The sequence below is a fragment of the Babylonia areolata genome, chromosome 32, assembly GCF_041734735.1.
Source record: "Babylonia areolata isolate BAREFJ2019XMU chromosome 32, ASM4173473v1, whole genome shotgun sequence".
Lineage (NCBI taxonomy): Eukaryota > Metazoa > Mollusca > Gastropoda > Neogastropoda > Buccinidae > Babylonia > Babylonia areolata.
In genome coordinates this window covers 17,234,234-17,339,233 of record NC_134907.1, presented here as the reverse complement: position 1 = coordinate 17,339,233, position 105,000 = coordinate 17,234,234, and the positions used below count along the sequence as shown (strand labels likewise).

Below are 105,000 nucleotides of genomic sequence, written 5' to 3'. Positions count from 1 at the left end.
ACATGTCCTTTGTGTAGTGTAGTCCTTTCGATCGTATGAAGCAATCTTTGTGTAATCTTGGTTAATTAATGAATTCCCTTGTACGAATTCCATTGAGTAATTTCCTTTAATTCTACTTATATTCATTTCAGAGATTTTCATCTTTGATTCTATCCTCAATCTGCCCTGTTTCTCCAAACTCACCATTCAACTCTTCCTTCTCTCCGATTTTATTTATCTATTTATTGGTTTATTTAATCATTTGATGATAATAATAACACATAGTTTTTTTTCTGTGGCGCGATATCCAGCACCAATGCTGCTCAAAGCGCCTTACATCATCCAGTTGACTATAAACATGCCTTTAAAAAAAAAAAAACACACACACAACCGCAATCTGACTTACTTATTTTTAAGTGACAACATTCGAATGTGAACATTAATTCTTCAACATAAATGCCTACAATTATTAGTGTGTGTGACGGGACATTAAATAGAATTCCTCCGCCTCCTCCCCCCTCCTCCTCCGCCTCTTCCTCCTCCTCTTCCTCCTCCCCCTCCCCCTCCTCTTCCGCCTCTTCCTCCTCCTCCTCCTCCTCCCCCTCCCACTCCTCTTTCGCCTCTTCCTCCTACTTCTCCTCCTCCCCCTCCTCCTTCGCTTCTTCCTCCTCCTCCTCCTCCTCCTCTTCCTCCGCCTCTTCCTCCTCCTCCTCCTCTCCCTCCTTCTTCGCCTCTTCCTCCCCCCCCCCTCATCCTCCCCCTCCTCCCTCTCCTTCTCCTCCTCCTCATTATCTGCCCCCCCCCCTCCTCCTCCTCCTCCCCCTCTTTTTCCTCCTCCTCCCTCTCCTCTTTCTCCTCCTCCCCCTCCTCCTCCTCCTCCGCCTCTTCCTCCCCCTCCTCTTTCCCCGCCTCCTCCTCCTCCCCCTCATCTTTCTCCTCCTCCCCCTCCTCTTTCTCCTCCTCCCCCTTCCCTCTCCTCCTACTCCATTGTGTAAAAATACACCACATAATGAGGTTTATTTTGTGTTTCAGTGTCATGTCGTTGGTTAAATCCTTTCATTACAATAATTGTTGTGGACAATCAGGCATCTCTGTTTTTTTCCTGATGGTGTCAACTCAAGAAGCAGTGTGCCTTGTAGGAAGCTTTCAAAACATGTTCTGTGTTAACTCTCTCCATACGAACGGCGAAAGAGACGACGTTAACAGCGTTTCACCCCAATTACCATCATCAAAATATTGCAAGCGGAAGGCTCTTATACTGAAGAGGTGAATGTTGACAAAGAATACCACAATTCTGACGACGGAAGCTAAAGGTTGGGTCATTCAGACACCCACTGGACATCCGAGGGGTCTGTGTAGAGGAGAAGAGAGGACTGGCCGTACTGAGTGAGTTAATGTGGTCTTAGATGTTTGTTGCGGTTTTGTTCTTGTTGTGCACATAGAGTTGACCTCATCAAGATTTTGCGCCTTATAAATATTAGTAGTAGTAGTAGTATTTTTATGTATTTATCTATTTGCTTTATTTTATTTTATTTATTTATTTATTTATTTTATTTTTTTGTTGTTGTTTTTGTTGTTGTTGTTGTTGTTTTCTCAAGGCCTGACTAAGCGCGTTGAGTTACGCTGCTGGTCAGGCATCTGCTTGGCAGATGTGGTGTAGCGTATATGGATTTGACCGAACGCAGTGACGCCTCCTTGAGCTACTGATACTGACACTGATACTGTTGCGTTTTACTTCTTTTTTTTTCTTTTTTTTTTAAGCTTTGATAAAACTGACTGCTGTGCTTTGTTATATATTATATACTTAAGTTCACCATACATACCCTTTCAAAACGGTCCCTGGCCTTTGTGGAAAAAAACAAAACAAAAAACATCTGTCTGTCTCTGTCTGCCTCTGTTTGTCTGTCTGTCTCTGTCTGTCTGTCTCTCTCTCTCTTTCCCTCTGTCTGTCTCTCTCTCTCTTTCTCTCTGCCTGTCTGTCTCTCTCTCTCTTTCTCTCTGTCTGTCTGTCTCTGTCTCTCTCTTTCTGTCTGTCTGTCTGTCTGTCTGTCTGTCTCTCTCTCTCTCTCTCTCTCTCTCTCTCTCTCTCTCCACCCTCTTTTTGTTGTTGTTGTTGTTTCTTTCGTCGTTATCACAGTACTTTTAGCTTTTCTCTAGGGCCATTTGAGGCTTCTTAAGCTGCATTTATCGCCAGGTAACAGGTCCAGGAGTTGTTTTGTGTTATGGTATCAGCAGTAGTAGTAGTAGTAGGAGGAGGAGGAGGAGGAGGAGGGGAGGAGGAACAGCAGCAGTTGTAGTAATGGAAGTAGAAGTAGTTTTGTTATTGTTCTTATTTGTCATCATCATCAACGTCGTTACCATTACCATCATCACCGGCAGAATTGATACCGTTTTCAATATTATAGATATTGTAGGGGTTTTTTTGTTGTTGAATTTGTCATGTTGTAATTGTTGTTGTTGTTCTTGTTATCATTTGCATCGTGTTAGTCGTTTTAAAAACTGTTGAAAGACTATTTCTTTCAATTATAGGGTTGTTCTTATGCTGTGGATGATTTCTTTTATGATTGTTGTCAAATAATGATTATAGACTTAGGCATTTCGCAATTTGGGGTGTTCATTTTCTGGGACTTTTTTCTCTCTCTATGTCTGTTGATTAGAGATAAATAAATGTGATTATTCAAATTTTTTTGTTTCTTCTCGTGTGGTGTGGTGTGGTGTGTGTGTGTGCGCGCGTGCGTGCCCGCGCGCGTGCGCGCGTGTGTGTGTGTGTGCGTGCGTGCGTGCGTGCGTGTGTGTGTCATACCGTCAATTAGTTAGTTACCTAACTAGCTTGCCTATTATTCATTCAGCTACTTGAGTTCAAGAGTTCACTGGATTAATCAGTTTTTGATTAGTAAGTGCGATCACTACATCGTTCAAGGTGAGTCAGTTCCTGCAATCAAAATGATAAAAAGTAAAGCTTAAGGGTCGCATTTAGAAATTGAGGCTGTCCAGGTACATCGATCATTTATGAGTCTTGCTTCGGACCGTGCTTTCAAAATCGATCTTTCACCACCGTTCATGCGCGTTCGGTGGGAGCAGCTGAAACCAATTCTCTCTGTCTCTCTCTGTCTCTGTCTCTCTCTCTCTCTGTCTCTCTTGTCTCTCTCTCTCTCTCTCTCTCTCTTTGTATATATATATATCTCTTTCTCTCTCTGTCTCTCTCCCACTCTCTCCCCATATCTCTGTCTGTCTGTCTCTCTCTCTTCTTCCCTCTCTCCCCCTCTCTCTTTCTCAGTCTCTCTCTCTCTCTGTCTCTCTCTCTGTCTCTCTCTCAGTCTCTCTCTCTCTGTCTCTCTCTCTCTCTTTCTCTTAGTGTCTTTCTCTCAGTCTCTCTGTCTCTCTCTCTTTCTGCCTCTCTCTTTCTGTCTCTGTCTCTGTCTCTCTCTCTCTCTCTCTCTCTCTCTCTCTCTCTCTCTCTCTGTATGTCTCAGGGGAAATAGCCGGTATGAAAACATCGTCCTAATCCGAAGAGAGGAAATAGAATCAGTAGCCTTTCTGAAAAGCGCGCAAAAATAAAAACAAAATAAGATAAAATAAAATAAAGTAGCATGAAATGAAAATAGATGTAAAAAAAAAATAATAATAATTTTTTTTTTTAACAAAAAACAAAACAAAACAAAAACACCTCAATAACATGATTTCCCTCCCTTCCCTCCATAGAAACACAGCACGCATTACTTTCCCCCTGGATGCCGTATAATTTGCATTTAGATTTGATGCGGAACCGCATCACATTCACACAGATCGGCCCACACAACTCTGAACCAGTCACGGCAAGAGATCGCACTTTGCTCGACGAAAATAGTCCAAAGTTTAAATCGACAGATTCGACGGGCGCAACAGCCGAGTGGTTAAAGCGTTGGACTTTCAATCTGAGGGTCCCGGGTTCGAATCTCGGTGACGGCGCCTGGTGGGGTAAAGGGTGGTGATTTTTCCGATCTCCCAGGTCAACATATGTGCAAACCTGCCAGTGCCTGAACCCCCTTCGTGTGTATACGCACGCAGAAGATCAAATGCGCACGTTAAAGATCCTATAATCCATGTCAGCGTTCGGTGGGTTATGGAAACAAGAACATACCCAGCACGCACACCCCAGAAAATGGAATATGGCTGCCTACGTGGCGGGGTAAATAAACAAAACGGACATACCCGTAAAATGTTACATATCTGTCTAAGCGTGTATGTGTGCGTGCCTGAAACTTGATTGAATGACACGGGAAACGAATGATGAGCGCCCAGTGGCAGCCGTCAGTCGGCTCTACCCAGGTAGGCAGCCTGTTGTGCAAATGACCCCGTGTTCGCAAAGCGTTTAGAGCTTGGTCTCTGAGGATAGGCGCTATAGAAGTATCCATATCAATCAATCAATATTAACTCACTCAGTACGGCCAGTCCTCTCTTCTCCTCTACACAGACCCCTCGGATGTCCAGTGGGTGTCTGAATGACCCAACCTTTAGCTTCCGTCGTCAGAATTGTGGTATTCTTTGTCAACATTCACCTCTTCAGTATAAGAGCCTTCCGCTTGCAATATTTTGATGATGGTAATTGGGGTGAAACGCTGTTGACGTCGTCTCTTTCGTCGTTCGTATGGGAAGAGTTTAAAACACAGACACACACACACACACACACACACACACACCCGCAGAACCAGACACGCATAGGAATCAACACAAAGCCCGACGAAAACATGTCCAGAATTCTAAACTGACAGCTCCTGTGTTATTTCAGGGTTTGTACAAACCGACCGCACTTTGGTCTAAGAAGAGACAGTTTCAGTTTCAATTTCAGACTCTCAAAGACGAGGCGTCACTGCGTTCGGACAAATCCATATACGCTACACCACATCTGCTATGCAAATGCCTGACCAGCAGCATAACCCAACGCGCTTAGTCAAGCCTTGAGTGCATGCATATATATAATTATTTGTGTACCTATCCGAATGGATTTCTTCTACGGAATTTGGCCAGATGACAACACTCTCGTTGCCATGGGTTCTTTTTCAGTGCGCCATGTGCGTGCTGCACACGGGACCACGGTTTAGTCTCATCCGAATGACTAGACGCTGTTTGATTTTCCAGTCAAAATTAATGTGGGAGAAAGGGCGAGAGCGGGATTCGAACCCACACCCTCACGGACTCTGACTAGCGTCTTTAACCATTCTGCCACCTTCCCTCATAAGAGGAAGACACAATGAACGCAGATTCTGTGTCCGTGCATCATGCACTCAGCCGCGGCACGTGAAATAACCCACGGCAACTAAAGGGTGTTCTCTTGCAAAATTGTGCAGAAAGAAAAGCATCCACTTTGATAGTAAAGCAACGATGTTTTCATATAGTGATAAGTGATAAGAAACTCTAGGGAGAGCTGGACAGTACAAGCTCTTCAGAGAAGAAGCCCCCCTCAATCAAGTGTTTCGACCCTGAATTCCTTACACTCTAAGGGGGCCAGGCCACACCCAGGTTATGACTCGTGGATGCCCTTGTATTGCCGCCTTTTTTTTTTTTTTTTTTTTTTTTTTCGCCTGGTCCTGAGCAGGTTCGAACCCGCGTCTCCAGGATGGTCGCCACTTCAAGACTGAATCACCTTTTTGTGGCAGACGTTTTAACCACTGAGCCATCGTACGCCTAGCTTGAGGAGGGAAAAAATCGAATCCTTATAGATTCTACCCTCGCTGACACTGGTGGCTGATTTGGCGAATTCAGTTGTTGTTTCTTGTGATTGCTGTGGACCACATATAACTCGGGTGTGTTTTTTGTTGTTGTTGTTGTTGTGTGTGTGTGTGTGTTGTTTGTTTCTTTGTTTTTTGTTGTTTTTCTTCCTATCTATCTATTTAACTATCGGGTGTTTTCTTTTGTTTGCTTTTTTTGGGGGGGTGGGGGAGGGGGGATGGGGCGGGGGGGGGGGGCGGTGATGTGTCTTTTTCTATCCTACCTATCGGTGGTGTTTTTTCTTCTTCTATCTATCTATCTGTCTGTGATTTTCAGTGAAATTTATCGTCGACATCTTTCTTGTTAATAGTTCATGTGTTCTTTGATGAAGTCCAGCCACCCACATCCCTCTTTTTTTAATTTTTTTAATTTTCTCCCCTTTCTTTTATACCCCATGGCTGGGTGAAAAAAAAAAGCATATATTTTGCTTATCTCATTACCATGGTAAAATAAAAATTTCTTTTCGTTTCGTTTCTATCCATCGATTCATTCATTTATCTTTTTGTTTATCTTTTAAAATTGTATATATATATATATATATATATATATATATATATATATATATATATATATTTTTTTTTTTTTTTTTTTTTTTTTTTTTTTTTTTTTAAATGCATGTTGAGATTGTCTGGCCTTCTGTCAGACCCCTGAGACTGTGGAATTGATTTCTTTCTTTCACTGTGTACTGATGTCGTTGTTGTGTTCAGTCGATAATTAAGTCTTGCTTCGGCTGATAACAGAATGCGACGGAGTGTGTATGTAAATGCGCGCGCGCTGCGCGTGTGTGTGCGTGTGTGTGTGTGTGTGTGTGTGTGTGTGTGTGCATGTGTGTGTGTGTGCGTGTGTCTGTCTGTGAGCATGTGCGTAGGTTTGTTTGCGTGCGCGCGTGAGTGCGTGCGTGCGTGTGTGTGTGTGTGTGTGTGTGTGTGTGTGTGTGTGTGTGTGTGTGTGTGTGTGTGTCTCTGTCTGTCTGTCTACCTGTCTGTGAGCGTGTGCGTGTGTATGTATGCGTGCGCGCGTGAGTGAGTGAGTGTGTGTGTGTGTGTGTGTGTGTGTGTGTGTGTGTGTGTGTGTCTGTGAGTAAGTGCGTGCGCGTGCGCGAGTACGTACGTGTGTGTGTGTGTGTGCGCGCGCGCTAGCTTTAGCACACTCAAAGAGAGAGAAAGAGAGAGAGGGGATGGACGGACTCGGGACAAGGTGGGTGGGAGGGGAGGGGAGGGGAGGGGTGGGGCTAGGGAGTGACTGACACTGAGGATAAATTAATAATGAAAAAGTACATAGGAAGATGGTTCGATCAATAAAGGTTTCCGAGAGTGCCAGCGGATGTTAGCTGGATTCCTTGCCTTGTCACTATAGTCCATGAAAATGTATATGTGCGCAGGTATGCTACGTATGCCCGTAGGCTATAATCTCTATTTCCTGCGTGGGCTACTAGTATAAATCTTCTGCAGTCGATCTTCGAGCATAGGATGACAATCAATCATCCAGGCAGGCAACGCCTTTGGGAAACTGTGTTGCGTTGTGTTGTGTTGTGTTGTGTTGTGTTGTGTCGTATTGTACTGTGTTGTGCCGTGAGTCAGTGCTATATTGTGCTGTGAGTGTTGTGTTGTGTTGTGTTGTGTTGTGCTTTGCTGTCCTATATACTCACTGTGTTGTGTCTTGTCTTGTCTCGTCTTGTCTTGTGGTGCAGTGTAGTGTCGTGTATCATAGTTATAGTGTAGCGTAGTGTAGTGTAGCGTAGCGTAGCGTAGTGTAGCGTAGCGTAGTGTGTTGTAATGCGGTGCAGTGCAGTGCAGTGTAGTGTAGTGTAGTCCAGTGTAGTGTAGTGTAGTGTAGTGTAGTGTGGTGCAGTGTGGTGCAGTGTAGTGTAGTGTATTGCAATGCGGTGCAGTACAGAGTAGTGTAGTGTAGTGTAGTGTAGTGTAGTATAGTAGGCTATATTTATAATTATATTCAAATAATGTTGGGGAGGGAGTGGGGATGGGGGTAAGGGAGGGGTTGGTAGGGGGTGGGGGGTGGGAATCAAGGCCTACAAGTCACCACGGGGTTTTCTAAGCCAGAACAATGTCTGTCCCATATATATATATATATATATATATATATATATATATATATATATATATATATATATATATATATATATATATAAACGAGCACAATCAAATAATCATGAATCCTTTTTTTTTTCTTTTTCTTTTTTTACCACCCGGCCTGCAGTCGAGGTAACTGGAAGTTCTCACGAATTGTAGAAATTGGATTTTTTTTTTTTTTTTTTTTTTTTTTTTTTTTACACACAGGTGCCAAATACGTTTCATATAAAATACCTGACTTAATTCATTCTGTTCTATTTATTTTATTTTCGTATTTCTGATTAAATCCCCCCACCCCTACCCCCTCTATCCCAACAAAAAAAACAACAACAAAAAAACAAGCAAAACAAAAAACAAAAAAAATGTAAGACAAAAAAGATAATGTGCCTATCATTTTTTTTTTCTTCACTTTCAATTGGATGTTGTTCTTTCTTTACATTTTGGTGTTTTGGGATTTCGTGCTTTGGAAGCGATGGTTTGGAACATTGAAATAGATCGTGTGTGTGCGCGCGCGCGTGTGTGTGCGTGTGTGTGCGTAGTAAAGAAAAGAAAGTGTTGTTGATTAAAATTTAAAAAACAACAACAACATTGATTCAGTTTGGAGAAGTGGGTTATGGCAAAAACTTATTCATTAAGGCGTGAACGGTAAAATTTTGCGTGTCATGGTGAACATGTGTCATAGAATTAAGTCGTGTGTGATTTTAAATGGTGAATAATCTTGATTTCTTTAGCATTTGTAAAGGTGTACGACAATGAGAAAATCTCTTGCCTATGCTTTTTTCTCTGTATCTCAATGATTTAGAGTTGTATTTGACTGAGCTCGAGTCCATCCGTTGATCTTTTATTGAATGTTAACATTTCAGACTTAGTTACATGCGATTATTTGTACTGTTGAATGCATATGACACACTTTTACTTTCGGAGACGAAAGAAGGATTACAACAGTCCCTCAGTGTTTTTTCACAAATATTGTTTAAAATGGAAACTAGTGGTTAATGTATAGAAAACTAAAGTGATGATATTTAATTCTACAAACAAGCTAAAGTCTGACTTTATGTTTGGTGATGCATGTTTGCATATTGTCGATTCTTTTAAATATCTTTGCATCGAATTTAGTAGAAACGAACTTTTTACAAAGCTAATTTTTTTTTTTTTTTTTTTTTTTTTATGAACAGGCCGAAAAAGCTATGTTTTCGTTACTTCAGTCAACCAGAAATCAAGATTTACCTTTACATATCGTTCTGGACATGTACCAGTCTATGATTTGTTCCTATTTTGTTGTACGGTGCAGAAATATGGGGTTATGAAAATGTAGATATACTTGAAAAATTAGAATTGAAATTTTTGAAACGTTTGTTCAAACTGAACAGGAATACTATGACCCAAATTGTTTATGGAGAAACTGATATTTATCCAATTAGTGTGCTAGTGAAAATGAGATTAGTTCGATTTTGGACCAGCTTAGTGATATCGAACACAGAAAAATATTCTGGGAAAATATATTCGATATCATTTTATTTATATCAAAATGGTATTTATTCTTCAAAATGGATGAGTTGTATCAGACAAATTTTAATAGAAACAGGGTATGACTGTGTTTGGGATGCTCAATTCTTAGAGAGGGAATCTTTCTGCAAGAATGTCAACATTGCTTTGAGAGATAGTTTTCAAAATCTATGGAGACATGCTCTAGAGGCGAGTTGTACGTTTGTTTTATTGAAATTTCAAAAGTGGATTTGGTAGAGAAAAATATATAAGTCAAATGCCTGATAATTACGTTATCAGCTTCTTCAGATTTCAAAGTAGTGATCATAAGCTGAAAATAGAAATGGAGACACAAAGGCATACCACGAGAGTTACGGCTTTGTAAGGTTTGTAACATGTCTGTGATTGGGGATGAGTTTCATTTCATAACGGAATGTCCCAATTATGATCAGTTACGAAATAGATATGTTCCTAAAAAATATGTCTCCAAAATCGGTTTTTAATTTTTGTAATATGCTCAAAGGAGGCAAAAATGTCATTTTAGCTGTAAGTAAGATGATTAGCTACACTTTTGGAGTTAAAAGACATTTGTGTTTTCTCAACTTTTATGTGACATTGTTGTGTATTTGGAAATGTTTGTTCTGGGCATGAAAAGATTATTTTGCAGTAATCCTCCATACTCCAACAGGAGTGAAAGGATAATTAAAACTTGAACACATTTACACACACACACACTTCCAAAAGAAACAAACTAAGAGTCGGTACACACAAAATTTATTTTTCTTTCTCCACTGAAACATTCCTTTTTTTTCTTTTGACAAAAGACTCAGTGACTTTTACAAGAGATATTTGTCCGTTTGCTGAACACATCAAAAACCTTGAACCAACAACCGCTGACCAACAAAACGTACGAAGCCTATTATAAAACATATGAATTAAAAAAAAAAAAAATCAAATCAAATAAAAAGACACCAACACAAGCGAAATATTTCATGATTGATGAATGAATTACATTTAAAAGATCGAAATATCAATGAAAGATGGGTGGGGTGTGGGGGGTATGATTGGGATGAGGAAGATGATTTTTTTTTTTAATTACATTGTAGTAAAAAAAAAAAAATTCAAATAAAATAAAAAGAGACAAGAGAGAGAAAATACACACAGATAAGTCTTCTACAACAAATATTCTATGATATAAAACATCCAGATTCATCCCTCTCATCCACATCTTTTATATATATATATATATATATATAGTTTATCTTGGTCGATCCAGAGTAGGGGGAGGTCTTTGGTGTCACAAAGCCTGACTGCTCAGTTCTGGAGTGTATGACTGACCTTTTTATGCTGACTGTACCCACGTTTTGTCACTGTCAGGGCAGTTATTCACTTTACATGCCTGCGAAAGTTGGGACGGTTATCAAGAACTTACTTAAACCTTTTGATTTTCACCTGCGCGTGTAAATTCAAACTCTCGACTGTTGGCCGCCGTTCTTTCTGTCTCTGGACCTTGCAATTGGAATAAACTTCCTCTTTCGCTTCGTCAAGTCTCCACACTCAGCTCTTTCAAGTCTGGCCTTAAAACCCACCTCTTCCCAAAATAGCCTCCCTTCCCTGCCTCTTCCTTGTCTTCAGTTTCTCCAGTTTTAGAGTTATGCATGCGTGTGAATGACTGGTGCGAAAGCGCTTTGATTTGTCTCTGCACAAGATTCAGCGCTATATAAATACCATTATTAGTATTATTATTAATATTATTATTATAAGCATGTCATTTTCTGCTTATTCTGCTTGTTTTCTTTCTGGATTCACTGTGCTGTGGAAACAGACATTATTTTTGTTCCATAAAAATTATTGTCATCAATCTGAAATGTCATAATTGTTATCTGCAATCAAGGTAATTGGGGAAAAAATCCCAAGTTCACAATCCTCGCTCATTTTCCTTCGCAAATACAAAATCTACTTTCTTTCAGTATTTCATACAGTTTTTGTGCTTCAATTAAAAAAAAAGAAGAAATAAAAAAAAAATTTATCATTACCCCTGAATCCTCAAAAATCCCTGGCAAGGGGAGAGCACTTATTTACAAAATTCTCTGGTACTGAACAGTCAGGTTAACAGTTAAAACATTAACACCTGACATGTAGAGAACAGCCAAGACTGGACAGCTCTGAATCACTGGAGACCCGAACTCACGCATGTCACACAAACGTTGTGCACAAGAGCGTGTTGGTTGGTACAAACAGACACACACATATTCATTCCTTTTTCTCAAACACGCACACACACACACACACACACCAGCCAAAACGCTAACTAATAAAACAACACCACAAGAGATTCTAAAAAAAGAATTCATCAGAAATTTCCTCTCAATGATCATCATCATTTCAACTCTTCAGAATGGGACTGAATTCACAAAAATAGATCTCTAAAAGATTATTTATATAATAAGAAAATTTAAAAAAAAAAAAAAAAAAAAAAGCATCAAGAAAACCCCCAAAAGACCATAAAACAGAACCTACCCTATCACCAAAACTAACTCTCTGTCCGTCTGCATGGACCAAAAACACTGCCTGTGTTCCTCACATGCTAAAAACAAAATTCAGTCCATGCTCCAATCCACTCTCGCACACACACCCATCGTCATCACTTTGTCCGACACAACACTGTGAACCAAAGGGGGGTGTATAAAAAAAAAAAAAAAAAAAAAAAAAAAAGGACGGCGAGACGCCTACACGACAAACAAGTATGCACGACGACAGTGACATACATACAATGTTACAAAGAAGATGATGATGATAATGATGACAGTGACGATGACTATTTCGCTGGGGCTGGAGATTGGGCGGCGCTGGCCGCTGCGTCCGTTCCTTCGCTAAGAGTTGCTGACCCTGAAACAGACACAAAGAATAATATAAATATACTAGTAATAATGATATAGTAATAATAATGTAACAGTGACACAGACTCGCTCTGTAACTTCACAATCCACACGAGCAAAAAAATTCAACCTAAGAGATAAAAATCAAGGTTAGAAACATTTCCAAAAAGTAAACTCAAATATAATCAAGAAAAACAAGGGAAAAACTTTAATAGATAAAAAAAAAATTTTCTTTAAACAACATAAACCACAAGTAAACCTAAAATAAATCTTAAAATGTAAAATTAAAAAAGCAAACATATAAAGAAAAACATGCAGAAAAATAAACGTAAATAAAATCAAGAAAAACAGAGGTATGTATGAACTTATATAAAATCCAGAAAAACACAGCCAAAATTAAATAACAGCCAAAAGAATTAATGAAAAAAAAAAAAAGAATACAAAGACAAATACAGTCAAAAGTAAACTTAATAATAGAATACTGAAACACAAAACCAAAGAGTAAACTTAAATAAAACAAAGAAAAACACATCCAAAAGTAAACTGAAATAAATAAAATCAAGTTTTCAGAAAGAAGTGTGAACTTAGACGAAATCAAGAAAAGAACAACCAAAAGCAATCTGAGATAAACAAAATGCAGCAAAAGTAAGCAAATAAATAAAATCAAGAAAAATATGGCCCAAAAACTATACAAATAAGATCAAGAAAAAGAAACAGACACACATACTGACGCACCAATCCAAAAAGTCATAAATCTTTCTATCAAATCAAAAATGACAACAAAAGAACTGCTAAAAAATGTTCTAAAAAAACCCAAAACAAAAACTGAACGTTCCTCCCAAGGAACTGAATGTTGGTTCATTCCCTTCCTATTAAAATATCAGTGAAGTGTTGGCCTAACTGTAATGCATCCACCTACGAAGTGAGAGAATCCAAGTGCACTAGTTCAAATTTGACACTCTCCAGTATTTTCTATCCCTCCACTTGACCTTGAGTGGTGGCCTGGTTGGATGAAACGATAAACCAAGGTCCTGTGTGCATCATACACTTAGCGCATTAAAAAGAACCTATGGCAACAAAAGGACTGTGTCTGGCAAAATTCTTTAGAAAAACGTAATTTCATAGGAAAACAAACAAACAAACAAACAAAAAATTGCAGGAAGGACAAAAACCCAACAAAAAGAAACGGGTGGTGCTCTCAGTGTAGCGACAATGCTTTCCATGAAGAAAGCAGCCAGAATTTCACACAGAGATATCTGTTGTGACTAAAGAGTAATACAGTACTATACAATACAATAACCCCACCACCCCCAACCCCCGCCCCCTCCTCCACAACCCCCCTCCAAACCAAAAATGACAAGACATTCTTCTGAATGAAAACAATAAACAATTCCAGCTCTTGCCAGCTTAAACACACATGAGTGACAGTAGGTAATCAAGTCATCAATATTGGGTCAACATATATAATTCCAGTTCATTAAAAAAAAAAAAAAAAAAAAAAAGAAAACTAAATAAAGAAATACATCTCCAAAGAATGAAAACTTTACAAACCTAATATAGCAGAAACAACTTTCATTCTTCACTGTACATCCATCTAACTTCTGATTTACGATCTGTAATTTTTTTTATTACTGTCTTAGTGTCTGCTAAAAAGCTATGCAAGACATGCTAAAAGGCTATGCAGTCTTCTATAAGCCTGTGCAATCTGCTACAGTGTAAAATAAACGCTAATAGAATACATACATACATACATACATACAGGTGTGCATTTATTACTGGAAGTTTAAAAAAGGCGCAGATGACTCGACTAGTCAAGTGCAGCAAAATCTCCAGGACTTTCATATACTTCTTCCGAGTTCAAGGGCTGCAACTCCCATGTTCACTTGTATAAATATAGGAGTGGGCATTTCCATGTGTGGCTGTTCTTTTACCCATCCATGGATTCAGCCATACTTCCTTTTCAGGTCATGCATGCTGGGTATGTTCTTGTTTCCATAACCCACAGAAACACTGACATGGATTACAGGATCTTTAATGTGCGTGCTTTGATCTTCTGCTTGCCGTATACACACACACGAAGGGGGTTCAGGCACTAAGCAGGTCTGCACATCAGCTGACCTGGCAGATCGGAAAAATCCCCACCCTTTAACCCACCAGGTAAGTTGAAACTGGGGATCCAAATCAGAAAACTCAGGTGAAAATCCAACACTGCTAACTATACAGCCACCAACTGCAATGTTTGACTGCTGATCATCTGCAAAGTTCAGTTTTGGGGGGACCTCTGAATGATATCAATGACACTGTCACCAACACTCAATCAATCATTAAAGTTAAAACACTCTGATGCTTTCACAAGCGTATATTGATAATATTCGAACCTAAAGCAGACATAAACACATGCAAATTTTCTTCTTCTTTTTTTTTTTTTTATTATTTTTTTTTTTTTAACATTTCTTATCCTGAAAATGCAGTCAGCTGATCCTGGCAAGATACTAAACAAGTAAATTTCCCTGAAAAACACAACCACTGATTTTCTTTGATCTCTTGCAACAAGCTGTTAATGGTGACAACATGTCGCAAGATTCAGACAGTGATAAGCAGAACTGCAAACGGAACAATCACATTCCAATTTGTTATTTTGCAAATGCACATATAAAAAAAAAAAGAAAAAAAAGGATAAACATTAGTATGAGCCAATGCACTATATGCAGCTGCAGCATTGCAGGGTGCTGACAAAAACCCACAGTCTGCAGGTAGCTTGGACATTTTAGTTTTAGTTTGCCTTTTTACAAACCCCCACAGAGCGCTCTGGATATAAAACATATTACACATAAAAAGGGTAACTCTTCAGTTTAGTATTACATGAATACACACATACAGATACATGCACACATGCATGTAAAACACACACACACACTTTCATTTATATATTATCATACCAACACCATCAAAGCTGCCCAAAGAAGCCCCATGCTTATTAAATAAACATCGTCACTGATGCAGCAACGCTCATTGGATAAAAGAAATATCAGCCAGTCTTAAAGAAACATCATCAGCCAACACAATTCTTTCAGTGGTTATCAGTTCACCACAAATCCTTCCCGGTTAAATACCGAACACGGCAACCCACTACCCACTCCATGACCCACCCACATGCATGGCAGCAGCATCTCCTTCCTACCGGTAGCAGCCAGAATACAAACGCATGCCATGATGGTAAACAACGCTGTGGCTTAAAACTCATTCTGTTCCAGGTACCAGTTAACCTGCACCATCATTACTTCCCCTGTGGAGCAGCTGAAAGTATTCTCGTACCACAACACACACTATTCTAATTTGGTTTATACTTGCTTGGTACAGTTCCAGTTCTAAACTGAACTGTTTGTGGATTCCGGAAGCATGAAAATGAAACTTTGTTCAACCAAACAAATCAACATTTTTCCATCAATCTTCACCAATTTAGTGAACCACCCCTTTTTTTTTTCTTTTTTTTTCTTTTTAACTGCAGTGGTTTCATGTAGTCCGGGGGAACTGCAGCAGGCATGAGTAGCCCAGCTGTGGAGAGCAGCCCGAATTTCACACAGAGAAATCTGTCGTGACAAAGAATAAAACAATACAACACAATACAACCGCTGTGTTTTTGTCTATAAGCTCCCCCCTCTCAAGCAACACAGAACCAGAGAACAGCAACATGCTGCAGGGATCCTCAACAACTTCTCATCACGTCATTCAACCTCACCTCCCTGAAAATCCAAGCCCAGACAAACTGCCTTCCCCTGGCGACAACACTATATCATCGGCACCATTCCAGACCAGAGCTAAACCGAAGCAAACGCTCAAGCTCATTTCCAGAAAGCATGATCAAACCAGATGAGAAATGCCTCTCCTCCAAACATAAAAACAAAAACTGGTGAAGAAAAAATAAACAAACATGCCATTCATTCTGAAGCCATTCATGTTAGAGCTCTTTTGATCAAGCTTGTCACCACATTAGTATATCAATCTGACAGTGCTCTTTTGATCAAGTTTGTCATCACATTAATATATCTAATTCTGTTCACTCTCTGTCTCTCTCTTCTTCTTCTTCTTCTTCTGCGTTCGTGGGCTTCAACTCCCACGTTCACTCGCATATACACGAGTGGGCTTTTTACGTGTATGACCGTTTTTACCCCGCCATGTAGGCAGCCATACTCCGCTTTCGGGTCAGGGGTGTGCATGCTGGGTATGTTCTTGTTTCCATAACCCACCGAACGCTGACATGGATTACAGGATCTTTAACGTGCGTATTTGATCTTATGCTTGCGTATACACACGAAGGGGGTTCAGGCACTGGCAGGTCTGCACATATGTTGACCTGGGAGATTGTAAAAATCTCTACCCTTTACCCACCAGGCGCCGTCACCGTGATTCGAACCCGGGACCCTCAGATCGAAAGTCCAATGCTTTAACCATTCGGCTATGGCGCCCGTCTCTGTCTCTCTCAAATCATGATCCATTTTCATCAATATCACTGGAGACCAACCCACACAAATTTGCAGCATGGAACAGCCACACATGACAGGGAACTATTTCAAACTAAAATCAGGAACTAGATCCAGATGATTCTGTCTGTCCAGAGCCAGAAGAAAACAAGATGCTTTATGCACAGAATCCTCTTCCTCTCTCATACGTAGATCATCTGTTTGGCAGTTCCTTCTAACATGAAAGAAGATGATGTCACAAAAACAAACTGATTCATTTTTCTCTCTCTCTCTCACAGTTGACTGACTGATTGATATGGATACTTATATAGAGCCTATCCTTGGTCGGAGACCAAGCTCTAAGCTCTTTACAAACATGGGGTCATTTGCACAATAGGCTGCCTACCTGGGTAGAGCCGACTGACAGCTGCCACTGGGCGCTCATCATTTGTTTCCTGTGTCATTCAGATTTCAATCAGATTTCAGGCACGCAAACATACACACTCAGACAAACATGTAACATTTAACATTCTACGTTTGACTATTTACCCCGCCTTGCAGGCAGCCATGCTCCGTTTTCAGGGGTGTGCATGCTGGGTATGTTCTTGTTTCCATAACCTACCGAACGCTGACATGGATTACAGGATCTTTAACGTGTGTATTTGATCTTCTGCATGCGTATACACACGAAGGGGATTCAGGCACTGGCAGGTTTGCACATATGTTGGCCTGGGAGACCGGAAAAATCTCCATCCTTCACCCACCAGGTGCTGTTACCAAAATTTGAACCCGGGACCCTCAGATTAAACATCTAATGCTTTTACCATTCAGCTACTGCGTCCTTGCAGATTCATTTCAGGTTAAGACTTTGCCATGCAGAGAAGATGAAGAGGAGGGAAGCAAAATGATTCAGGTGCCAGTTAGGTGATGCAGGTGTTTTCCATTCATTTGGAGCTTTGAGAAAACAACTTCTGCTTTCAATGCAGACACAGGCATGCGCGCACACACACAATCACACACACACACACACACAAATATTCACAAACTACAAAAGCACACATGACACTACCATGCACATTTAAAAAACCCCTGCTACTTACACCTCACTCTCTCTCTCTCTCTTTCTCTCTATCAGTATCACACATACAGACACACACACAAACACACAATTATCACACACACACACACACACACGCACGCATACAACACACACCTGCAAAACAAAGAAAAGACACACTGAGAAGACAGCCAGATGAACTAGAACAGCAGCTCACCCCCTCCCCCCCCCACCCACCCACCCTGCCCCCTCTGTCCCTCCCAACCCCCCCACTCCCCTCCAAAAAGACATAAATAGCAACAAAAAAAAACCCAGTCAGGTTTCACGCAGAAGCAAGTCTACATGAGTAATGTAACCTACAGAAGCCAACCGTGCAAAAAAAACAGCCATGCTAAGACCATGACCGCCGTCACCTTCCTACTCACTAAGAAAAGCAAAGTACACACGACTAGTTGCTGTAAAAAAAAAAAAAATAAAATAAAATAAAAAATCTAATAAAGAAAACTTTCACAGCCTTGCTCAAGGACAAGGTCTCGCTCAGAAAGCACTGACCGAAGCGAAGCTAGCTGCTAAAGCGCTCAAGTGATCCAACACTGCAAAAAAAAAAAAAAAAAAACCCCCAAAAAAAAAAAACGACGAGCTGAACAAAATTAGACAAGAGAAAGACTGGCACACACTGGAACATATGTTGGTTAACGCTTGCTTCATGTGGAGCACAGGCCTAGCGGGTAACGCATCTGCCTAGGAAGCGATAGGATGCAAGTGCACGGGATCGAATCCCATATTCTCTAATGTCTTTCTTTTCCCCCCTCAAGTGGTGGTCTGGGCGCCAGTCATTCAGATGAGGCAATAAACCAAGGTCCTCTGTGTAGCATGCACTTAAGTGTGTGCACATGTAAGAACCCATGACAACAAAAAGGGCTGTCCCTGGCCAAACTCTGTAGAAATAATCAACTTTGACAGGAAAACAAATACACCTACAGGCAAAAAAAAAAAAAAAAAGAAAAAAAAGAAAAAAAAAAAGGGACGGTGCTTGTAGCAATGTGCTCTCCCCGGAAAGAGCAGTCTGTGTTTCACACGACAAAGAATTCTGTTGTGACAGAAGAATATATATACTTCTTCTTTGTTCCTGGGCTGCAACCCCCACGTTCATTTGTGAACAACAGTGGGCTTTACATGTATGACAGTTTTTACCCACGCAAAGTAGGCAGCCATACTCCTTTTTCATGTTAGGGGGCTGTGGGGGTGGGGGGGTTGGGGGGGGGGGGGGTTCAGAGGAATACAATACAATCTACATTAGACAACATTTTCATTCATTTCTGAACAGCATTTCAGTCATTTGAGAGCTGAGCACTACACTTGAGTCAGAACAAAGCAATTAACCAGGTAAGGTAAGTATCAAGAGAAATTAAAAAATTAAAAAATAATCCCAAAAATGGAGAGGGAAAGGATGACAGACTTGAGTGAGCACTGTACTAATAATGTTGACACAGAAAAAGAAAAATCTGAACAGCCTGAAACAAAAAATTTACACGCTCTTCAAGCCATAACTTTTTGTTTGTTTCTTTGTTTACTGAATGGGTAATGCAGGAAAAGATTGTTCTTCTTCTCAATGATTTATTGTCTATTCACAACAAAGTGACTGACAGAATTGAGAAAAGATTCAGATTGCTAGCACAATAAAATCAAAAACATTCAGACAAAAAACAACAACAACAACAACAAAAACACACAAAAAAAACGACAAGCGACATAGTCACAAACGTTCATGCAGTCAACCAGCTACTATCATTTCTGAATTCCACCCCCCTACTCCCAGCACTAAACACACACACACACACTCCTCTTTACAAAGACTTCCACATCCTAAACAAACACTCAATTCATTCACACCCATTCTTTCGCTCATTCTTTTCAATCAAAACCCTCCACAACAAACGTCACCCCAGGCAAACACTGATTCATTCACTATCCATTCTTTCTACCACTGATTCTTATTCTAAAAAAAACAAAAAAAAACGCTTCTCACAAACACCGAAAAACTCCTTGTTAGTTGCTCCGTACATTCATGGTGCCAGACAACTGTAGATCCACAAGCTACCATCCTCAAGGCATAAACACTACAGCCAGAGATGCCAACCCCTGTCAAGTGTTCGCAGGAGCAATCAGGAAATTTGGAAGGAACAGTTTGAATTTGGAAGGAACACTTGGACTCCTTAGCCACATCAGCAAACGTACATTTTATCTACAAGGCATACAAAACACTCCGTACCGGGCACAGACATTGTCTGACCGAGACTGAACTTGATTCTGCAACGTTCTCTATTGTTCGGGCAAACGATCAAGCCGATTAGTCCACGCAATGCTGTTTCAATGTAAACACACATGCGATCAGCTGAGCATCATCACGCGAGACCAAGGTTAGTAGTGACTGTTTTAGGTCCAGAGCGTCTGGGTAATGTTACGACAGGAAAGTATGTGACCATGTTATGCAGTCGAAAATGAACTCATCAGAACAATTTTGATGCTGGCGTAACGTCGGAACAAACTGAGATCGAACGTAACAAAATACGGCAAAATTGTAACTGTTGGCATCTCTGTACATCCTCAAGGCAAACACTACCGCCCATACCCCCAGCGATGAAGTGATGGGTGAGACGATGCAAGGCAAATGATTCGATGAGAACACATAAGGAAAAACAACAGAGTTATGGAGAAAAAAAGGAACTACAGGGGGAGGGAGTGTGTGGGGGGGTTCGGGGGGGAAGAAGGAGCAATGACATATGAACCATGACCGCTACAATGATGCTTAACTGTTTCGCCGCCAAGTTTCTGTGTGAAAAAAAAAAAAAAAACACTCCCCCCAGCGCCAAATACTTTTTTTTACACTCTACAACCTCAGCCACATAGTTCGGTTTGCGTCAAAACATCACAGTGGACTTGCTCACTTCAAACTCGGTGGTCAAGAGGGGGAAGGAAGGTCAGTCGATTTCCTATTGTGCGAGAAAGTTGGCTGTGCAGCTGTCAAGCTTTGTTACAATGTGAAAAACAGTCCATTTAACATGACCTCTCGATGTCGATTAAAGCTGCCTATGGCGGCGAAAGAGTTAATAATAAAAAATCTGAGTAACATGTTGCTTGGGGTTGGCTATTAAGGTTTTTCCTTTTCCTTTTTTTTTTTTGCCGTGGGTGTTAGAGAGCAAGGCCATGCCAAGATTCAACAGCAGCCAGCAATACTTCCCCCACCCCCACCCTTCCTACCACCCCTCCATGCCAGCCAACAAAGCTCTCTGACCTTGACCTTCCAACTGCGACCCTGACCCTGCCTGGGGGGATGGCGACCTTGACCCGGGCAGAGGCTGTCCTTGACCTCCCACCATCAGCCCCTCGGGCTCCAGGTGTGGGGGCTGCAGCATGGAGGCTCCGGCCGAGTCCTCTACAGTCTGAGAGCCCGCCGATGATTCCACACCGCCATCGCCACCGCCACTGCCACCTGTCGCCGCGGCAACTATCGCCGGCGATGACGATGACAACCCCCCGCCAACGCTGCCACTCTCCATCAGCACAGGAGCCTGGGAAGGGCTGTGTGGTGGGAGTGGTGGTGGGGGCTTCTTGCTGGCAGCAGTGGCGTCCCCCCCTCCTCCTCCCGCTCCTCCTCCTTCACCCCCCTTACCTCCCTCCTCTCCTCCTCCTCTTCCTCCCCCTGGTGAGCTAACACCATCCCCTGATGACATGTCAACAACCCCACCTGTCGATCCGGCCTGTGGCATCGTCGGCGTCGGCATCGGCGTAGTTGTCGCTGACGTCGGAGTCGGTTGTTGCTGCTGCGGTTGTGGTTGTTGCTGTGGCGCTGGTGCTGGTGCTGGTGCTGGCACTGCCGATGGAGGAGGCTGGGAAACAGCCCCGGTGTTGGTGGGCGTGGCCACCGTGGCGCTGGTGGTAATGGTGGTGGAAGGTGGGGCCGGGGCCGGGGCCGGGGCTGGGGGCGGGGCCGGAGAGCCCTGATTGATGGCTGTCGCCTGGACCTGCGGGCCCTGCGGGGGAAGGGGCGAGCCGTGCATGGCGTAGCCCCCCTGGCTTACTGCCGCGGCCAGGGCCGGGTTCTGAGAGGCCGCGCTGCCGCTGCCACCACCGCTGGTGGTAGACGCGGAGATGGATGAAGCCGTGGAAGTGGCTGAAGGGTGACCTGTGGCGCCACCTGGTGGTTGTGTGGGTGGGTGGGTTGGGAGACAGAGAGAGAAAAGGGCAGGTGAAAGAAACTGTGGTTAAAAAGTAATAATAATCATAAATAAATAATTTTTAAATGATAATAATAAAATAAATCAATTAAAAAGCTGTCCTTATCAAGTTGTTCAGCTATCACAGACTGACTGGAAAAAAGGGTTTGTTTGGGGGTTTGGGTTGGGTTTTTTATGTCTGGTGAAAAACCAAGAGGAAGAGTTGTAAAACAAACTGCAGCCCCAAAACAGCTCTCCTTTGTTTAAGTAGGTTAGCAATCAAAGACTGGACTAGGGAAAGAGGATTTTTGTGTTTGTTTGTTTTTTTGTGCTAAATTTTGTCTGACGTAAAAATGTGAAAGAGCTTTTGATTTGTTTCTGCGTAAGACTGAGTGCTACAGCCTATACAAATATAATCATTTTTATCAGTGTTCTTATATTTTTTTCTTATTACTGTTATTATAACAATTATCATTTATGTTGAGATCATCATAATGATGATGATGATGAATATAATCATTATCAGCTTTGTGATTATCAATATTATCATTATTGTTGTTGTTGTTGTTTTTGTTGCTGGTATTCTTCTTTATATCATCATCATCATCATCATCATTATATCATCCTTATTATTTATTATCATTTGTATCAGCACTATCATTGTCAGTATTTTCATCATAATCATCATCATCATCATCATCAGACCTTGATCCGGGGAGGCAGCAGGGGGCTGCTGTCGCTGCTCAGCGGCCAGCTGTGAAATGGCGATCTGTCGAGCGCGGTACTCGGCCGCTCGGATCTGCTCCAGGTGGAACTGTTGGCGCTCCTGCAGCAACTGCTGCCGCTGGTACTCCAGCTGTGACAGAGAGTGTCAGTCGACATTGTGTTGGATTTTAAAACAAGATGCGACTTTACTGTCTGTAAACTGAAGTTGTTGTTAAATCAAGATGCAACTTCACTCTGTCTGTAAACTAAAGTTGTTATCAAAACAAGACACAACATTACTGTCTGTAAATTCAGAGTGCCAGTCAACTTTGTGTTGGACTAAAACAAGATACAAATTAACTGTCTGTAAACTTTGTGCCAAAAATCAATTAAAATAAGATGCAAATCCACTGTCTGTTAACTCAAGAGTGCCAATCAACACCGTGTTGAATTAAAACAAGAAACAACTTGACTGTCTGTAAACTCAACAGCAGTTTGTCTTTTGGTTCGAGTGCATATATGAAATGCAATCAGTTTTTTTAACATATGACTTAGTTAATGCGAATCAAAGTTAACTCGTACGCAAACTGTCTTTCATCCACTCTATCCATGCACTCAAACTATCCATCCATCCACTCTATCCATCAACTCAATACATTCTCTCTTTCCATTCAATACATAGTTAATGCGAATCAAAGTTGACTCGTACAAAAACTCTTTCATCCACTCTATCCATGCACTCAAACTATCCATCCATCCACTCTATCCATCAACTCAATACATTCTCTCTTTCCATTCAATACATCCATCCACTCTATCCATCTATCAGCTGTATCCACCCACTCTACTTTATCCATCCACTCAACTCATCATCCATGCACTATCCATCCACTGTCGATCCACTTCATTATGTCTACTCTATCTATCCATGTTTCTTTTTTTTTTTTGTTATATCTAACTCGCGTAATGTGCCTTGAGCATTATTCATGCTGTATTCTAATGAAAGGCGCAATAGAAATAAACTATCATCATTATCATTATCCATGCAATATCCATCCACTCACTATCTATCCACTCCATCCAGCATGTCTGTTTACTATCTGTCAGCCTGTCTGTTCTGTTTCTCTCGAGTTCTGTCTGCCTGTCCACATTTTCTGTCTGTTCACTGTCTATACACTCACAGCCTCCCTCTCGCAGTCCATGATGGTCTCTAGCTCCTCAAAGTGTCTGTCTGTCTGTTTACTGTCTGTCTGCCTGTTTGTTCACTGTCTGTTCATTGTCTGTGTGATCTGTTTACCATCTGTTAACTCTCTCCGGACGAAGGAATGCTCACGCATTCCTACACAAAACGTATTCGGATTCGGACGAAGGAATGGAATAGTATTCTCCGAAAGTAAAATTCCATCATGCGCTGTACACGTGATTTTGTGATTTGCCAAGCAGAGTGCGCTATTCTGGGTCACTCCACAATCGAACAGTATGATTGGTCAGCCTGGGATGTGTGGCCCGTCTCGCACACACGCTGACAAAGTCACTGACCAGTCGTCTGCTCGCGTGCCAGCCTGTTAGCAAAGCGGGCTCTTCTCAGAATGTTGTGAAGCGAACAAGGCAGTGACGGCAACGTTTTAGGGTTGCCGAAGTACTTGAAATGCTACAAACTGAATGGTCGGACATTGAAGAGGTGGATGATGATGAAGAAGAAAGCGAATTTAATGCAGAAAGCGAGCATGGGTATGGTGATTTGGGGTGAAAAATTGGCAGTATTTTCTACATATGGCAAAACTGTAAAAACAAGATGAGAAATTTTTTTTTTTTTATATGTAATAGCTCAACATGTAATAAACATGAAAGTTTCATTTTCTTACACAGTATTTTGTATTTTTTGTAATTTTTTTCCAAACCCTTACAAATGGGCCGTCTGTGGGGAAAAGCAAGGGAGAAAACTTGTCGTCCTGAGTGAGTTAACTGCCTGTATGTTCTGCTTGTTCACTGTCTGTTCACAATCTCTCTGTTCACTGTCTGTGCGCTTACAACCTCCCTCTTCCTGTCCATGATTGTCTCCAGCTCCTCAAAGTGCTTTTCTATCAGTCTGTGTGTCTGTTTTCTGTCTGTGTTCTGTCTGTTTACCGTCTGTCTGCCTGTCTGTTCAATCTGTCTGTGTTCTGTCTGTTCAATGTCTGTTTACTGCCTGCCTGCCTGTCTGTTCACAATCTCTCTGTTCACTGTCTGTTCTATCTCTCTGTTTACTGTCTGTTCACTGTCTGTACACTCACGGGCCTCCCTCCCATGGTCCATGATGGTCTCCAGCTCCTTAAAGTGTCTGTCCTGCCTGTTCTGTATGTCTGTTCCCTCTCTCTGTGTTCTGTCTGTTCAATGTCTGTTTACTGCCTGCCTGCCTGTCTGTTCACAATCTCTCTGTTCACTGTCTGTTCTATCTCTCTTGCTTACTGTCTGTTCACTGTGCACACTCACGGGCCTCCCTCCCATGGTCCATGATGGTCTCCAGCTGCTTAAAGTGTCTGTCCTGCCTGTTCTGTATGTCTGTTCAATCTCTCTGTGTTCTGTCTGTTCAGTGTCTGTCTGTTCACTGTCTGTACACTCACAGCCTCCCGCTCACGGTCCATGATGGTCTCCAGCTGCTTAAAGTGTCTGTCCTGCCTGTTCTGTATGTCTGTTCAATCTCTCTGTGTTCTGTCTGTTCAGTGTCTGTACACTCACAGCCTCCCGCTCGCGGTCCATGATGGTCTCCAGCTCCTCAAAGTGCCTCAGCTTAATCTCCAGCTTCTTCATCTGGGTCTCCACCAGCAGGGCCACCAGGGACTTGATCTTGCGCTCCTCCACCGCCGCCAGGTGCTGCACACACACACACGCACGCACGCATGCACACACGCAACGCGCGCACGCACACAAACACACGCACGTCAACAGGTGTCGTTTTGTTTGCTTGTGTGGGACCGAGGGAGGGCAGGGCAGGGGAGTGGAGGGTTGGGGGGAGGGGGGGAAGCATGGTCTGGTCATTGCATTAATAACAGCCTTTGCTGATGGTGTTGTTACTGTTGTTAATGTTATTGTTTTGTTGTTGTTGTTGTTGTTGCTGCTGCTTTTGTTGTTGGTGGCGGTGGTGTTGCTGTTGTTACTGTTACTGCTGTTGTTTTTTTGTTGTTGTTGTTGCTGAAGCTAACCCATTTTCCCCTACAACACCACCACCTCTACCAACCTTGGCCTTCACTGCGGCAGCAGACAGCGCGGCAGCGGCTGCCGTGGCGATGTTGGCGGACGCGTCGTCCTTGGGCGCCACAGAGGTGGTGCCACTGCCACTCTCCTCCGTCTCCATCTTGCTCTCCTCCCCACCGTCCTTCTTCTCCTCCGCCCCACTCTCCTTCTTCTTCTCCTCCTCCCCAGCCCCACCTTTACCGGTGGCGGGGGTGGTGGTGGTGGTGGTGGTGGTGGTTTCAGCACCCTCAGCCTTGTCGTCCTTTTTGGCGTCGGTGGTGGTGGTAGTGGTGGTGGTGGAGGAGGTGGAGGTGGCGTCCTCTTTCTCTTGGCTCTGGTGGTAACGAAACGAGAAATGAAACGAGAATTTATTTAGTGTAGACCAGATCCCATTCTGAAGGGGGTCTCTAAATGTGGAGTGATGGCCTAAAGGTAACACGTCCACCTAGGAAGCGAGAGAATCTAAGCGCGCTGGTTCAAATCACAGCTCAGCCGCCAATATTTTCTCCCCCTCCACTAGACCTTGAGTGGTGGTCTGGACGCTAGTCATTTCGATGAGACGATACACCAAGGTCCCGTGTGCAGCATGCACTTAGCGCACGTAAAAGACCCCACGGCAACAAAAGGGTTGTTCCTGGCAAAATTCTGTAGAAAAATCCACTTCGATAGGAAAAACAAATAAAAATGCACGCAGGAAAAACATACCAAAAAATGGGTGGCGCTGTAGTGAAGCGATGCGCTATCCCTGGGGACAGTAGCCCGAATTTCACACAGAGAAATCTGCTGTGATAAAAAAAAGAGAAATACAATACAACAAAGAATATATCCATGCTTGTCAGTGAAAGGTTTGTCGCTTCTTAACTGAGACAGAACAGAACTTAAGCTTTCCTTTGGGGATTGCATCATCTTTGTTCAGCAAAATCAACCACACCATATGTGTGTGTGTGTGTGTGTGTGTGTGTGTGTGTGTGTGTGTGTGTGTGTGTGTGCATGTCTGTGTGTGTGTGTGTGCACCAGTGTCTGTGTGCCCGTTCCTTTTCTCTTTTGCTTACTTTCTTTTCTTCCTCCGTCTTCTCCTCTTTCTCTTCCTTCACTTTCTCCACGTCTTCCTTCTTCTCTTTGTCCTCTTCCTTGCTCTCTTCCTCCTTCCCGTCCTCCTCTTTCTTTGCGTCGGCAGTGGAGTCGGTTTCCATTGGCTCCTCCTTCGACTGGGGACAACGAGAAAAATAACAATAATGATGATAATGATAACGACAATAATGATAATAATGATGATGATAATAATGACAAACCCACACACACACACACACACACACACACACACACACTTTTTCATCTACTCACACACATGCCACACTACAACTACATAACTTTTATACAGTTTATACTAGCAAAAGAGACTGAAAAAAGAAAAAAAAAAAAAAGAAAAGAAAAAAAGAAAAATCTTTTAAGCTACACTACATTACTATCCACGACACAGAGAGGATAATCACAATTTCAAAGCGTTTCAATAGATACGATTTTAAAAAATCAGCAACAAAACTCGTTACCTTTTCTTCTTTCTTCTCTGCAGAATCTTCCTTCTTCTCCTCTTTGCCTTCTTCCGCTTTGACCCCTTCTTCTAGAACAAAGAATACTTTATCACCTCCAAAAAAAAAAAAAGAAAAAAAAAAGAAATCACTATGTGTCTTAAACCACACAAACAGTACACAATAATCACAGTCATTCAATGCATCTTACAAAAGACATAAAATACTTAAATACTGACTTAAAGTAAACCACACGAACAATAATCATAGTTGTTACTTACACAACCAATACGGCAATTGACAATTGACACCAAAAATATTTATATGTTAACTCAGAATAAGCCAAACTGACATAGAAAAAATGCCTGCTTGTTAACGAAAAAATGCTTGCTTGTTAACTTAAAACCACACATACAATAATCACAGCCACACACATGAAGTAATCGCAGTTTAGAGGCATAATGTGCTTTTCAACAGTACTTATATAAAATGCCATATCATGCACACGCGCACATTCTGGCATACTTTTAATCAATCACATAATCTATAATTATTTGCTGTTTAATACTTGGAGCTGATTTTAGAAGAAAGCAAGCCCCATTATAACATCATAACAGTCAACGTCAACATCAAAACTTCAGGAACATAAAACAAAGACAGTTGAGGAACATGGATTAAGTTTCACCTGCAAATACACACACGCACAAACACACACACACACACATACAGTGTAACTTTAGGGGAAAGACAAAGATCATAATATAACTGTCTTAGGGGGAAACACACACACACACACACACACACACACACACACACACACTCTCTCTCTCTCTCTCTCTCTAAAATATAACTTTAGGAAAACACACACACACACAAATTAAACATAACTTTACACTAAAAAAACGAAAACAACCAAAAAGACCTTCCCAACACAACAGCCCACCAACCTGAGGCCTCAACAGTGGTGCCAGCGATGCCGGTCTCGTTCAGACCATACTCTGCAGTGACTGGTCTCCCCTCCTTGGCCGCCTCAGACACCATCTTGGTATGGGCATCCACCAGCGTCGGAGGTACCTTCAAGATAAAAAAAGAATTACTTCACTATCTCTGAAAGAGAATTGCAACACACACACATTCACATCCACACACACACGTTGGTGCGCGCACACACACACACACACACTTGCAAACGCACTCAACACACACACACACACACTCGCAAATGCACTCAACACACACACACACTCGCAAACGCACTCAACACACACACCCACACTCACATACTCTCACATACATGCACACACATGCACAAATACACACATGCACACACACCCGCACACACTGTCACACACTCACACTGTCACGCACTGACACACACACACACACAAAAAGAGAAACTGTAACACACACACATGAGCGTGCGCACACGCACACACACACGCGCGCCCACGCACATTCACAAGCCCACACACACACATGCACACGCACATATGCACATACACACACACAGTCAGAGAAAAAAAAACATAAAATGAATAAAATAGTCAAGAAAGTGAATAAGAAAAGGAGGTGAACCAGGAAAGGACATCGATGAGAAAAGAAAGAAAACACACTCAACACACACATACACCCTCAGCCCCCCTCCCCCCACACACACATACACCTTCACCCCCACACACAGACACAACCCCTCCTCCCCTCCACACCCACAAACACACACACATCCACATACCTCATCCTTCATGCGCGAGAACTCATCAAGCGCTGCCTTAGCTGCCGCACTGGCGACACGAGGGTCGACGACAGAAGCAAGAAAAGCGACGGTGGACATGATGGGGTTGCCGGTCTGGGAGAACGGGACAGGCTGGTAGGCCAGAGGTCCTGCAACGTTAACACAGAGGGAAACGATCATATGTGTGTGTGTGTGTGTGTGTGAGAGAGAGTTGGAGGGCAGGAGTGCTGCTGCACACGGGACCTCGGTTTATCGTCTCAATCTGACGGACTAGACGCCAAGTTTGATTTTTTCCAGTCAAACTTGTGAGAAAGGGGCGAGAGCGAGATTCGATTTGAATCCAGACCCTCACGAACTCTGTGTCACTGGCAGATAAGCGTCTTAACTCACTCAGTACGGCCAGTCCTCTCTTCTCCTCTACACAGACCCCTCGGATGTCCAGTGGGTGTCTGAATGACCCAACCTTTAGCTTCCGTCGTCAGAACTGTGGTATTCTTTGTCAACATTCACGTCTTCAGTATAAGAGCCTTCCGCTTGCAATATTTTGATGATGGTAATTGGGATGAAACGCTGTTAACGTTGTCTCTTTCGCCGTTCGTATGGAAAGAGTTAACCATTCTGCCACCTTCCTCCGTAAGGATGCCTCCTTAACTCCTTTCACTCCAGGTAACCAGTACCATGATTACTTCTCCCAAGGACCAGGTACGAGTAATTCTCGTACCAACACACTATTCCAATTTCGTTCATTCTTGCTTGGTGCAGTTCACATTCTAAACAGCCATTTATGGATTCCTGGAAGCATGAAAACGAAGCTTTGTTTCTCCATCGATTTTTTTGTTGTTTTAGTGAACAACCGTACCCTTTACTGCAGTGGTCTCATGTAGTGCTGGTCCAGGGGAGTTGTAGCAGACATGTATGTAGCTGTGGGGTAGAATGACTTTAAGAAGCTGAAACTAAACAAAAAAAACACCAACAAAAAACAACTGAAACTGAAAGCACACTCACCCACCCACAGCGTCACCATGGTGAGAATGATTACAGGACCTTTAACATGCGTATCTGATCTTAGGCGTGTGTACACACACAAAGGGGGTTCAGGCACTAAGCAGGTCTGCAAATATGTTGACCTGGGAGATCAGAAAAATCTCCAACCCTTCACCCATCAGGCGCTGTCACCGAGATTCGAACCCAGGACCCTCACATTGAAAGTCCAAAGCTTTAAACCACTCAGCTACTGCGCCCCTCCCTCCTTATGTAGGCCTCCTAAAGAAACTAAAACCAAAAAAGTAAAATAAAATAAAATTTTAAAAAAACCTGAAACTGAAACCAAAAGCCCCCAACTCACCCAGAGCCCCGCCGTGGTCGCCGAAGTCGTCCTCCAGGAAGGTGTCCTCGATGGGCAGGCGCAGGAAGTGCAGGATGCACTCGTCCTGGGTTCGGCTTCCCACGTGCTCGCACACCTTGTTCCAGTCGTCCTTGTACATCTCCAGGGCCTCCAGCAGCAGCAGGGTTTCCTGGTCTGTCCACTCCCGGGACTTGGCCGCCGCGCCCTTGTCCTGGAAGGGAAGGGATAAAGGTTAACTCACTCCGGACGATGGAACGCTATAGCGTTCCTGACGTAAGGTAGCGTTCCAGATGACAGAATGCTATAGCGGTTTCGACAATTAAAAATTCTTCCACGTTTCCCTCATGGGGTAGCATAACAATCGAAGCTACACCAGGCACTGCGAACGTGTCAAGGGTCGAATGGAAAGTTTCTTCATGAGATTCCGTAACAACACACTCCACAGCGAGCCAGTGAGTTCAGGACCCCACACAACAAGCTAATCTGCATACGCATCGAAAATGGCGTCGCAGGCGATACAAGTGGAAATTTTTGGAGCAAACTAGATCATGACAGCACCTTTTACCACTGCTGAAGTGATTGAAATGCTTCAAACTGAAGGTTTCAACATTGACGAGGACAATGAAGATGTTGAATAAAGTATCTGCAGTGAAGAAAGTTACCAACAAGAAGGTAATGACAGTGACTCAACTTCTGAAAGCAGTGAAGAGGGAGGAGTGTGGGTGTTCACACGACGTGAGGAGAGGGGTCAGTGGGTCAAGTACAGTGTGTTTCATTCAGTTACTTTATGTTTTGTATTTTTTGTGATTTTTTTCCTATCCCTAACAAATGTAGGGAAAAGCACGGGAGAGAACTATTCGTCTGGAGCTGTGTTAAAGGCTGAAGGTTATAAAGGTTGATGGTTTGAAGGTTAAAGGTTTGAAGGTTAAAGGTTGAAGGTTAAAGGTTTGAAGATTAAAGGTTGAAGGTTAAAAAGGTTAAACGTCTCCTGGTCTGTCCACTCCCCCAGACTTGACCGCCGCACCCTTTCATCGCCTCTCACAACCCAATCCTCTCCTTCAGCCGTTTTAACATTCCCTACGCAAAGACAGGTAGCCATTAACACCTGGGCAGGGTGGAGTGAGAAAGATCAGCGTGAAGTGCCTCTCCCAAGGACACAACACCATGTCGAAAACAAGGCCTCGAACCCTGACCACCGGTCAACACCGGGTCAGAAGTCCAACGCCTAACCAACTGACTCTGCCAAAACGCATCCATGAGAAGGGAAGAGTCATGATATTGCATCACCACCCCACTGTGGCGAAGTGGTTAATGTCAGGGACTGACTGGGAGGACGCAGGTTCCATCCCCATCAGAGCTGAGTTTTTTTTGGTTTTTTTCCAACCCCATAACCGGCTCCTACCGAAAGTTGAGAGTGCTTGTGGCACAAAGTAGTTTCAACCAATTCCATCATGCTAAGTTTCAACCAATCCCAAGTTTCAACCAGTCCCACCACAGCAAGTTTCAACCAGTCCCACCACAGCACGTTTCAACCAGTCCCACCACAGCACGTTTCAACCAATTCCATCATGCTAAGTTTCAACCAATCCCAAGTTTCAACCAGTCCCACCACAGCAAGTTTCAACCAGTCCCACCACAGCAAGTTTCAACCAATTCCATCATACCAAGTTTCAACCAGTCCCACCATACCAAGTTTCAACCAATTCCATCATGCTAAGTTTCAACCAATCCCAAGTTTCAACCAGTCCCACCACAGCAAGTTTCAACCAGTCCCACCACAGCAAGTTTCAACCAATTCCATCATGCTAAGTTTCAACCAATCCCAAGTTTCAACCAGTCCCACCACAGCAAGTTTCAACCAGTCCCACCACAGCAAGTTTCAACCAATTCCATCATACCAAGTTTCAACCAGTCCCACCATACCAAGTTTCAACCAATCCCATCATACTAAGTTTCAACCAATCCCAAGTTTCAACCAGTCCCACCACAGCAAGTTTCAACCAATCCCAAGTTTCAACCAATCCCAAGTTTCAACCAATCCCATCATACCAAGTTTCAACCAGTCCCACCACAGCAAGTTTCAACCAATCCCGTCATACTAATCTTCAACCAATCCCATCATACCAAGTTTTAACCAGTCCCATCATACCAAGCTTCAACCAATCCCAAGTTTCAACCAATCCCATCATACCAAGCTTCAACCAATCCCAAGTTTCAACCAATCCCACCATACCAAGTTTCAACCAGTCCCACCACAGCAAGTTTCAACCAATCCCAAGTTTCAACCAGTCCCACCACAGCAAGTTTCAACCAATCCCATCATACCAAGTTTCAACCAATCCCAAGTTTCAACCAATCCCATCATACCAAAGGGTTTTTTTTAACATACCTTCATCATTTTCTTGGCGTAAGCGTCGATCTTCATGCCGAAGGAGCCCACCATTGGTCTCTCCTCCCCCTCCTTCTCCTTCTTCTCACTCAGGTCTGCCACCTGCTGGGCTGCTGAGGGCTGTAAAACAAAGGCCAGTAACTCAAACCTGAGGGACTGAACTTCAACAATAGTATCAATGTTAATCAGCGTCTTTTCTCTGTGTGTTGATGATGCTATGACTACCGCAATGATGTACTTTTCTTGCACTTTAGTCTTTTTTTCTTTTTTTTTTTTAATATAAAACCTTGAGCGCTGACAAGAAACCATGGACATCAACACACACACATTGAGCATCATCACGTGAGACCAAGGTTAGTAGTAACTGCCCTGGTCTTATGAACGGTAAGATCTAGAGCGTCTGGGTAACGCTACGACAGGAAAGCACGTGACCCATACTTTGTCGTCGAAAATGAACTCGTCGGAACAATTCTGACATTAGAACAACGTCGGAACAAACTGCGATCAAGCGTAACAAAACAGGGCGAAACCTCAACAGTTGGCATCTCTGCATGAAGCCTCCCTTACCTGGTTGATGCGGGGAGGGTTGACAGGCACGATGCCAGAGGGGGCATCGGCCAGGATGTGGAAGTGGGAGGTGGGGGGTGGCCCCATGGGGGTGGGGCGGCTGTCGGCGTCCACCTGGTAGTTGATGAGCCCCCACTGCTCCAGGAAGGCGTGCACCCTGAAAAAGCCAACACAAAAGGGGTTGGTGGATGCAGGCAAATACTGGGGTATGGCGTGCACCCTGAAAAACCAGCGCAAAAGGGGTGGATGTATGTGGTACCCTTAAAAAGAACTGATAAGAAAAAAATACTGGGGTAGGGCGTGCACCCTGAAATCAGCACAAAAAATATTAAAAAATAATGGGGTAAGGTGTGCATCATGAAACCAGCATACTGGGGTGGATGTACGTAGGATGTGGATGTAGGTAAAAAAAATAATCATATGAATAAAAACACTGGGGTATCACAACAAAGATTTGTCATTCCGGTCTTCCAAACCACAAAAATAAGCAATCTTGCACACACATACACACCTCTGCATAACACACAGACACACACATACACACACCCACCCACACCCCTAACCACCCAACAACCCACCTACACACACAGAAACACACACACACAGACAAACCTCATAATGGCACAGACGTCACCAGCCAGGTTGCGCCGACAAGCCGTGCTGGTCAGATACTCCGTGGGGTTCAGACGGTACGTGTCCACCATAAAGTTCCGGTACGCCATGTAACTGAAACATAACACACACGCACACACACACACACACTATGAGCTGAGCACGTCTGCACAGTAAAGGGAGGCAACCGATTAAAGGGAGGCAACCAAGTGTAGGGAGAGAGGAAATTTTTTTCCTAAAATTACGTTAACATACTTACCGTGACCCACTAGTGCAACCTCCGGCATGGGTCTGATTCCTGTCCTGTGCAAACTACTATCCACCTATGCGGAGAAAACGAAAGTAGCTACAGCCGATAACCTCCCGAGAGTAAAGTTTTCTTTGTTCTCTGGTTCACTCAAAGCCATACATCCGGTTATTCTGCTGCTCAGGCCTGTGCCCAGCAGATGTGGTGTAGTGTGTATCCAGATTTGTCCAAACTTAGTGGCGCCTCCTTAGTTTCAGTTGCTGTTTCTCAAGAAGGCGCCACCGTGTTCGGAAAAAACCATGGACGGTACACAACACCTGCTAGGCAGATGCCTGACCAGCAACGTGACCCAAAGCACTTAGCCGGGCCTCGAGTGCATGCATACGTATTTGTGTACCTATCAGAGCGAACTTCTTGAACACAATTTTGCCAGAGAACAACTGTTTTGTTGACAGAGGGGTTTTTTTGGTGTACCAAGTACATACTGCAAGCAAAACCTCTGTTTATCGTCTCATCTAAATGACTAGATGCTCAGACTGATTTTACAAGTCAAACTTGGGAGAAAGGGTGAGAGAAGGAATCAAACCCAAGACCCGCATAGACACTGTATTGTACGATGAGCATCTTAACCATTCTGCCACCATTTCTGGGGTCTTGGACAAAAAAAAAAAAAGTCACATTTTGGGGTTCTTGGAACCCTCCTGCCACTCCCTCCCACCCCCAAAAACCCGAAAGCCACTCACATTTCGGGGGTCTTGGATTTGGACCAAAATCCCAAAGCCACTCACATTTCAAGGGTCTTAGACTTGGACCAAATAATCAAACTACTCACAATTTGGGGGTCTTGGATTTGGACCAAAAAAACCCAAGCACACACATTTCAGGGGTCTAGGACCAAAAATCAAACCACTAACATTTCGGGTGTCTTGGTCTTGGACCAAACCACTCATATTATGGGAGTGTTTGACTTGGACCAAAACAAAAAACAAAAAAAACCCAAAGCCATTCACATTTTGGGGGTCTTGGACTAAGAGAAAAAAACAAAAAAAAACCTTAACCACTAACATATCAGGAGTCTTGGACCAAAAAAAAACCATAACCACTCACATTCTAGATGTCTTGAACCAAAAAAAAAAAAAAAAAAAAACAAAAAAAAAACAAACAAACACCAAAGCACTCATATTTTGGGATTCTTGGACATTTAAAAAACAACAACCCAAAATCACAAAACGTTTTGCGTGTCTCGGACGTGGACCAAACCACTCACATTTTGAGAGTGTCTGACCAAAACAAAAACAAACCCCCCCAAAAAAAGAATACCACTCACATCTCCGGGGTCTTGGACTTGTTGCGCCCATTGAAGAACTCAGGCAGGGCGCGCCGCTCGATGGCGTGGAGGGCGCTGTAGTCAAACCATGCAGCGTAAGATGGGATGATGATGTGGTGGGTCTGCTCTGTCAGCGTGTCGTCAGCGTCGTTGTCCTCACGCTTCTTCTCCACCTCCTCCGCACCCCCTGTCTCCGCCCCCGCCGCCGTCTCCGCCTGGGGGACAAGGGGAGAAGACAACTGGCACGTTTCAGGTCAGTCACAGGAATCGAATCAAGCAAGGTAAAAACGGTCATACACATAAAAGCCCACCCGTGTACACACTCCTCCCTGGGGAGAGTGACCTAATTTCACACACGGAAATATGTTTTAAATATGTTGTGACAAAGAATACAATACTATGCAAGCAAGGCAAAGAGACAGGCCTGGTCAGAGTTGCCAACAACCTTCTCAAGGCCTGGCAAGAGTTACCAACAACCTTCTCAAGGCCTGGCAAGAGTTACCAACCTTCTCAAGGACTGGCAAGAGTTACCAACCTTCTCAAGGCCTGGCAAGAGTTACCAACATTCTCAAGGCCTGGCAAGAGTTGCCAACAACCTTCTCAAGGACTGGCAAGAGTTACCAACAACCTTCTCAAGGACTGGCAAGAGTTACCAACCTTCTCAAGGCCTGGCAAGAGTTACCAACATTCTCAAAGCCTGGCAAGAGTTACCAACCTTCTCAAGGCCTGGCAAGAGTTACCAACAACCTTCTCAAAGCCTGGTAAGAGTTACCAACCTTCTCAAGGCCTGGCAAGAGTTACCAACCTTCTCAAGGCCTGGCAAGAGTTACCAACAACCTTCCCAAGGCCTGGCAAGAGTTGCCAACAACCTTCTCAAGGCCTGGCAAGAGTTACCAAGAGTTACCAACCTTCTCAAGGACTGGCAAGAGTTACCAATCTTCTCAAGGCCTAGCAAGAGTTACCAACAACCTTCTCAAGGCCCGGCAGAGTTACCTACCTTCTCAGCTTCCTCATCCAGGTCCATGATGGTGCCGCCTTTGACTGGTTGGGTCTCTGTGTCCCTCTGACTGCGAGATCCAGACGCTGCAACACACACACACACTTAGTCTGTCACCCTCTTCCTATTAGGGTATAGCTATGCTCTCTTTTCCATCACTCACTCAACAGTCACAACTGTCATCACCTTTATCATTGTAGTTGTTATCTCGTTCGTCATTTTTCAGATGGATTCCCCCCCGTGTCCTCAACAAAGGCGGCAGCAGTGATTCCCACCCCACCCCCCTCCTCCTCCCCTTTCCGGAACCACTCCCTGTATATCCCCCCCCCCCCCCTCAACCCCCCCTTTATTTCTGCCATCCCATCTTTCACTCCATTTCAGTGCCATTACCCACCACCCCCACACCCCCATACCTCAAGCAAGCCACCATGTCTCCTGACCCGCCCTTGTACGTGTATGACTCTTTTTATCGCATGGGTGTGCATGCTGGGTATTGTCTTCGTTTCCATAACCCACCAAACACGAGACATGGATTCAAGATCTTTAACGTGCATACCTGATCTTCTGCATGATTGCACACATACACAGGGGATTCAGGAACTAGCAGGTGCACCAAAACCGGGCATCAAACTCAGAAAACTCAAGAGAAAGCCCAGCACTCTAAAAAGGATATGGAAAGAAGAACATACCCACCATGTATCCCCACCCCCATTCTGAAAACAAGAGTATGACTGCCTACACGGTGGGGGTAAAAAAACAAACAAAACAAAACTAAAAAAAAGTCATACATGTAAAAGCTCACTCCTGTACATGAACACATGTGGTAGTCGTACCCCACAAATGAATAAATAAATATTTTTTTTTTAAACCTAAAACAAAGAAACCTTTTCAAACCCTGCACGTCCCCCCTCCTCCCCCCCTTCTGAAAATGATGGAGTAAGACTGCCTACACAGCGGAGTAAAAAAAAGGTTTTCTTTTACATGTAAAAGCCAACTCATGTACATGTATACAAGTGAATGTGGTAGCAATAGCCTACAAATGAATGAATAAATAAATAAATAAATAAATATCCAAAAAAAAAAGAAGAAGAAGAAACCTGTTTGAGCCACTCACTCACCCTTCCCACCCACCCACTCACCCTGCTTGGCCAGCTGAACCTCCTGGATGCCGGGCTCTGAGGGGGGGTCATCCATGTCCTTGGTCAGGTCCTCCTCCTCCTCCTCCCACCTCCGCTTCTTGGCGCTGTTCAGGGCCGGCGTGCGTGTGCTGCCACACCACCACAACAACAACGATGATGATGACGACGACACGATAATGTGCGTGTGTTGCCACACCACCACAACAACGATGATGATGACGACAACACGATAACATGCGTGTATTGCCACACCACCACAACAACAATGATGATGATGACAATGACACGATAATGTGCGTGTGTTGCCACACCACCACAACAACGATGATGACGACAACACGATAACATGCGTGTGCTGCCACACCACCACCACAACAATAATGATGATGATGACGACACGATAACGTGCGTGTGCTGCCACACCACCACAATAACAATGATGAGGACGACACGATAACATGAGTGCACTGCCACACCACCACAACAACAATGATGATGATGACGACGACACGGTAATGTGCGTGTGTTGCCACACCACCACAACAACAATGATGATAACGACAACACAATAACATGCGTGTACTGCCACACCACCACAACAATGACGACGACGACAACATGATAACGTGCGTGTGTTGCCACATCACCACAACAACAATGATGATGATGACGACAATGACACGATAATGTGCATGTGTTGCCACACCACCACAACAACAATGATGAGGATGACACGATAACATGCGTGTGCTGCCACACCACCACAACAACAATGATGATGACGACACGATAACGTGCGTGTGCTGCCACACCACCACAACAACATTGATGATGATGACGACGACACAATAACTTGTGTGTGCTGCCACACCACCACAACAACGATGATGACGACAACACGATAACATGCGTGTGTTGCCACACCACCACAACAACAATGATGATGACGACACGATAACGTGCGTGTGCTGCCACACCACCACAACAACACTGATGATGATGACGACGACACGATAACTTGCGTGTGCTGCCACACCACAACAACAATGACAATGATGATGACAACAAGATAAAGATTAACCTGACGCATGTTTCTTTCTCTCTTGTTGGGTTAGGTTCTCGTGAGATTTTTTTCCCCCAAACCACCCAACACTAAACCAAACAAAAAAAAAAACAACAACAAAAAAAACAAAAAAATATCAGCTACACTGCTGAAAGAAAGACATGACCAGATATCTCAATACCAATGTTCAATTTTCATCGCTTTTTTTGCTCCACTGACTGACTGTTGCAAGGAGGCCACAGAACAAGGGAGACCCTACACTACTGCCATGTCACTTTGTGTTGTGTGTTCAAATCCCTCTTGTTCACTGCAACTTAATACGCTGGTACAATCTTTAACTACCAAAAACAAAGAGATTTAAAACACCTCACCTCTTCCTCTTCACTTTCTCGGGCTGTGGCGACGGTGACCGTTTACGCTTGACGGTTTTCTTTTGTCGTTTCCCCTGCCTGTCTGAGTCCGGATTTTCATGGATCTGTGAATAAAATCGTTCGCTTTACATCAGATAGGCAACCTTTTAACACATGTGCATGCACACATGCACATGTGTACTCATACAAAAACTTGCATTCTCACACTGAAACATACTTACCAAACACATGTATTCATGCCTTGATACACACACACACACACACACATTTGTAAATATGAATGCACAAGCACACACCAACACTCACCAACAAATAATCCACAAAGGAAGTCTACCACCGTATGTACTCACTACAAACATTTGCTGAATTCTTTCCCATCCTCATAAAATACTCCAGCTAAGTTCATTAAAGCAAACGTAAGTCTCTCCAAATTTACACACACACTCTCTCTCTCTCTCTCTCTCTCTGTGACATCACAGATAAAAATAAAATAATAATAAAAACAGAACTCACATCATCCAGAACCAGTCTCAGCAACCCAGACAATTTGCATCGTTTGCTCTCAGGCTGCAAAACAATATGAAAACCGTCAATCAGTCAAAGATGGTTAGAATCAATGCTGGCTACACTTCCAAGGCAAGAAGTCTATTTCGTGTGCCCCCCTATCATATAGACGGGTGCAATAGCCGAATGGTTAAAGCGCTGGACTTTCAATCTGAGGGTCCTGGGTTCGAATCTTGGTGCACCTGGTGGGTAAAGGGTGGAGATTCTTCCAATCTCCCAGGTCAACATATGTGCAGACCTGCTAGTGCCTGAACCCCTTTCATGTGTATGCGCACGCAGAAGATCAAATACACACGTTAAAGATCCTGTAATCCATGTCAGCATTCGGTGGGTTATGGAAACAAGAATATACCCAGAATGCACACCCCCGAAAACAGACAATGGCTGCCTACATGGCGGGGTAAATAAAAAATAAACAAATGGTCATACACGTAAAATGTTACATGTCTGTCTGAGTGTGTATGTGTGTGCGTCTGAAATCTGATTGAATGACACTGGAAACGAATGATGAGCGCCCAGTGGCAGCCGTCAGTCGGCTCTACCCAGGTAGGCAGTCTGTGGTGCAAATGTCCCCGTGTATGTAAAGCGCTTAGAGCTTGGTCTCTGACCTGAGGATAGGCGCTATATAAGTATCCACATCAATCAATCAAAACAAAAAGCGATGTCAATAACAAACAAACAAAACTAACTCTTGCAAACAGGCACATGCAAATCAACAAGTGATTGTCAATAACAATCAAAAAAAGCTAACTCTAGCAAACAAGCAAACGCAAATCAACAAGTCAATTTTTCCTAACCGACTGATAACACAAACAAGAATAAATACAAATCCAACATTACAACATATCAATTTTCCACAGTGCTTGGCTATTTTTTTTCCAATTGACAGACAAAAGTACTTGGCTATTTCTTCCAAATGAAAAAGTTCTATCAAAAAAAAATATGTAAGAAAGAGACCAAGCAGCAATTATACCAACATATGTATATTACATGTGTACATGTATATTTGTTTTAACCCCTTGATGGCTAAACCTTGGTTAAATGAGATCAGTATGGTATGAATCTGGAGGGCAACAGCTACTTTCTGTGTGTGCTTGGCTGTCCCCTGGCATCATTTCTGTAGAAGAAATCTACCGATAGGTACACAAATATACATAAAGGTGGCAGAATGTTCAAGACACTCAGCTGCCAATACAGAAAGTCTATGAGGGTGTGGGTTCAAATCCCGCTCTTGCCCTTTCACCTGAGTTTGACTGGAAAATCAAACCGAGCATCTAGCCATTCGGATGAGATGATAAACCGAGGTCCCGTGTGCAGCACGCACTTGGCGCACTGAAAAAGAACCGTGGCAACGAGAGTGTTGTCCTCTGGCAAAATCATATAAAAAAGAAACCCACTCTTGACAGGTACACAAACATATAAGCATGCACTCAAGGCCTGACAAGCATGTTGGGTTATGCTGCTGTCAGGCATCTGCCTAGCAGATGTGGTGTAGCGCATATGGATTTGTCACAACGCAGCGACGCCTCCTTGAGAAACTGAAACGGAAACATATTCACATGCACTCAATGCCTGACTAAGAGCATGTTAGATTAAGCTGCCGGTCAGGCGCCATCCTGGCAAGATGTGGTGCAGCGTGTGTATTACAAATTTGTCCAAAACGCGGTGACCTCTCCTTGAGAAACTGAAAACTAGAAGAAACAAAAAAAAGAAAACAAAAACAAAAAAAAACCCAACTTCCCAAACTGAGAGGAGTAGAAAGAAACTCACGTCAAACTCATCGTCCACCATGTAGTCCTCCTCCGACATCCACTCGTTGAACTTCTCCAGGTCCAGCAACCACTGGGCCTGTCACCTGTCACAGGGTCATGGAAAGGTCAAGGTCAGAGTAAAAATCAGCTCAAGGTTACAACAACTACAACAAGAAAAAGAATGGGCGTAACAGCTGTTAAAACATCGGCTCACCAAATCCGAGGATTTTTCTGTTTTGATCCCCATTAACAGGCTTAACAGCTGAGTGGTTAAAACATTAGACTTTCAATCTGAGGCCTCAAATCTAAGTCACGGTGCCTGGTGGGTAAAGGGTGGAGAATTTTCCAATCTCCCAGCTCAACAGATGAGCAGACCTGCTAGTGTCTGAACCCCCTTTGTGGGTATACGAAAGCAGATCAAATATGCATGTTAAAGATCCCGTAATCTTATGTCAGTGTTCGTGGGTTATGGAACGAAGAAGATCTCCATCAAACATGTAAAATCCCATTCATCACAAGCGAGAGAAAAAACTGGAATCGCAGCCAACAAACACAGAGAGACAGACAAAAATGAACAAAATACAACATGAGAAGAAAAGAGCATCTCTTCTTGCTGAGTCTGTACTAGTCCTATGAATTTAATGAATATTATTTCTGTAGTTAACTGTACTTGCTTTCCCCCCCTTTAATGCAACTGTTTGACAAACTATAAGGTGGCGTTGAAGTCTTAAGGTCAGTGGAAAAAGTAAGTATGCTAAACATTTTGCAACAAGTTAAATGCTCACAGACACATCACTACTACTAAATCCACTGTAATATCTGTGTGTGTGTGTGTGTGTGTGTGTGTGTGTGTGCATGTGTGTGTGTGTGTGTATGTGTGTCTGTGTCTGTGTATGTGGTGTGTCTGAATAACTGAAAGCCAGACTGAATGAAACAGGAAACAAATGACGAGTGCCAAAACTGCAACTCTCAGTCAACACTTCCCAGGTAGGGAGCTTGTTGTGATAAATGACTTCGTGTTTTCAAAGCGCCAAGAGATTCATCTCTGACCAAGGTATAGGCAGTTCATAAGCATCCATATCAATCAGTCAATGACTTACATGCAGAGCTTCCTCCCGATTGATGTTGGACATTTCTGGCTCGTAGTCGATGTTTACGTTTGTGACCCATGTGTCGTAACTGAAAGGACAGAAAAATAGCGTTACTTTTCAACAACAACAAAAAATCCACAGTAACTTTATTTCTAACGAATACATACAAGAAGTAATGCCAAAGTGGGCTTACTTTTTTTTTTTTTTTTTTTTTTTTTTGCTGCCCCATCATCTGCGCCGTTTCAGTGGCATTACTCCCACACCGCTCATTTAGATTCCCCCATACACGGCCACACCCGGGTTCGTCCGTCGCAGTTCCAGCGTCGGCAGTCCACAGGGAACCATCGATGTTAGGTCGCCTGGGGGCCACACACCAGAGGAGACCCTGCACTGTTGCTGAGTCACTTCGGTGTGTTCAGTGGTGCCTGTTCTGTTTTAACGTACTTAGGACACCACCTACTAAGCCCCCTACTAACGACAATAATGGCTTAGTCGCGGTGCCAGACTGAGTGAGCGTCTCTCCCAGAGTGGAGACCGCCACCACGTCCCTCAAACAACAGCCCCCCCATGAATCTGCCGACACTGACGACATTGACAGGACTCACCCCAAGCACAGAAGTGGAGGGGTATCGAAACTGAGGTCACCATGAGAGCAGGGCATGAAAGGTCACAGACTTTGAGACTATTTTGTTTATATTGATGACGATGAAGGAGAAGGAGGATGACGATGATGATGATGATGATGATGTTGCTATGGGGGTCCATTTTGGTTTGGGACTGCGTGACAAGGCTGTACTCTACGCTTCCTGTCATAATGATATCCCGGCGTTAACCAGGCCTGAGCACGGATGTTCAGTGCTGGCACTTTAGTTGGCCCAGCGAAAGTTCATGAACCCAGGAAGTAGGGCATGGATATAAATAAACGTGGCTGACAAACAGGCCGTGCCAGCGGCACTCGCTGTACGCTTGTTCAGCGGTAAATCTGCTTTGTTTCTTTCGCGCATCATCTTCCCGGATGGATTGGAAATAACGACAAAAGAAGTGGGTTTCTACAAAGAATGCAAAATGAGCTTTCCATTGACTCCAAACACAATATATTTTCTTACATAGCAATTGTTGCGGCAACGGTTGAAACATGCATGAAGAAAGAGAAGAGAAGGTCAAGCAGAAACATGATCGCAAAAATCGTAAAATTTAAATCCCTCTCTAAGAAAACATACGCTTATTACAATGAAATCGTAAAAATCACCAAAACATTTAGCATGCCTGCATGCAGATCAGCCCACCCTTTTGAGTTGTAGATTTTTTCTTGTCAGCACAACAAGTGTTTAAATGAACACACTGTAGCATGGTGAGTGCAAGCAGCAGGGGCATGTAGAGCAGGGTGAGTGTAATCGCTGCAGGAAATGTGTGGATGCTATGGAAGCGTGAGAAAAGTGGGGCAGGGGCTGCGGGGCCAAGTGAAACAAAGAAGGCAGTGTCCAGGTTTGGCACGCGGGGCCAGAAATACCGCGCGCGGTGAATGCGCCGGCCAATGCAGAGTGTGGTGGGAAAGTCTGGCATTAAAAAAAGTTTGACCCCAGACGCTAGACCCTGCTCGGAAACTAAAGAGGTGGATTTTGTGCTCGGCTGAGCAGCCGTGTGAGAGATACAGACACTTGCAGTGTTGGTCAGGTAATTAGAGCAACACACCCAAAGACGCATCCTTGAAGTGGATGACACTCGACTGTGTGGTCCCAGTCTCCCCATTTAATCCCACAGCACACTCAACTCTGGGTAGGAGCCGGCCACGGGCCGAAAAACCCACCTCCGCTGGGATTCGAACCCGCGTCCTCCCAGCCGTCAGTCCGCGACGCTAACCACTTCGCCACGGCGGCTGGTTGTGGGCTTACTTTTTAGCCCAAATGATCAACAGAGTCTTGTATCCTGTTTGAAAACACAAGTTACATGCTAAGCAGGATTCGAGGCCAGATCCCCATGAAGACGTAACTTGGAAGATGAGCATCTCATCCATTCTGCCACCTCCCTCCTCGAGTTACGCATGCCTGTGAACGCGTGGTATGTAAGCCCTTTGATTTCTTTCTACAAAAGATTCAGCCTTTCATAAATGCTTTTAGTGTTGTTATTAGTTCCTCTGCCACTTTATATGCCACCCCCACCCCATTCTTCTTCTCACACCCCACACCCAACGTACCTTTCTGGGAAGAACCACCAGTGCACCATGCAGTTGCCGTCTCGCTTCATCACAGGACGGAAAAACTCCTCCCCTGCACACACACACACACACACGTCACCACTTTTTTTTTTTTTGTCAAACAAACGCCTATACACGTGGCAAGATGAAAACAGAGATACACAGGACGAAAAACACACTCATGATGTACTACTACTAGTAAATATAGATATGTGTGTGTGTGTGTGTGTGTGTGTGTGTGTCTGTCTCCTTCCCTCCAGGTGGACCGACAGGAGGTAGATGATGTGCATGGCCACACCACCACCACCAAAACACACACCTAGCACCCACAACTCAACTTCTGGCGGGGGTTGTCACCCAACAACAACAACAACAACAACAGTAACAACAACAACAAAAAACAACACCACCAAAAACACAAAACACACGCCCCCTCCTCTCCACTCCTCCCCAAAACACACACACACACACCTTCAGGCAGGGGGAGGGGGGTGTGGGGGGTTGGCGGACAGGGGGTATATGATGTGTGTGGCCACAACACCACCACCACCACCAACACACACACCACACACCCACAACTTCAGGCAGGGGTTGTCCCCCAACACCACCACCACCAAAAAAAAAACAAACAAAAAAAACACACCAACACCAAAACCACAACACACATGCCCCCCCCCCCCCCCCTCCACACACCCACAACACACCTTCGGGCGGGGGGTTGGCAGACAGGGGGTAGATGATGTGCGTGGCCTCGTCCTCCCCATCCACCATGGTCCCCTGGTGCCGCTTGATGATGTCCCTCAGCTTGGAGGCCAGCGCCTTGTCCACGTCCGGCGTGATGAACACCGCCGGCATCACCATCAGCTTCTGGCCCACCAGCGACTTCTCAATCTGCATGAACATCTCTACGTTGCGGTCCATGCGCGACGGGGACTGGAAGTCGAAGCGGCGCCTGCAAAACAGACCAGACAGTGGGTTTCAGTTTCAGTTTCAGTTTCTCAAGGAGGTGTTACTGCGTACAGACATGTACGACAGTCAGTCGTGTTCGACTATGACCATCAGAACTGCAGAGGAGGTAACTGCCGTCCCAACTATCTGGGTTAGAATCTGATTATGGTGGAGAGTGTCTTGCCCAAGTTACATCACCACTGTCTCGGCCAAGAGGATTTTAGGATGGCCGGTGTTGGGATGGTTCCCAAAGGCCAACTAGCCCCCAAGGCTGCAGCACTAAAAGCCAGTGCAATTTTGCCTCCTAGTTTCACAAAAGACTACACTGTAATTTTTTTTTTTTTTTTTTTTTGCTGCTCCATCATCTGCACCGTATCAGTGGCATTACTCCCATGCCGCTCATTTAGATTCCCCCATACACAGCCACGCCCGGGTCTGTCCGTCACAGTTCCAGCATCGGCAGTCCGCAGGGAAGGAAAGTTGATAAACATGAGGGCAAGCTGGATACTTTACAAGGCCCTTCAGAGACTAACCATATATGACACATTTATTGTTTAACACTGTCTGAAAGATGAAGCTTCTCCCACTCAAGGGATGTGTCACACTGTGATCAGTAGGAAAATCAAGCTCACATTCAAAAACTACAGAATCAATAGCATAAGACAAAAATAAGATATCTGTCTCATTTCAGCAACAATTATACTCTCCCTCTGAAGAGGGGGGGACAGGTGGGGGTGGGGTCTCTGGGTGGGGGATGGGGATGGGGGGAGAGCATGGCATCATGCTTGAAACTAAGCCTGAAGAACAAAAACAACAACAACAAAAGTCAACCCACCATCCCTGTTCGCTCTTGAATTTATACACTGCAGCAAAAATCTGGCACAGGGCACCACCATGTTTGAAGTCCAAGAAAAGACGATTCTGTGGATTGAGAAAAACAGATGTCCTGTTACCATCACTGTTGCGAGTTAAACAGAATATAAATGTCAATTTACCAATCAAGCACCATCCACCCCTCTCCACACACACACACACACACTGAAACACATGCACAACCACAGTGAAATGCATGCACAGTAAAACGCACATACCTCCACAATCTCACACAGTCAAACTCAGACAACACTTACCATAACACATGCAATACATTAATAATCTAAAGATAACACCGCAAATCAAGTCACTTTGAGTGAATGAGTTTAACATACAACTGGTATAATATAATGAAAGGGCACAATAGCAGAAGAGTTCAGTCCGAATTATCAGTGCTTGAGGATTAAGATTTAAAGGGATTCTTCTGATACCCTGAGTCAACATATTAATTATTATCATAATTATGTGCAGACCTGCCAATGCTTTAAACCACTTCATAGGTGTCTTTGTACAAAACATCAACCATCAAATATACATGTTAATGATCACTTTATCCATGTCGGTGTGTCAGTGTGGTATGAAAACATCAACACAGCATGGCTCACAACTGAAAACAAAGTTTGACTGCCTGTCTGATGAGGTAAAAAAAGCAAAACATAAATGAAGAAAAAAAAAACACATACAAATCAGAGATTATATATGTGAAGGGAACTGAAACACAAAAAAACACACACAGGAAGATTAGAAGATTGGAATATACTTGGAAAATTAAAACATACAACTGAAGGAATAAAATTTATTCTAAAAAAAAAAAAAAGGAGAAACCCTGAAGCCAATGACTGAATCATAATTTTGAAGTATAACACAACAGTGATACCTACAGGCAGTTTAGTGAGAGCAGGGTTAGCATTCTGCTTGCCAAAGGTTTCTTCCTGAAAGTGCAGCAGCTGGATGGTCAGATTGGCCAGCCCCTTGTTGGTAGGGGGATCAGCCTGGGTCACCTGCAATCATATCATGTAATGATAATAATAATAATAATGATAATAATAACAATAACAATAATAATAATAATAATAATAATTATAATAACAATAACAAAAAAATGAATAACAATAATAGTGTTGATGATGATAATAATAATAATAATAATAATAATAATAAAGCTCATGATATATACAAATAATACTGATACTTATACCAATACTAATGTTGTAATAATAATAACAATGGATACCTACATAGCACTCAATCAAGAAAACTACTCCATCAGTCCATGTGCTTAAAAAAACACCACCACCTGATATTAACTATAACACATCACTCACATCAATATTCTTACACATATGCAGCAAAATGTATCTAGCTAAGTACATACACTCACATATAAGCACAATGCATTCATGGAAATGAACATACATTCAATCATACATACTTGTACATACCTTCCCCCCCCCCCCTTCCCACATACACACCAACACACACTTGCACTTTCATACATGTGTGTACACACACAGTGATACACACATGTATGCACACACAGTCATGCATACCATATGTGCAGGAGTGTGTACTGTTGGGATGGACACGTCACAATTAACTTATCACTCAAAGAATTAATGGTTGGGACCAGATTAAGAAGAATCATGGGAGTCAAGTGTCTGAGGTTATCACTATCAGGGAGTCTGTTCTACACAATGTGCCTTTAGTACTATCAAAAATAGTAAACTGATAATTATCATAAGTGTTTTCTAACTAATCAACACCCAGTTAAGACTGAACACATTCTTGACAGATCAGAGGACAGAAAATAATTATTCAGCAGCTCACAATGCTCACTTATCTTTTTTGCAAAATAGCATAAGTTATGATAAAATCAACATAAACATTTCAAAGACTGATCAAGACAACATACTATTCCTTAACATTTCAAATATTTGTGAACAGACTGCCGGAGAGTTTCACAGCTATCTTGGGTCTTGCGCATGTGGACCTAATTTTTGCTTGAAACCACGAGCAATGCCAAAGGCGACTGACACAGGCAAAAGCAGCAAAATGTGCTGTTCTTCTGTGTCTTCAACTGATAGCCTCCATACGCACGTTAAAGATCTTGTGCTCCATGTCAGCGTTCGGTGGGTTAAGTAAACAAGAACAAACCCAGCATGCACACCCCCAAAATTGAGTATGGCTGCCCACATAGTGGGGCAGATAAACAAAAATGGTCATACAGTGATATACATAAAATGTTACAGGTCTGTCTGAGTGTGTATGTGTGCATGCCTGAAATCTGATTGAATGACACAGGAAATGAATGATGAGCACCCAGTGGCAGCTGTCAGTTGGCTTTACCCAGGCAGGCAGCCTGTTGTGCAAATGACCCCGTGTTTGTAAAGCGGGCGCTATATAAGTATCCATATCAATCAATCAATCAATCAATCAAGTGCTATCATAACACATTAACAGTAAAACAAATAAAATAAGAAAAAGAAAAAGAAAGAAGCAAACAGTCTATAGATTTATCAAAATTCTTTTTTAAGCCTGCTTATTTACTTGATCTGTCTCTCTCAATCACTTTTGTTGCTTACAATTTTAGAGAGCCAATAAACTGAGAGCATAGATTATAGATAATTTGACATGCCTCTATACTAACAAGTCATGTAGGCATGGAACTCTCCAGTGGTCTATTTTGTATTGCAAGCATGAGCCTTTCAGGTTCATGGCTCACCTGCAAAAAAAGTGTTATTGTTATGTGAACACTGAACACACAAATAACCAAGACTGGGTGACTTCAGTGAGACTCTTCTGAATTACACATGCAAGTAAATAATATTGAAAACAACAACAACAAACAAAGAAAAGCAAAAGAAAATAACCAGAGAGAGAGAGAGAGAGACAGAGAGGGAGAGATAGAGAGACGGGAGGTAACTCCGAATCAGAACCATCCACAAAACTTTTTTTTTTCCTTCACATTAGGATTTTCGCATAAAATTACCAAAAAATATATGTATTCTTCCAAGTCACGATTACTTTTTAATGAAAAGAATATAATCCACGACGCTCCCAACTTAATTAAGTATTCAAATTCAAACAACGATGACAAAACCCTGTTGAATCAATTTGAACTGATAGTTTTCTGCCGGTATGAGACAAAACAAAGAGAAAGACACAAGCACCTTGTGAATACTTATTAAAACAAGGCAATCAAACCAACAAATATAACATAGTGTGCAACATACCTTTTTGCAGTTTTTATATAGCCATGTCCGAACTGTATCAAACTGGGCGATTGTTTCCACGGACTCGTAAAACTTGACATTTGGACCACCGTCTTTTTTCCTGTGAAGCGCCATCTTTGTTACAAGCGTGGGAGGGTTCGCGGTGAATGATTATGAGAATCAATAGTGTATTTGTTTCATTTAGATTAAGTCATAAAATGAAGTTTCTTCGGTAAATATACCAAACGTTTCTTTATATCTGTTTTATATCTTTTTTTTTTTAAATATATGAATTTATCTTTGAATTTTTGGAGCAGCGTCTGAATTGTTTGAATATACCTACAGAAACTGTGATTACAAACTTCCGTTCTTTGGGGGGGGGGGGGGGGGTTCTTCTCCCACACATGTCCAAAGTACTTGGCGGTGCGAATAAGGTGCTGATACACTGGGCACACACACACACACACACACACACACACACACACACAATGACGGCACACACACACTCACTCACATATTCACCACTTCTTATTACTGACCCATCTTCCTTTCAGTTTCTCCTGCACACACACACACACACACACACACACACACACACACACACACACACACACACACACACACACACACACACACACACACACAGAGTGGTAACATGAGCAAAAACGTCGTGTTGGGGCGGGTTAAATTCTTCAGTTTCTTTCTATTTCGATCCCCTCTAACAGTAAAGTCATGCTAAAAATCACGTACTGAACATATTGAACTGAATCCACAAGCAGAAACGCGTATTGCTGAAGAACAGCCAGGCCGCTTCAGGGTACAGTTCTTCAAAGCAACAAATCTCTGGTTACTGTGAAATACTGAGGTACCTACAACACCCAGCAGCAACACTACTGAGCTGCCTCTCAGTTCAGCGATTTCGTGGACTTCAAGAAGGAGTCTGACTTTCGGGTTAGATGGTATGTTGCCCGGGGGTCTATGCACGCTAACCTGCTCAGAGCCATAGAGCATCTCTGCAACAAGGCAACTGGCGCCATCTACTTCAATCAATGGCAGCATAGGGGACTTGTTCAGAACAACGGTCGGACTGAGTCAGATAAGGCTGCCTGTTCTCATCTACTCTCTTTATGATCATCCTCGAAAGAATAATTAACTTGACGGGGCATTAGATGAACACGAAGGAACAGTCATCATCGGAAGCAGAACAGTCAACGACCTGTTTTGCCAACGACATCGACGGGTTAGCGGAGAAATAAGACTGAGGAGTTATATTAAGAAGACTGATGGAACGCTCAGACACTGAAGAACACTGCAGCCTATATATATATATATATATATATATATATATATATATATATATATATATATATATATATATATATATATATATATATAGGCTGCAGTGTTCTTATATATATATATATATATATCTTGCATGGAAATCGGTGCAGATCGAGAAGACCAAACTGATGACCAACAACACCTCTGAACGGCATCAGCACTGACACCATAGGGTCAACGACGACTGAGAACTGAACTGGAAACAGTCCACAGCTTCACTGGAGTACCTGGGAGCAGTGATAACAGTCGTACATGTAAAATGTTACTTGTCTGTCTGAGTGTGCATCTGTGCATGAAATCTGACTGAATGACACAGGAAACGAATGATGAGCGCCCAATGGCAGCCGTCATTCGGCTCTACCCCATTAGGCAGCCTGTTGTGCAAATGAACCCAAGTTTGTAACTACGGCCGAGCGCTTAGCTATGGGGTTCTGACCGAGGATAGGCGCTATATAAGTAGGGTCCCTATCATCAGCGTCTGTCCAAAAACATATTGTCACATCATCGGCTGACGAAATTTCAGAAAAGCCTGGAACAAATTCACTAACTGGACATTTAAAAAAAACCACATTATTTATTTATTTATTTATTTATTTATGTACGCTTCTAGTTGACTTCATCACGTTTTTGCGCCTTATACATATTATTAGTAGTGGTAGTAGTTATTATTATTTTTTTTATGTATTTATCTATTATTTATTCACCTTTTTTTTTCTCTCAAGGCCTGACTAAGCGCGTTGGGTTACGCTGCTGGTCAGGCATCTGCTTGGCAGATGTGGTGTAGCGTATATGGATTCGTCCGAACGCAGTGACGCCTCCTTGAGCTACTGAAACTGAAACTGCAACTGGACTGACTCGAAGTGACGAATGTGTGCAGCAGTACCTCGATCAGTACAGCGCATGCACCTGAAAACATTAAAACGTCTACAACTAATGACAGTATTTGCTAAAACACTTACCGACAGCAAAGATAAGACTTCGAACATGCGAAATTTGTATCATCTTTTTAAAAATTATCTTTATTTTAAACGTTTAAAATTTTTTTATTCCAGTCTGATAAATTTGTAAAAAAAAATATCGATTTTCATTATTTTGAGATATATATCACACACACACACACACACACACACACACACACACACACACACACACACACACACACACACACACACACACACACACACACACATATATATATATATGTGTGTGTGTGTGTGTGTGTGTGTGTGTGTGTGTGCGTGTGATCATTAGTAAACAAATAATTGTTGCTGTTGGTATAGCCACTGACTTCAGTCAATTCATTCAGCGCGGACCTGCAACCACGTCAAGATAACCAACATCAACATGGACGGAGGAATCCTAGTAAGTTTGACACTTTACTGCTGATTATGATATTCTGTTCAATATACATTGTTGTTCGGCACATTATCCGGAGAAAGTACTAATATATTTTCACTCTGACAATATGTGTTAAGTGCAGCATGTAAAGTTTAGTAATTCAAAATTAAGATCACAAAAATGCCGTCTGCTCAGAATCCCACCCCCAATGCCCCAGTCTCAGACCCAAGTGTCTAATATGTAGCCGTCTCCATTCGTGCTCTCTCTCTCTCTCTCTCTCTCTCTCTCTCTCTCTGTTGCACCTGGCTGCATAAAGTATGCATCGATGTCAAAGGTGTATGTGTGTGTGCAGACATACTCGCACTCGCATGTGTGTGTCTTCTGCTAGTTTAAGGCGTGTGTGTGTGTGTGTGTGTGTGTGTGACTATACATCTTGGAAACAATTCCCGTTTTTTTTTCTATCGAGGTAAACTGTATAGTTAAAAATTACTGGCAAAAGTTTAGGCTTTGCACACCCATCACACAGTCAACCCAACCCTCCCATTCAAAAGGAAAATGAAATGTATTCATGAGTTCAGAAAAGTATAGCTGATAGTGATACTGAAAGCCAGTTTCCGTGTGGTCTTGCTGGCAATTACATGTTTGAAAGGAAGTCAGTCCACTCCACTTCACTCTCCTTAAACTTCAACACATTGAGGTTCTTCTTCTATCACAGCAGGCAATATTCATCTCATGTACTTAATGGGTTGGCATGATTCATATTATATTTAATGATATATTGACCATGTGAAATTGGTGCAAGCTATAGCCAACAGGTTTGCTCTGTTGGCCATAGACTGACCAAAAAGAAAGTATGTTCTCTTCAGCTGCAGTCTTTTCCAGCTCATACACTTTTAGAACGGGTCTTGTTTAAGCTCATTTTTGTTTGTTTGGTTGTTTGCTTTACAGGAACCCTCTCTGTATTCCATCAAGGCTCTGGCCATTTTGGACAACGATGGCAATAGACTGTTAACCAAGGTGCGTAAACTTCTTTGGAAAAAAAAAAAAAAATAAAACACTACCATTGAAAAAGAAATGGGTATGCATTACAAGTTAACCCAAACAAGAAGACCATGAGCTAGAATAGTAGAAATGTTTGGGTGGAGGGGAGGAGTAGCGTCATCTTCCACTACTGTTTGAATGCTGCACACATGTATGCACATGCACACTTGCTGAACAGTAACCATGTATTGTCAATTTGACCATTGTACTGACAAATCAACTCTCTGTCTCTCTCTGTGATAGTGATGCATGCGCTTACAGCCATTGCTGCAAGCATGTGCACACACACTCACAGAGTGCATGCTTAATCAGTTAATGCCTCTATGACATACACACACACACACACACACACACACACACACACACACACACACACACACACACACACATACTCTCTCTGTGTCTCTGTCACTCACTCTCTCTCTCTCTAAGTGGTAGTTGGTTTATCTTTCTTACACCTTTTGACAATTGTTCTGGGTTTTTTGTGTGTTTTTTTTCTACTTGCAGTACTATGATGACACATTCTCTACAGTCAAGGAGCAAAAGGCCTTTGAAAAGAACCTGTTCAACAAAACTCACAGAGCCAATGGTTTGTACTATTATTACATTTTGAAACTGGTTTCCTTTTTTCGTAGTATGATTAAAGTATATTGTCAGTGTGGTAGGCAATTGGTGACTAACTGTGATTGTACTTTTTTTCCCTTGAAAAGTATATTGTCAGTGTGGTAGGCAATTGGTGACTAACTGTGATTGTACTTTTTTTTTCTTTTTTTTCCCCTTTTTTTGTGAACTGCAACTCTTACCTTCTCTCATATGTATGAGAGGTATTTTATGTGTATTGACTGCTTTTACACTGCCATTTAGGCAGCCATTCTCTGTTTAGAGGGATGTGTATATTGGGTGTGTTGAGGGATGTGCATATTGGGTGTGTTCTTGTTTCCATAACCCACCCAATGCTGATATAGATTACAGGATCTTTAACATCTGTATTTGATCTTCTTCTTCTACTTGCATATATAAACATGAAGGTGGTTCAGGCACTCGTAGGTCTGCGCATAAGTTGATCTGGGAGATCGGAAAAATGTCCACCCTTTACCCATCAGGCGCAGTTACAGGGATTTCGATCTGGAGACCCTCAAATTGAAAGTCTAACATTGTAACCACTTGGTATGTTTTCGTCTCCGTAACCCATTGAACGCAGACATGGTTGACAGGATATTTAAGATCCATATTTAATCTTCTGCAAGTGTGTTTACACAAAGCTGTTTCGGACACTAGCAGGTTTGCACATAAGTTTGACCCGGGAAATTTGGAAAATCTCCACCTTTCACCCACCAGGTGCTCCCAGACCGGGGATCGAACCCAAGAATCCAGCGCTCTAACATTATAACCACTGCACCCATCAGCCTTCTGGCTTCAATATGTTGTCTTCAGTTTTTATGTGAGTCTTATAATGATCAAAATGCTTACACACGCAATACCATGGAAATGGTAACACAAGAGTACGATAACCTTCTGGCTTTGATCCGTTGTCTTCAATTCCCGTGTGAGTCTTATAATGGTCGAAATGTTTACATGCGCAGTACCTTGGGAATGGAAATGATAACACAAGAGTGTGATAACCTTCTGGCTCTGAACACTGTTTCAGCTGAGATCATCATGTTCGAGGGACTGACATGTGTGTACAAAAGCAACGTCGATCTTTTCTTCTATGTGGTGGGGTCTTCGCATGAAAACGAGGTGAGCTCCCTGAGCTTGTATTGTAGCGCATTTTATTTTGTCACAACAGATTCCTCGGTGTGTGAAATTCAGGTTGTTCTCCTCAGGGAGAGCATGTTGCTATACAGTGTAGCGCCACCTTTTTTTTTTTTTTTTTTTTTGTTGTCATTTATCAGCCTGCAAGTGTATTTGTTTTCCTATCAAAAGGAAAAGGCTGGTAAGGCATCTGCTTAGCAAAAGTTGTGTAGCGTGCATATATATATATATATATATATATATATATATATATATATAAATATATACACATATGGATTTGTCCGAACGTAGTAATGCCTCCTTGACTACTGAACTGAACTATCAAAGGAATTTTTTTCTTCAAAATTTTGAAAGGTACAACCCATTTGTTGCCATGGGCTCTTTTCAGTGATTTAAGTACACGCTTTGTGTGGGATCTGAGTTTATTGTCTCATCCGAAAGACTAGCATCTAGACCACCTTTTCAAGGCTTAGTGGAAGGGGCGAAAATACTGGTGGGTGTGGGGTTTGATCCCTTGCGCTCAAATTCCTTCGTTTCCCAGGCGGATGTGCTTCCACTAGGCCACCACTCCACCCCTTTCCCTTTCTTGCTTGTTTGAAGCAGAGCAGAGGCTGAGTGGTGATGGTCTCCAGTTCGAGTCCCTCATATGGAGCAGGATTTTTACTCCCTCCCCTCCAACTATACCTTGAATGGTTGTCTCGTTGCTCGTCATTCAGCTGTACATTTGGCTTTTTTTTCTTTAAAAAACAAAAACAAAACATTTTTAAGTGTGAAAATTATGGCGGAAAAGTTTTTCTCTCAGGTGTTGAATTATGTGATGCTTATATGGTATAACGAACAGTAAAGAGTGGTCACTCTCTCCATTCACAAGGTACACAACTTCAAGTCAATGCTGCTTTTGCTACTGATTCAGCTAGCATACAGGTAAACGAAAGGTATATTGGATTGGAACAAACCCAGACGCTTCCTCAAAAAATGGTATGTATGGTATGTTTAGTTGAGTGAAGCAAACAAAACAAAAAATTGCAGATGCTTGTATCATTTGGACTTGCAGGGAGGGGAAAAAAAAAAATCTTTTTCACAATTTTGTTTCTTATGTGCTTCCAACAGTTGATTCTGGCAAGTGTGCTGAACGCTTTCTACGACTCCATCAGCCAGATCTTGAGAAAGAACGTGGAAAAGAGGGCGCTGCTGGACAACATGGATGCCGTTTACCTCGCTGCCGATGAAATCTGTGACGGCGGGTGAGCGGAGTGCACACTGACTTTGCGTTGATGTTCTCTGGTGTTTGTGTGTGTGTGAGTGCGTGCATGTGTGCGTGTGTAACAGATAGAACGTTCTTTGGCAGCGTCTGGGCAGTTCATATACTGTTTGGCTTCAGAGCTTTGTAATTTTCACCATGCCTGGAGGGTCCAACTGCACTGTTGTTGGCTGTCCTGCATAGAATGCTAAGAACAGAGACACACATCTAAACTTTTGGAAGGACACTTTTGTGTTTTCCTCTATATGCCTGTACATTTTGCCAGTTTGTTATTATATATATATATATATATATATATATATATATATATATATATATATATATATTTGCCTTCCTTTCTTTAATTTGCAAAACGTTTGATTCACACCTCGGCAAGCTGAGCTACACATTTCTCCATGTTGTCAGCCACTGAATCAGAAGTCGACTCCCCTAGCTCTCAGTCAAAGGAGCAAAGTGACAGAATGGTTAAAGACGCATATCTGCCAATACAGTTTCCATGAAAGTGAGGGGATTTGAATCCTGCTCTTACATGCCCTCTCTCCAAAGTTTGACTTGAACATCAAACTGTGCGTCTTGTCATCAGGATGAGATGATAAAGCGAGGTCCAGTGTGTGGCACACACTTGGCGCAGGCGCACTGAAAAAGTACCCATGGCAACAAAATTGTTGTCCTCTGGTAAAATCATGTATAAAAAAAAAAAAAAAATCCACTGTGCTAGGTTCACAAATATATATGTATGCACTCAAGGCCTGACAAAGTGCACTGGGTTACGCTGCTGGTCAGGCATCTGCCTAACAGATGTGGAGTGCATATACTTGGATTTGTCCGAACGCTCATCGAGGAACTGAAATAAAAATCTGTCAAATTCGTCTTGTCCAGTGCTTCGAAACATACACAGTGTAGCGTGATGTCATAAGACGACTGTCAGTGAGATACTAGTGTCTATGGATTGGAGGAGGTGTTGCACACAGTGTGTGGCAGTGAGTGATGGTTTCTGTGGGCAGGATTCTTTTGGAGGCCGACCCCAATGCCATTGTGCAGAAAGTGGCCATCCGCAATGAAGACATTCCGCTGGGTGAACAGACCGTTGCTCAGGTAGATTGGGGATTGTGCTTTTTGTTTTGTTTCAAGTGTGTGTGTGGGTGGTTTGGTGGCGAAACAGTGTTTTCTTGTGTTCCTTTTGTGTGTGTGTGGTGTTTGTTTGTTGGATACAACTTGTAAGAGTATAACAAACTCTTTTTTTTTTTTTTATTACTTTTTTGTTTTCTCTTGTTTTGATTTCTGCTGAAGCTAATCAGAGGTGGTTGGGTTTTGTTTTTTTTGTGTGTGTGTGTTACTCTTTTGTGTGTGTATGTGTGTGTGTATGTGTGTGTGACTTTAATGATGGTAAGTATGTATACCGATGATAGTTTTTTTTTCTTGTTTTTTTATTTCTGTTGACTGTTACTTTTTTTCTTGTTTTTTTTTTATTTCTGTTGACTGTTACTTTTTTTTTCAGTTCAGTTTTCTTGCTCATATAGTACAATATTTTGAGTTGCCTCGTTGCCTGGTAAATTTTAAGAATAAGTTTTTCTTGACATGTGTTAAGAATAAGATTTAGTGGACAATGCTTTACTCTTTCCCAAGTGGTAATCTTAGGTTTTCAGGTCTTCTTTTTTCAAATAAAACTGTGAAGTTTCTACTTTGTGAGGTGCAGAATTAGTTTCAGGTAAGTAAATATGAGTACAAGATACTGATATGATGAAGTAGGGGGAAATAATCTTTGTTTTTTATTTCGTGGTTGTTTTTTTGTATCTTAACCATAATTTGTTGTTTGTTTGCTTTTTGTGGTTGCTTGGTGTTATTTGTGTTTTTCAGGAAGGTAACATGATAACAGTATATTAAAAGATTCTATCCACAGCAGACTAAGATCAGTAAAGACTGCATTGTTAACAAATGTTTTGACAAGTTTTTGCAAATTGTTTGACTTTCAATATTTTGTTTGGTGGTATTAAACATTTCCAATTTTCGTTGAATCTTGTCATTCAAAGTCTTGTCTTTCTTAAGTAGTAAATGATGTAAATCTTGATAAATCTTTTTAGAGAAGTGTAGGTTTTTTCTTCTTCTTCATTCCTGGTGTGGGACTTCCTTGTTCACTTGTATACACTTGTGAGCGTTTGCTTGTATGACCGTTTTTACCTCAGCTCCATTTTCAGGGGATGGGGGATTCTTGCCTGCTATGTTCTTGTTTCCTTGACCCACCGAACGCTGACATGGACTACAGGATCCTTAACATGCGTATTTGATCTTCTGCATGCATGTACATGCGAAGGGAGTTCAGGCACTAACCGGTCTGCACCTGGGAGATGGAAAAAATCTCCACCCTTTTGCCCACCAGGCGCCTTTACCGAGGTTCAAACCCAGGACCCTTAGATTGAAAGTCCAACGCTTTAACCACTCAGCTATTTAGATGAGTCGAGGAGATAAGTTGTGGAGCATTGCCATCGGCAAAGCAAAAGCTGCGCTGACCAAGGTCCTCCAAAACAGTGCTTCGAAAAGTGGAGAAAATAGACTGGCTAGCCAAAGGCAGACGTACCAGGCAACGCAAATGAGTTGCAGACAAGAAACAAGGCTTTCTCAAAAACACACTTGATGACATGTACTGTAGGCAGTACAAATGTTTCAAACTGTGGCTGTACATGAAATGATGAAACATGTTTTCTCCTAAGCCATCAACGCAGACGTCACTGATGTACTGCAGATATAAGACACATGCTTTCTCTAAAACTTCTCTTTGAACACTTTACAGAGAAAGAGTTTGCTTGCTGGGTTTCTTGTCTTTACTCCCCCCTTTTTTTTTTTTTTTTTTTTTTTTTTTTTTTTTACCTTCTTGTTATTCGTCTGCGTCAGTTTGTAAATTTGTGAATGGTGTTTAGATGTTAAGTCTGTTATAGCTTGTGATTGTTTGTACTCTTTGTTTTCTTCTTGTCTGTGTCAATTAGTCAATTTGTGATTGGGTTTTAGATGTTAATTCTTTGATATTTTGTGATTGATTGTACTTTTTGTTACCATTTGTACTTTTTGTTCTTTTTTTGTTTGTTTGTTTGTTTGGCTGTTCTGTGTAACATCTTAAGTTGATATGCCTTTTGAATATTATAGCAGCTTAACAAAAAACTAGAGGTAAGTGACAGTTTCCCTTCCCATCTGGTATGGAGCCCCCAGGTAGTGAGTTGTAATATTATTATTACTATTATTATTATTGTTCTTCTCCTCCTCCTCATTATTATTATTATTGTTTTTGTTGTTGTTCTTCTTCTCATGGTTAGTATTACCATTATTTTTATTAAGTTTTTTTGTTGTTTTTTTAATTGTTATTGTTATTCATCTTCTCATTGGTATTGTAGTTATTATTATTATTATTATTATTATTATTGTCATCATTGTTATTATCCTCATTGTTCTTATTATTGTAATTGTTATTATTGTTTTTCTCCTCATTATTATTATAATTATTATAACTATTATTATCATCATTGTTATTATCAATATTGTTTTTTTTTCTTCTTTGCATTGATATTATTATTAGCGTTGTTATTATTATCATTATCATCATTGTATTTCTTCTTCTCTTTATTATTATTATTATTATTATTATCATTAGCATCATCACCATTGTTATCATTTGTATTAGTATTAATCATCACCCCTCCTTTGCTGTCCTTTCTGTTCTCCAGTAGCTCCTGTGTTCTCCTCCATACCTGTGGGAAGGGAGAGTTACTTCCTCTTGGTGGTGGTAGTGGTTGGGGAATTCATCGCAGTAGTGGCTGAGGGGGACGTCATCAGTACATGTGTGTGTGTGCGTGTGCGTGTGTGTGTGTGTGCGTGTGCATGTGAGCGTGTGCGCAGGTGTGTTTTGCATGTGAAAAAGGGGGTTAGGGGGATGGAGGGGGTGGGGTGGGGTTGGGAAGGGGGTGTGTGTGGGGGGGGGGTTGCATGGGAGGTTTGGATATTGGTAAATAGCAGGGTTAATGACAAGTCAAATGAAGACGTTGAGCCCCAGGTGTACTCTTGTCTGGAGTAATGTTAACTTTATCACTGTAAAGCTCTTTGTATAGTGATAAATAAGATTGATATATTTGAAGCCTAGTTGCTTTCTTTTCTGGAGTAATGTTAATCTTCTTCTTCTTCTGCATTCACTCGTATGCACACGAGTGGGCTTTTACGTGTATGACCGTTGTTACCCCGCCATGTAGGCAGCCATACTTCGTTTTCGGGGGTGTGCATGCTGGGTATGTTCTTGTTTCCATAACCCACCGAACGCTGACATGAATCACAGGATCTTTAACGTGCGTATTTGATGTTCTGCTTGCATATACACACGAAGGGGGTTCAGGCACTAGCAGGTCTGCACATATGTTGACCTGGGAGATCATAAAAATGTCCACCCTTTACCCACCAGGCGCCGTCACCGTGATTCGAACCCGGGACCCTCAGATTGACAGTCCAACGCTTTAACCACTCGGCTGTTGCGCCCGTCTAATGTTAATCAATGTTTGTATAAAAAAAAAAAAAAAATTAATGTATGCTTTTGTGTGTGTGGTGTGGGGGGGGGTGGGGGGGGGGGGGGGGGGTTGGTGCGGTGTGGCTTGACCTAAACAGATTTCTGTCTAGCGTTCGTTTGCAAGAAAGAAACAGTGTTCATACAGTCATAGAAGTCTGGAAACGTCTTGGAAAAATGAGAACCATTTTCCAGGGCTGGAACAGTCATGGAAAAATAGGTTTAGCCATTCAGGGTCCGGAAAAATCTTGGAAACTAATTGAACTCTTGACCAGTACTGTTGAACAAAAAAAGCTTAATGTATCAAAAAAAAACAAAAGAGTGGAGAAATTTGAACATCAATACCAGGATAATGCCAAACTTTTTTTTGTCTTTAAATTGAACATTGTTAATAGGATATCATCAATCTCTTTTTTTGTCAGCGATCTAGCAGACAATTTTTTTTTAATTAAAAAATTTATATATTTTTTAATTATTATTCATTTTTCATCCACGTTTGGTATGGGAAATATTCAGTTTGGTCTGGGAAAAGAAAATGTCAAGGAAAAGTATGGAATTTTGTTCTGGTCTCGGCTGTCAAAAAAAAAAAAAAAAAAAAAAAAAAAAATCTGAAAGAAAAGATTCTGTGAGTGGCTGTGTTAACCTGTTACATCATCTCTGACATTTCTTTTCTTTTCCTTTTTTTTTTTTTCTCTCATTCTCGTGTGTAGGTGGTTGGCTCAATTAAACCCGGAAAGGCAAGTGGTCGGAGGGACTCTTTAAAGGGATTCTTTTAAGATTTTTTTTTTTTTTTTTAATTCGTAAAAAAACCCTTGAATAAGGTGGTTGGGTCTCTCTATTCTGTGCATAACTATGCTGCAAAGCTGCTGCTCACTGGTGCGTTAATAACTCACATGCCTTGGCTTTTGTGTCGTGTGACTGTTGGTTTTTTTTTACCCCCCATCCATTTTGATTACTCTTTGTTCATCTTGACGGGCCACTTACTTTGTGGGGTGGTGGTGGTGGTGGTTGTTGAAAAGAGGAAGTTAAGTCGGTCGAAAGAATTTATATCGAAACAGAAAGAAAATGGGAATTGACGTGTAAACAGGAAAGGGAGATGCATAGCTTGTGAGTGTGTATGTGTCAGTGATAAAGAGAGACACGTAGTTTTGAGTGTGAAGGAGTCAGTTATAAGTAACATAAAGAGAGACGCATTGTTTGTGAGTGTGTATGTGTCAGTGATAGGTAACATAAAGGTAGATGCATAGTTTGTGAGTGTGTATGTGTCAGTGATAGGTAACATAAAGAGAGACGCATAGTTTGTGAGTGTGTATGTGTCAGTGATAAGTAACATAAAGAGAGATGTAGTTTGTGAGTGTGAATGAGTCAGTGATAAGTTATATAAAAGAGAGCTCATTAGTGTGAATGTGTCAGTGATAAGTTATATAAAAGAGAGCTTGTTAGTGTGAATGTGTTTAGTGATATATAAAAGAGAGCTTGTTAGTGTGAATGTGTCAGTGATAAGTAACTTAAACTTATTAAAGAGACGCATAGTTTAATGAGTGTGTTTGCATCAGTACTTTACTTACTCCCTTCATCCTTTCCCCTACAATGTATAGATAGTTGGCTGTGGGTAGAATAAATGTCTTATATTTTATTTAATACAGAAATTGAAAAAAAAAAAAATCAAAACAGATTTCTTAGTTAAAAAAAAAAAAAAAAAAAGCAAAAAGCAATGCCATATGGATGGAAAACAGTTGTTTTTTTTTTTCGGTTTATAATTGAGGATAATTGAAAGTGTGTAGAGAATTTCTTTCTGTAAATCGCATTTCCTTATGTTTCAGGAATAGAGTGAATGGTACTTTTATCAGTTTTAATGTGATATGAAGAAGGTTGACTGAGTCTCTTGGACATATATGCTAATGGAAATAATTTTTACCCATGATCATTAGCAGTTTTCATTAACCCCTTCCCCCCAGCCCCACCATCCTACCAGAGTCTGTTTCACATTTGTGTTGATCACGACAGTGAGTTTGTAGTGGGGAATATGTTAGCACACACTAAAGAATGTATGTCTTTTTGACATGCCCGCATCTCTGTGTGTTCATCAGTGGACATGTGTGATTCAGTGTATGAATGCATACAACACTCAACGATAGAACGCATCAGTGCTTTGGTTCTGTCTAAAGAGGACATGAAATTACGATGACTTAATTATAAGAAAGCTTTCCACACTGCCGCTGTGCTTATTTACCTCGCACATTCTACTTTTTTTTTTCTTTTTTGTACATTCATCAGTATTTGAGTAGACTGTGTGTAGCATGGTGGTTTTAACTAAGCCAGTTAATTGCGTTAAAAAAAAAAGTGGGAAAACAAATTACTAACATTGTAACAAATGTGGATTCTTCTCATTTTTGTGCAGATGCTGTGAGTGTGTGTGTGTGTGTGTGTGTGTGTGTTGAGGAGTATTTGTAGCAGAGTGTTTGTATAATGTTTATCTGTTAACTCAAGAGTCTACGAAGGGTGTTTACTTGTCTTTGGGTTTTCTTTCTTGTTACATTTTGATGGTCCTGGGTTGTTTTTCTTACTATGGTGATGATGGACATGAAAACAAGATTATGGGATGCTTGTGTGTGTTTATTGGAAGAGCGCTTATTTGTCTTTTAAAATAAATCTTTTATCAGTGTATGTAGATGCACATCAGCAATCGGACTGCTGTTGCTAAGAGGGAGGTGTGCATACCCGTGGTGCTTATGACAAAGAGATGCGTGTAATAATGAATGTTTCAAGTTTTGCGTCACTGGCCACGCACACGTGTATGTGTGTGTGTGCTGAATGGAGGCGTTGTATCAGGAGGTTGTTTGGGTTTGTTTTTTGGTTTTTTTGTGTTTTTTCTTTACTGATCTCTATCTGCTTTTTTTTTTTTTTAACCTTGACCATACTTCCTTATTTACCTGCTTATTCCTATGTCGGAGAGTCTTGTCTGACCCATTCATGGTAAAGGAAACAATTCACCATGTCTGTACTCCACTGCAGTGGGAGGTCATTTACAGCTCAGTCTTTTGTGAAGGAAGGACCGTGATTCTCAAAATAGGTAGCACCAGCAGTATTGCACTGGCTCACAGTGCTGCAGCCTTGGGGGCTAAGTTGGCCTAGGGGAACCATCCCAAGGCCGACTGTTCTAAAAACCCTCGTGGTCGCAAGAGTGGAGATGTAACCTGGGCAAGATACTCTCCACCATGATCAAGTTCTAGCCCAGATAGTCGGGACAGCAGTTGCCTCCTCTGCTGCTCAGATGGTCCTAGTCGGACATGACTAACGTATATGGATAAGATGATGATGTGGGTCTCTAAGACACGTAGTCAATATAGAAATAGTCGGACACGACTAACGTATATGGATAAGATGATGATGTGTGTCTCTAAGACACGTAGTCGATATAGAGTCAGTTTTGCAGAGCTCCCCTGTGGGTCTCTAAGACACGTAGTCGATATGGAGTCAGTTTTGTAGAGCTCCCCTGTGGGTCTCTAAGACACGTAGTCGATATGGAGTCAGTTTTGTAGAGCTCCCCTGTGGGTCTCTAAGACACGTAGTCGATATAGAGTCAGTTTTGCAGAGCTCCCCTGTCTGTCATGGGTGTGAAGGACCCACATCATTTTGGATGGGAGTGGGTTAAGGAGGGTGGGGGGGGATCCAAGCAGGATCAGACAAGGATTTCACAGGGATTCCGCTACGACTGGACAGGGATTTCAGAAGTGTCAGACAGGAATTCCAGGGTCAAGATTTCACAGGGATTCCAGTAGGATCAGACAGGGATTTTCAGTAGGATCAGAAACCAGATTTCAGTAGGATCGAATAGGGATTTCAGTAAGGTCAGCCAGGGATTTTCAGTAGGATCAGACAGGGATTTCAGGAGGATAGTATTGGGATGTGCATTAGGAAAAATGAAATGGGTCTGCTGGACACACAAAGGGGACTGAAGGTGGAAGATTTTGTGGTTCAGGTGATGGTGTATCTTGGGTGGTTGTTTTTTTTTTTTCTTCTTCTTCTCATTCCCCTTGCTTCTGAACACATATAGCCTTTCAGTGCCAAGCCAGTTTTATGCTCAGTGTCAGCTATTTGCCAAGAGATGTTTTGGTGACGGAGGGTGATAATCTTAATAAAAAATTTTTTTTTAAATCCAGCATGCAAACTACTAAAAGAAAGTATATATTACATAACTTGTACTTTTCTTTTTTTAGGTGGGACAATATCACATGAAATTTAATGATCTTGTGGTAAGAAAATTCCTACAATGATGTTGACGGAAATTTCCATCCTGGGGCACTTTTTTTTTCTTTTCTTTTTTCCACACCAAAAAGGGTACGGAAATTTCCATCCATGGGCACTAAAGAGGTTAATGTTTGCTTTTGGCAAACCTCTGGTTTTAGACACAAGTTCTGTACCATAGGACAAAGAGAATTTTTGGTGTATATGGTTGTTGTTTTTTTTTGTTTTTGTTTTTTGTTGTTGTTGTTTTTTTTTCAAGGAAATAATCATGAGAATGAAGTAGTTTTTCATTGTGAAACAGAAAAAGTTAATCTCACTTTTGAGCACTCGCTGTGCTACTTGCATTTCTGTCTTCGTATTTGTGAGTTAGAGTTTGTATTTGTCCAGTCTGATATCTCAAAATGTTAGCAGAGCCAAAGGTTTCAAGCGACAGTCTGAGTACGTTAGTGTGTGGGAAAAGATACTGTGTATATGTGTGTGTGTGTGTGTGCACGTATGTGTGAGTATGTGTGTGTGTGTGTGTAAAGTCCACTCTAAAAAGGTAAAAAAAATACTGGCGCAGGCATATGAGAATTCTGACCAGCAAATTCAGAGGTTTGAAGGCCTAATCAGGCCATACACATTAACACATTAAAAAGAAAGAAAAAAAAAAAGAGTTAAAAGCAGTACGCTCTTCAGACTGACGTTTTACCTGAGAAGTCTAACCCGTTCTTTTTTCGTCTGTTTCTTTGTCGTACTCACAGGTCTTGCAGTCAGCAAAGGAGCAGATCAAATGGTCGTTACTCAAGTGAAAACCCGGCGCCGTCTCATCCTCAGGGCAGCGTCCTCATCACCCTTGTCATCGCCACTTTTATCGCCTGTCGTCATCATTGTCATAGGAATCAGTTTTGACAAAAAAAGTGGGCGAGTTTGTTCTGTATGAGTGATGTGTTGGAAAGCAAAGACTTCCTTTTGACTGTGCATGTGAGGGGGGGGGGGGTGTTAGTCAGAAAGCAAAGACTTGTCTGGACTTCTTTTGACTGTGTATCTGAGAGGGGTTTTTTTTTTTTTCTAAAGGGTTTAATTTGGAAACTGAAGACTTGTCTGGATAGCTTTTGACTCTGCATGTGATATGTGAGAGGGGGTGTGGGGTGGGTTATTTCTAAAAGGTTAAGTTCTGTGAGGGAAAAATTCTGTGGTTGGGGTGAGCGAGTTCGTGGGTATTGTGGCAGGATTGTTTGGGATTTTATGGAGGAAGAGTGTGAGGTTGTTGATGATCTGAGAGTATGTCCTTGTCTCCTACTTTTTGACAGTGAGAGGATAATGTACAAAAATCATACACAGGTGTGTGGTGGGAGCAGGGGGGGGGAGGGGGGGGGGCCTTGGACCAAAGCAAAAAGAGATTGCGATTTTGAGCAAAAGTTAATTAAACTCTACTGTTTAATAGAAGGGGGTTTCAGACACACACAAGCAATGTGTGTGCATTGTTATGCGCGTGCGTGCGCACACACACACACACACACTCTCTCAAAGCCAGTCTTAATAATGTGTACACACACTTACTCTCCCCCTTCCTCTACTCTCTTACAGAATGTTCTTATGTGATGCTGTGGCTTCTTTTTTTTTCAGTTTTGTTTTGGTTAAAAAGAATTTGTGTGTCCGTAAATAAATGATTCATGGAAGCAGAAAGAATGGAGGAGAGACTTTCAGTTTCAAAACATCAACAACAACACAAACAATATTTAATTATGGAGGGTTTCGGGGAGGAATGTAGTGGAAAAGTGGAATGGTGCAGTCTTTCTTGTATAATTTATAACGATAGATAATTTCACATGTTTGACATTGCATTCGTTTTCGTATGCATGTGGTAAGGTTTCTTTCTGAGTGGGTATGTGTGTGTGTGTGCATGTGGTGTGTGCGTGTGCTTGTGCGTGTCTGTGAAGCATGATGAGTATCTCCTGGGCACAGGCCTGTGAATTCAATGTGATCAATTGTGTTAGTACTATTACCTTCATCAGGATGTAATAATAAAAGATGGGAGAGTCTGTAGAGGCTGGGTTTTTTGTGTATCTCTATGTGTTTTTTTTTGTGATTGGTTGTATGTGTGAGCTCTTTGTTCTCCCGCTCTGTCACTCTCTCTCTCTCTCTCTTAACTCCCTGCCGTTTTTTCCCTTGATTTTCGATCACCGGTGATCGATAGAGAATTTTCGGAATTGATCATACACAAAAACACCATTTTTTGAAAGTTCCAAACAGATGGTCCAAAAATGCACAGCTAGATTTGTACAAATCGATGCATACATGAGGCAGAATATAATTATCTGAATCGTAACGATCGTATGTCCATTGAACAAGGTCACTGAGGTATGGTGGTGACATGTTTTTGTGTACTTTGAACATGAGGACCATTTCATTGTAGTCGAATTGCTTGTATAGGGGTAATATTTCCAGTTTTGTTAATTTTTCATCTGTTGATAGGGAGTGGTCAGGTAAACGAAGTTTAGCTGCTCGTCAATGCAATGAGTTAACTTTTTTTGGATGGTTGTGACGCATTGCTCCAGACTATAGATGCATAATTGATATGAGAAAGACAATGTGCCCCGAAGAATAATTTTCTGGTTGAAACATCAACGTAATATCTAAGTTTATTGAGTAAGAACAAATTGCGGGCTAATTGTTTGCATACATGGTTGATATGAGCTTGCCAGTTCAGTTTTTTTTTTTTTTTTAATCAATAATTACCCCAAAAACGCAGTGCTCAGAAACTTGTTCAATTGAGTTCTTGTTTACCTCGAGCTTTGAAATGAGAGGCTTACGTTGATGCTTCTGTCTGGATGTAAGTGCCATACTTTTTGTCTTGTGTGGGTTAAGTTCCATGTGATTTTGATAACACCAGTCTGAAATGTCATTTATTCCCTGTTGTAGAGATGATTCTACAAGATCAGTGTCGGTGTTGCTACAATGAAGGGAACTGTCATCAGCGAACAGATTGCAGATGACATTACTAGGTGATATGTGCATCGGCAAGTCGTTAATATTGATGCAAAAGAGTAGGGTCCAAGAATAAAGCCTTGCGGAACACCACAAACCACATGACCTTCAGAAGAATACGAGCCGTTTTAGAAAACACGCTGTGTTCTGTTTTCCAGGTAAGATGGGGAAAAAGGAAACAGTTGGCTGGTTTTGAGTGTGCTCAGTCAGTTTTTTATATCGGTATTCCGTGATTCACAAGATCAAAAGCCTTCTTTAAATCTGGAAAAACTGCTCCAGTGATCTTGTTTTGGTTGACTGCAGATAACCATGTATCACAAAGCCGGGTTAATGCTGTGTGACAGGAGTGATAACGGCGAAAGCCAGATTGAAGGCGATGAAAAAGGTTATATAGCTCCATATGTTTCATAAGGTGCTTGTGGACGTGCTTTTCAAGAGGCTTGGAAATAACAGATAGAAGGGATATCGGTCTTATTGTTAAGATCTGTGATATCGTTTGACTTTGGCAGTGTGATTACTTTTGCTGATCTTAGCGCAGAGGAAACGTTGTTGTGTTCAATGCACAATTTGTAAATGTATATGAGGGAGTCTACTATGAAGGGCAAAGCAAGTTTGAGAACAGATGCATTTAAATTGTCTGGGCCCATTGCTTTCGTATTCTTTAGATTTGAGATCAAGGAAACAACTTCATGAACAGCAAGTGGAGAGATAGCGAATGAGTTAGTGGATTTAAGTCGCTCTTGGTAAAATGTTTGTAGCGATGGAGGAGAAAAGTAACATTCTGAAGGAAGGTAGTTTGCAAATACAGACAATGTCTGGTTTCAGCTGTTGTCTGAGAGTAAAGAAATACAAACAAGTAGTATAACAATAAAACACAGGAAAGGTCAAATTAGTTAGTGTGGGTTCTATTTGAACTGGGCAGACTTTGGCAGAAACTTCACACACGACAGTGCTGCCAACGCCGCTGTAATGAAGGTGAGAAGGTAGGCGATGTGAATCCGCAGAAACTTGTTTTCCACACAGTGGCTGTGATCAAGACAGTGTTGATGCACTCCACAAAACAGCGTTCACCACAGTCAGGAAACAACACGATAGTTAATAAACGGCTGAGAGAAACCTTGGGAGGACCACAGCACAGCACAACTATTTGTTGAAGAACTAACGTCATACACAAACACCAATTACTGGCCACAATATGCAGACGCAAGCAGGATTACATATGCAAGGCAATGATCAAACAAATTAATAGGAAACAGATAACTTCCGAACAGAAAAAATAAATCGAGCACTGGAAAACGCAACTGATACTATTTGATGACAAGAAGTTGTTCAGTGTTGATACAAACACGGACAACTTAAGTTCGGAGATGTTTAACGAAAACACCCATTTACGTCAGGGTTAACGCCGGCGTTCCAAGACAGTTTATATCAATACCAATTACAATATGACATGAGTGTGTCCATCGAGATCGATGATGACCATCTTTGTCATCCAGAAGGGGGATGGGGGGAGGGTGGTGGTGGGGTGGGGGGAAGGATGCTCTTGAATCTATCTGTGAGTGCGCAGATGGCTGAATAGTCCAATCTGCGCACGAAATGTTCGCTGACAGTTAGGGCAGACAAAGACAGGCATATCATTGTCAGGGAGCTTGTTTGCCCGTGACTTTCTGGCCTGCCTCTTCTCAACAGCTGCAGCAGTCCTGTTGGCCTCGCACAACTTGGCGCCTTTGTGCACAGCAGCGCGCCATTTGTCACGGTCCACTGCAGATTCCTCCCAGGAGTCAGGGTTGATATCAAACGCTTTCAGAGAGACTTTCAGAGTATCTCTGAAGCGCTTCTTCTGACCTCCGTGTGATTTCTTCCCTTGTTGCAGCTCGCCATAGAAGAGCCTTTTGGGCAGCTGATGGTCTGGGCAATTACAATAACCAACAGGACTAATAACCAATAGGACTGCCAGCACAAGGGTTATATTATGTACATGTGAAGGCCAAGAGGTAACGCATCCGCGTAGGAAGCGAGAGAATCTGAGCGCGCTGGTTCGAATCATGGCTCAGCCGCTGATATTTTTCTCCCCCTCCACTAGACCATGAGTGGTGGTCTGGACGCTAGTCATTCGGATGAGACGATAAACCGAGGTCCCGTGTACAGCATGCACATGGCGCACGTAAAAGAACCCACAGCAACAAAAGGGTTGTTCCTGGCAAAATTCTGTAGAAAAATCCACATCGATTGGAAAAACAAAGAAAACTGCACGCAGGAAAAAATTATTTAAAAAAAAAAGAAAAAAAAAAAGGTGGCGCTGTAGTGTAGCGACGCGCTGTCCCTGGGGAGAGCAGCCCGAATTTCACACAGAGAAATCTGTTTTGATAAAAAGAAATACAAATACAAACACACACACACACACACATATATGATTGAAAAAATTAAGTGACAAAGTGGACTTGCTAGTTATCAGATGTCTGCAGCACGCACACACACACACACACACACACACACACACAATTTTTTTTTCTTTTTCTTCTGTGTAACAAATGCGTGCACTTGTATTGTACACTTTAGTACGATAGCGTAAAACAATATAGCTGCACATGATTTATTCACACACTGACACTTTCAGAACTGAAAGCAATGCTGGGGAGGTGGATACATAAAACACAGCCAGTTATACCACGGAAGGGGTGGGCCACTTCTGAGAGGGTGTGGAGATTTCAGTTTCAGTTTCAGTAGCTCAAGGAGGCGTCACTGCGTTCGGACAAATCCATATACGCTACACCGCATCTGCCAAGCAGATGCCTGACCAGCAGCGTAACCCAACGCGCTTAGTCAGGCCTTGAGAAAACTGAAAAGAAAAAAAGGTGAATAAATAATAGATAAGCTTACATAAATAAATAAATAAATAATAATCATGATATAAAAAGGTAGTTGTAATGATAATAATAATATAATAATAATAAATAAATAAATAAGACAACAATGATGATAAATAAGCAAATAAATGTAAAACATGAAGACACACATTCACACATACACCTACACATGCATAACAGATATGTACCAAACATGCAGTTTCACAGATATGAAAGCACAGTCAAATACATATAAACGAACATGAGCTCAAACACACACACACACACCACACATATTACCCTGCACCTCCTCTACCCCCCTCCTCCACACACTCATTTCTAGTCTATGTATCGCAGCTTCCACGGCACACACACACACACACACACACACACACACAGATGAACACTTACTTGTACAAGCACACACACACACGCCCATATCTCCCACCCCCAACCCCAGAGAGTGGAGAGTACAGCTGTTGTGGGGGAGGAGCCACAGGTCCACACATAGAACCGTGCTGCCAAGCAGGAACACTTTGTTGTTGTTCCCTGTCAGTACTACACAGGCAGGACGCGGCGGACAGTGGCGGGGCAGAAACCAGGGCACGCTGTGCTGCCTCCTTGCTGGTTGGGTGATGGGTTCAGCAGAGGAAAGGGTGGTGGTGGTGGTGGTGGTGGTAGGGCGAAGTGGTCATACCGGGGCCGTGTGTCGATGTCACGCCTGATGAGTGGAGCAGGAGCGGGGGGAGGAGGAGGAGGAGGAGGGACTGAGAGTGTGGGGCGGAGAGAGAGAGGGGGTGGAAGATCAGTTTCAGTATCAGTAGCTCAAGGAGGCGTCACTGCGTTCGGACAAATCCATATACGCTACACCACATCTGCCAAGCAGATGCCTGACCAGCAGCATAACCCAACGCGCTTAGTCAGGCCTTGAGGGGGAAAAAAAAAGAAAAAAAAAGGGTGAATAAATAATAGATAAGCTTACACAAATAGATAGATAAATAAATAAATAAATAAATAAATAATAATTATAATGTAAAAAAAAGAAAAAGAAAAAAAGGTGAATAAATAATAGATAAGCTTACACAAATAAATAAATAAATAATAATAAATTTTTAAAAAATGAGTGGAGCAGGAGCGGAGGAGGGGAGGAGGGGGGGACTGAGAGTGTGGGGCGGAGAGAGGGGGTGGAAGAGGACTATACTATAAATATTGTGGTTGGGGGAGATAAAGTTACATGTGTTTGCCTGCGTTTGGGTAATAAATCCGGAAACTCAGTACTGGTTAAGGGTCGGGGTGGCCGGGGGGGGGGGGGGGGGGGGGGGGTGAGGAGGCTGTGTTGGTAACTCTTTCTTTTGTTCGCTGATTCGTTGGACACACGAGGTGTATGTGTGGAGCGTGGTGGGTGGGGAGGGGTCGGCAGGGGGGTGGGGAGGGTGGGGGGGTTGTTTTGAGGGGTGATGGTTCATCATAGGGTAAGGTGAAGTGGGATCTTGTAGACACTGTGTTTTAGAAGGGTACAGAATTTCGGCCATGCGCGCTGTACCGTTTTTTGATGAGGATTAAAGGCACTTGAATAGAGCGCCATTCTTGGCGCACCACTTTGAGTTGTGAAGGTGGCGCAGTGGTCGACGTATGTCACCCCCATGTCTGTGCAGGCCTCCGTCACGGAGATGGTCATTGCTGGGGTGGATGATGGCGTTTTGCCGGGACTCCGCCCCTTAGCAGGGATGATGGAGGAGGCCTGAACAGCTGTCCTGGGGAACACACGTTGGCACTGTGTGATGAGGGTTCCTCACTGCTGTCCTGGGGAACACACGTTGGCACTGTGTGATGAGGGCTCCCCACTGCTGTCCTGGGGAACACACGTTGGCACTGTGTGATGAGGGCTCCCCACTGCTGTCCTGGGGAACACACGTTGGCACTGTGTGATGAGGGCTCTCCACTGCTGTGCCTGGGGAACACACGTTGGCACTGTGTGATGAGGGCTCTCCACTGCTGTCCTGGGGAACACACGTTGGCACTGTGTGATGAGGGCTCCCCACTGCTGTCCTGGGGAACACACGTTGGCACTGTGTGATGAGGGCTCCCCACTGCTGTCCTGGGGAACACACGTTGGCACTGTGTGATGAGGGCTCTGCTGTCCTGGGGAACACATGGCACTGTGTGATGAGGGCTCTCCACTGCTGTGCCTGGGGAACACACGTTGGCACTGTGTGATGAGGGCTCCTCACTGCTGTCCTGGGGAACACACGTTGGCACTGTGTGATGAGGGCTCCCCACTGCTGTCCTGGGGAACACACGTTGGCACTGTGTGATGAGGGCTCTGCTGTCCTGGGGAACACATGGCACTGTGTGATGAGGGCTCTCCACTGCTGTGCCTGGGGAACACACGTTGGTACAGTGTGATGAGGGCTCTCCACTGCTGTCCTGGGGAACACACGTTGGCACTGTGTGATGAGGGCTCTCCACTGCTGTCCTGGGGAACACACGTTGGCACTGTGTGATGAGGGCTCTCCACTGCTGTCCTGGGGAACACACGTTGGCACTGTGTGATGAGGGCTCTCCACTGCTGTCCTGGGGAACACACGTTGGCACTGTGTGATGAGGGCTCCCCACTGCTGTCCTGAGGAACACACGTTGGCACTGTGTGATGAGGGCTCTGCTGTCCTGGGGAACACATGGCACTGTGTGATGAGGGCTCTCCACTGCTGTCCTGGGGAACACACGTTGGTACTGTGTGATGAGGGCTCTCCACTGCTGTCCTGGGGAACACACGTTGGTACTGTGTGATGAGGGCTGCCCACTGCTGTCCTGGGGAACACACGTTGGCACTGTGTGATGAGGGTTCCTCACTGCTGTCCTGGGGAACACACGTTGGTACTGTGTGATGAGGGTTCCTCACTGCTGTCCTGGGGAACACACGTTGGTACTGTGTGATGAGGGTTCCTCACTGCTGTTCTGGGGAACACACGTTGGTACTGTGTGATGAGGGTTCCTCACTGCTGTTCTGGGGAACACACGTTGGTACTGTGTGATGAGGGCTCTCCACTGCTGTCCTGGGGAACACACACGGCACTGTGTGATGAGGGTTCCTCACTGCTGTCCTGGGGAACACACGTTGGCACTGTGTGATGAGGGCTCTCCACTGCTGTCCTGGGGAACACACACGGCACTGTGTGATGAGGGTTCCTCACTGCTGTCCTGGGGAACACACATGACACTGTGTGATGAGGGCTCCCACTGCTGTCCTGGAGACATTGGCCTCTGTTGTGGAAGATGACTATTTATTTATTTATTTATTAATTATTATTATTATTGTTATTATTATTATTATTATTATTATTACTGTACTTAAAAAAAATATTTATGTGCGTTTATAGTTGACTTCATCAAGTTTGTGCGCCTTATACATATTAGTAGTAGTAGTAGTTGTTCTTTTGTTATGTATTTATCTACTATTTATTCACCTTCTTTTCTCTCTCAAGTCCTGACTAAGCGCGTTGGGTTACGCTGCTGGTCAGGTGTCTGCTTGGCAGATGTGGTGTAGCGTATATGGATTTGTCCGAACGCAGTGACGCCTCCTTGAGCTACTGAAACTGAAGCTGAAACTGAAACTGGAAGATGACTCAGAGCAATCAGCAATACCAACGTGAAACGCTGCCTGCTTCACGTTGAGGCAGGGGGTTTGCTCAAGTGAGCCACTGTGTCAGGCCAGAGACCGTCAGGTATTGAGCACAGACTTTCTGGAGAATGTTGGGCTCGTCTGTTCCGCTAATGTCAGTATTGGGGGTGCAGGGAGCATTGTTTTTTTGTTGTTGTTTTTTCGTGAGGGAGCTGGGGGAGGAGGGAGGTTTGGGGATGTGGACAAACGGGAGAGGGTGGGGAACAATCCGCGTCTGGTGACTTCCTCTTTCGGATGTGGTGGTGCGTCCTCAGTCCACAGTTGTCATGGAGACTGGGGAATGTGTAGATCGAGGGGGGTGAAGAGTAGTCTTGAGTCTGCAGGGCTGGATCGCTGCGGGGTGGGGGCGGGCGTCTTCCGTCTGTGTGGTGAGGACGAGGGGCAGGGCTGGGTTAATTAAACACACGTTTCGTTAGTGTAACCGGGACTGCGGCAGTGGTAATGTCTCTTCGTTGTTGTTCACACACTGATAACAATGCTGCCTGCCTTGGTAGTTGTGAAGGGTGACTGGCTCCCCCCCGCCCTGCTCGCCCGTCACTTGTTCATCGTCTTCTCGGCGCACTGACCTCTGGAAAGAGCGGCGTAGACGTAGTGCTTGCCTTCGACGACGAGGGAATCGAAGCGCAGAAATGCTGTCTTTTTTTTTGGCAGACTTGGCCTCAGCCTCTCACAGGAAGGGCAGTAACTGACGGCGCTTCTCTCTCACCTTCAGGGAGCGTGTCGAGACTCCCTCACATGTCGATACTCCCTCGTGTCAATTGTCCCCCATGTCAATACTCCCCTGTGTCGATACTCCCCCGTGTCAATACTTCCCCGTGTCGATACTCCCTCACATGATGTCGATACTCCCCCGTGTCAATACTTCCCCGTGTCAATACTCCCCCGTGTCGATACTCCCCCGTGTCAATACTCCCCCGTGTCGATACTCCCTCACATGATGTCAATACTCCCCCGTGTCAATACTCCCCCGTGTCGATACTCCCCCGTGTGTGTGTGTGTGTGTGTGTGTGTGTGTGTGTGTGTGTGTGTGTGTGTGTGTGTGTGTGTTGTTGTTGTTGTTGTTGTTGTTGTTGTTGTTGTTGTTGTTGTTGTTCTTGTGGTTGCTGCTGCTACTGTTGTTGTTTTCTTCTTCTTCTTCAGTTTAGCGTCTTTTAGCCATGAGTATTATTTGACAAAGATAGGGGGAAAAGACGACTACTGGTGAGGGGAAAAGTAACTGTTCACACATGTATGTGTGTGTGTGTGTGTGTGTGTGTGTGTGTTGTGTGTGTGTGTGTGTGTGTGTGTGTGTGTGTGCGCGCGCGCGTGTGTGTGTGTGTGTGTGTGTGTGTGAAATTCCACTTGGGACATGGCACAGCCCACCAAAATACCAACTGGAACATGGGACAGCCCATCAAAATTCCACTTGGGACATAGGATAGCCCATCAAAACACCACTTGGGACATGGGACAGCCCATCAAAACACCACTTGGGACATGGGACAGCCCATCAAAATTCCACTTGGGACATAGGATAGCCCATCAAAACACCACTTGGGACATGGGACAGCCCATCAAAACACCACTTGGGACATGGGATAGCCCACCAAAATACCAACTGGAACATGGGACAGCCCATCAAAATTCCAGTTGAGACATGTGACAGGTCATCACAATACCACAGGGACATGGGACATTATGTACTGTTTGTTTATTTGTTTTATTTCATTATTTCATTACTTACTGTTTATGAATGTTATTTGATACAATTGATAATATAGTTCAACAGCCGTCATGATAAAACTGAAATGCAACGTTGTGAGCACAGTATAAGCTTTAAGCTTGTTGATGCTCTTTTGTCATTGATTGCATTGTAATCATGTGTATTGTTGAATAATTAAAGATTATTTAAACCAACGACGACTGGTATGGGTGGCGATCGGCGAAAGTCCAGCTCTCAAGAGACAATTGAGTGGGACTGGGCGACACTGCTCGGACCAACACCCAGTCAGCATGTTGTGTGTCTACCGCTGCTCTATCATACCTTTTTTCTTCTCATGGACTTGTTGTACTGATCAGTCTTGACAATTCAATTCATCAGTTTCAGTTTCAGTTTCAGTAGCAGTCAAGGAGGCGTCACTGTGTTCGGACAAATCCATATACGCTACACCACATCTGCCAAGCAGATGCCTGACCAGCAGCGTAACCCAACGTGCTTAGTCAGGCCTTGAGAAAAAAAAATCAATTCATCAGTTAAGTTCAGTTCAAATTACTTCACTCTCTACTTCAAAATGAAAACTAACTATTGGGAAAAAAAATCTTTTCATCCATTCAAATGCTAGACAAAGAAGAAGAAAAAAAAGAAAAAGAAAAAAAAAAGGAAAAAAGAAAAAAAGAAAATAAAAGCGAAATCAGAACAGCCAGCTTACCCCTCCTCGATCACCACACACACACATTAACCATCATCTAGCTTTTGTTGTTTGTTGTTGCTTTTTAATCAGGTAAGTAATCGTTTCACTTTCAGATAGAGTGGAACAACAGTTTCAGTTTCAGTAGCTCAAGGAGGCGTCACTGCGTTCGGACAAATCCATATACGCTACACCACATCTGCCAAGCAGATGCCTGACCAGCAGCGTGGCCCAACACGCTTAGGCAGGCCTTGAGAAAAAAAGGTGGATAAATAATAGATAAGCGTACATAAATAAGTAAATAAATACATAAATAAATAATAATTATAATATAAAAAGGTAATAATAATAATAATAATAATAATAAATAAATAAATAAATAAATAAGACAACAATGATGATAAATAAGCAAATAAATGTAAAACATGAAGACACACATTCACACATACACCCACACATGCATAACAGATATGCACCAAACATGCAGTTTCACAGATATGAAAGCACAGTCAAATACACATAAACGTACATGAGCCCCAACACACACACACACACACACACACAACACATTACCCTGCACCTCCTCTACCCCCCTCCTCCACACACTCATTTCTAGGCTACGTATCGTAGCTTCCACGGCACACACACACACACACACACACACACACACACACACACACACACAGATAAACACTTACTTATACAACACACACACATACGCCCATATCCCCCAACCCCAACCCCACACACATATATACAAAGATATATATATACACATACACGGCCACACCCGGATTTGTCCGTCGTAGTTCCAGCGTCGGCAGTCCACAGGGAACCATCGATGTTAGGTCGCCAGGAGGCCACCAGAGGAGACCCTGCACTGCTGCTGAGTCATTTCGGTGGTGTTCAGTGGTGCCTGTTCTGTTTTAACGTACTTAGGACACCACCTACTAAGCCCCCTACTAAGGACAATAATGGCTTAGTCGCGGAGCCAGACTGAGTGAGCGTCCCTCCCAGAATTGAGACCGCCACCACGTCCCTCAAACAACAGCCCTCCATGAATCTGCCGACACTGACGACATTGACAGGACTCACCCCAAGCACGGAAGTGGAGGAGTATCAAAACTGAGGTCAACATGAGAGCAGGGCATGAAAGGCCACAGATTTTGAGACTATTTTGTTTCTATTGATGACGATGAAGGAGGAGGAGGATGACGATGATGATGACGATGCTGCTATGGAGGTCCATTTTGGTTTCGGACTGCGTGACAAGGCTGTACTCTAGGCTTCCTGTCATAATGATATCCGGGCGTTGACCAGGCCCGAGAGATACAGACACTTGCAGTGTTGGTCAGGTAATTTGAACAACACACCCAAAGACGCATCCTTGAAGTGGATGACACTCGACTGTGTGGTCCCAGTCTCCCCATTTAAGCCCACAACACACTCAACTCTGTGTAGGAGCCGGCCACGGGTCGAAAAATCCACCTCCGCTGGGATTCGAACCCGCGTCCTTCCAGCCGTCAGTCCGTGACGCTAACCACTTCGCCACGGCGGCTGATAGAACGTGGGCTTACAGGACGGTTTGGTACAGGTTGTTCAGCAGCTATTTTTGTTATTTTTACTTTATTTATTTTATTGTTATTTATGTTCATTTTTTCTATTTTATTTTATTTATTTATTTATTTACTTTATTTTTTATACTTAAAAAAATTATTGTTATTTATCTTATTTATTTAATTTAATTAATTAATTAATTTTATTTATCGATTTATTTATTTATTTATTTATTTTTCTCAAGGCCTGACTAAGCGCGTTGGGTTACGCTGCTGGTCAGGCATCTGCTTGGCAGATGTGGTGACGGAACGCAGTGACGCCTCCTTGAGCTACTGATACCGATACTGATACCGATACTCAATTGCGGCTGGGGTGGGTTATCACTGTATTCCCCAAGTCTCCAAACTAGAAAGATATTTTAAATCTTAGCACGATTGGTGATGTCAAGATAGGGTGGAGGTGATATGAGACACAGACACACAGAATTATAGGGTTAAACATTGGTTTTATTCGCGGACATCAACATCGCGCACAGATTGAAATTATCGACACATTATTGGTTGTTCTAAACTTTACCAACTCAGTTACACAATTATTTGACAGCACTATGGCACACAGAAAGGCTTTTAAACTTATGCTTTTTCTTGAAAATAGAACTTTGAAACTTAGATCGAAATCTACATTATGTGGAAGAATGAGAGTCCAATCCCGATCTTAATTTTGATGATATATATATATATATATATATATATATATATATATATAGAGAGAGAGAGAGAGAGAGAGAGAGAGAGAGAGAGAGAGAGAGACAACAGGATGCATGTGCTAAGGCAGACACACAGAGGGGTTTCTTTCGCGCACACCCACACGTACAGCTCAGTGTCTGAAGAAAATTTATCATTATCACGAAAGTAAAACAGAAGACGTGTGCACACAAGCATGCATCATGAACATTAAACTGGATTCACAAGGGTAGGGAGAGCTATATGGCACTGAAATTCAATTCGCAAGTGTATATATAAAATACAGCAACAAAAAAATGAAATAATCTGAGTGGTCGCTGCCTGTCTATAGAAGAAAAAAAAAACATAAGGGAGATGAAATCCCTGGAACTGGAACGCAGTTCCAGACCTCCTGGTCGGACGAGAGCTCGGGAAACGCAGTGGTACTGGAGGCCCCCAAAACCAAACGGAATCGGAAATCCTCAAACTCCAAAAGGAATGGACGGGCGCAATAGCCGAGTGGTTAAAGCGTTGGACTGTCAGTCTGAGGGTCCCGGGTTCGAATCACGGTGATGGCGCCTGGTGGGTAAAGGGTGGAGATTTTTACGATCTCCCAGGTCAACATATGTGCAGACCTGCTAGTGCCTGAACCCCCTTCGTGTGTATATGCAAGCAGAAGATCAAATACGCACGTTAAAGATCCTGTAATCCATGTCAGCGTTCGGTGGGTTATGGAAACAAGAACATACCCAGCATGCACACCCCCGAAAACGGAGTATGGCTGCCTACATGGCGGGGTAAAAACGGTCATACACGTAAAAGCCCACTCGGGTACAAAAGCCAGTGATTAAAACATCTTTCCTGGCCCACACAGGTGAGCTTTTTTTTCATCAAACCTGTAGCTCAGCTTAATGACGTGCAAGTTTTCATGCACGAGGAAAAAAAACAACAACAAAAAACAAAACACCCTGAGCTGACTTCAAGAGAGAGAAGGAACACACATGCACGCGCGTACCTACGCACACACACATGCACGCACGCACGCACACATGCGGGGAAAGAAAGAAAGAAAAGAAGAAGAAAAAAAAAGAGAAGAAAATCCTAAGTATTCGAGGGGGGTCAAGTTGACCCAAATACCGCGCTGAACATCCTGTAACCTTTATCAGCTTTCGGTGGGTTATGGAAACGAGACCATAGCCATTATGTATACCCCGAAAACGGAGTATGGCGGCATATATAGCGGGGTGAATTGACAAAACGGTCAGTATCAGTAGCTCAAGGAGGCGTCACTGCGTTCGGTCAAATCCATATACGCTACACCACATCTGCCAAGCAGAAGCCTGACTAGCAGCGTAACCCAACGCACTTAGTCAGGCCTTGAGAAAAAAAAAAAGTATTAAAAAATAATAAAATAAATAAATAAAAATAAGTAAAGAAATAAAAAATAATAAATAAATAAATTAAATTAAACGGTCAAAACGGTCATACACGTAAATGTGTTCGTGTGCTGATTATTTATTTTTTTTTTAAGGTAAGAATTTGATGAAACTTAAGGGGAGACATAGTTGAAGTAATTTTGGAATTTAGTTGTTGTTTTTTTCTGTATGATTATAATCGTTTGCAGATTACTTGTAATAAACTTGAATACCACGAAACACTTCTGCGTTTCTTTTTTTTCTGATTGGTGTGTGTGTGTGTGTGTGTGTGTGTGTGTGTGTGTGTGTGTGTGTGTGTGTGTGTGTGTGTGTGTGTGTGTGTGTGTGTGTGTGTGTGTGTGTGTGTGTGTTTGTGCGCCCTATAATTTGTTTATCTGAACTTTATATTGTTTTCTTTTTGTTTTGTCTTGCTGTGAGAGATCGTGAGTGGGTTGCTCCATTTTAAATGGTAGATACTGCATTTTGTTATTTAACAACATAAATGCATGTTCTCCGTCTATCTGTTATTCTCTGTCTGTCTGTCTGTCTGCCTGTCTGTCTCTGTCTCTCTCTCTCTCTCCCTCATACAGGTAAAAACTGAAATTCCAGATAATAGCTGGCCGGCAGGGTTACTTTAGTTTTTGATGTGTTCACTGCTAACTGACGACGGCTGCTACACTTAGAACAGACAAAAAGTATACATAGACTACATTGGGCCGCCTCCGTCTCTTTGACAGGAAGCGCCTGTTTGGAAGAGCTCGGCCCGTCTTTACCCAAACTCCGACAAGACCTTCTTTTTTAATTGATTGCTTATACATCTTTAAGGGGTGCACATTATCTTTTTATATGGCTGGAAACTTACATCAGGAATCAGATCACTGGCAATTCCCAAAAGGATTTTAATAAAGTTTCATTGAACTGAACTTGCTCCATTTTTTTTTTAATATATCTGTGATAGTAAAAGCGAAGCAGGTCTTTGTATTAGCAGTCAATTCTCTCTCTCTCTCTCTCTCTCCTTATTTTGATTAAAATAAGGGGGAGTTCCCACGATTGCTCACACACTACTGGGCGGTTTGGTACAGGTTCTTCAGTTGTTGATGGTGTGTGGAGTTGTCACAGGTGGGTGACCAGGTGGAGGACTATGGGGGCTCTGATTACAGCTATCACCCTCCACAGCTTTTGGTGAAGGATAGTTAATCTCTTGAGGTACACGTTCGTTAGGATGTGCTGATCACTGTGGCACAGAAAAGATTGAAAGATTATGCTCCACCACCACATACCACGTGTAGAAAAGACTGAAAGATTATGCTCCACCACCACATACCACGTGTAGAAAAGATCGAAAGATTATGCTCCACCACCACATACCACGTGTACATTGTTTGCTTTCTCGGAATTGTGCCTTGTCACAGCCTGTACAGCCACTATAAAAGCAAGCGTACCTATCGTTTAGGATCATTTGTGAATTAAAACCTCGAGCACGGTGCATACAGTGAGTTGAATTGGTGAACAGTGCCGGCCTTTCAGTTGTGGAGTTTTAACCATGGCCAGACCACACACCACGATTGGAAAACAGGTTAGTTGAATTAGATCCCGAATTTTAGCTCATTCTTTTTGTCTTTATGTATATATATATATATATATATATATATATATATATATATATATATATATATATATATATGTGTGTGTGTGTGTGTGTGTGTGTGTGTGTGTGTGTGTGTGTGTGTGTGTGTGTGTGTGTGTGCATGGATTAAGAAAAAAAAGGAACTGAATCTTTTTCTTTCTTTTTTTTTTTTTCTCTTTTTTTTTTTCTCTTTAATTTCTTTGGTTTGAATGTTTCCTCTTTCGTTGTTGTTGCCTCGTTCATTCTTTCATTCTCCTTTGTATTTTTATCCAGGACTTTTGTAGTTCGTTGATTCATGCTACGGGAATGAGCGAGTTAACATCCCCCACCCCCCCTTTTTTTCCCCCAATATTATGAGTTTTCTTCTGTCAGTTAATGATCATAGTTCGAACCTACGACTGTTGATGGACCGATCAGAAGAAAGTCGCTAAACTGGTACTGTGATATTGCATCTAGTATGCCAGCCTGGTTGTTTATTGTTTGTGTGTGTGGGAGGGGGGGTGAGGGGGGAGTTTTTTTTTTCTTTTGGTTGGTTGGTTGTTGTTGTTTTTTGTTGTTGTTGTTTTTGTTTTTTCAGTAAGGTAAATAATTACTGATAATTCTTTATGAGTCAGTTGACCTGCATGAATTTGTGAGACATGATATATTTCCTCTTTCTCATCTGTTCTATTTGTACACGCCAAGGGCTTACTTTCAAGATTAGACGTAAATGCTCATAATAATAATGATGATGATGATACTACTACTAATAATAATGATAATGATAACAATAGAGGCAAGACCTTCAAGACTCACTTGTGATACACTTTAAGAAAAAAATCTAATCGTTAAAATGTGTTCTGTATTTGTTAGTATAAAGCTTCGGGTTAATAAAAAAAAGAAAGAAAAAAAAAGTCCTGGCGGCAGATTCGAACCCCGCGTGTTCTGGTGAGAAAAATCTGCCTTACCCAATACACTATCGTGGCTCCTTAACTGACGTTCAAAAATTTAATATTTAAACATGCTTTTTTAAAGGGCGATAAATCGATTTCGGTATTGGCAGTGAGAACGCTGTTTAAATCATATTATTCTGGTGTATCTTGGGCATTCCAAAAATCTTTAAGGGCAATCAAAAATTCTTTTTAAGTCCGCGGTAAAGGGGACGTGGTTATCGCCGCAATCACACTGCAACATTTAGCTGTTTTCTCTGTTTACAAGTATAGTTACACCCGCCGAGAATGTACAACACAGTCGATTCAATTTCTCTGTTATATTCATTCTAGTTTTATAGTTTTAAAGTTGATATGAAAATTTAGTATTTTGTTAAACTGATAACATGTAGAGCCAAGTACAAGTACTTCTAAACGTCGTATGAAGTGAAAAGGACTTCATTTTGAGAAAAGTCAAGACTGGAAATTTTTACGTTTCATCAAGGGTATTAACTCTCATGGTTTATTATTTTTAATTGTGAATTCCGACTGATGTTGATATTTTTATGGCAGTTTGGGGCATAATTCAGTAAGTGATGAGGCATTCAGAAATCTTTCTCTGAATAAATATCTAACGGTCTCCTTCTCCAACTTTCCATCACATGTTATTGTGTATTGTCGATTGAATATAGGATGAACGGACAGGTCGCGAGGAATGTGAGCACGCGCTTTGAATATGTATAAATATGTGTACGCAATCGATTTTTGCCAATGACCTTCAGGGCTCGGCCAATAGATGTATAAAGTCCACTCGTAGTATTGATTTTAGTATTTTCCGAAAAAGACCATTTGGGCAAATGAACATAGTGAAATCCCTGTACTCTGATAGTAAAACACACAAGCTTTTTATGTATTGAGTATAATTTCGGAATGTAATGTTTAAAATGAGAAAAATCAGTTTAGAGCAAATTACCCCCCTAGCATTAATTACAGATTAATTGCATCAGAAATATAACTTCCATGCTTAGCAAAAGAAGTTCCTGTTTGAACAAAAAATGATAAATTTGACTGCTCTTGTTGTTGTGTCAGAATATCAGATCAAACTGCCAAGTTTAGAGAATAAAGAAAAATATAAATATAACAGTAAATTCAGTTTGCATATAATTTGGCTTTTATTTCTGTCTGTGTATGTTGACATTTTCATTAATTCACAAGTTAGGGTGTGTTTTTTTTTTATGGAAGACGTTGAGATGGGGAAAAGCGCGCAAGGTGGAGGGGGCGGGGAGTGGAGGGGGGGTAGGAAGCGTGCAGAGGAAGAAGACACTGAAGTAAAAATAGGCTCTATCTTTAGACTTGGACTGTCCCCGGACGTGAGTCTGATGCGTGATTCTTGTTCTGATGACAGTCGGTCGTTCCCTTCCTCCACCCCCCACCATGTACTATTTATGTAGATGGTTCACGGATTTCATCTTAACCTTCTCCCCCCCCCCCCCCACCATGTACTATTTATGTAGATGGTTTACGGATTTCATCTTAACCTTCTCCCCCCCCTCCCCACCCCACAACCGTACCCTCAGATTCCCCTCCTTGTACCCCGTCAGTCAGCTATCGACTATGACCAGGAAATCTAAATCATTAAAATGGTTAACGTTTCATCCTGCACCCTTGTCGTCTCTGTTGGTCTATGTCATGACCTGACCCTCCCCCCCCCCACCCCTAGCCCCACCCTCCCCCTTCTTCCCCTTCCCCCATGTACCCTCTCCCTTAATGTTCCCGTCCGCCATTGGTAAGCTGTTTTTGATTGTCAAAATTATATGGACGACACTTCGATCTATAACATTTATGATGATGGTCTACATAAAAATCCTCCCCACCCCCACCCCCTTTTCTTGTGCCCCCCTTCTCTTTCCACGCCTCCCACCCCCACCCCCTTTGTATCCAGTCACCCGACACAGGCTGTGCTCCGTCAAAAATGAAAACAAAAATAAATAAATAAATAAATGGACAGTGTCTCAGTTTGTACCGTTAATGCTAATGGTCTGCGGAATACCCTGAGAAGAAAAACGCTTTTCAGATGTTTGAAAGAGAAACAGTGTGACATTATATGCTTGCAAGAAACATTTATTTTGGAAAGAAATAAAGACTTATGGGAAAAAGAATGGAGTGGTAAGATATTTTGTTCAGCAGCCTCTAATAACAGTAATGGTCAAGTCACCCTGGTAAGAAAGGGCTTTTCTTATCACGTGCAATGCACACATATTTCGGACAGAATTTTTATCATATCGTACGATGATGAACGCGCAAAAGTTAACATTGTAAATGCGTATGCTCCAAATGCATCGAACGAATAAAGATTTGGCAGATCTCTTTGAAAGTTTGGATAGGGAATGTATAATTTGTTATGACTTCAACTGTGTATTGAGTAACGAGCTTGATGTGGTAATGGTCAACCACATGGGGCTTCTGACGTACGATGTTTTCAAAATATGATTCTGGATTGCGCTTTAAATTATGTATGGAGGTTACATCATCCAGATGAAAAAGAATATACCTGGAGTCGCAGAAACCATTTTATTGCTGGAAAACTAGATTATTTACTTTCAGCAGATGGTATTTTTGATAGAACTCACACCTGCAGTATTGTATCTATGCTACGGACCGATCATCGATTGGTAGAATTAAAATATCAGACCGCCCAAGCAAAAAGAGGTCCCTCTTACTGCAAGTTTAATGACAGCCTGCTACATGATATAAGTTTTGCTCAAACCGTGAATTTAATGATTGAAAGATATATTGAGCGATACAACTATTTAGATGGTCAGACAGTTGAAATACGTGAATTTTGTATGTCTTACTCCGTTGAAAAGAATCAAAAAAAGAAGGATCGCTTAAATGAAATACAACATCAATTGAATGATGCTGAAAAATTATTATCCACCTCCCCTGATAATGCACAACTTATCAATCAGATTTATTCTTTAAAACAAACATTTGCTTTGGATGAAGCCAGAAGTGCACAGGTAAGATCCCGTATAAAGTTTGTAGAAGAGGGAGATAAAAATACTAATTTGGAAAAAGCTAGAGCTAATGGGAAAATCAGGGATAGATTAAAAAAAATTGCCAAGGAGAGACCATCACCTCACTGGAAAGAATAATGGAGGAACAAGTCCAATTTGATAATGGGGTATATGTGAAAAAAAAAGAAGAAAATTTGATGCAACAAAAATGAATGAGTTTATGCTTGGCACCCAATACCAACATTAACCAGAGAACAAAGGGGCAATCTAGACACAGAAATCTCTCTTTCAGAAATTACTTTATCACTTAAAACTATGAAAAATGATTCATCACCCGGGCCGGATGGAATTACATTTAAGTTCTTAAAACTTTGGGGGGCTAAATGAAATAAATTATTTTTTGACTCCTTTAGTTCTGCCCATCAATAGGGAGAGATTCAATAACGCAAAAACAAGGTGTTATCACTCCTATTCACAAGGGGAAAGAACTTCTCAGAGACGTACTTTCTAACTGGTGACCTATTTATCTTACTAATACTGACAATAGTTACTTACCAAATGTTTTGCTATACGTCTGTCAAAGGTGCTTACTTATATCATACATGACAAGCAAACTGGGTTTATGAAAGGCATAAAAATAAATCAATGCCCGGTTTAATGGAGGAAAACGGGTTGAAATGAAATAACACTTTCAAAAAAGGCCAGGTATTTTGCTAGAAATTTGTTTAACCCCGTGCTTTTGATTCCTTATCAAAAGCCCTTTATAATATGAGTTTTTCCCAATTTTTTGGGGTTTTGGGATTTTTTGTAAGGGGGCCCCAGGGGTTTAAGGGGGGGGGGGGGGGGGGGGGGGGGGGGAATACGGGAGAGTTTATACAGGAGGTTTTTTCCTGAGAGTTTTTCCCGAAAAACTTCGGGAAATTTGGACATGTGCCCATTCCCCAAAAATTGGCCCTTTTTTAAAAATTGCCCGGGGATTTTTAGTCTTAAAATTTTTCGAAATAAAACAAAACCGAAAAAAGGTCGGGAAAGTTCCTATTGCATGTACAACTGTCATTTCCTCCCTTAAAAAAAACCTGCTATTTTGGTGATGTTTAATTTACTAAAATTCATACAGGATACATTTGACCTAGGAAAAGTAATCAACTTATTAAGCAAGTTTTCTGAGTTTTCAAACTTAGAAATTAATGAAAATAAAACTGAGGCAATGTGGCTTGGATCAAAAAAAAAAAAAAAAAAAAAAAAAAAAAAAAAAAAAAAAAAATGGCATTGTGTTTAGTAGCTTAGTACCTGCTTCACTCTTTGAGAAGAATCGGGCTTCGAGATTAGAAAAAAATCCAACAGATTATAGTCTCATGGTCCAGAAGAAATTTAAGCTTAAGTGGAAAAATATGTGTAATTAAGACATTTTTGATATCCCAATTTATTCATGTCTTGCCGTCCGTGGTTCTCCCTACCCAAATGCTAAATAAGTTGAACACGAGTTTTTTTTAATCTGCAAAACAAATTAAATCCATGTGAAAAAGAAGTAAAATAAAAAAAAAAAAGAAGAAAAAAAAGTAAGCTTCTATCTGTAATAAAGGGCCTTAAAACCGAAAAAATCACCTTTTTTTATTGAATGACCCTCGAAAGGTTAGAACGGTTATATAGTGCCTTTTGAATACATTTTGGCCAACATTTGGCCCGTCATTCGAAAAAAAAAGTTTTCCCCTGCTCTGCCCTGGGGGGGGGGGGGGGGCACCACACTTTTAAAATCCCCGGGTTAAATTTCCCCAATAAAAAAGATCAAGGACTGTATTTTTGGGAAATTTTAAAAAGTTACCCCTAAAGTTATACGGCTTCGACTAGTAAAAGGCTTTAAACAACCCCCATGGCAAAAAATTTTTCCGGAAATCAAAAAATACCTAGCATTGACGAGCATCACGGGGTTAATAGCAAGTAAATGCACACAAAAAAGTAAGACTTAAAATTGCAAAACGGGAAAAATTTCCCCTTCAAAAATTTTTCCCCCCTTAAAAAATTTCCTTTTTTCCCAAGATGGGTCAAAGGGAAATTCAATTGGGGTTTTCCCAATTGTGCAAAAAATGATTTTCCCTTGAACACTTTTTTTTTTAAACTGCCCAAAAATTTAAAAAGGGCCGGGAAACCCAGTGTACATTTTTGTTTTTTTCTTTGACAAAAAAAACAACAATTTTCTTTTAAAAGGGAAACAGCCCTTTCCCTTTTTGGTTACAGCCCGGGGGAAACGGAAAGATTTTACTTTTGTCCTTATGTAATAAATGTAATTCAAATTTTAAAAAAATTTGGTAAATTATTAATTTAGATACGGAAAAAGGGTTTTTGATGTGACTGTTCTTTTTGAAAAAAAAAACGGGTTAAAAAAAAGGTTTTTCCATATATAAAAAAAAAAAAAACCCTCCGACAATAAAAAAGTACCCTTTTTTTAAAGGGGAAAGAAGAGGGGCACAGGCACGCACAAAAATTTTTTTTTTAATAAAAAAAAAAATTTTAAGGGGAGTAAAAGTACAAACACGGGGAAAATTTAAAAAGGTTGCAATAAAGCTTACAAAGAAGGATTGGGGCGAATTTCGCCCAGGAGATTTCAATCAATTTCAAAACCAAAAAGTTTCCGTGTGGGGAAGGGAAAGGGGAACCATTTTGGAATTTTACTTAAGGGGCCTGTCCCGGAAAAAAAGGGGATAGTACGTAAAGAAAACGTACAAAACCCTTTCATATCCCTTTCAAATTTTTATACTAAAAGCCCCCCGCATTTAAAAACCCAAATTTTTTTCCTAGGGGAAAATAAAATCGATATTCCCTTAAACAGCCCTTTTTTTTGGGAAAAAGAAGCTTCAAAAAGGGTGTTAAAAAGGACGGAAAAAAAAAATTTAAATTTTTGTGAGTTAGGGGGGTTAAAAACCAAAAACTCCCAAAAATCAGCTGTTTTAAAAATGAAAAAAACTTTTAAAAAAAAATTTTTTTTCAATCTTTTTTTGATATCAGGAAAAGCCCCTTTTTGGATGGAGGGTTTAGTGTTTTTAAAAAGGCCCTTTGTGGGGAAAAACCCAAAGGTTTGTGCCTCGGCCCCAATAATTATTGAGGCAAACAATTTTGGGGGTTTTTTTGGGTAAAGTGTTCTCAAGTGTTCTTACAAAACAGAATCAATAGCATGTTTAAAAAATTTTCCCGATTCTGTTGGGGTAGGCAGGAAGGTTTCAGGTCGGGCCTTTTCCTTTTTTTGACCAATATTTACTTTTTCTTTTCCTTCATAGAAAATTTTTCCTTGATGAAAAAAATTTAAAAACTGTGTGTTTGTTTATAAAAAGCTTTGACTTTGTTGATCGTGCTCTCCTCCGGCAAAAGTTAAAAAATTTCAGGGGTGGGAGTGGTGGGATTTTGAACTTTGTTCAGGATTTTAACAAAAAAGGCAAAGTCGTGCAATAAAAAAATAACTTTCAGTATCTTCGGGTTTGGTAAGAGTGGGGTAAAGGGGCAAGGTAAAAAATTTTCCCCCTGTTTTTTGGCTTTATCCCAAATTGATATGAAAAAAATTTTTTAACCAGAAAAAAGGAGGGGTTTGATAGTGTCCGAGGGAGGGCTCCATGTATCCCGGGATTTTGGATAACAGAAGATTGACATATTATATTGAGTTGTTTTTGCTTTATGGCCGATAAAATGTTTTATTAGCCGAACACCCCAACAGATTACAAAAAACTTTTAGACGCTTTGTAAAATTATTGTAAAACAGGGAAAATTTAAAAGGTAAATGTTTTCGAAAACAAAATTGTAAAAATTTTTAGAGGAAAAGTCCGTAAACGGGCCCAACTTTTTTTAAATTTAACCGGGAAAAACCCCTTGAGTTTAGCATATTTTTTGGGGGGTATTTTGGGGAAAAAAATTAAATTAAATAACAGTTTAAAACCAAAAACCCGGCCAAAAAAAGATTTTTGGGAGGCGCTGCAAGGGCCTGGGGTTGTTTTTTAAAAAAAAATTGTCGTAAATTAATGTTACCCATTGATTTCTATTTGAAAAATTTGAGAAAAATGCTGTCCCCAATTCTTTTATTAACGGCTGGGGAGTTTTTGGGTGCCCCCCAAATGTTTGAGCTACCCCAACTTTTTTCCAGTTTAAATTTTTTTAAAAATAAATTTGAAATTATGGAAGGCTGGGCAAAAACTTATGCTTTTTGGTTTGAATTTTGTGAAAGAAATCCCTTAAACTTACGGGCAAATGGCGAAATTTAAATTTTTTGGTACAAGCGACAGACCCAAGAAAACAAAAATAAGCTGTTTTAGTGTGGTGAAATAATTTTTATGGCATTTAAAACCAGAAAGAGACATTTCCCAAATCTGTTTAAATTTAAAAGGTTAAAATAAAAAGTCTACTTAATGCCCTAGGGGGGGGGCCCTCTGGACTAAAATTTCGTAAACATGCTTCCTTCATGCAAAAAATTGAAGCCCTAAATAAAGAAAAGGGTTTGAAAAACCAATATATAAAACCTGGAGTGCAGAAAAAAATTAATTTTAATGAATGAAATTATAACGGCAGAAAATCCCAAAGAAAATTTTCAGTTAAAAAAAATATAAAAATTTTCCCCCCAGAAATTCCCATAAATATTTATGAATTTTTTAAAAAACCTCAATCAAAAATTTTAAACCCATCCGGAAAGGGCAGTTTTCTTTGGCGGGACAGAAATAGGGGGTTTTGTAAAAAATTATTTCGGGGTTGAACTGTGAAAACTTTTTCCCCTTTAACTTTTTAAAATTCCTTTTTTTTTTCATCCAATAGAAAAAGCTTTCTTAAAACCTTTTAAATTGTAAAGGGCCCGAAAAACACTGAAACCAGCGCCCCTTTAATTTCCCCCGAAGAAAAAAGGCTTTTAAAACCCTTGAAAAAGGGTTTGGGAAAATTATCTTTGAATCTGTGCGAAAAATTTGGGGTTTCTTTTTTCTTTTTGACTCACTTGTGTAACAAAGTGGTCTATGTTTTAACCCGGTGTTCAGTTGTGTGTGTGGTGGTGTGGTGTGTGGGTGTGTGTTTTGGGGTGTGGTGGTGTGTGTGTGGTGGTGTACGAGTGTGCAATTCTCTGTCATTTGGGGCCTTTTTTTTTTTTTCCATTTAATTCTTTTTTTTTTTCCCATTTTGGGTTATGCCCCAATCTAGGGATATGATTTTTTGGATGTTTTAGGGGCGTGTATGTATTGCGTACACCTTTTTGTTTGTTCTTTGATTTTCATAATAATCAAATGTAAAATTGTCCCCCTCCCCCTTTTTCTCTCTCTCCTTTTTCCCCTTTTCCTCTCTCTATAAAAATTTATAAATATATATTTATATTATAAAATTTATATATATTGTGGTGTGTGTGGGGTGTGGGGTGTGGGTGGGGTGTGGGGGTTTTTGGGGTTTGTGTGTTTCTCCCCCCCCTCTTTTCCCCTCCATTTCTCACTCTCAAATTCTTTATTGCTTTTACAATAGTTTTCTTTTGTTTCTTTTTTAACATGTGTATGCGTTTTCAAATTCAAATTTTCCGAGTTTGATTGATTGATAAGGATACTTATACATGTAATGTCAAATTATGATTAATGCATCTATAAATTAAGGGCAAATTTTTAAATTTTTTAAATAAAATTTTTTAAAAATAGGATTTTTCTTTCCCCTTTTCCCAAAAGGCGGGAAATTGAATTAAAATTAAAAAGCATGTCTTGTTCTTTTAACTTTTGCCACCAGAAAGTAAAACTGAGCGGTAGAGCAGTGGTTAAAATCGAAAAAAAGTTTTTAAAAAAAAAAAAAGTACAACAGATTGTACAATATATGACTATTTGTAGTTTGAATTAGGGGTAAAAACCCACCCACCCCCCCCCAAACCTTCTCACCCCAAAAACCCCTTTCCCCTTTCCCCCCCACTTTTTTCCGGGTCTCTTTTTTTGTTTTTTTTTTAAAAACCCATGGGAAATTAAATCGCAGTAAACCCAAAGAAGAAAAAGGGCTGAAATAAATAATAACTGTTTTCTTTTTGATGGGGGAAGGTCTTCTTTCCCTTTTAAAAACCCTTGTTTTCCCTAAAAAAAGCAGCAAATTTTTTTTCTGAAAAAAAAAAGCTTTTTCAGGCAAGGTTACAGAAAAATGAAAACTTTACATGCTGGTTTAAAAAAAGCGACCAGTGGGGTAAACTTCCCCGGCAAAATCCCGGGGAAAACCCGGGGCAGGTAAAAAAAATGGGGTGCCCGGCCCAAAACATTACAGAATCTCCTCTCTCTTGGGATATAATTTTATTATTATAATATTATATATTTATATATTTATATATAATATTTTTTAATATTTTATATAATTTTAAAAATTTTTAAAACATTTATTATATAGCTTGTGGTGAGTTTTTTTCCTGTTTGCTGCTATAAAAAGGTTTGGGGAAAAGATGTTGTGCCAGGGGGCCAGCCCCCCTTCCCCGAGCTCTCCACGGGCGCCTTCACGGGGCTCCCTACCCCCAAAGAGCTCCCCCCCCGTTCACCCTGTTCCAAAAACCCCGGGCTGTACCCCACGAAACCCCAAAGTGCTTTCCCTTTTCCACGGGCTCCAAAACCCCACGTACCCCACCAGCTCCGCCTCTACAAGCTTCTACCCCCCCGGGGGCCCCCGTGCCCTATACCACCCAGCTCCCCAAACCCAAAGTGCGCCTTTCCCCACGGACCCCCCGAAACTTTACCCCCCACGGGGCCCCTTTACCCCCCGGAAAACCCCCCGGGGGGCCCTTTACCACGGGGCCCAACCGTGGGGGCTTTTCCACCCCACGGGGGCCCCCCCGAGCCCGCCCCACGGCTTCTTTCCCCACGGACCCCCCGTGGCCAACCACGGGGTCCAAAACCCCCGGGTTTTCCCCCCACGTCCCCCCCGACTCCGCCTCCACGAGCTTCACCCCAAAACGCACGAGCCAACACCCCGGGGCCCTTTTACCCCACGGGCCCCACGTGGGGCCCATACCACGACCCCCAAACCCCCCTTGTTTCCCACCCCACGTTTCCCCAAAGAGCTCCCCCTCCCCCGAGCTTTTTAACCCCCCAAAAAGCACGAGCTCATACACCACGACTTTCTAACCCCCCGGACCCCGGGGTTTCCCACGAAAACGAGCTCCCTTTTACCCGGAGCTCCCACCCCACGGACCCCCCCGTTTCCCACAAAAACCCAGTCCCCATACCACCGGGGCTCCCACCCCCCCGGACCCCCCCGTGGGTCCCCACAAAACCCCGAGCTCCTATACCAGGGGCTCCACCCCACGGAAACCCCCGGCTCCAACCGGGCACGGATCCAAAAAACGAGCCCTACCCCACGGGCCCCGGGGTGGTCCAAAAAAACACGAGAATCCTAACCACGAGCTCCTAAACCCCCCCAACCCCGCGTTTTCCAACGAAACGAGATCCTTTTAAACCCCGAGCTTTCCAACCCCCACGGACCCCCCCCGTGCTCCCCCAAAGGGCCCCGAGATCCTATACCACGGAGCTCCCCCCCCCACGAAACCCCCCCCGTGGGTCCAACGACCCCGAGATTTCCCATCCCCCGAGTCCTACCCCCCCGGGGCCCCCCCCGTGCTCCAACGGGCAAAGAGATCCCATAAAAGAGCTCCACCCCACGGACCCCGCGTGCTCCAACGACACGAGATCCTATACCACGAGCTCCTACCCCACGGACCCCCCCGTGCCCCCAAAAGGGCAAAGAGATCCATACCACGAGCCCCTACCCCCCGGAACCCCCCCGTGCCAAACACCACGAGGGCCCCTCCACGAGCCCTACCCCCCCGTAACCCCCCCGAGCTCCCCCCAAAAACCCCCGAGCTCCTAAACCCCACAATTTACCCCAGGTTTTTCCTACCCACGGGTTTTCCCACACCCCCGAATCCCCCCCCCAGTACCCCCGAGCCCCCTCCTCCCATTGCTTTTCCCATTCCCCCCCTTGTCATTTCCCCCCGAGTTCCTGGGCCCCCCGAGCTTTTTTCCTCCACGAGCTGCTCCTCCACGACAACCTCCTTCACGACCACCTCCTCCACGAGCTCCTCCCCCACGTCAACCTCCCCCCACGAGCCCCCCCTCCCTACGACCCCCCCCCTTTCCCCGATCACCCCCTTCCCCCCACGAAATTTTTCCCCAACGGCAACCTCCTCCACGAGCTCCTCCCCTACGACCACCTCCTTCACGACCACCTCCTCCACGACGAGCTCCTCCCCCACGATCCCTCCCAAACAACGAAGTTTGCAGAGGAATTTAGAAGTAAACCGGGCAGGAAAACCCGGAAAAACGGGGGGGACCCCGGAACCCCATCCCCCCCCCTCACAAGGGGGGCGTGGCACAAAAGGGCCCAAAAAAAAGGCGACGCGCCGTATACAGGTGGGGCCTGGTTTCTTGGGCCCCTTTATTCATTTTGTGGCCTATCTTACCTTAACCTTTCCTTCCCCTTTTTCCCCCTACCTTCCCGCCCCGCTTTAATTTACACTTATTTCCCCTTTTGGGGTTGTTTTGTTGTGGTGGGTTTGTGTGTGTGTGTGTGGTGTGGGTGTGGGATGGTGTGGCTTGGGGGGTGGTGTGGGGTGTGTGATGTGGGTGGGGGTGTGGGTGGGTGGTGTTGGCGGCGTGGTGTGGTTTTTTTGGGGGGGGGTGGTTGGTGTGGTGTGGTGGGGGGGTGGGGATGGGTTTGGGTGGGGTGTGGGTTTTGGGTTTGGGCGGGGGTGTGGGGGTGGTTTTGGTGTGGTGTGGTGTGGTTTGTGGGCGTGGGGGTGGTGTGGTATGGTGTTGGGGGGGGGTGTGGTGTGGTGGGGGGATGGTGTGGGGGTGGGGTGGTGTGGTGTTGTGCGGCGTTTGGGGTGGGGGGTTTGGTGGGGGTGGGTGGGTGGTTTTTTTGGGGGGGGTTTTGGGTTGGTGTGGGGTGGTGTGGGGGTTGTGGCCGGGGGGTGGGGTGGTGTGGTTGGTGGGGGTGTGGTGTTGGGGTTGTGCGGGGGTGGTGTTTGGGGTGGGTTGTGGGGGTTTGGGGTGGTTTTGGTTTTTATGGGGGGTTGGGGGGGTGGTGTTGGCGGCGTGGGTGGTGTGGTTTTGGGGTTTTTTTGGTGTGGTGGGGTATAGTGTGTTTTCCCCCCAGTGTGCGGTCTGGTATGGGGTTTGGGGGGGGTGGATGAAAGTTGTTTTGGTTTGGTGTGGGGGTAGTGGGGGGGTGGTATGGTGTGGTGTAGGGGGTGTGTGTGGGGTGGTTGGTGTGGGTAGTGTGGTGGGGTATTGTGTGGTGTGGGGTGGTGGGGTTTTGGGGTTTGGGGGTGGTGTGGCCCCTATGGGTTTTGGGGTTGGGGGGTGTGGGGGTTTTTGTGGTTTTGGTGTGGTTTTATTTGGTGTGGTGTGGGGTGGTGGGCTATTATGTTTGGGGGTTTTTTTTGGTGTTGGGGGTGGTGTATTGGGGTGTGGGGTGGTTTTTTCTTGTGGTGTGGGTTTTGGTGGTGTGGGGTATTGGGATTGTGGTTTTGATGGGGGGTATTGTGGTGTTTTAATAATTGCTTTTAGGGGAAAAAGCAAAGTGATGTTTTGGGTTTTGTTTCTGTTCCGGGAGGGGCTGGAGGGCGGCCAAAGGATTGCTCATTTTAAAGCCAGTACTTTGGCGCAGGGCCCACAGAATAGCCAGGCTGATACTTTCAATGTTAGTTTTTTCTCCCCTTTTGTCCGTTCCCCTCCGTCTGTCTCCTGTCTCTTTTTCTCTGTCTGTTGTCTGTTCCCGTTTTTTCTTTCAAACGTATGGAAAAAAAATTTTATGTAAAAACCCAATTTTTTCGGGAAATTGTTAAATAAAGGGTTTGATACCCAAAAATTTAAACCCTTTGGGAAAAAGGATGGTTTTAAGCTGTGGGGGGTTTGGGTAAGAATGGTTTTTGCACCCTTGTGAATCTGTGCTTTAATTTTGGGCTCCCAAAAGGGGGGTTTTGGGGACTGAAATGGGAAAAAAACCAAATGATCTAATTTTAGGGGGAAAAAAAACAGATATCCCGTTTATAAAACTCTTGCCAATCAGGGGGGTCGCTATTTTTCCCAAAGTTTTGAAAAAAGTACGGATCGTCTGCCACGAAAAAACGATGTTTATGCTTAGACTTGGAGGTAAAAAAAAACGGGTGTCAAATATAAGAATTTTTTATATGTAACTTTTGGGGTTTTGGGGAGGTTGGGAAATTTTCCCCAAAATTTGGGGAGGTTTTAGAAATGCATTTCCCGCAAAAATCTTTGTTAAAAAAGCAGGTTGGGTTTTTAGATGGGAAAGGGGGGAAAATCATTTCAATTAGTGAAAGGTTTAGTATGCTAAAGGCTATGTTTCCCACTTTTCCCCCGAAGGGAAATTTTTTTTTATTTAATTTGGACAGGCTTTAGAAATTTGTTTTGGGGCACGATTTTGACTCGGTGTTTCGGAAAACCCCCCCACAAATTTCCCTTACCCGCTTTTAAAATTTAAAGGGGTTTAAATTTGGGCCTAATTTTAAATTGGGTATGTTGTTTTTATAGGGTGGGGGAAACCAGAATAAGCAAACTGATGCTAACTTGAGCATAGCCTACATGCCTTGATCGCGAGACCTTCAGTTGAATTGTGACCAAGAAACACCACAATGCAAACATATATTATCACTCTTTTTTTCTTCACCCCTCACCCTTTTCCCCTTTTCAAGGGGCCCCGGAAAAAATTTTCTTTTTTTTAAACCAGGGAAACTGTGGTTTTTTGCTACGTGAACGCCTCCCGAGGGGAAAAGCCGAAGAAAAACCCAGGGGAAAAAGGAAAGGGGATGGAGGAAGTTCCCTGAAGAGGAAAAAAGAGAAACTGGGGAGCCCGCGTTCAGTAAGTTTGGGTTTCCCCCCCTGAATTTAAAGATGATTATGATGATGATCATGACCAAATGTTGTTGTGTTTGGAGGTAGTTTTGTATGGGTTTTTGTTTTGTAGTCGTAGTAAAGATTAAAACATTGTATAAAAAATCCCGTTTTATTTGAACGGGCCCTTTCCCCTTAATTTTCGTACAAGATTAAAGCTGTGCCCCTGTGGGAAAAAATTTAAAGGGCTAAAGTTTTGTTTTTTCCCAAAATTACAAAAGACCGGGAAAATTCCCCCAAACCCAACGGGCCCAATATAATTTTAAAATTCAACACGGACAATAAAACATCGGCCACTGCAAAAGTCCACATCACATCCTTTAGGGGGGAAAAGTTTTTCGTCCCTTTTTTGGTGGTTGTGGGGGGTTTGGGGGTAGCGGTAGGGATTTCGTGGTGTCCTTTATTTCTAGTAATTGTTACAGGTGTGATTTCATTCGCACAAATTGTGAATATTATCAGGATTTTATTCTAAAAAATAAAAGAATGAAAATTTTGAAAAATAAAATAAGCGCGTGTGTGGAAGGTGGAAGAGGGGGGGGGGGGGGGGGGTTTTTTTTTTTTCTAAATTTTTTTTCCCACCCCTTTTTTTTTTTTTATGATGCGAAAAACTTTTCGTTTTGATTTCATTTTTGGGGCCTGATCATCACTTTTTCCCCGGGTTTTGAAAACCCCATTTAAAAATTTTTTGGGAAATTTTACCGGGGCCCCCAAGGTTTTTTTGTAAAGAAATGTTCCCCGAATTCAAAAGGTCAAGGGCTTCCCGGGGGATAAAGAAAGCGGGAAATGTGTTTGTTCTTATGGGCCCTAGCCAACCCTTTTTTGCAAAAAACCTTTGAACCCAGTTTTTTTGTTGTTTTTGGGTTTTTTTGAAAATCCCCCTTTCTTGGGAGGGGGGGGCCCCCGGAAAAACTCTAAAAAGATACTCCCTCCCAAAAGGGCAAAGGGGAATTTACGGGCTTTTTCCGTTGGGGGGAAGACACAAAAAGGGAGAAGACCTTTTAAACCCCCCATTTCTAAAAAGGAAAAAAGGGGGTTTTTCTGGCAAGATCAGGCGGGCACTGCTGCCACAGGGACAGGGTTACTCTCAGAATTTTTGAGGCGTGGGCGATCCAAACCCCAAAAACAGTTTTTTTAGTTTGCTTTTTGTGTGTGGGTGTTTTGTGGTTTTGTGTGTGCGTGGGGTGGGGTGTGTGGGTGTGTGGTGGGTGTGTGTGGTGGGTTGGGGTGGTGTGTGTGTGTGTGTGTGGTGTGTGTTGGGATTTTTTTTTTTGCAATTGTTTGAACATTATTTTTTATTTTTGGGATTTTGTATTGCCACAGGAGGTTTCATATTTAAATTTTTAGAAAAAATAAAAATTTGTATTTTTTTTTTTTTTTTTTTTTTTACCCCCAGTTGAGAAGTTTGGGCCCCCGGGCCCGAGGCCCTCCCTTTTCCCCGGCCCCGAATAGGGTTTTTTTGTTTCTTTGCTCTGGGGTGTGGGTGTTGGGGTGTGGGGGGTGTGGGGGTGGGTGTGTGGTGTGTGTTGGATTTTTTTTTTTTTTTTGACTTTTTGTAGAACATTAATTTGGGAATTTTTTTTTTTTTTTTTTTTTATTTCTTTTTATCAAAACAAAGATTTTTCCCCCTGTGTGAAATTCGGGTGCCCCCCTCCCCAGGGGAGGGCGGGGCGCTACAACAAACGGGTGCCCCCCTTTTATGTAATTTTTTTTTCCCTGCGTGCCCGGCTTAAATTTTTTTTTTTTTCGTATCGAAAATGGATTTTTTTTTTTTTACAGGGAAATTTTGGGCAGGAAACCAAAAACCCCCCTTTTGGGTTTCCGTGGGTTTTTTCCCGTTTTCGGGGGCGCCCAAAAATGCATCTGCACACGGGAAAACCCCGGTTTATTTGTTCTTATCCGTCCGAAATTTACTAAACGCCAGACCAAACCCCTCAAGGTTAGTGGAAAGGGGGAAAAAATCGGCGGGCCCCGAAAAACCCTGAATTTTTTGAACCAGCGCCCCTCAAATTCTCTCGCTTCCGGATTAGGGTTTTTCAATGTCTGCAACAAATAATAAACCCCCTTTTTTTTTTTTTCGCTTTTGTATGCATTTTTCAAAATAAATAGTTTTTTTTTTCGACTGTATTGGGGATTGTTTTTTTTTATTGGGGGTTTTTTTCGGGGTGAATGTCCATTGAGTTTTTTCCCCGGGGCCACCCTTATGGGGTTTCTATGTTTTTCTTCTTTTTTTCCTTCCCCCTTTCAGCACCCTTTTTTTCCCTCCCGTCCCGTTGTCTGTTCCCTTTTTTTTCCCCCCTGTCTTTCCCCGCCCCAACCCAAAAAAAAGGGGGAAAACACTTTTGCTTAATTAATCAAGCAAAGCACCCCCCGGTGCGAAGGGGCCGGGGCGCCCCAACCCCCAAAAAACACACCAACACACACACACACAAAAACAACCACACAAAAACACACCAAAACACACGGGCCCCACCTTCTTATTTACTCTGGCCACAACACATAAAAACCCCGCTTAACAAACAATAGCAAAAAACCCAGGCGGGTGCCCCAAACCCGGCCCGGTTTAAAAAACTTCCCCCCAACCCCCACACCCTTTCATTTATTCCCCCAATTTTCAACACACCCCACCACACAACACACAAAACAAAACCAAAACACACAGACGGGGATTTCAACAATTCCCAAAAAAAAAAAAAAAAAAAAAAAAAAAATTTAAAAAAAAACTCTCGCTCAAGGAAAAACCCCACAAAACACCAAAACCCCAAAAACTCCAAAAACAAAAACAAACACAAACCCGGGGGATGCCCACAAACACCCCCCAAAAAAAAAAAAAACCCCGCTCAGACACTCCACACACCCCAAAAACACACCACAAAACCCAAATCAAAAACATTAAAACACAACCCAAAGATATGCCCGTGCGTTTCCCGGGTGTTTAAAAAACATCCCCCCGGCCCACTTTTTGGGTTTTTGGGGAATACCCCAATGTCGCACACCACAAAACAAAAACCCACAGGGGTTTGGACACACCCCACACAAAAAAACAAAAACACGCAAAACAAAAAATCCAAACCCCGAAAAAAAAACACAAAACAAAAAACACCACACACAAAAAATCATGCTCATTTAAAAACTAAGCTAAGGGTTTACCACAAAAACTCAAAAAACTACACAAAGCCCTAAACCCCCCAAACGCGGGGCCCCCCCCCAAAAAACACACACACAACCCCCACATACACCAAAACAAAACAAACAAAAACCAAAAAAAAACAAAAAACAAAAACAAACTCCCCGGGGTTAAAGGGCCCCAAAAAACCCAAAAAATTCCCCCAAACCCAGGAAAACAAAACAAAACAGGGCAAAAGGAAAAAACAAAAAAAAACCCCCAAAAACACCACAAAAACACACAACACAGTAGTGAAAAACCGTTGATAAAGGCCCGGAAAAAAACCCCCGTAAAAAAAAGAAACTTTGGTTTGAATAAAACAGACTTTTGGGGGCAGGTTTGGGCCGGGACAAGGCCTTTTTAAAGGGTGACTGAAAAAAATGTGAGCGGGAAAAAGGGCTCAGCCAATAAAGCCCCCCTTTTTAAAAGGAAAAATTTCAAAAGGGGGAAAGCCCCAAAGGAAAACATGTCCAACAAACATGCTACTGTATGAAGTTATGCAAAGCCATATTTCCCGACTAGTATTTTTATCACGTATGGAAAAATTTGGAAAAAAATGTTCCCACTTTAAAAGGGGGGGGGCCCAAACCCGTCCTTTAAAAATTTTCGGGGTAAAAAACACTCAAAAAAAAGCAAAAATTTGGGAAAAAATGTTTTTTTCAAGTTATCAACAGAAACAATTTAAAATAAACCCAGAACGAAATTTAGTTACTGATAAAAGAGCAAGCTGGTTACAAAAAGGCACTTAACCCAAACCCCCGTTACTATTCACCTGGAAAAAAAAGGGTAATTTAACCCACCCATAAAAAGAAAGAAATGGGGCCCTTTCTACCCGCTTTTTTTGGGGTTGGGGTTTTAAAATGCATTTTGCCAATTATTGGGGACCCATGCAAATTCTTTTGAAAAAAAACAAAAAAAGGGGGAAAAAGGAAAAAAGTTTCCCAATTTTTAAAAAAAAGTGTAAAAAAAAATTTTCCCAAGGGGATGTGGGGAAATTTAAACGATAGGTTTCAGATTTATCGCAATTAAAGGGAAAGGGGGAGGGAAAAAGTTTTAGCCCCCCCCCCACGCCATCCAATATTTTTTTAATGACTTAAAAGACCCCTATTCACGATGGAAAAACCTCACCATTAAAAAACAAAAAGAAGCAAAACCCAAACTCCAAAACCCTATTGTTTTTATTTGGGAAAGGGCAGGGGAGGGCCCCTCCCAAAAACAAAAGCGGGCTAAAAAAAAAAACTAGACCCGTACATGAAACTGTCTGCAAAGGGGGGCCTTAAAAACAAACCCGGGGGCAAACCAAAAGTCGCCATTTTCCCCAAAAAAAAAAAAAAAGACCCCAAAAAATACCAGGGCTTTTTTTAAAGTGGCCCATAAAATGCAAAAAAACAGCGGACGAAAACAAAAAACTTGGGAGTTTTTTTCATAAGAGTGGACTTTTTACCTTTCTTTAAGACCACTTTTTTCCCAAAAAAGGAAAGATTGGCCCCCCACCCTGCCCCTGGGAAAAGCCCGTGTGGCGAGGGAAAAAAAGTAAAGATGGATGGTGCCTGGGGCAACTGTTTGAACCAACCTTTTTGTTTTACCCCCAAATTTTCAGGGTTTCGGCGCGGGGTGGGGGGTTTTCCCTTTTAAATTTAAACTGTGTCTTTTTTTTTCCCCCGCCTCTATGGGTTTTTTTTAAAAACCCAAATTTAAATTTTTTTCCCCCCCCCCCCCCCTTTTCTCCGGGGAAAAAACCCCCCTCGAAAATGTACATGTAATTTGTAAAAGCTTTAAAGGGGGTACATAAAAGATCAATTTTAAATTACCAGTTTCCCGGCAGAGTAGGGCCAAGCTAAACCCCCCCTTTTTCCCGCCGCCCGGGGGGCAGGGGTTTACCTTCTAAAGGGGCACAACAAGAATCAAAAGAAGAAAATTTTTTTTAAGGGGAAAACAATTTATGATTTTGTCTTCGTTTTAATTTTTGGAAAAAAAAAAAATTCCCTTTGGGTTAAATTTTTAAACAAAAAAAGATACTGGTTTCAATTGGAAATTTCCTTCCCCCCCCCTTTTGGGAGGGAAACCCAAAGGGAAAACTCAACCCTTTAAACGGAAAAATAAAAAATTTCTGTCATGAATAAAAATAAAAGGTTTAAAAATGCTCAATTTTGGGGAAAAAAACAAAGAACGGGGGCCATTTCAAGGGGTTTTCCTTTTTTTTGCAAAATTGCAAAACACTTATACATTAAAAAATTTTTCGGGTCAGCTGCAAAAATACTTTAAAAAACCGAGGAGCATTTTGGTTGTTGCAAATTTAAATGCCCCAGGGAAATTGAATTGAGAGGGGGACGTGACCCCAAAACTTTAAATAGGAAAAGACCCGGCGGGGGAAACATGGGGGAGTTATAGAGGAATTGGGACTTTATTTTTTGGGCAAATGTAGTGGATAACCGATTGAGAAAACTCGGCCACTTGTGACAGTTAAATTTTCCCCGTTTTCCCCCCGGGGAATTTATTGGCAAAACGAAAAAAATGGCCCAACCCCAATAAAACCAAAAGGCCCAGGGCCCCCTTGTTGCCCCCTAAGTTTTTTTCCCCAACCCAAAGGGAAAAAGGGAAAAAACAAAAAGGGAAAGCTTTTAAAGTTCGCAAAACCCTTTAATGTGTCCCTTTGGAATATCCTTGGGGATGTGCTCACAAATTTATTGGCCCTTTCCCTTTTTTTTTGCTTGGGGGGTTTAGTTTATTGTGTCCATGATTCCCCGATGGGGGTTTTTTTAAATACAATTAAATGAGTTTCTGAGGGTTTACACACAAAACCCCACACACACACCACACACCCCAAAAAGACGGGGCCCCCCCCGTTTTGTCCCCGTATTGGGGGTTTTTCCAGGGGTCGTTTAGGGGGTTGGGTGTGCTGGGGGAAAAAAACCAAAAAAACAAGGTTTTGTTTTTTACAACAAAAGATACCTGGCTTCCCCCCCACTTTCTCCAATTTTGCACCGCCCCCCCCCCTATTTTGCCCCCCCGGGCCCCCCGGTTCCCCCCTTTCCGACCCCAAAGACAAGTTATAAAAGGCCCCCCGCGCGCCCCCCGCAAATTTAGTCAAATCGTTTTCAAAAGTGCGACAAAAGCCACCCAAAAATTCCCGCCCCCAAAAGGTTTTGGAAAAGGGCCCCAAGGGCATCCCGTGCCGGCGACAAGAAGGGGGCAAGAGGGAAAAGGGGAAAGGAAAAACCCAAAGGGCCCCCTTCCCAAAATCACAAAAAGGGGGGGGAAGGGAGGTGCCCCCTGGCCCCTGGAAACAGCCCGGGAAAAGGGGCCCTGTCCAAGGAAACAAACTTCGTTAAAACCCCCTATTTTTGAGAGAAAATCCCCCCCGCGAAGTTTTCCCGACCCCTTTTTGGGCCCAAAAAAACCACAACGTTCCCTTTTCCTTTCCCCGCCGGGAGAAAACCCGACCTTGGGGGGTGGTTTTGTTGGGGTGCCCGGTGGGGGTTTGGGCCAAAACAAAACCCCTGGGGCCCGCGGGGGGATCCCAAGGGCCCTTTACCCAAATTCCCTCAGCAGCGAGTTAAAAAACCTGCCTTTTTTTTTTCCAAAGGGGGGCAACTTTTCCCCCGCTTTTTCAAAAAGGCCCTTTTCAGGGCCCCCCCATATTTTCCCCAAAATGAGAATGGTTTTTATTTGGTTTACTTGGGGGCAAAATTGAATTTTTTTGGTTTTTGTTTAATACGTTCGTCAATTTAAAAAGTTCCTTTGTGGGAAAAAAAATAACTAGTAAGGCTGAAAAAAACCCAAACTTTTTTTAAAAAATCCCAATGAATTTTTTAATCAGGGGGGAAAAGTGAAAAAAAAAAAGGGAAAAAACCAAAAAACACAAAACCAAAACGGGAAAATTCCCACCTCAAAACGCACACCCGAAAAAAAACAGACCATGAATATATAAAATTATTTTATATATTTTAAAATACATACATACCCAAAAAAAAAATACACATAAAATATTATATAAAAAATTTTTAACATAATTCCACCCTAATTACAACAGGCCAATAAATAAAAAAAAAACATTTGACCCTCGGAAAGAAGAGAGAGGGAAGGGGGGGGTTGGGGGGTGGAGGGGGGTTAAAATTGTGTGTTCCTGTGCAAAATTCACCCACAAAACCACAAAAACTGATGAGGAAAAGCCCCAACATAATTTTTAGGGACGTGAAAAAAAGTAGCGGGAAAAAAAACACACGAACAAAATGGGCCGGTTTTTTTGTTTTTCCAAATTTTAAAAAACAGTGTGGTGTTTTGGGGGTGTGTGTGTGGTGTGTGGGGTTTTGTTTTTTGTGCTGTTTTGTGCGTGTTTAAAGTTTTATGTGTGTGGGTGGGTGGGGTGGGGGGTGTGGAAAAAGAGCTTGTTTCGGGGCCTGGAAAACCCCCTTTTTTTTTTTCACCCCCCCTTCCCCGCCAGGAATCCCCCCACTGGTCAGGCAGCTGGTCAGGGCAATCACACCACACATTCCCCCCTCCCCCTTCCCCCCATTTCCCGTA

The 105,000-nt window shown here is 42.5% G+C and overlaps 2 protein-coding genes across 5 annotated transcripts; one reads left to right on the top strand and one right to left on the bottom strand.

The window, feature by feature from the left end:
* Nucleotides 1-10,059: 10,059 nt before the first annotated feature.
* Nucleotides 10,060-49,932, bottom strand: LOC143276485 (SWI/SNF complex subunit SMARCC2-like). 2 transcript variants are annotated; one of them, XM_076580999.1, is made up of 25 exons: nt 49,806-49,932; nt 47,454-47,573; nt 46,535-46,620; nt 45,456-45,703; nt 44,752-44,824; nt 42,567-42,645; nt 41,486-41,563; nt 39,665-39,718; nt 39,152-39,255; nt 37,718-37,845; nt 36,579-36,664; nt 35,582-35,796; nt 34,008-34,121; nt 33,396-33,552; nt 32,829-32,948; nt 30,440-30,650; nt 29,095-29,243; nt 28,310-28,436; nt 27,384-27,454; nt 26,886-27,041; nt 25,838-26,167; nt 25,339-25,473; nt 22,621-22,771; nt 21,447-21,896; nt 10,060-12,191 (listed from the first exon to the last, which is right to left on the bottom strand). In XM_076580999.1, exons 1-25 carry the CDS (start codon nt 49,917-49,919, stop codon nt 12,121-12,123), a joined length of 3,627 nt encoding a protein of 1,208 aa, XP_076437114.1. In that variant the 5' UTR covers nt 49,920-49,932; the 3' UTR covers nt 10,060-12,120. The 2 variants fall into 2 exon arrangements, with proteins under 2 accessions (XP_076437114.1, XP_076437113.1); XM_076580998.1 differs by lacking the exons at nt 42,567-42,645; nt 44,752-44,824; nt 45,456-45,703; ... (1 more) ...; nt 47,454-47,573; nt 49,806-49,932 and having other exon boundaries at nt 27,384-27,451; nt 41,486-41,558.
* A 2,494-nt stretch (nt 49,933-52,426) lies between these two features.
* On the top strand, nt 52,427-67,329 carry LOC143276602 (coatomer subunit zeta-1-like). Of its 3 annotated transcripts, XM_076581206.1 has the most exons (9): nt 52,427-52,487; nt 53,412-53,480; nt 54,012-54,093; nt 55,153-55,244; nt 56,370-56,503; nt 57,525-57,615; nt 59,659-59,679; nt 61,768-61,794; nt 66,049-67,329. In XM_076581206.1, exons 1-9 carry the CDS (start codon nt 52,470-52,472, stop codon nt 66,094-66,096), a joined length of 582 nt encoding a protein of 193 aa, XP_076437321.1. In that variant the 5' UTR covers nt 52,427-52,469; the 3' UTR covers nt 66,097-67,329. The 3 variants fall into 3 exon arrangements, with proteins under 3 accessions (XP_076437321.1, XP_076437322.1, XP_076437323.1); XM_076581207.1 differs by lacking the exon at nt 59,659-59,679; XM_076581208.1 differs by lacking the exons at nt 59,659-59,679; nt 61,768-61,794.
* Nucleotides 67,330-105,000: the final 37,671 nt, after the last annotated feature.

Excerpts from the sequence above, each read along its gene's own strand:
- LOC143276485 (XM_076580999.1), bottom strand. The coding sequence starts at position 49,919 with ATGGCGCTTCACAGGAAAAAAGACGGTGGTCCAAATGTCAAGTTTTAC. Across the intron at positions 44,825-45,455 it reads TGCCAACCCCCCGCCCGAAG|GGGAGGAGTTTTTCCGTCCT; the intron begins GTGTGTTGTGGG and ends GTGTGTGTGCAG. Across the intron at positions 27,455-28,309 it reads CACCACTGTTGAGGCCTCAG|AAGAAGGGGTCAAAGCGGAA; the intron begins GTTGGTGGGCTG and ends TCTTTGTTCTAG.
- LOC143276602 (XM_076581206.1), top strand. Across the intron at positions 56,504-57,524 it reads GATGAAATCTGTGACGGCGG|GATTCTTTTGGAGGCCGACC; the intron begins GTGAGCGGAGTG and ends TTCTGTGGGCAG. Across the intron at positions 57,616-59,658 it reads GTGAACAGACCGTTGCTCAG|CAGCTTAACAAAAAACTAGA; the intron begins GTAGATTGGGGA and ends TGAATATTATAG.